The sequence below is a fragment of the Nycticebus coucang genome, chromosome 13, assembly GCF_027406575.1.
Source record: "Nycticebus coucang isolate mNycCou1 chromosome 13, mNycCou1.pri, whole genome shotgun sequence".
Classification (NCBI taxonomy): domain Eukaryota; kingdom Metazoa; phylum Chordata; class Mammalia; order Primates; family Lorisidae; genus Nycticebus; species Nycticebus coucang.
The window spans coordinates 100,180,589-100,322,015 of record NC_069792.1 but is presented as its reverse complement, the minus strand read 5'-3'; the positions used below and the strand labels follow the sequence as shown (position 1 = coordinate 100,322,015).

The 141,427-nt window shown below is 53.8% G+C and overlaps 3 protein-coding genes across 7 annotated transcripts; 1 reads left to right on the top strand and 2 right to left on the bottom strand.

The window, feature by feature from the left end:
* Window positions 1-25,911: 25,911 nt before the first annotated feature.
* Window positions 25,912-29,779, bottom strand: C13H8orf90 (chromosome 13 C8orf90 homolog). Its single transcript, XM_053558697.1, is given in 3 exon segments — window positions 25,912-26,044; window positions 26,046-26,394; window positions 29,701-29,779. Coding segments are annotated over 3 exon segments (561 nt in total).
* Window positions 29,780-39,109: 9,330 nt separating this feature from the next.
* On the top strand, window positions 39,110-104,510 carry LOC128563441 (maestro heat-like repeat family member 5). Its single transcript, XM_053558696.1, has 33 exons — window positions 39,110-39,189; window positions 47,675-47,844; window positions 48,661-48,806; window positions 49,532-49,660; window positions 53,141-53,300; window positions 54,730-54,782; window positions 61,496-61,603; window positions 61,877-61,993; window positions 62,664-62,783; window positions 63,813-63,959; window positions 64,519-64,641; window positions 65,203-65,282; window positions 66,545-66,680; window positions 67,650-67,755; window positions 68,177-68,241; window positions 68,368-68,463; window positions 69,277-69,381; window positions 70,856-70,991; window positions 71,182-71,345; window positions 74,015-74,164; window positions 74,911-75,065; window positions 87,586-87,739; window positions 88,992-89,173; window positions 93,972-93,977; window positions 94,332-94,469; window positions 94,878-94,992; window positions 95,811-95,954; window positions 99,755-99,931; window positions 100,344-100,499; window positions 101,126-101,248; window positions 101,373-101,475; window positions 101,683-101,757; window positions 102,008-104,510. Exons 1-33 carry the CDS (start codon window positions 39,110-39,112, stop codon window positions 102,106-102,108), a joined length of 4,020 nt encoding a protein of 1,339 aa, XP_053414671.1. The 3' UTR covers window positions 102,109-104,510.
* Window positions 104,511-104,666: 156 nt separating this feature from the next.
* PTP4A3 (protein tyrosine phosphatase 4A3) lies at window positions 104,667-121,909 on the bottom strand. Of its 5 annotated transcripts, XM_053559339.1 has the most exons (7): window positions 121,750-121,909; window positions 111,234-112,162; window positions 109,227-109,319; window positions 107,446-107,576; window positions 106,725-106,799; window positions 105,498-105,611; window positions 104,784-104,916 (listed from the first exon to the last, which is right to left on the bottom strand). In XM_053559339.1, the coding sequence occupies exons 2-6, from the start codon at window positions 111,336-111,338 to the stop codon at window positions 105,536-105,538; spliced, it is 480 nt and encodes a 159-aa protein (XP_053415314.1). In that variant the 5' UTR covers window positions 111,339-112,162; window positions 121,750-121,909; the 3' UTR covers window positions 104,784-104,916; window positions 105,498-105,535. The 5 variants fall into 5 exon arrangements, with proteins under 5 accessions (XP_053415310.1, XP_053415311.1, XP_053415312.1 ...); XM_053559335.1 differs by lacking the exon at window positions 105,498-105,611 and having other exon boundaries at window positions 104,667-104,916; window positions 121,750-121,907; XM_053559336.1 differs by lacking the exons at window positions 105,498-105,611; window positions 121,750-121,909 and adding an exon at window positions 114,822-114,897 and having other exon boundaries at window positions 104,667-104,916.
* Window positions 121,910-141,427: the final 19,518 nt, after the last annotated feature.

Below are 141,427 nucleotides of genomic sequence, written 5' to 3'. Positions count from 1 at the left end.
ATGGGTAGCAGGTGGGCGGGGGTCACAGTCAGCATCTCCCCTTGCAGGAGATGAAGAGATGGGTCAGAGAGGGATGTGCTCAGGCCACTGGCGGTCAGCCCCTTCCCACCTGGAGCACTGCCCTGCCCCGTACCACCCCGAGATGCTCAGGGCAGAGGGCGCTGCCCCCACCTGAAGACCAAGAGCTGGGCTAGAGGCTAGGCAGGGTCTTGCACCTGGGAGTTCGGCCAATAGTCACCTTACATGGGACAGACTGGGGACATCGTGTGGAATGAGACCACCGAGGAGCTTACCGTCTGGGAGGGGAAGAAACACACACAACAGCCACACGGCTGGAGCAGGTGGGATGGGCCAGAGCAAAGTGCTTAGGAGGCACAGGGACAGTGCAGTCCCTGGGAGAAGGTGGCATCAGAGGGTCCTGGCTGGGTCAGGCTCTCATGGGGGTACCATGAAGGGCGGCCAGGTGGAAGGATGGCAAGGACCAACGTTCAGAGGTGGGAAGGCTCCAGCCACATCAGGAAAAGAGGCTGGGTGACTCAGGCCCTCGACGCGGGATATTGGTGGGCGACCTGCGTGGGCCCACAGCACCTGAGAGCCAATGCCCAGCCTCAGCCCCGGGAAGCCCCCTCCAACCCACAAGCCTCACCCTCTGCCTTCTCCAGGCTGCCTGTACCTCCCTGAAGAAAGTTCATTGTGCATGGGACTGTGTGCCTCCCGGCAGGATAGAAGCTCTGTGGGGCAAGGCATTGGCCTCCAAAGCTTCCAGGAAAAATGACACGAACTTGGGGAGAGAGGCACAGGTTCCCTCACAGTTCTGGACACCAGGATCCCACAGGTGAAGTGTCAGCAGGCTCCTCCTAGGAGTGTGAGGAAGTCTGTGCCACGCCTCCCTCCCACTCTGAGGGCTCGCAGCCACCCTTGGCTCTGCCTGGCTCGTGAGTGCAACACTCCCGTCTCTGCCTCTGTCACCACGCAGCCTTCCCCTGTGTCTCTGTCCCTCCTCACAGCATCCTCCTTTTTGTGTATGTGTCTCAGTGTCCTGCTTCTTATAGGGACACCTGCTCCAGTGTGACCTCATCTTAACCACTTGTATCTTCATGTCTTGGTGACGTAAAGAGCCCCTGAGGGGAATAGAGGCAGGAAGCCCAGCCCATCCAGGAGGCTTCCGAGTCCATTCACATTCACGGTGCCAGGGCCAGGCTTCATATCTTAGAGGGCCACGGTTCCAACCACAATTGTTAGAAAGTCTGTGTACGTCACCCACTGCCTCACACATGGAAACCCTGTGGGGGGCTCACCACCATGTGTCTGTTGATTGACTAACAGATTGACTCCATGCCCCGCCTCAGGAACACAGCTCTCACACTGCTCCCAGGAGTGACTCAGGCAACTGGCAGCTGAGTTGAGTCTCTGAGTCTTCAGGAGTCAAGAGGTGAGCTGTCTGCAGTCCTCCCCGCACCCCAGGGGGAAGAAAACCTCCCAGGTGGGCTGGGCTTCCTGCCTCTATTCCCCTCAGAGGCTCCTCCCTTCCAAGAACACTCCAGGCATGGACCCTCCAGGAAAGTGATAGAAGGCTCTTTATGTCACCAAACAGACTCAGACCTTCCGGAAAAACCTGTGGATGTCAGAGCAGTTGGTTTGATGTATTAATCTGCCAAGAACTTCTCAAGATCTTAATGCGATATTTAGAATCTATTTAACCGAGTAACAAAAACACCCAGCGCCAGAAACGGTAAATAATTGTCACATCCGATGGGCCTTTCATGTGCTGACTACGTTTGTCCTTCCTCCAAGCAGCTCCATGGCAATTTGCAACTTTCTCTTTCTCCGTTTGGAACAAGTCCTCAGTTCTTCAAAGGAAGCAGGGCTGAGGGTTTGGGGAGGTGCCAGAGAGGGACCCCTGCAAGTCTGTGATTAGAATATAAGAGGGAGGATCAAGGTAATTAATTTTTTTAACTTAATTTTTTTTCCTTTCCCCATCAGCTCCTGCAAAGCTATGTGAATTATATCTGCTTATGTAAATAAAGCGAACAGGCGATAACATTAATTAGCAGCATAGAACTTTTGCTCATCCGTCTGCAGATAGCAGGTAGTTGGGGGAGAGGATTAATTTCTATTTTAATTAGAAATTTACATTTTTGGCAGCTTGGCCTCCAGCAGTGAACAATGTCGGCGAGGTGCCCAATGACTGATTCCAGTTCTTTCCAAACCTGCTGGCCTCTGAAAGGGCGTTGGAGAAGTCTGCCCCCAAAGTGGCATCCCAGCCAGCATGGAATAGGCTGATTAACAACAAATGACGGATGAGAAATGCCCTTTGGGAGGCTGGCTGGCCCTGCGTGAGGCCCCTTGCCCACCCTGGTCTCCAGCAGAAGGGAGTCCTCAGGGTTCCAAGGTACTCTGGGCCGGATGGGAGGGCAGAGGTGGAGCTGCCATAAGGGCGGGGAGTGTCTAGGCCCGCCCCCCCCCGGAAAAGCATTTGTCTGGGATGAACAAGTGTGGGCTGAGAGGCCCTGGGTCCCCAGGGCTGTATGGCAGCCTGGGGGCCCTACTCACTGAGAAGCACCTGGCCGGCCCCACCCAGGTGTAGCAAATTGGACCCCAAGTGATCCCGGCACTCTCTGTGCTTGAGAACCCCTGGTCGGGAGCATGTGGAGGTGCTCAACCTGCACACACATGCTCTGCACATGTGAACGGGGACCCGTGGGTCCAGTAGGACACCTGTGTCTGTATAGTGTCTATGGAAGGTTTGTGTGCATTCCAGGTTGTACAAGTGTAGCCCTGGCATGATGGGAACAGGCAGTGGACAAGGAGTGAGAGATTGTGTGTGTGCTGTGGGGTACATGTGTGTCCTGAGGTGCACGTGTGCCGTGTGGGGTGCACGTGTGTCCTGAGGTGTGCGTGTGCCGTGTGGGGTGCACATGTGTCCTGAGGTGTGCATGTGCCGTGTGGGGTGCACGTGTGTCCTGAGGTGTGCATGTGCCGTGTGGGGTGCACGTGTGTCCTGAGGTGTGCATGTGTGTCCTGAGGTCTGCATGTGCCGTGTGGGGTGCACGTGTGTCCTGAGGTGTGCATGTGTGTCCTGAGGTGTGCATGTGTGTCCTGAGGTCTGCATGTGCCGTGTAGGGTGCATGTGTGTCCTGAGGTGTGCATGTGTGTCCTGAGGTCTGCATGTGCCGTGTGGGGTGCACGTGTGTCCTGAGGTGTGCATGTGCCGTGTGGGGTGCACGTGTGTCCTGAGGTGTGCGTGTGCCATGTGGGGTGCACGTGTGTCCTGAGGTGCATGTGCCGTGTGGGGTGCACGTGTGTCCTGAGGTGTGCGTGTGCCATGTGGGGTGCACGTGTGTCCTGAGGTGTGCATGTGCCGTGTGGGGTGCACGTGTGTCCTGAGGTGTACGTGTGCCGTGTGGGGTGCACGTGTGTCCTGAGGTGTGCGTGTGCCGTGTGGGGTGCACATGTGTCCTGAGGTGTGGACCCACCCCACTGCTGGAAAAGAATTTGTCTCTGATGAACACATGTGGGCTGAGAGGCCCTGCATCCCCCGGGCCATCTGGCAGCCTCACATTGTGTGGGTTATACACGTATTGTGAGGCTTGTATGTGGTGTGTGGTGTGCACATGTGTCATGGTGTGTGTGTTATGTGGGGTGCACACTTGTGGGGTGTGTTGTGAGGGGTGCACACTTGTGGGGGGGTGTTTTGCGTGGGGTACACACTTGTGGGGTGTGCTGTGAGGGGTGTACACTTGTGGGGGGGTGCTATATGGGGTGCACACTTGTGGGGAGGGTGTTGTGGGGTGCACTGTTGTGTGAGGTGCACACTTGTGGTGTGTGTAGAGTGCTCATGTGTCATGAGGTGTGAGTGGTTGTGGTTTGTACTGATTTGCTGCAATGGAGGAACAAAGGGCGGGTCACAACCAGATGTAGAGAAATTGAACAAGAAAAGGATCCCTGCTGCCCTGCAGTGAAGATGTGAGCAGACAGGTCCTCAAACCTGGAGGAGGACATTATGGGCTAGACTGTGTCCCCAAAAGTCCCTATGTTGAAGCCCTAACCCCTGGCACCACAGAGCATGACTGTGTTTAGGGACAGGACCTTTAAAGTGGTGACTGGGGTAAAGTGAGGGCACAGGGTTGGGCCCTGGCACCGTATGCCTGGTGTCCTTGTGAGAGGAGATTAGGATGAGGGCACAGGGGTGGGCCTGGCGCTGTATGCCTGGTGTCCTTGTGAGAGGAGATTAGGACACAGACACGCATGGAGGGACAACCACATGAGGACACAGGGGACGATGCGTCCACATGCCAAGGAGAGAGGACTCAGGAGGAGCCAGCCCTGCGACTTCCAGTGCTGGGGCTTCCAGCCCGCAGACTGCAAGATGACAAACCCCTGATGCTGCAGGCGTGGGGCCCAAGGTGCCCAGCCATGGCAGCCCCCGGACACAAACCCAGGAGTTCTGCCCACTTTGCAAAAGACAGGGGGACACGGAGGCAGCACAGGCAGGAAGCAGGGGCCACAGCATGGGTTTGCTGCTGGCCGATGTCCACATGGCCTGGCTGGACTCAGAGGGTGCCAGTGTCTCTGCTGTCATGGGGTCTCCATGGATGAAGTGATGCAAAATGAGCTGGACTAGATGAGAAGCTGCCCCTGGGGGGTGGATGGACACCAAGGCCGGGGAGCTGGCCAGGGCGCTTCCCTCTGGGTCCAGTCCCAGGAAGTTGACCCATCTTTCTGGTGGACACTGCTGAAGCTCCGGCTGTTCCAACCACCCCAAGAGCCAGGGCCACAGAGACTATGCACAGGGGCCCCAGGGAGCTCCGGGCCTGACACTGCTCCTCAGCTGGTCCTTGAGGGACAGAGCATGCCGGAGACTGACCTGGGCACACTGGATCACATATGTTATGTGTGTGCAGGCATGTTCACATGCATGTGTGTGTGTGCAGGCACGCATGGATTTTACATGCATGTGTAGCACTGTGTGTGCTTGTGTCTGTGCACATTTCTGTGTGTGCTCACGTGGAGTGCATGGGGTGCCTGTTAGGGGGGTTCCAGCTCTGGACCCAGCCTCCCAGGGTCCTCAGACCTCTCTGACCTTGCCCCAGAGCTGGGCAACCTTGAGCAAACGTCACCACCCCCTGACCCCCTGACACTCCCTTCCCCCATCCAGAACATGGGATGGAGAATTCTACCTTAAAAGACAGAGATGATGAGTGTGGTCTGTGGGAGGGACCCAGGGTGTGTGCTTCCCCACTCAGGGCTCTCACACACAGCTCTTCTCCAGTGCAGGGATAGTCCTGACCCCTTCTGCAGGGCACTGGCACCCCACACAGTGCCAGCTCCCTGTAGCAGCCCGCACTCCCATAGCCCCTGTAACATGAACCACACCGGCCAGCTGGGCACAGAGGGCCCCTAGGACTCCCATGAGATCACATCAAACCTGCTCTAACACCTCCTGTGGCCCCCACTGCCTGAGCCAGGGGCTTCCTTGGAAGAGGTCACCAGCAGTGGTGGGTGGAGAGTGACCAGAGGAGCAGTGCCGTGACAGTGCCCAAGGTGTGGAGCACAGTCTGCTAACAGCTGGCAAAACCCCAAATTCTCAGGTCGGCTCTGAGCCCATCATGAGGAACCAACGTTAGTAATTGTTGCCCCTAGTCTGGACCAGGGCCTGTGATGGGAGCCCTTCCTAGGGACCTAGTCTGGGGGAGACGGCCAAGGAATGAGTTAGGGACCCCCCACCAGTGGGGGAGGCAGAGGTGTCCAAGGAACTCTTAGAAGTGCCCTGCCCCCAAGCCTGGGGTAGCAGCCCATCCAGCTGGACCTGCAACACCCACACAGCCACCCTGAGCCTGAACCTGACTCAGGACGTGTTGCCTCTCCCCTGTGGGTGGGCCTCGGTCTCCCCTCTGCGAAGCGCCCCAACACCCCTCTGACCTAGGCACGCATAGTGAGGGCTTAAACCCAGCCGTTCCTGAATCCCTTCTGCCCCAGGAGGCTTTCAGGACTGGACTGCTGCACGAAACCCTGTCATCAAGTGGCTTGCAAGGGAATAAAGGCCAGTCTGGAAGGTTCTGAGCCCACCACGCCCGGCTGCTTTTTCTATTTTTAGTAGAGACAGGGTCTCACCCTTGTTCAGTTTGGTCTTGAACTCCTGAGCTCAAGGGATCCTCCCACCTCGGCCTTCCAGAGTGCTGGGATTATAGGCATGAGCCACCCCTCCCAGCCTGGGAAAGGAAATGATCTTCTCATTCACCCCTTAACCCAACTGCAGGAGGAGGAAGAGGCCGGGACACAGAGAGGGCCTCTCTCCCTCATCAGAAGTTCCTCTTGTCCCTGCTTCCTGCAAGGTGGCTCAGGCAGGAGCCTCAGAGAAGCCAGATGCATCCCTCCCCCAGTCTCCCACAGCTTCTCCAACACTCTGTCCTAATCAGGGTCAAAGAGGAGGCCGAATGGGGCTCAGCAGGTGCCAAGTGGGACAGATGGGAAGGAGGATTTCTCAGGCCCCCAGAGAGGGACAGCGACAGTGCCTCCCAGCCCAGAGTGGGGCCCAAAACCTGCAGGTTGTAAAACAGACTCATATCCCTAACTCCAGACCTCTACGCTCCTGCCCAGACCAGATGGAGCTAGGACCCCAGCCCACACAATGTCACGCCCCAAGTTGCTCACAGGCACACCTGTGGGGACTGGGAAGGAAGTGTGGGCAGCCCTGGCCCTCCTTAGGCTGCTGAGCCCAGCTGTGTGCTGCCTTGGCTGCCCAGGGATAGTGGAAGGAGAGCAGCCGATGGCCAGGGCCCAGCCCAAGTGGGAGGCAGGCCACAGCGCTGGACGCCCCTGTGGAGCTGCCTGCATCACCGACCCTGCCCCTCATCACACTTCACAGCAGATGCCCCAGATGGACCTGAGATCCTGGAGATAGTCCTGGCAAGGGTCACTCACCTGTGGGTCCTTGGACCCTAGAACTGGACCCAGCCCTAGTGGGTGCCCAGGATACGTCAGATCCTGAGAATGATAGCAGCCCAACCTGGGCACCGATGTGGGCCAGGCCTGTCCTCCGGGCTTTAGAGCCATGGCCTCATTTAATCCCCCAGCCACCTGCCAAGGTGGGGCAGCTCACTCCCCACTCACAGATAACGTCCAGAGGGTTGATTCGTGGAGACAGACAAGCAGCCTGCTCAGAGCCCAGGCCAGCCCTGCTGAGAGATGGAGCAAGAGGACCTCACTGCTCGGTCCTTCAGGCATCTCAGGCACAGAGGGGACCCCGGCCAAGGAGCCAGACCAGCCTGTGTGAGCCACAGGGCTCAGGAAGTGGCCTCCACAATCAGCCCAAGGATGCACGCTCCCAAGGGCACACAGGGGCCAGGCCAGTCTGAGGTAAGAGCGGAGCCCAAGCACAGTAACTGATGAGTGAGTGGGTGTGCCCCAACCACAGCAGTGCCCCCTCCCTGGGCACCAGGCAGCCCATCCCTGGCTCTGCCCCTTCCTCTTTGTGACCAGGCAGTCGCCAGACCTGTCTCCCTATCTTCCTGGGCTTCCTTCTCTGGGGGAACAGAGAAGCACCTTGAGGACGACAGGTGGGCAGCACCTGGCACATATTGGTGCCTCCTGGCCACACCCTTTCTGCCTGTCTGCACTCAGCACCAGCGAGAGGGACCCCAGATTGTGTTGCCCCCAGCAGACAGCCCCACCCCCGCCCCTCTTGAGGCAGCACATGCTCCCACAGGGGCAGATCCATCCACACCCGCGGCTATTTTTTACAGCATGTTCAGCTATTGAGAGCAAACGTTTCATCAGCTCCAGTAAAACCCAGCCAGCCCTGCCCCTGCTCAGCAGGGGAGGAGAGGGCAGTGGCCCAAGGTCAGAGTTCAGACCCAAATACATCTCAAAATCTCAGGAGCTGAAGGCTGCTGGGCTGTCCAGGCTCAGGTGGCCCCACAGAGAGGGCGGTGAGGTTCCAAGGTCACTCTAGGTCAAGGAAAGTGCTGGGACAGGAACCCAGTGACCTTGTGCCGGCCACCTTCAAACCCAAGTCCTGGGCCAGCTGACTCCCAGCACTACAGAACAGCCACATGTCCCGGGCCTGAGGTGGGGGCAGCAGGGGGGAGAGCAGCTCATCCCCCAGTGATGCCCAGGGGACAGGAGAAGCAGCCCCATCCTCCCTGGTTTTCCTAGAGTACAGAAGTGGCTGGAAGTGTCTCCAATTGATGTGGGGAGATGTGGGGTCTGTGGTTCCCCCAGACACAGCCACTGCTGAGCCCCTTGCTCAGGAAATGAGGCGGAAATATCTCCCACCTGCCACCACTGGTGCCCGCCCCAGCCCACCCTCTTCATTCCCCACGTGGCCAGTGCTCTGCCTACAGGCACCAGGAGGAGGTTGACTTCCCTAGGGCCCCTGCACACCTACCCACGGGACAGAGGCCACCAGCCCCTCCCCTATTGTGTGGCCCACCCAGAGCTGTCACCCCTGCCCCCCCCAGCTCCAGTCCTGACTCTACCTGACCAGCCTCCCCAGTCAGCAGCAAATGACAATGAGACCACAGTTCCCATGACAACAGCCAGTGAGCCGGCTCAGATGGGGGTCACTCTGAGAAATTGGCTTTGCAGAGACCTGAGCTGAAGACAGGGGTGGGGGCACAGCCACATGGGAGGAGGACCCAGTGGGGGGCCTGAGGAGGGCCTTCAGAAAAGCGGTGACAGGCAGCCCTAAGTAGTGAAACGGCCTGACCAGAATCCTTGCAAGGGATCCTTGCAACCCACTGGGCAGAGCACTTCCCTCAAAGGCTCAGCTTCCCCTTCTCAAAAACAGACATATCGGTATGCATTTCATAAGGTTTCCAGGAAGGTTACCATTCCTGGGAATATTGGTGCCATTTTTAGAAACTCTATAAACAGAGGGAATTTTATATACACTGCAGTTTTCAGAGAAGACCTGCGAAGAAGTTACAATGACCCCATCTTCCCAAGAAGGGAGAAGTCGAGGGAAGGTAAAGCATCACCCAGGGATGCTGGGCCGCAGAGTGGGGGCCTCCCAGACACTGTGGCTCTGCCCAGCGCTCTCAGCCCCTGCACCCGGGTTTGAGGGGTGGGCCCTGCACAGGGCCAGGGCTGAGACCACAGGCAGGACCACACCTTAAGGGCAGTGGTTCTCCCATAAAAACTTGGCCAGTTGTGCTTATAACACCACAAAAGGGCACAGGTGCCTCCCTCAAAACCACCGTGGCATGCAGAGGGCGGCAACACAGTGGCTCTGGGAGCAGCTCCTGGAGGGGAGTGCAGCAGGTCAGGATTTAATAAAAAGTATTTTTATTTTTTTATTTTATTTATTGTTAAATCATAGCTGTGTACATTAGTGCAATCAAGGGATACAATGTGCGGGTTTTCATATACAATCTGAAATATTCCCATCAAACTGTTCGAGGTAGCCTTCATGGCATTTTCTTAGTTATTGTATGTAGACATTTGTATTCTGCCTTTAGTAAGTTTCACCTGTACCTATTCTAAGATGCACCACAGGTGTGGCCCCAACCATTACCCTCCCTCCACCCCAACCTCCCCCCTCCCTTCCCCTCCCTTGGCCCTTTCCCCATATTCTTGTGCTATAGTTGGGTTATAGCCTTCATATGAAAGCTATAAATTAGCTTCATAGGAGGGCTGAGTACATTGGATAACTTTTCTTCCATTCCTGAGATATTTTGCTAAGAAGGATATGTTCCAGCTCCATCCATGTAAACATGAAAGAGGTAAAGTCTCCATCTTTCTTTAAGGCTGCATAGTATTCCATGGTATACATGTACCACAATTTGCTAGTCCATTCATGGGTTGATGGGCCTTGGGCTTCTTCCATGACTTAGCAATTATGAATTGGGTTGCAATAAACATTCTGGTACAGATGTCTTTGTTATATTGTGATTTTTGGTCTTCTGGATATATATCTAGTAAAGAAATTATAGGATTGAATGGCAGGTCTATTTTTAGGTCTCTAAGTATTCTCCAAACATCCTTCCAAAAGGAATGTATTAGGTGCATTCTCACCAGCAGTGTAGAAGTGTGCCCCTTTCTCCACATCCACAGCAACATCTCTGGTTTAGGGATTTTGTTATGTGGGCTACTCTTACTGGGGTTAGGTGATATCTCAAAGTAGTTTTGATTTGTATTTCTCTGATGATTAAGGATGATGAGCTTTTTTTCATGTGTCTGTAGATCGTGTGTCTGTCTTCTTTAGAGAAGTTTCTCTTCAAGTCCCTTGCCCACCCTGAGATGGGATCACTTGTTCTTTTCTTGCTAATACATTTGAGTTCTCTGTGGATTCTAGTTATTAAACCTTTATCAGAGGTATAACCTGCAAATATTTTCTCCCATTCTGAGGGCTGTCTGCTTGCTATACTTACTATGTTCTTGGCTGTGCAGAAGCTTTTTAGTTTGATCAGGTCCCAGTGATGTATTTTTGATACTGCTTCAATTGCCTGGGGAGTCCTCCTCATAAAATAGTCACCCAGGTCGATTCCTTCAAGAGTTTTCCCTGCACTTTCTTCAAGTATTTTTATAGTTTCATGTCTTAAGTTTAAATCTTTTATCCAGTGAGAGTCTATCTTAGTTAATGGTGAAAGGTGTGGGTCCAGTTTCAGTCTTCTACAGGTCGCCAGCCAGTTCACCCAGCACCATTTGTTAAATAGGCAATCTTTTCCCCACTGAATGTTTTTAATTGGCTTGTCAAAGATCAAGTAACGGTAAGTAGCTGGATTCATTCTCTATTCTGTTCCAGACATCTACTTCTCTGTTTTTGTGCCAGTACCATGCTGTTTTGATCACTACTGATTTATAATACAGTCTCAAGTCTGGTAGCATGATTCCTCCTGCTTTGTTTTTATTTCTGAGTAATGTTTTGGCTATTTGAGGTTTTTTTCTGATTCCACATAAAACGAAGTATTATTTTTTCAAGATTTTTAAAATATGACAATGGAGCTTTAACAGGAATTGCATTAAAATTATATATTGCTTTGGGTAGTATAGACATTTTTTAACAATGTTGATTCTTCCCAGCCATGAGCATGGTATGTTTTTCCATTTGTTAACATCTTCAGCTATTTCTTTTCTTAAAGTTTCATTGTTCTCTTTATAGAGATCTTTCACGTCCTTTGTTAGGTATACTCCCAAATATTTCAACTTCTTTGGCACTACTGTGAAAGGAATAGAGTCCTTGACTATTTTTTCGGCTTGGTTATTGTTGGTATATATAAAGGCTACAGATTTATGGGTGTTGATTTTGTAGCCTGAGACATTGCTGTATTCCTTGATTCACTTCTAAAAGTTTTGCAGTAGAATCTGGTGTTTTCCAGATATACGATCATATCATCTGTGAAGAGAGAAAGTTCGATCTCTTCTGACCCTGTGTGGATACCCTTGATCGCCTTTTCTTCCCTAATTGCAATGGCTAAAACTTCCATTACAATGTTAAAGAACAATGGAGATAATGGGCAACCTTGCCTGGTTCCTGATCTAAGTGGAAATGATTTCAATTTAACTCCATTCAATATGATATTGGCTGTGGGTTTGCTGTAGATGGCCTCTATTAGTTTAAGAAATATCCCTTTTATACCAATTTTCTTAAGTGTTCTGATCATGAAGGGATGCTGGATACTATCAAAAGCTTTTTCTGCATCAATTGAGAGAATCATATGGTCTTTATTTTTTAGTTTGTTTATGTGCTGAATTACATTTATAGATTTACATATATTGAACCAGCCTTGAGACCCTGGGATAAATCCCACTTGGTCACGGTGTATAATTTTTTTGATGTGTTGTTGGATTCTGTTTGTTAGGATCTTGTTGAGTATTTTTGCATCAATATTCATTAGTGATATAGGTCTATAATTTTCTTTTCTTGTTGGGTTAAAAAGTATTTTTAGTTCTTCCTCAAAGACAGTCATAAGTGAAGCTGGGTGTGGTGGCACCTATTCCCAGTTTCTCAGGAGGCTGAGACAGGAGGATCACTTGAACCCAGGAGTTTGAGGCCAGCCTGAGAAACAGCAAAATTTTCATCTCCAAATAAAAAAAAAAAAAAAAGACTATTGTAAGTATAAGCAAAAGTGGCTACTTTTGGTAGCCACATGGTAGCTCATGCCTGTAATCCTAGCACTTTGGGAGGCTGAAGTGGGAGGATTGCTTGAGCTCAGGAGTTTGAGACCAGCCTGAACAACAGCAAGAGACCCCATCTCTAAAAAAAAATAGAAAAAACTAGCTAGGTGTTGTGGGGGTGCCTGTAGTCCCAGCTACTCAGGAGGCTGAGGCTAGAGGATCTCTGGAACCTGGGAGTTTGAGGTTGCTGTCAAAGGAGGGGAAAGGGGAGGGGAGGGGAGAGGAGGGGAGGGGAGGGGAGGCGAGGCCCAGCATGGTGGCTCATGCCTGTAATCCCAGCACTGAGTGAGACTCTGTCCAAGGGAAGGGGAGGGAGGGAAAGGGAGAGGAGGGGATAGAAGGGAAGGGACGGGAAGGGAAGAGGCCCAGCATGGTGGCTCATGCCTGTAATCCCAGCACTCTGGGAGGCAGAGGTGGGTGCACAGCCTGAACTCAGGAGTTCGAGACCATCCTGAGCAAGAGTGAGACACTGTCTCTAAAAAAACTAGCCAGATGTGGTGGTGGGGACCTACAGTCCCAGCTACTACTGGAGAGGCAAAGGCAGGAGGATTGCTTGAGCCCAGGAGTTTGAGGTTGCTGTGAGCTATGATGCCATGGCACTCTACCCAGGGCAACAGGGTGAGACTGTGTCTCAAAAAAGAAGAAATAAAAATAAATTGGAAAAAACCTGGCTGCTTTGGGGGTTGGCAGGTGTTTGGGGCAAGTGTGTGAAGAACTTGGCGCCTACCCTCAAGCGGAGTTGGGTGTCCCCTTTGATCTGTGCTCATGTGAGAGTGACTGCCTGTCCTTAATCGCCTTGTACCATCAGGGCAAATGTTGACATAGTGGGAGACAAACCACACTTGAGTGTTATGATAGGAACGGTTTGACCTTGAGAGCATTTGGGGGGCCATGCTCAGAGGCCTTGGGGGCCCTACTACCCCCTCCTGCCAGCAGCACTGCCTGAGCACACTAAATACATCCAAGCCCTGGCCGTGGCAGTAGGGTCTCTCCCTGTCTGTCCCACCCAGGGAACATGTGGCTCCCTGCACAGCTCTATCCCAAGGCTGACTCAGCGGCCTCCTGGGGTGCCACCTGGACAGGGCTGACTCAGCAGCCTCCTGGGGTGCCACCTTGGGATGTCCCTGGCTGCTGGTCCATAGCTGAGACATAAGAGGCAGGAGGGCAGCTGGCCCAAGTGAGCAGCCGTCCCTACTACCATGATAATTTCAACACATCTCTCGTGTCTTCATTTATTCATTCTGCCACTTAAAAATGTGTTGTGGGATCATCAAACACCAGGCACCAGGCAGACAGAGGCCGCCGGGCACCATGCACAGCGCCGGGTATGTGGCTAGCCGCCTCCCAGCAGGAACCTAAGTGTGTGCACTACCATTCCTGTGGACAGGGAACAGAAAGAGTGGCAGCTGTCTCAGCACACACAGCCCACTGTGACAAGGACAGACACAAAGCAGACATCAGAGATCGGCCTGGCAAGTGCTGTCAGGGAGTCCTAATAGGGACCCAGGGGGACATGGAGCCTACCCAGCCAGAGGCCAGAGACATGACAGCCCCTGATGGTCCCTGGACTGAAACCCAAGAATCATAGGACTTATCAGGTGGGACCAGAAGGAAGCGTGTTCCTGGCAGAGGGAGAGCAAGCAGAACACATCCACATAACCTAAACCTTTCCCGGTTCCAGGGCAAGGAAGGGGCACCCGGGCAGGCATCTCCATCCTGTGACCACACACCTGTGATCTCAGACTCTAGAGAGTAGAATCAAGAACACGCTAGGAGAACATCTAAGCAAGACTCTCGTTCAACCGCTTGACAAACATGAATTGACCACCAGACACCAACCATCAGTTGGAAGAAAAGACTCCCTGGAGGAAGAAGGGAGACACACAAACATTCCGGGGGCTGAGGGAGGACTTCAGGGCCAAGTTTAGCAATGTTAGCTTTGGAAGCCATTGAAGGTCCTTGACCAGAAAAGGGCCACCGCAATGTCACCTGTTCTCCAGGAGGCCTCTTGGCAGCAAGTTAGAAACACCCACTGGTAGGCCAGTGTCCCGGGCTGGGGTGACAAGGTGGGACAGGAAGCCCAGGAGTCCCCACTTTGAGGGGCTGTGCCCACCACGGCCCCAAGGCCCAGCCCCTCTGACCTCCTCTCCTCTCTGTGCAGTGGCAGGCTTAGAGAAGTAGCTTGTGAGAGTCCCCAGCGCTCAGGCATGCTCTGAGGCAACAAGGGAGAAAGCCTAGTCTCCCCTCAAAAATCAGCAACCCTTTTTTAAAAATGTGAATAGGGGACTTATTAAAGAGATAATCACTTTGATTACTCCGGCTTATCTTTGGACAAAAACTCTTAAATATGGCATTACAATGTATAATTAGCATCATGTTTTTAATAATTTGATATTTGCATTATTGTCACAAAATGAAATGACAGATTGCAACAATAAAGACAACCAGCCCGAATGCTCACAGTTGGTGCCCTGTCACTGGCAATGACTTCCTCACATAAGACAGGGTGTGCCAGCGGCACCCAATCACCAGGCCCCATAGTGCTGCCAATCACAGCAGCCCCTTGGCCCAACAACAGCTGATTGGTCCAAGGTATAAGCACATGACCCAATATGGACCAATCAGGGACCTTTCCTAGTAGTCTTTTTGAACTGAATCTAGAGAAGCATTCAAGCTTCCCTTCTGGTGGAGGAGCTGTGGGCAGCTGGCCACAACCCCCAGGACAAGGCCCAGCTAAGGGGAAGAGAATGGAGACAAAGTATACAAAGAGTGAGCTGACTGGGCCTGCATCTCAGCCCCACAGCTGGACATGGTTTTGACCCCCTCCGTGGGCCAAGGTGGCTGAAGCTGGAGGGTGATGTGGAGTGGAGGCAGGACAGTCTCCATCACCATCCGTCTGTCCCCAAGAGGGAGGGTCCCTCTTTGCTGGGATTCCCCAATACCCACACACCCTACAGGGGCCCGGGGCATCCTTCCATTTGTCTGTCTGCAGGTTCCAGAGCCAGACAGACTATGCCACGGGCCAGCTATGTGACCCCTGGCAAGTCACTTCACCTCCCAGTGCCACCACTTTATTGGTTGTGAAAGGAAGACAGCAGGCAATCCCTGTGGGAGTCCTTGGAGGGCTTGGAAACAAACCTGTGCACAGGCTACCAGGGCAGATGCACAGGACAGCCACCCACTCTCTCCCAGCACTGTGGCCAGACCACAGGCCCCCAAGGGGTTCTCACTGGGAAGTGGGCAGGATGTTGGGCTGAATGTGGGAAGGAGCATTTCCACGTCACATGGTGACTAGGAAGCCAGGGATCATGGCTCAGCCATCAGCCAATGAGCCCAGCCCAGCATCTCTTTCCCTGGGGTCTACATCATTATTCCAGGACCCAACAGGCCTTCCCTGCTCACTCAGATCCAACACATGCTCCTCCTACTCCAGGGACGGAGCTGAGGTTTCCGTGCACAGCCAAGGGCTCAGTCTATGAACATGTCCAAGGCTTGGTTCATGGCTGGGACCAGGGCTCAGATCATGATCAGAAATTGGGTTAAGTTTGTAACTAGAAGCAAGGCTCAGTTAGTGCACAGGATCAGGGCTTGATTAGTGCCCAGGATCAGTGGTCAGTATGTGACTAGGGTCAGGGCTCAGACTATGACCAGGTATGGCGGATCAGTACATGCCCAGGATTAGGTTCAGTGTTTAACTAGAGTCAGGGCTCAGTCTATAACCGCAAAATGAGGATTAGCAAGGAATGAACACCCTGCACCCTGCCAAGTTCCAGTCTCTGTGTGTGCCCTCAGCACAGCGTCTGTGGAGGGAGATCCAGAGAAGCTGGCTGTCACTTCTGGTGAGAAAGCACACTTGTTTTGCCTGAATTTTTTCCCCTTCCCCTACCCTCAGCCCAGCCAGGCAGCAGGGGAAGGTGTAATTAAAAATCAGGTTTGTTAACACGAACACGACGTACATAATATTTAAAACATCCAAGCGCCTTTAACTTGCTACCAACGTGCATTTGCTCATTAAGCAGGAATTTTTTTTTATGGCAGCAACACTGCAAATAGCTCTTATTAAAATGCTCAAAACACCATCTGGTCCTTAGCTTAGGCTCCGAAGTGCTGCGGAGGTGGCCCAGCATGCCTGGGGACCTGGAGGTTCCCCACACGATGGCAAGGCTGTTTCTCCCACCTGACTCCCCAAACAGCCTGGGCCCCTCTGCACCTTCACACCCCATGCCCCACTGCACCCTCATGGAACCCCCATTTTACAGGCAAGAAAGTGGAGGCAGGGAGACACCTGCCAGCTTCAAAGGGTGATGGTGCAGTGACCAGTACAGCCGTCCCCATGGTGCCCTGCAGATGAAGCTGACACCAAGGCCCTCAGAGCCACCCAGGCCGACGGGGCAGTTCTGTGCTCTGGTTACATCCCTGCTCTCAGGACTCCAGTATGTCTGAGGCAGAGCCTAGATACCAGCAGGAGGATGAGGTCCTTCACCCACATGGCTCTGACCTGGGACAGGGCCCTGGGTGGTCCCAGGCAGGTCAGGCGGGCCCCCCCATGAGTACTCTCCCCCATGGTGCCCCTTCCTCTGTGTCTCCCTCTTCCCTCCTCTGCCCACCCTCACCCATCCCTGGCCATCCTCAGATGCTGGGCAGGCTTCCTGCCTTAGGCCCTGTGCCAGACCAGAAGGAGAGACCCCCACTTACTCTCAAGTGTTTACAAGCCACCAGCGCACCCCCACGGCCTCAGCAACATCACCAGTCCACTAGTGTGCGTGTCCAGCTGAGCTGAGGACTCACTTCAGAATCCTTCTCAACTCATCCCTGCAGGAAGACCATACCACTGCCCAGCACTGGCACACAGTGAGAAGCCTGTCCACATCCCCGGGGAGGGGGTGGGGGGCGGTCAGCGTCAGCAGTGAGGGCAGGAGGTCAGGCTCCAGCTCAGCCTGAGCTGTAGTTAGCATCTCACCTCACCAATGCTTGGTGACCACCTTCTGGCCCTGTGTGTGCAGACACACGAAACCCAGCCCTGCTGGGAACAGAGAATAGAGGTGGCCATGCAGAGCCCCAGCAGCCTGGGCAGTCTCCTTGGAGGAGGTGTGAGTGTGAGGAAGCTGGTCAGGAGACTCTGAGCAGGGAGAGTGGGGAGGTCCTCAGGCTTCAGGGGATGGGGGGAGCCAGAAGATTCCCCAGTATCTGGCTGCAAAAAGGCAGGGTTATCTTGAGGCGGGTCCGGCAGGGGAGCCAGTCCAAGGCAGATGCCAAGGCATACTTTGCCTCCTAGACATGTGTGGGTCTTGGCAGTGTTTGGGAAGTGGGAGTCAGGGGCTTTGGAGGGGAAGATGAACCACGGCATTGGACAGGACAGTGTGACAGAGATGGGCAAGGCCTCAGCAGTATGTCCATCCTACCTACTGCCCAGCCCACCCAACACCTCCAAGTGGGCCTCATGGACACAGATCAGCCTCAGTTTCCTCCTCAGTAAAATGGGTGTAAAATGACAGAGCTCAAGGGGTAAGGGGTAGGAGGCTTCCAGAATGACGTTTGTATTATTTATGTACCAAAAACACTGTGGGCACAGGCACCCAGAGACACATGTGCACACTTACACGGATGCATGTGCACATATGTGCACACATGCACCTACGCGGACGCATGCACACACACACTAGCAGGCAGTGCACACACACGCATGCACACACAGGTGCGGTACACATGCACGAGTGCATGCATGGGTGTACACCGGCCCTGCAAACACACGCACGCACACACACCAGTGCATTGCATGCATGTGCACATGCCTGGGCATGCACACTCAGACACGCACACACAGTGCTCAGAGCTCTGTCCCTTGTTCTCATATCTCATGCTCACACAACTTCAGCCAGTATCAGCAGACATCAGATGCCATACCCTGAAAATAACCACCAAATATTCCAGTTAATAAACTGATTTATGACATATGCCAGTAAGAATGAAAACATGAAGCAGTGCAAAATTAACAGCACGCAGGACTCCTCTCTACACTCCCCTCCATCTGTCCTTGGGTCCTGTGAGGGAGCACACAGGATGATGCCCCGGGTTAAAGAAGGACTTCCTGGGGGCGGCGCCTGTGGCTCAAAGGAGTAGGGTACCAGCCCCATATGCCGGAGGTGGCAGATTTAAACCCAGCCCCGGCCAAAAACTGCAAAAAAACAGTGAAGGACTTCCTGGAGCACCTGGATCGTGTGGCTGCTCCCCCTGGAGATGCTGAGGACAGTTACGACACTGGACCGCAGGCTTGGATCAGGACTTAGGGAGGTGGCAAGCATGGGGTGTCTTTCCCCTGGCCCCCGCAAGGCAATAAGTGGCAGTTTTAGAAAGTGTCAACTTATTCCCAGCTATTGTTGCCAAAAAAAGGAAGAAAGGAAAAAAAAAAACCTGGTGGTTTCAAGGAAACTCACAACAACTTCAGAATGAAATGATGGATGCCTCACCCCCTGAATGTGCAGCAAAGGCCAGAGGCCTCGAATTTGTCACAGGCACTTCGGAGCCACTGGAAGTGGGCCGGGGAGCTGGGGACCTCTTCCGGGTCTGGCATTGTTCCTCCCCAGGCGACACCAGGCTTCCTAAAAGAAACCATCTTTTATTTCTCTTTATTCCCAGGAATAATGGCTCTTGACATAAACGACTCCCGCTAGCAATTAGCTGTGATTAATGCAGAAGTCATGGCAGAAGTGGAGGAAGTTCTGTGGAGAGGGTGGGCGACAGTTGCATATTCATGGATTTGGAACAAACATGGGTTTAATGGGGAGGGAGGGGGAGCTCTCTGGGACTGTCTCCAAAGTCGTCAGCAGCCTGGGATTGGGCAAAGGATGTGGGGTGGCCGATGACTGGTGGCAGGGCTGAGGTCAGAGGGCTGAGGCCCACCATGGGGGTGGTTCTATGCCCGCACAGAGTCAGGCACCTTGAGCAACCAGTCCCAGGCCCACAGTACTTGGGGAAGCCCATTGGTCCTGCAGTCCATGCCAGGTCCTGAGCTGAGCACAGCCTTGCAGCCTCTCCTCTAACCCACATGACGGGGCAGGTACCTGGCCCCTTATTTGACAGATAGGGGTGTGTGGCTCTGAGAGGTTGGGGAGCTTGGCCAGACTCAGGGCAGTCTTTAGGAGCATTGACATTGGAACCAGAAACCTGCTGTGTCATTTTCTGCTTGCCATTGCTATGTGCCTTGGTTTCCCCAACTGGAAAACAGAACAGTGGAACCCACTTGGTCTGGGGCTAGGATTTTCTCACACATGCCCCAAGGGACCCTCGTGAGACCCGGAGGATGCCTGAATGTCAGAATGCCCCAATAGCCTCCATATCCCACCCCCCCCCCGCTCCTCTGAAGGGCCTGCTGTGGGCCACCCTTACCCCCATCTGTCCCTGAGAATCCTGTTACTCTCCAAAGCTCCCCTTCCTTATTAAATTTCAGGGCTCCTTAGTGCTGGAAATTAAAGGGCCTGGAACCTGCTCATCACCCCAGTTAACAACCCAGCCACTCGGGCCTGAAACAGGCCCCATCCCAAAGAGAAGAGCCCCCACACACACCCAGGCCAAGTGTCAGCAGGCCAGTTTCCCAGATGAGGATCTCGAGGCCTGCCAAGACCTGGCTCCACGCGTCCCTCTCCAGGGGCCCTTCTTCCCAAGTGCCTGACATGCCTGTGTGCCCTCATGCCTGACCCTGGGCCCCTGGGCCCCACAATCCCAGGCTTGGCCTGACCTTGGTGTACTAATGCCCCTCCTTCTTGGGGCTCATATCTGACATCAGGAAAACCCTCTGACTCCACCTCCAAAGGACCCTGACCCTTTGTGCACTATCTCTGAGACTCCGCCCCACCCTACAGACAGCCAGCATGGCCCCCTGGGTAACCACCAGGTCTTGAGTTCCTCCAGCCCACAGAGGCAAAATGATCCTTCTGTTAATAGGCCTCATTTCTCTGCCTTGCTCTCCTTTTCACTGTCCCCCCACCCACGAGCCTTTTTAGACATTTTTTCCAGATTCGTCCCTCACGGAATTTCAATACCACAGATGGACTATGCACCTGTTTATACACTGTGTGTACGGCCCTCATTCTCATACCTACAGTGAGACTTCCTCAACTCCCCAGAAACCAAATGCTCCCCTAGGGGGTGAGATGGCCCCTAGGAGTGCCTGTGTGAATGCATTAATGAGATCATGTCTGTTCTCAGCTCTAAACCCACCCATGGAACAAGCTCGAGTCCCCTCAATCAGGCCCTCGCCCCCTGAAGCTTCCCTGGAGCCCTATGGTAAGGAGCCCCCTGTGCCCCACCACCTGCCTGGCCCCTCCAAGGCACATGTCTTACCAAGATGTGCCCTGCACTCAGCCCAGGAGGGCAGGGGCCCTGGGGCTCACTCCTGCTGGGTCCCAACCATGTCTAAAATGCAGTCGGTGCGAGGTGGCTACCTCTGCCTATTGAAGGAAGAAGCTTCTTCCTATGAGCAGAGGGACAGGTGGAAAGGGAGGCTCACTAATTCATCCTCCATGTGGCCGAGGGACGCATGTTCACACCCCTCCCCATCCCATTTAACAGATAAGGAAAGTGAGGCGCAGAGAAGGAAGACATTGAACCTAAGCCACACAGCCACATCTGCAGGTCTAAGTGGACACCTAGCTGTGCAGCAGGGTGGCTGGCCAGGTGGTGACCTGCACAGTGATGCGGGGCCCATGCCCAGAAGGGCCCAGCTGCGTGTAGCACTGTTGCCCTGCCAAACCTTACTAATTTTTCCACAAGGCCCTTGCCTTTTACTCTGCACTGGGCTTGCACATCGCACAGCCAGCCCCGCATGCCAGCCGGGGACTCAGAAAGAGGGCTCAGAGGGTCCCCCACTGGCCATAAGTGCTTCGGCCCAGAATTGACTGATGCCATTGTGCCCCCCACAAGTTGGCCAGCACTGGCTACCTGCTGACCCCATCCAACTTCAGGGCCTGGAGAAGCAGCTCCCCAACTCCAAAAGTGCCAGAGGCCAGAATAGAAGGCAGAAAGCACTTGGCCAACTGCACTGGTGACTACATGGAGCCCATCTGCCACCTCACGCCAGCCCCCAGGCCCTGGGTCTTGACCTTGAAGGCTCTGAGGTCTTCCTCTAGGCAGGTGCTGCCTGCCTCTGCCGGTTCCAGCCATCATTGTCATTCCAGCCCTGCATGCCTTGACTGTGGCTAAACACGAGCTTTGTCTGAAGGGGAGGGACAGAGAGCAGTCCTCACGGCAACTCAATTAATCCTCCATCGGAAATCCTAATACAATCAGTTTGGGGCGCTGACTGACATCATAACACAGTAATTAGGAACAACTTTCAACTCTGGGCTTCCTTTGAAGATTGTAATTGCAATTAATTAAACATCCTTGTAGCTCCTCAGAGTCCATTCCTAGGAAACTGGAGTAAGGCAGGGCCGAGGGGGTGGGGGGCTGACCCTGCTCGCCACAGCCCAGGAGTTCCAGGGGGAGCCTGTCTCCTTTGAACACTGAAGGGTGTGAAGTCTCCGGGGCAGCCGGCCATGGGAAGAACCTGCCCCTGGACTCTGAGCAGTGCCCCAGACTCCTGCCCTCACACTGGGGCTCTGCACCCACAAAAACAGGGCCTCAGGATTCCCCTCTGCTCGGTGAGGTCATGTCCCTGACTCACATCAGCACATTCAGAAAATGTTAACTGAGACCAACACAGCCAAGCATGTGTCTAGAAGCAGGGTCAGCAGTGTGGAGGAACAGGTCTAGGCCCTGCTCTGGTGGAGCAGCGGCTACCCGAGATCCCAGCTCCCAGTCAAGGCTGGTGTCCGAGAGGTGGGGCTCAGGGGACTCCTTACTGTAGAGGTCCAGAGAAGCTTCAGGGGGCCCGGGCCTAACTGAGGGGACTTGAGCTTGTCCCACAGGTGGGTTTAGGCTGAGCCGAGAAAGGGTGGGAGGGGGACCTGGGCCCTGGAAGGCAGCCCTGCCCTCTGGACTGAGGAGGGAGGCCCTGGGCAAGCACCACTGGGGAGGCTGTTCACAGACCCTCTGTGCTGCTTGCTGTCCCACGGGTGATGCGGCACCTCAGAGAGGCCAAGAGGCTTGTCCAAGGCCACACAGCTGCTGAAAGGAAGACCCAGCACGGTCCTGACCCCAGAGCCCTCAGAGCCCAAGAGGGGGCTGGTGTCAGGGCAGCCCTGGGAGGGGCTGGAGCAGCCTACAGGTATGGGAGGGAGAGGGGCCCATGGCAGGGAGGCAACTTCCTTCTCTCGGAACAACCAGACTGAGCCCAGGAGCCCAACCCCATCTCTCCTACAACCCTGCAGCAGTCCCCTGAAGGCTGTTATTGTGTTCCAGACTACAGCACCCCAAAGAAGCTATGATGACTGAGTTTTCTGAGTCAGAGGCCAGAGGCCCCAGTGATCATGCTAAGTCCTTCATCCCTGAAAGCCTTCACTGTAGCCACTGCCCACCATAGTGGGTGTCAGGGCCTGATATCTCAATAGCTGACCCCCAAAGAAATAGCCACAATATTTCAGCATAGATCATGGGGCTTTGTTCAGAAAGGATGGCAAAGTCTCCTGGCAAGTCAGTGGGAGGAAGGCGGGGGTGAAATGCTGCCAACAGAGCCAGGATCTGTGACTTTAGAAAGAAGACTTCCCCTAATGTCAAAAAATAATTTGAAGCATCATTTGTACAATTACAGTCCAGGCATCATAAGACTTGAAAGCCAGACAAAGGCAGAAAGGAGGGGAAAACTGACCCACAGTGTCATGCCTGAGGGACATGAGAACCAGCACAAATGTCCTTTGAGCATCCTAGTAGCCATAGCAAAAAGGGCAATGCTCTCCCTGTATGTGGTGGAGAGAGTGGAGGAAATAGTTGCAGGAAGAATTACCCACGCTCTCATCCAAGGGGCAGTAAGCAGTGTGTCATCTTGACACCTTCTCCTACGTCTGCGGGCTCCTTGAGGCTGGACGTTCCCTCTCGGTGAATGTCCAGCCTCAGCACTAAACATGGCACAGAACAAATGCTGAGAAAATAGATTAGATAATTGACTGTGCTTTACACAAAAGTCAGAAACCCCACACTATGCCCAGTCCTGACTGTGCCTCTCCTTAGGTGGGGAAACAGGGTGTCTACCTGGAGGGAAGGTTTGAATTTAGCAGAAGTCAACCCCAGGGCTGGCACCACTGGCTGTGATGGACATGGCAATTGCCATTCCCCCCCACCCCCGTCATCCCTTCCACCCTCCCCCTCTGTGGGCCACAACAATGTCCTGGGCCTTAATATCAGAATTCAATCAGGTCACTCTAACCATTTGCCACAGGGATCAGGTAACACAGACCTAAGCCAATCAATGCAGGGCACCCCCCTGGGCCACAGGGACTGTTCAGGGGTGAACTCACAACCCAGCAGGACCAAGGGGTCATTAGCAGAAATTCCCTCAGGCAGGACAGCCTGCCCTCCTTCTCAGACAGCTCATAGGAGCCAGTGGCCTCTGGCATTCTTGGAGACAAGGGGGACTGCACAGGAGGGAGGTGCACCCCATGTTGCCACCCCCAGGGAAGCCAGTCTGAGCGAAGAAGAGGCATCACGGAGGGCAGGGCCTCCGTGACAACGCCGAGCCCTGGGTCAAATCTTCCCTGAAGCTCATATTATTTCTGGACGTTTCAGGTGCATGAAATGTCCAGTCCCTTTTGTGGCTTAAGGCCATTGGAGCTTCTGATAATATGCTGCTCAGTCCGCTCCAGCCTCATAGAACCTGGGTTCAGGTCCTCTGAAGCTCTGTTTTATTGCCCAGCCTCTGCCAGGAGCCCCGCCTCCATAGGCACATGGCTGGCTCCCCATCCTTACATTTGGGGCTTACAGGCCACTGGTGCAAGAGGCCCTCCCTGACCGCCCAGTTGTCAATAGGGTCCATCCTCTTCACGTTCTTCCTAGCAGTGCAGCTTGTCCTGACAATGCTTCTCTCTCACATTGCTGTTTGGGGTCTGTGTCCCCAGCCTCAGCTTCTTAAACTAGTGGAGGTGAAGAACCAAGGCTTGTGTTTCCAGTATGTCAGAGACCCATATTTCTGTGAGCTCTTTGAAAAATAAATTTCTAGAAAAAGGGAGTAAAGAGACACGGCAGCACTCTACCCAAGGAGGTCGAGTGAAACTCTGTCTCAAAAAAAAAATAAATTAGTAAAAAGAAAATACAAATTGTAAACCCCGAATTTTTATTATTATACTCTACAGTCACGCTCTACCAAGTTGTTACAAATGATTCTAAGTGTTCACTCTCAGTAGCTCTGTTTCTGAGAGGTGCACGCTCTGCCCCATAGGAGTTGCTCTGCCGAAGCATTGATGTCCTGGGAGGCCCTTACCCTGTGATGGCCGGGGTCAGTGACTAATCTTTTATGTCCTTGTCCCTCAAGTCGGCTGGCTCCCAGCATGCTCCACACTGTTCCAGGGGTCCCCAGTGGGACTGACCTCCAGTTGCCCACAGAGTCGCTTGCTTTATATCTGCCCCCCATTACCAGCCTCCTCCCTGCCTGTCTCACTTTATTTTCCTACCTATGTTCCTGCCCCCCAAAGAAACCACTTCACCCAAATCCCGCCAAATCCCGATTGCTTCTGGGAAACCCAAACAATTAAAATACAATAGAGGCCACATATTACATAATGTTACTATCACTGTAGTCCTATCAGGATTCAAATGCATGAATATTATTACAATGTAACTATTTGTGCATCTCTAAGATTGAAGGGACAAGTCACCAGGTGGAAGGAAGCTGCTGAGGCTGGGGTCCTCAGGGGCCTGGTGGCCTCAGCTGGGCCTGCAGCAGCCAAGGCCGAAAGAAGAGCCCCTGAGGCCACCTCCTCCAGAGATGAGGGTGCCTCTCGCAACTAGTTCTCCAGCAAAACCGGGCCTCCCCGGCACACCTGGAACCCAAATCCCCTGAGCAGGAGGAAGCCAGGTCCTTTGGACTGAGCACTTTTCCCTAAAGACCACGTGAATTCCTGACTGGTCAGAGGAGGACTGGACACCAGGGTCATGCTGTCACTCTGCCCTGCCACCAGCAGGCTCAAAGCAAATTGAGGCCTGAGGGTTGCCACCTGCAGAGGGAGACATCCCCAGGGATGTCGGGGTGGAGGCTGGGTCACTGGTGGCCATTTGGAGCTCAGTAAACTCTCTCTGCCCCACATAGGGGCAGCCGGAGGTGTCTTCTCTCTCCCTAGAGTGGAGGGGCAGCAGTTCTGAGACTGGGCCTTGTGGTGCCCTCTCTTTGGCCTCCCCCCCACACCCTCTCTGCTTCTTTGTCCCTTGGCTCTGCTGCCTCTCCTGCTCACCCCAGTGCCCCGACCCAGCACCCCTCTGTCATGGAAAGCTGGAGGAGGCTGCTGAACGTGGATACTGGGAACTGAATCCCAGGTGCTCCATTGAGGAGTTGGGCCTCAGGGTTCTGATCCATGGGTTGGAGACACTAATGCCCACCACAGACCACAGGGCTGTGACCAGATCCCAGCGGGTGGGCAGGGAGGGTGGAGGGCCAGGCATCTTCCCTCTGACCTCCACCCCCAGCATCCAGCCCACTCCAGTGTGCTGTTCTTTCCTTCCCTGCACATTCCAGCCCCATGTGGTGAGCCCAATCCCGCTGCTGCCCAGTGCCCCTGCTGCTTCTCAGACGGTTCTGGCCCAGTGACCAACCTGGACTCAGAGCCCAGGCCCCGGCCGCCCAAAGCCCCACACTTTCTACACTGGGTCGCCAAGGCCTGTGCAGCGAAGCACCGCAGCGAGAGAAGCAGAGGAAGGCTTTATTCGTGCTCAGGGGCTCTGGGGGCTAGGCCAGCCTGGGGGTGCTGGCCTCGGGGCCTGCAGGCCCGGGGAAGGCGCCAGTGGCGGCGGCGGGGCCGGACGCCAGCAGGACGAGGCCGGGCGGCTGCCCGGTGCCCGCGCTGGCATAGCTCAGCGCCAGACGCTCCAGGTGCCGCTTGCGCAGGGCCGCCTGTGCCGTGGCGTGCAGGGGCCGCAGCAGCGCGGGGGGCGACGCGCCGGGGCCGCGCAGCAAGAAGTCGAAGCCTGTGCGGTCGCGAGGGTCGTAGAAGAGCGGCCCGCGGGCCGGGTCGGGCCCCGGCGGCCAGGCGAAGGGGAAGGGCAGCGTGAAGTCCTCGGTGAGCACGCGGATGGCGAAGTCGTCCTCCTTGCCCAGCGCGCGGTAGGCGCGCCCTATGCCGCGGAAGTGCGCCTCCCAGAGCTGCGCGTCCCCGCCGTAGATGTCCGGGAACCGGGGCTCGGGGCCCATCGGACCTAAGGGTGGCGTGGGGAGGGTCAGTGCCACGCAGACCAGGGCGAAGGGGCCGGACAGGCGCAGAAGTGAGGCAGTCTGGAGGGAGCCCCCGAAGGAGCTGCACAAGGCAAACGTTAGACTGGTGATGAAGGGGTGGTGGGATCCGCACTGGTGGGGAACAGCACTCTCCATGAGGTGGAAATGTCTTGAGGTCGTGTACCCTAAGTATCCCCGCTGGGGAGGTGGATGCATAGTCTGGCCAGCCCGGAGACAGGCATCAGGCTCAGGTCACGGGTTCCAATCTGCAGATAGCAGGTTTACGGGCTGTGCAGAGAATGGACTGGGGGCCAGACTCGAAGTCAGGCCAGGTCCTAGTGAGTGTGAAGTGTATAGAGGATGGAGAAAGACTCCACTGGGAGAGGATGAGGACAAACGGCCAGGCCTTGGAGACTGAGGTGGAGCCGCCCCGGGGACCACCTGGCTCCCAACCTGGACACAGCTGCCCTGAAGCAGCACCAAGAGGGAGTCAGGTTGGAAGGCAAGTGTGGTTTGGGGTTACTGGTGGTACCCTGGAAGCCCGTCCTTAGTCCCCACGGGGAGCCCAGACTGCTGGTCCCTGGCCATGCCCAGCCTGGGCTGCTGTGCCCAGCTGCAGGCCCTCGGCTCAGGGAGTCTCCTCCATGTCTCTGTCATTCATCCACCAGCAGATGTGCTTAGCTCTGGGGACACCAGCGTGAGTGAAGCAGCCATGGGCCCTCCTGGAGGGCAAAGTTCAGACAGGAGTGTAGACAGGCCCACCAAAGACATAGGACAAAGACCGGGCAGCTCCCTGGGGGAGGGTGGGGTGGGTGGAAATGGACAAACCTGTACAGGGCTCTGAGCATGAACCCAGTCCCGGGAAGAGGACAACCGCATCAAGTCTGGCTGGCTGGTGAGGAGATAGGCCTTGAACAGGGACGTTTGGGCTGGGCAGGCACTTTCCACTGTGCCACCGCCCCTGGCTCAAGAGCCTCGTGGTCATGACTTTCCTCCCTTCACAGAGACACTAAGCACCTACTATGTGCCATACAGGCACTACACTGGGCATTGGCTCCAGAGACACAAACTTGGGGCTTCTTCCTTCTGCCTTCCTACTCTCCCAGGTCAGCACCTCGGACACAGCTAAGGCAGCTGCTAGTGCCTCCGACCTTGATGGGGGTGGGAATGGCCCTCACTGAGGCTGTGAGCCCTGTGGGCAAGGCCTGCTAGGCCAGCTCAGAGCCAGTCACTCTCACCACTGCGACAGCTAAACCTGCAGGGGCAGAGGTGACATCTCCATCTGCTCAGCCTGTCCTGTCCATCTAGCCCGCTCCTTCCTGCAGCCTTCCCCCATGAACAGCTGGACCATGAACAGCTGGAGGCACAGGGCTGCCCTGGTGTCCCAGCCACAGGCCTGCCCTCCCCCTTAGTGGAGTGGGCAGCCAAGGGAAGGGCCATGCTCTGGGCAGATAGATAAGGGAAAGCTTAGGAGAAGAGGGGGGCTGTGGAGGGGGCCCCCGGGAGAGGAGAGGGCCAGGCCACTGTGCTGCTGCGCCCTACCCCACCCCAGAGCCTGAGAGGAGTGCCACCTTGGGGGCTTGCATTTCACCAGGGGGACTGGGTGACCTTGCAGACAGGTAGAGGGGTAGGGCAGTAGCCAGGGGGCCAGTGCAGCAGCCAGGACAGGGCTGAGAAATGCTTAGACTCTGAACACAACTTGAAGATGGACCCAGCGGGCTCTGCTCCCGTGCCTATAGAGCAGAGGCAGGGAAAAGTAGGGGTAATTGGAAAGTTTTGGCCTGAGCCACCCAAAGGAAGAGGTGCCCTTTTCCAAGATGGGTGGGCTGGGAGAGCAGCAGGCTGGGCTAGGGTCAAGAATTAATCTCCAGACAGGCACAGGAGAGGTGCAGGGGTGACTCTGGGTCTGAAGTGGGTGGGAGCCCAGCTAGAGAGAGACCCTGGAGAGATAGCAGTTAAAGCCACAACACCGATGACATCACGAAGGGTGTGAGAAGAGAAAGAAAGGAGGCCCAGAACAGCTCGGGGTCCCTGAGTGCTGCGGGGGCAGAGAGGGGCACGGGGTCCTGAAGCCAGGCATGGGGGTGGAGACTCTGAGTCATGTGCTGCCCACAGGCACTGCAAATGGAGCCTGAGAAATGACCTCAGATTTAGCAGCCTGGAGGCCAGTGGTGACCTTGGCCAGAGGTGCTTTAGTGAGGCATGGAAATTAAAGCCTGAAGAGAGGGTCAAGAGGGAATGGGAGAGGGTTTGGAGGCAGCAGGGCAAATAACCCACGTGAGGGTTTGCAGAGAAGGAGGCGGCAACCGGAGGGAGGCAGGGTGAACGACAGCGTGCTTTCCCATCCACAGGGTGGTCTGGTATCAGAGGACCTGTCGTGGTGCAGGATAGGGACTGGGGGTGCCAGAGTGTCCACGTGAGGTGGAGGGAGGGAATGGGACAAGAGGATGGGTGGCCTTGGCCAGAGCAGGGCCAAAATGAGCCTGGGGCACAAGTGCAGGTGGGTGGGCACCTGTGGCATCCTCTTCTGATGGCTTCAGTTCCTCAAGGAAAGAGAGAGCAAAGCCAGCAGCTGAGCATGAGGACAGAGAAGCGTGGGGACTTCGCGGAGAGAAGGCACCAGGCCCTTGCTAGGAGAGGCTGGATAGGTGGGAGTGGGGGCAAGGGCCTGAGGTCAGGAGTGAACAAGAGTGGGGCCAGGGAGGGGGTGTGAGGGGCGGCTACCGTGGCAGAGCTGTGGAGGTACTGCAGCTGGTTTTGAGGGCAAGCCGAGAAGGGGCTGCAGCTGACCAGGCCAGGGGGATGGCTGGAGGGAGGACAAGTTACTTGGAGGGGAGGAGTCTGGGGGACTGATGACCAGACCAAGGTCAGGGAAACATCACCAAGGTGAAGACAGGAAGTTGGAGAGAGGGTCCATGAGCAAGGTCCAGGGCCCAGGGCAGCGACTACGGTAAGGGGGGATGGAGGGATGGCTGCCCCTCCAGAGATCCAGAGCAGGGTTTTAGAGAGGCTGGGGCAGGGGAATGATCTGAGAGGGACTCCAGGGAGTGAGAAGAGCCCTGCCTACCTCCAGGCCCAGTAGCCCAGGGGCATCAGGAAGAGCAGTCCCTTCCCTCCGATGGCTATAGGGCAGCAGGCCAGGGAAAGCAGGAGGGGCTGTCAGGGATGGGTTTGATGCCTTCATCCTGGCCCAGTCCTGCTGACACTCTCCTGTGTGTGACCCTTCTGGACGAGGGGCTGAGATGAGAAAACCAAATGTCACTTGCCCCTTTCTCCTCTGTCCCTCTTACCCATGTGTGTCTCACCTGGAGTGGCTACAGGAGGGGGCAGACCTGCTGGACTGGTATCCCCAGAACAGGGGGAAGCCATGTCAGCAGCCCAGGGGTCAGGCTTCTGTGTACCTGGCTGCCCAGGAGACTGGGGGAGGGGTCAGTGGGGAGGACAGAACCCCGCATTTAAAGGGGCCCCACTCTGCAGGGAGCTGGGGCCAGGAGTGGGAGGGCAGTTGGCACCAGTGGGCTCAGTAGCCTGTGCAGACCTCTCATGGGCAACCTTGCAGGCCCTCCCAGCAGCCTGCATCTCACCTGTCCCTGCAGTGCTCCCTTCAGGCCAGCCTCCCCTCTGACCTCCCACTGCACCCAGAAAGCCTTATGGGTTATCCTCGGCCTCTGCTGACTGTCCCTGTACAGGGCAAACAGGACCTGGCATTCAGGCCTCCAGGCCAGCCGCACCAGCCCCCTTTCCTTCTGCCTTGTTCAGGTCAGTCTGGTGGCAAAAGCCCCAAACCGTGCACACTCTCAGGGAAGTCGAGGCCTGAGCCAGCCTCGCCGGCCTGCCTGTCCTGACCTCAGGCATCCCGCAGGTATTCCCAAGGCCCCAGTCCCAAGTCAGAAGCTTCCATCTTCAGCAACTCTGTGGTCTTTGTGACATGGGTCAGATCTGGCTCTTGGCCATGAAGAGCTCATGAGTGTTTGGGTTCCCCCAAAGCGGACCCAAGCATGATCGGGTAGCAGAGATGAGAGGCAGAGGAAGGAACAAAGCCTGTGAGGCACATGGTAACACAGTGACTGCTACAGGGCAGCCTCAGAGCCCTCTCCCCCATTAGGGTGCAGGTGGTGGTGGGTGACTCATCTCTGACCCTCACAAACACTCCTAGAGAAGAATCATTCCTGGACACAAGTGGCGTGCAAAAGGCCCCAGCGGCCAGAAGCATCAGTGCCCCCAGAGGTCTTAGGTGGGGCCCTGGACACCCCAGGAAAAGCCCCCAGCCCCAGATTGTGCCGTGGTTATCACAGGGGTTTGAGTCCTCACAGGTTCTGGGCTGTCTCAACACAGCAACCCAGAGGAATTCATCAGGGATGCCTGGGACTAGCAGGGGCTCACTGAGAGAATGGGGCCTCCCCACCCTCCAGCCTGCATTTCCACACCAGCACATCTTTGTGCAGCAGCCTCTGCCAGGTGCCCTTCCCAAGGCCCACACCACGGCCTCTAGGGCCTGCCTAGCCCTGGCAGGAATCCTTCTCCCCTAGACGAGCCCCACCCTATCTCCTCCCAAAGCTGGGGTACAGGAGGGAGGTGCATCAGAAGCTGAGGTCTGAGCAGGATACTCACTTCCTCTGGGCTGGGCAACCACACTGCCTTCCTGAGCCTCAGTTTTCTGATTTGTAAAATAGGCTGGAAAACAGCCTGCTTGGGGTTAAATGAGGAAATAAAGGTACTCTGAGAATGACAACACAACAAAACTGGGATTCAGCTTGGTCATAAAGAATTCCTACAGCCCTAAGGGCTGGTTTCCCATCACCTTGTGACAGGTTTTTTGTGGTCGAAGAACCTCAGATCTCATGAGGAACTGGGGCTGGGGAAGCCTTTGCAGCCATCTCTGGAATATAAAATTGTGCGTTTTGTCCACTGATGTCAAACTGCAGAGGTGAACTGTGAAATCAAGAATTCCCCTTGTTCCCTAAGAGTGGGGACAGCTCCTTCCTGTTTAGTGTCTTGAATGGGCCCTTCGTCCCCCACGATGTCAGGATGCTGGATGCTCCATGACATGGGAGCCCAGCGTTTCTGATGTCTGCTCCAGCCGCCAGGTCTCAGCCCTCTGCTTCCTTGGCCCCAGCCCCTCAGTGTCAGTGGTCCCAGAACAAAGGTCCCTGTGCCCTGCCCAGCCCCCACCCACCATGGCAGGAGCACAGCCAACCCCTTGGGCCTCAGAGTCAGCCGTGGCAAGTGGGGGCTGCACTCCATGTGCCTGGCATGTGTTTTTCATCTTCCTATGTTCCAGCTACACAGGCCACCCAACACCCACTCTCAGAGCAGGCGGCAGACCCATTTTCCGGTGCGCTCAGGCCAGGCGGCAGTTCTGATGGCACTCAGCTAGTGATTGCGCTGTGTTAATACCAAATGAAGAGCAGTCTGTACTGTGCACACTCCGCAGGCCAGGCACAGGGCAGGCAGTGGTCTCTAACCACATTGTATTAGTCCAGGCGCCATCTAAGCTGCCATAACACAGTGCCCTCAAATATAGCTAGTAAAATAAGACAACATTTTCCTCTGCCATGCAGCATTCCAGCCAGCCAAGGGTTCAAGGGCAGCTCTGCTCCACAGGCCCCTCGGGGACCCAGGCTCCTTCAGCTTGGGCCTCCTCACATCCCAGGATGTGGTCCCCTCATCTGCTCAGTTGAAGTAGACACACACGCCCACTACATCTTAGCCCTGGGGATGGGGTGGACCCGGGCCTGAAATTTCCTATTAAGGAAGATACTGGACACTTCACTCTCAGTTCCAGGGGTGAGAATTTGAATTTGGCCAGTTAGTCTCCCTTGGCTGCAAGGGAGGCTGGGAAATGTCCACACCTGCGTGGCCAAGTGCCCAGCATTTGCAGCATTTGGAGGGACAACTTCAACTTGGCAGCAATAACTCCAACAGAGCTGCTCTGTCTGAATCCCCTGGGCTCCCTGAAGCTGAGGCTTAGTTTCCCAGGGCTGCCGTGACAAGTAACCACAAAGTTGGTGGTTTGAAGTAGTATGACGGGGCCAGAATCAAGGTGGTAGCAGGGCCACACTTCTTCCAGAGGCCCTCGGGGGGGAGTCCTTCCTCTCCTCCTCAAGCTGTCTGCATTCCTCAGCACGTGGCCGCGCCCCTCTAATCTCTGCTCTGCACTCAAACAGCCTCCTCCTCTTTTGTCTGTAGTCAAACCTCCCTGTTACAGGGATACATGTGATTGCATCAGTCCAAGAGAATATCTAAAGATCTTTAATTTAATCACAGCTACAAAGTCCTTTTTTGCCATAAGAGGTAACAATTACAGGTTCTAAGGATTAAAACATAGACATCTTTGGAGCCATTATTCATCCTACCACACACCCTAAAGCAATGATTTGAGGGCAAGTGTTTTGGGGAAGTGACCCCAGACCTCCAGGGAAACCGATGTTTTAAGTAAATGAGTGAGGTATGCCGTGCCTGAAAGGAGGGACAGAGGGTCTGGGCACAGCATATGCCAAGGCCCTGAGGCAGGACAAAGTACAAGCACCTAAGGAACAAGCTGCAGCGGGTGGGAGGTGGGGGAGCTATGCTAGCAGGCAGTGAACTGAGAGAAGGGGCCAGGGCTCTGCCCCTGCCCGGGGTCACAGCCTGACACCCCTGTCTCCTCCACCATGGTTGCACCTCCCTTCTCATCCTGCACTTTTCCCCCCACCTGCTTCCCTGCCGGGTGGAGAAGGGGCCCTCACAAGAAGCAACAGGGCCTGCCAACTGGGGCCGAGTGAACCTGCAGGGAGAGGGGCAATGAGCCCTCTGGACCTGCCCAGCCCCGCTGGCCTCCCTAGACCAAACCCCTCATGGGGCTGCCACCGCCAGGAGTTATTTTTAAAATCTCATTTTCAGAAAGTAGAGGAGAAAGCCTGTTTCGTTTGCTTTGCTTTCCTCCCCCTCATTTTTCTGTGGAAGATTAGGAGGGGGTGTGAGGGAGGAGGGGAGCCCTGGAAGGCGAGGAGTAGGCAGTGTCTGCTTGGGGACCCAGGGCCTGTGCCTGAGCTGCAGATGGGCCCCTCCCTGTTCAGCCTCTGCAGAGGGACAGGACTGAGCCGGAGCCACAGAGAGTGCCCTGCTCCTCACCAAGAGGAGGCCTATTCTGTCCCCAGTGCACACAGGAGGACAGAGGCTCAAAGAAGACAGTGACCCCCTCAGCCCAGAAGTGCTAGAGCCAGATTTAGCACCCAGTGCTCCTGCTTAGGCCAGTGGACAGTGGCCATAGGAGGCCCCAGAGCCGGGTGGGGCGGGGTACGTGCTGTGACTGTAGCTTTTGTTTGTTCTTCCGTGGCAGGAGCACTTAACGTGCCATCTGCCCGAGTCACACGTTTAGTACTATTGACAACAGGTACAAGGCCACGGGGCAGACCTCTGGAACTTCTTCCCGCGTGACTGGAACTTTCCAGCACTGAGCGGCCCCTCCACACTTCCTCTCCCCCAGCCCTGCAGCCCTCCCTCAACTCTGCTCCCATGGGCTTGACTTATTTCACATAGCACAAAGTCCTCCAGGGTCATTCATGTTGTCAATAAGGCAGGTTTCCTTCTTTTTGAAGACTGACTAATGTGCCATCCAGTGTCGACCACATTGTTTATACATTCACCTGACCCCGGGTGCCAAGGCTGTCTCCATAGACATCACCTCCAGGGGTGCGCCCCGCAGTAGGCCTGCTGGTCATGTGGCATTCTGCTTTTAGATTTGAGGCCCCCTGGACTGTTTTTACATATGGCGCCATTTTCTGTCCCTACCAACAGAGCAAGAGGATTCCCTTTACCCTTTGCCTGCTGGGTTTGTTTTTTAATAATAGCTGTTCAAACAGGGATGCGCGAGGTGATCTCTCGCTGTGGCTCTGATTTGTACTTCCCTGGTGATTAGCAGTGCTGAGCACCTTTTCATATACTTATGCACTATTTGTCTGTCTTCTCAGGAGAAATATCTATTCAAATTCTTTGACCACCTTTTAAATGAGTTGTTTGGCTTTGTGTTACTGACAGCAGCGCCTTATATATTTTGGATATTAACCCCTTATCAGTGACTAGGGACAGAAGAAGGTTAAAGGGGCTACAGGGAGGTGGGAAAGAATTAGGGCCTTCTGGAAAAGAAAGTTGGAAAGGGCCCTGAGGTGAAATGAGGAATTTTGAGTGGGTGGGACCTAGTTAACCAAGTACATTGTACTATTCTGCAAAATGTAACTTCCAGGCTGTGACACCTGACCTCTAGCCGAGGAATGATCCACCCATAAAACAGAGATAAGGGTCCCTGGCACAGAACAATGCTGTCACGGTTGCCACAAACATCACCTACCACTGGTAAAATAACAGTTAATTATTATCGATACAGACTAAAGGAAGTTGGTTTTGTGTGGCAACTGAGGTGATCCACAGCCAGTGAAACCAGGACAGCCTGCCTGAAGGCCTTAGAGGAACCAACGGGAATCCTTATAGGTAAATGTAGCGGGGGTCGGGATGAAAACACTTATTTTGGTGTACTGCCTTTGCGTGGGGTCTCCTCTCACTCACAAGAGGGGCCTTTTTCCACTCTCCTAGAAAAGCCTATGCTTATCTATGCTTTACTTTAAATAAAAGCTATACTTCTTTTCCTGCTATATTGGAGTCCTAGCTGCCTCATTTCCCCTCCCCCAGTTCCTTGCTCTCCCTTTGACTAAGCTGAACTTACTAGTTCCGCTGGGTGAACCTAACCAGGTCTACTGAACAGCTCAGAGGTGAACTCTCACCTCTAATGATCAGACGCAGGATTTGCAAATATTTTCTCCCATCCTATAGGCTGCCTTTTCATTTTGTTGTTTCCTTGGCTGTGCAGAAGCTTTTTAGCTTGATGTAGTCCCACTTGTCTATTTTTGCTTGTTTCGCCTGTGCTTTTGGCTTCATATCCAAAAACTCATTGCCAACACCCATGTCAAGCAACTTCCCCTACATTCTTCTAGGAGTTTTACAGTTCCAGGGCTTACGGTTAAGTCTCCTGTGGGGGTGTCAGTATGTCAAGCAAGGCCATCCTGCCAAAGATAGGGGTCTTCAGGGGTATGAAGCTTGCAGCTGGCAGCAGCCAAAGGACCTGGTGGGCGGGCCCCCCTGGAGGAGGGGCACCTCCAGCAGCCTGCCTTCCAAACAGGCCCCCCACTCTGAACCAACCACAGCAAGAATAAAAACTACTGGAGCCCGGAGAAATCAGGGCTGGCTTCACAGAGGAGGTGGCCTGGGGTCTCCAGAGACAAATAGGAAAGTGTAAGAAGCTTCTTTAGGAAAGTGGGAGTGGGACTCATTCTAGGAGGAAGGTGCTGCACAAACCCAGCCACAGAGGGGATTCTTGGGGGGGTGGATTGGAGTGGCGGGGGCTGCCACGTCCCGGGTCAGGCCCCCTCCCCTCTGTGGCAGCAACAGCCTTCTCCCCTACGGCCCCCAGCTGGAAGCAGCTGGAGCTCTCGGTCTACCCACGCCAGGACAGCCCAGGGGTCTGTGGCTGCGGGATGACACCCCACCCCGCCCCACGACGACCCTACTGCTGGTCCCTGGCTGGAGGGCACGTGGGCTAGGCCGCACGCCCCGCCCCCGCCCGCGGCAGCCCTGCCTGGGCCCGCAGCGCCACCTGCTGGCCTCGCGGGGAGGCCCTGGAGTGACTGGGGCCTAGGGCAGCGTGGCAGAGCCGGCGGGGGAGGTGGACACTGAGGCCAGCGGGTAGGGAGGGGTCTGCTGGCCCCACCAAGGCGGCCTAGTTCCCTGGGAAGAGGGTGCTGATGGTCCAGGGGCCTCAACCTGGCCCTGGACTTGGGTCTGGGGAGCCTGAGTTTGAGACCCGTTTCCACCACTGAGTGCTATGTGACCACCAGCTGGTTCCTGGCCCTCTCTGAGCTTCATCCCACTCCCAGGGTAGTAGTCAGCACACCTGGCTCCTAGGCTGCTGTGAGATGCAAGTGGCCCCAGGCAGGGAGCCTGCATGCAGCAGGGGTTGACAGTGCTGCCTGGCTCCCTTCAGGCTCCTGGGGTAACAGGTGCACAGCACCATCAGCCACGGCACCCTGACATCCATTTCCAAATGCAGGGAGGAGTAGGGACAATGCAAGGGCCATACCCCAGACCTCAGTAGGTGTCCCTCGCCAAGGTCCCCTGTGGTGCCCCATTAGGGGACTCAGACCTCTCCTTGCAACCACGCCCCCCGGGACACTGCAGAGACAGAATACTCACTAACTCCAGCTACCCAGGGCTTGCTGCAGGCTCCCCTTACCTTCAAATGTGTTCTCTCAGGGGAAATATCCCTCACCATAATCCAGGAAAGAGGCCGTCTGAGATGTTCAGGGAGACAGGAAGGCCTAAAAAGTCTTGGGAAGGTCTGTAGCCAGGGCTATGAAGGACTCATCCCTCTGGGCATTCCGTCTCCTACTATCCCTTCCTGCGTCTCCCTCCTGCCTCTACCGCCAGTCCTAAGAGATGTGGCAGCCCTGCAGGACCCCACTTCTCACCCCAAAGCCTTGCTCTCCTCTCCAATTCCACATTCCCAAGAGATGGGAAATGACCAGTCCATCTGGCCCAGCCAGCCTAGTAAACAGTTCTCAACCAACTGTCCACTGACTTGCAGTGTCTGTCAATTCCTGCAGTGTAAATACCTCCACCATGGCTGATTTCAAGCCACCTGTGAGATGTCATGGAGCACAGAGCTGGGGAGACATGTTCAATGGCCACCATCGTATGGTATTTCCACCACACAGATACAGTAGATCTGAATCATCTCAAAAGCATAGATCATAGTAAAATGCAGCCAAATAATTAGGAAGTGAGGAGTTTACAGTATTTATTACTTTTGCTTTTAATATAATCCATTTAACTATAAGTTTCAATGATTGTATTTCAAACTTCCTAGAAATTTAGGGATCAGTCTACAAGGTGGCATGGGCTACTCCAGCCACTGGCCAGCAGCACTTTGCAAAGTGACCACCAAGGTATGTCCTGCAGGCATGGAGAGACAGCTCTCAGGGAACCAGGGGGGCTCAGGGGCTTTGCTGGATGGGCTACACAGTGACCCTCTGTCATGAATGGATTTATAGACTCAGGTTTTAACAATCCCCTTCATGGTGCAGAAAGGACGGGAAAATATGAGTTAGGGGTCTCCAGGCTTGGGCTACTACAACAATACCAGAGTAGGTAGTTTATAAACCAGAGAAATTTATTTCTCACAGTTCCAGGGGCTGGAAGTCCAAGGTTAAGGCACTGGCAGTGTCAATGTCTGGTGAGGGCCTTCCTCCTGGTTCTAAGACAGTTGTCTTTATTGTGTCCACAAATCATGAAAACTATCACATTTTCCCTGGAAAAGAATGTGCATTAGTTATCTACAGATATGTAACAAGTGACCCCTAAACCTTAGCAGCTTAAAATAGCACCATTTAGCATCTCGGTTTCTGGGGTCCAGGAATCCAGAAATCCAGGCATGGCTCAATGGAGTCTTCTGCCTCAGTCTCTCCCAAGGCTGCAGTCAGGGTGTTGGCTGGGGCTGGGCTCCTGAGGGTCAGCTTCTGAGCTAATTCATGTGGCTCCTAGTGGACTTGAGGAACTTATTTCTTTGCTGGCTGTTGGCCAGAAGCTATCCTCAGTCCTATGCCATGTCCTGCCTCCCATCCTCGGGACCTCACCCATCCCCAGTCTCCAGCACAGTCCTCATTACTCTACAAAAACAGCTGGCTCATCTGTGCCCTATACTTCCTGCACACACTGATCCCTTCCAGGTCCCCGCCTGGACAGCCCCTTACCTGCCAGGCTACCACCTCCACTGCTCTGGCCTCCTGCTGAGCTTCCTGCACTGCAGGGTAAGGGGGAAGTCCCAGAACACCCCAAGGCTGAGCACTGAGGCTTCTCCAGACACTTGGCACTGAGGTGTCTCCAGACACTTGGCCCCATCACCAGCAATGACATCATGCAGTGTCACTCTGCAGAGATGCCCCTGGGCTGGGCAAAGGCCACTTGGTTTGCCCACAATTCTGGCACTGGAATCACAATGACACCCCAGCCTGCCAGGCACTGTGCTAGGTTGTCACCCCTATCCTCTCACTAACCTAAAGAGTAGCCCATGAGCTAGGACAGCAATGCTCCCATTTTATAGATGGGAAAACTGAGGCATGGAGAGGCGAGTCACCTGTACTAGGTCAGTAGAGACAAGACTTGACGGCTCCAGGCACCCTACCCAGCCCCACATCCTTGCTTCTGTTCTTGGGGCTGGAGAGGGCCCGGAGGCATCTGGCTGCAGCACCCAGAGGGGAGTGCAGCACATCACAGATGCTCAGACCCAGGCCTGAGAGGGAATCAGCTGCAGCCCTGCGGCATCCATCAGCACAGGGACCTGGGTTCATCAAACAAACAGCCCAAGCTGGACCTGTGAGTCTCACAGGAGGCAAGAGGCTCAGAGAAGGAAGGGAGAGGCCCAAGGCCTCACTGAGGACACAAGTATACACATGCATGTGCACACAGGCACCCACATGCACATGCCAGTCCCAGAACACAGACTGTGTCCCTGGAAAGGATGCTATGGGCACTGGAACCATTGTGACCTCAGGGTGAGGTCAGGCCCGACACAGTGGGGGAGGGGCAGTGCCCAGAGATAGGGCCTGCCCACGGGCATTGAGGGCAGAGCTGTCAGTGGGGGCCAGTGGGTCCTCCACACCGCATCCAACCATGGACAGGAAACCTTTTGAAAGGCCACGCAGCTGCACCTCGACGGGCAGGCCATCGTCAGCCCTATCCCACAACCCCAGGTCAGCTCAGCCCTGCCAGGGAACACAGTAGAGGCCGAGGGACCCTGCCCTCTCCCTCACTGGTGCCCTGGTCCCATCTTTTAGGACAGCATCCCTCTGAGGGGCATCTTGGCAGAACCCCAAGCCCTGTGTGGAGGAGGGAGGGATCCTGACTCGGGAGTAGCCTCTGAGGGGTATGGGTGGGCCTCACCTTGTGAGGACTGGGGTCTACCGCATGCCCAACATGTGAGCTGGTGAGTGGATGGATGGACAGACTTTCCACCTGCTGAGGGAGTGAGATGACACTACAACCAGTGCTCCTGAGGGGGCAGAGGGGAACGGAATGAAGGGAAGTTCCTCTACAACCTTCCAGGCCTCCCGGGAGCTCCCAATGTTCCCAGAAACCCAGCAGCAAAGGGCAGCCTCACCTTCCTGTGTCTGACAGGCAGTCAGAGGCAGGTCCAGCCAGGCCCCTCTGCCTCCTCTGACCCCCCAGCCCAGGGGCACCCCTTCTGTGGAGGGCTGGGAGCAGGATGTGCTGTCCAGGCCCAGGATTCCATGTCATGATCCATGTCACTGCAGACTGTTGCAGGAGCATCTTGGTACCTGCCTGTGAGCTGGGATATTTTGGGCCCCATGCAGTAGCTCTGTTTGAGTGTTGGCAGGCCTGTCTTCTCTGCCACAGTTTGCAGAGGTTCTAAGCCGAGAAAGCACTTCCCGCCGCAGATGTTTGCTAATAGTGTGTTTGCAACATCTTTCTATTTTTAAAAATACATTTAACACTGGAGGCTGCAGGGGCCATGATGTGGGTGTGGGGAGGTGAGGTAGGGACCTTGCTGGAGCCCATGGCCCTCACTGTGACCATCACCACGTCCGAGGCAGGCCAGGCTCCAGCCCCAGCCAACAGGAGACCCTGGAGAGTCAGCACCTGCCAGTCTCGGTCTGGAAGGCTGGACTTTCCAGGGGCAGGGAAGCAGCCAGTTTTCCGAGAGGCCACAGGAAGGAGGCTTTCAGGAAAGGCAAAGTGCATACTGACCCTGCCAAGGCCAAGCAAGAAGGCCTGGAAGGGGGGCGGCGCCTGTGGCTCAGTCGGTAAGGCGCCGGCCCCATATACCGAGGGTGGCGGGTTCAAGCCCGGCCCTGGCCAAACTGCAACCAAAAAATAGCCGGGTGTTGTGGTGGGCGCCTGTAGTCCCAGCTACTCGGGAGGCTGAGGCAAGAGAATCGCTTAAGCCCAGGAGTTGGAGGTTGCTGTGAGCTGTGTGAGGCCACGGCACTCTACCGAGGGGCATAAAGTGAAACTCTGTCTCTAAAAAATAAAAAAAATAAAACAAAAAGAAGGCCTGGAGGGCCTCCTTGGAGGTGCCTCAGCCCTGAGACTCCAAGAAATAGCAGAACCCCACAGCCTCCAGGTCCTAGCTCATCATCAATGGTGGGAGGTGATATATGAGGCAGGGTTAGGCAGCGGTAAGGGCAGTGAGAACAGAAGCTCCATCCCTGTCTGCAGGAGGCTGTGTCCAGCTGGGATGAGTGTCACTATTCTAACGATGCCTTCATTCATTCATCACTAATTCATTTATTAAACCATCCAACACACACACACACACACACACACACACGCACTGGAACCTTTTGGGAAAGCTTTATCCAAATGGCATGTTAATGGCCAGGACTTCCTGACCAGGAGGAGTTCCTGGCAGGATTGAACTGACCTGGGATTATGAGACATAGTTGATGACATCCTACTTTCCAAAGCGTGAGTATGGGTCTTTCAGAACGCCACCTGTCTATGGGTTGGAGGATCCCTGTCCCTCCTTGAATTCTCCACTTTGTGGCCCCAGCTGGCAGTGCAGGGATGTGAGCCCCACAAAGAAAGGGATTTCTGTGTTTTTTGTTAACTAACAAATCCCCAGGCCTTAGAACAGTACCTGGCACATAGAGGCACTTAATAAATACTCAGCAAATGAACAAAAGCAAGAATGATTCTACTCTAGACACTGTGTAAGGCTCAGAGACTACAGGAGTCTACGTGGGCTACAAATACCACAGACTGAGGGTTTAAATAACAGACACTTATTTCTACCAGTTCTAGGGTCTGGAAAGCTCAAGATCAAAGTTCTGGAAAATTGGTGTCCAATGAGGGTTCTCTTCCTGGCTTACTGACAGCCACTTTCTTGCTGGGTCCTCACTGGTAGAAAGAGAGAACACTTGTGTTATCTGTTTCTTTTTTTCTTTTCTTTTTTTTGAAACAGAGTGTCAAGCTGTCACCCTGGGTAGGCCCTGGGTAGTGTCGCTATGGTGTCGTAGCGTCATAGCTCACAGCAACCTCCAACTTTTGGGCTCGAGTGATCCTCTCACCTCAGTTTTTCTACTTTTAGTAGAGATGGGGTCTCGCTTTTTGCTCAGGCTAGTCTCAAACTCGTGAGCTCAAGCTTGTCCACCTGCCTTGGCCTCCCAAAGTGCTAGGATTACAGGCATGAGCCCCCACGCCAGCTGTTTTTCTTATTTCAGCCTTACTGGGGCTGTGTAGCCATGTCTCACTGTGGTTTTAATTTGTTTCCCTCATGAGGAATAATACTTAGCACTTTTTACATACTTATTTTCCATCTGTTTATCTCCTTTGGTAGATTGTTCAAATCTTTTTACCGTATTTTGTTAGGTTGTTTGTGCTTCCATTTTGAGAGTTCTTTATATATCGTAGATATAGTCCTTTATCAGTGATTTGCAAAACTTTCTCCAACTCTGCAGCTTATCTTTCATTCTTTATAGATATATGCCAAGCTAAATAAAAGGCACAGAGAAAGACACTCTTAAAAAATGATATTTATTCAGGAATGGTCATTACAGTGGGAATACATGTGCATATAGTAAATGATGTGTGTATTCAAAGTGGTCAGGGTAAGAGAAAGTTTCTCAAGTCAAAATGAGGATGATTACATCAATTGTTTTGAAACAGTAACCTTGGGTACAATGAGCAATCTGAAGAGTAGGAAGTTGAATATGCAGTTGCTGGGCAGATGTCCTCACAGATGTATTGTTTGGGTAAGGTGCAATGGCCTTTGTGGAAGGCTGTGGGTTTTGTGGTCTTTTGTGATACATCCTGCTATCAGGCATTCATGCATGAGAACCTTCGCCTTTTGGCCCTCCTCAGCCCCATGTGTCAGAGTGACCCATTTTAATTCCAACAATTTTCACATGTATTTCAAAACGAAGAAGCTTTTATTTTTGTGAATTCAAATTTATCATTCTTATCTTTTATGGATAGTACTCTTAAGGTCACATCTAATTAATCTTTATCTTACCCAAGGTCATGAAAATTTCCCCCAATATTTTCTTCCAGAAGTTTTAGAAGTTTAGGTTTTACTGTCAGGTCTGTGATTTGTGTTGAGTAAATGTTTATATATGACGTGAGATATGGACTGGGGGCATTTTTTGTATGTGTATATGTCTCTCTTACAACAGGACTCATTGAATGCTTTTTCAAATAATTGCTTTCACATCGTTATCAAAAATCAATTGGTCTCATTTTCTGGAGCCTTTTTTCTACTCCATATACTTATATTTCTACCCTTTCATCAGGATCATACTGTCTTGATTACTGTACCTTTATAATAAGCCTTAAAATTGGTAGTGTTTTTGAAAGCAGTCCTCCAATTTTGTTCCTCTTCAAAATCATTTTGGCTAACCTAGTTCCTTTACCTTCCCAATAAATTTGAGAAAAAGCTTGTTGGTAACGACAAAAAATTCTGCCATTGGAATTGCAATGAATATTTAGACAAACAGAGAAAATTAACATCTTAAGAAGATGGAGACTTCCAATCCATGAACATGGTCTATCTCTCCACTTATGAAAGTCTTCTTGTTTTCTTTCACCAATATTTTGTAGTTTACAGTATATAGACCTTGAAATTATTTGTTAGACTTAACAAATGTTAAGACTGGACGTTTTCTTCCATATAAAGAGAAGAGAGACATATACACATGCAAAAAATAGCCCCCAATCTATATCTCACGTCGTATATAAATCACAGACCTGAAAGTAAAACCTAAACTTAACAAATAAGTCTAAGTTATTTAGACTTACAGAACTCATGATTTTTAGCTAATGTACATGGTGCACTTTTTTCTTTCAATTCCCAATTATTCATTGCCATCATATAGAAATATGATGATTTTTATATACTTACCTTATAATTTGCAAGTCTGCTGAATCCACTTTTTAGTTCAGGTAGAGTTTGGGGTTTGGGTAGGGTTGGTTTTTTTTTTTTTTTTGCTTTTGTTTTTGTAGATTCTTTGAAGTTTTCTACTTGGATAATAATGTCTTCTACAAATAGAAACAGTTTGTTTGTTCTTTTCCAATCTGTATGCCTTTTATTTCTTCTTGACTTTTTGTCGTGACTAAGCCCACAATTCTGTGTTGAATCAGAGTAGTAACAGCATATATCTCTGCCTCATTCCCAACTATATGGAAGAAAATATCCAGTCTTTCACTACAAAACATGATATTAGCTGTATAATTTTCATAGATGTTCTTTATCAGATTGAGGAAGATTCCTTAATCCCTGTTTCTATTGTGAATAGATATTTAATTTTGCCAAATGCTTCTTCTGCATCTATTGAGATAATTATATAATTTTCTTCCTTAGTCTCTCAATACAGTGAATTACATTGATTGATTTTCAAATGTTCAAGCAGTCTTGCATTCCTAGGATAAGCCATTCTTGATGATCATGGATGAGTATTTTTATATATTTTGGATTATACATAAAATACATATTGTTAAGAAAGTTTCTGTTCACGGAGAATATTAAGCCATAGTTTTCTTTACTTACAATGTTTTATAACTATTTTTGATATCAGGGTGAAGCTTGACTCATGGAATAGGTTGAGAAGTGTTTCCTCCTCTTCAATTTTTTGAAAGATTTTTGTAGTATTCATATTATTTCTTCCTTAAGTGCTTTGAAAAATTCATAAGTGAAGCCATCTGGGCTTAAAGGTTCCTTTATTGGAGTGCTTTCAACTACAAATTCAATTTTTATAATAGATGTATGGCAATTCTTGTTATTTAATTCATAAGTGAACTTTGGTATTTTATGACTTTAAGGAATTTGTCCATTTCATTCTAACTTGAATAACTCTGTTGACATAAAGTTATTCATAAAATTCTTTTGCTATCCTATTACTGTCTATAGTACCTATAATAATGTGCTTACTCTTATTCCTGATGTTACTCATTTGTGTTTTCTCTTTCTATCCTAATAAGTCTTGGTTAGTGGTTTACAAGGTATTCATCTTTCTAAAAACTCACATGTTAGGCCTGGCACAGTGGCTCACGCCTGTAATCCTAGCACTCTGGGAGGCCAAGGCAGGTGGATTGCTTGAGTGGACTGCAAGTTCAAGACCAGCCTGAGCAAAAAGCAAGACCCTGTTTCTATAAAAATAAAAAAACTAAGGTAAGAGGATGGTTGAGCCTGAGTTGGAGGTTGCTGTGAGCTATGATGCCACAGCACTCTACCCTGTGCAATAGCTTGAGACTCTCTCTCACAAAAAAAAAACAAAAAACCGTTTAGAGTCATTGATTTCTCTATTGTTTTGATTTTTTATTAAATTTGGTCATCTCTGCTATTTGATTGTTGTGTTCAAATCAATTATATTTAGCATGATTATTGATGTGATTTGGTTTTAATCTACCACTTTTGATTCGTTTTTTCTTTGTCTCATCTCTTCTTTGTGTTATTTTCCCTCTTAATTGAGTTTTTTAATGGTGCCACGTTTCCCCCTTTGTTAACTTTTTAGCCATGTATTTTTTGTGTTGTTTTATTTCTTAATCACTGCTTTAGTTTATACTTGTTAGCTCCAGTCTACCTTCAGGTGATTTTAGCCACTTTGCTTATAGTACAAAAACCTTACAACACTTTATTTCCATTTCCTGCTCCTGCCCTTTGTGCTATTGTCGTTGTACATAATATTTTCCCTCAACATTTGTTATAAATCCATATTCATTTTTTTACTTTAAGTTGTAAAAATAAGAAAAAATATTTCCTACTTAACTACATTATTACCACTTCCAATGTTCTTTCTTGTATGTAGTTTCCATCTGGTGTAGTTTTTCTTCCGTCTGAAAGACCTTCTCTGACATTTTTTGCAGTGCAGATCTTCTGGGGATAAGTTCTTATGGCTTTTGTATGTGTAAAAAAGTTCCTATTTCACCTTCAGTGTTTCAAGATTTGGGGGGTTGTTACTGTTTTGTTTTGCTTTGTTTTTCTTTCTATGCATTAAAATACTCCACTGTCTCCTGTCCATCATTTCCAAGAAGGACTATGCTTTCATTTTTTATTCCTTTTGTGTGTCTTTTTTCCCTGGATTTTTGTAAGATGTGCTCTTACGATTGGTTTAGGGAAGTTTCAATTTGATTGACTTGATGTAGTTTTCTTCATGTTTCTTTTGCTTGGAATTCATTGAGTTTCCCAGACTTGTAGATTTATAATTTTCATTGAATTTAGAAAATGTTCAGATATTATTTCTTCAAATTATTTTCTCCTTCCTTCTCCCATGGGGACTTAAATTACACATACATAATGCCTCCTGAAATTGTCCCACAGCTCACCAGTGCTCTGCTCTACTTTTTTCAGTCTTTTTTCTATTCGTACTTCATTTAGGAATAGTGTCTATTGCTATGTCTTCAAGTTCACTAATCTTAGCAGCTACAGTGTCTAATCTGCTGTATTCTTCATCTGAATCATATTTTCATCTTTTTTATATTTTCTGTCTGTCCTTAACAGACTTAGGTTTTCTTCTGATCACTGAACACATATATACGTTGACCATAACAACCATTTTAGTGTCCTGGTCTGCTCATTTTGTCATTTCTAGGTTCGTTCTGATAGACTGACTTTTCTCCTCATTGCTGTTCATACTTTCTTGCTTCTTTGCACACCTGGGTAAATTTTGATTGGATTCCAGACATTGTGAATTTTACGTTGTTGGGTACTGGATATTGCTATACTTTTTAAATATTCTTGAACTTTGTTCTGAGGCACAATCAAATTATTTGAAGCATATTGGTCCGGGGGAGGCTTTCTTTTAAAGCTTGGGTAGAGAGGGACAAAGTGTCATTGCTGAGGGCTGACTTTTCCCTGATTTTGAAGTAGCACCTGACGCCCTGTGCATTACCAGGCTTTCCACTCTGACTCCTGATGAAAGAGGACCTCTTCCTCACCCTGTACAAGCTCGAAAAAGATTGTTCCCTCTGCTCCATTTGGGATTTTGATGTTCTTTCCCCACATCCACCAGGATGGGATGAAGCCTGGAGCTGCAGGGGGCCCTCTGCAAATCTCCAAAACACTCTCTCCCTGCACCTCCATGCAGCTCTCTCCTAGGACCCCACCCCAAACTTTCCTCCACTCACAGGGACTAGTGGGCTTTCCTGGGTCCCATCTCCCTGCACCGCAAACTGCAGACTCTCCAGGCAGCTCTCTGTGGCAATTTTGAACTTGGCTTGTCAGTTTTCCTTCTCAGGGATCGCTGCCCTGTGATGCTCCTGTCTGGTGTCTGGTAACCATGGGACTGTGTATTTTTTCCAATTTTGGAGTTAAGGCAGGAGGGTGACCCTGGTCTTGCTGCGTCTTGGGTGGAGGCAACAGTGTCTCACATGTACACATGTCGTCGTTAAGACTCTGGGTCCTATGGAGAGCAGCATGGCCTGACATGCCTGGCTTACGTGGTGGGACCAACGAATAAAGTACTGAGACACACGCTGTCTCCTAACACACGCACTATGCCCTTCCCGAATTTGCTGCCTGTTGTTTTTCTTCCTCCCTGTGCACCCCAGGTGCCCAGAACACACCTGGCCTGTGGCAGGTGCTAGAGAAGTGGGACCTAACAGGGAACTAGCAAATAAGGCGGAAAGTGGGTGGAGAGGAAGCGTTCCTCCAGGGGGGGCCCCCTTCCATGGAGAAGCCGGGCTCTGGCCAGCCCCCAGAAGGAAGGATACCCTCTCTTTGGGGGAGGGAATCCTTTCCATTTATGCAGAAGAGAGGGGGAGGGGCACGGACGGGCTTGAAGAGCCCTACATCCCCTCACTCCTCTCCCTGCTGCTCCCTGTGCTAACCCTCCCCTCAGAGACCCGCAGGGATGTCTGGGTGTCCAGGGCAGCCTTGTGTGTGGTCCTGTGGGTCTGGCTCCGCCAAGTCAATGTGAGCACCACAGCTGGGGTTTTGGAACCTGAGCCCTGCCTCGTCCCACTTCCACATCTGTCCCATAGCACTGGCCGGAAAGCCAGGCCCGCAAGCCCACAGGCCATGCTACCTGCTCCATGGTGTCCCGAGGCCTCATGATCCCCGCCTGCCCCAGGGTTCAGCCAGTCTAGGGAACTGAAGGCTGGACAAAGGGAAAGAGGGTGCCAGACCGGATCCAAACGAGCGCTGCCCTCAGCATCACCTACACTCAGCCCATGTCACACCAGTGTGCCTGGACGCTTACATCCAAGGCCCCTTTTCCATTTCAGAATCTCGCCCATACCCGTGAAGGACCCATCTTGTCTGAGGGGACCTCAGGACTCCATCCGCAGAAACAGACAGTCGCACTCCACCATTGTGCTCTGCAAGTCAAAAAGCAGCCAGGCCGCCCTGGCGCCCAAGGAGCACACAATGTTCATGGAGGAAGCCTACAACTCAGGTGGTCACTGCCCCTGGACTCAGGACCAGGGCAGGGTGGCTCCCAGAGGGGGTCGGGCTCCAGCAGTTCCCACCATGTCCTTCCACCCCAAGCAGTCCTGAGGGGAGGGTGAGAGGGACCCCCTCCTCTAGCACCTTGGGAATGACAAGGGGTAGACACACTGAGGCTTTCAGCAGGGAGTCTGCACACCTGCCCTGGCCTCTCACACCTGCCGGGCACCTTCCCTCCCAATCCACCCTCAGAACCTTAGCTAGGCCTGGCCTCATCCCCCGAATGTTTTTCCCTCATCTAGACACCGCTGAAAGGGGGGTTGATTTATGAATAAGTGGGATGGATAGCTGGACAGAGAGATGGATGGATTCATTTATATGTGGAGAATAGGGGGTAATATGGACGGATGAATTTATAAGTGAGTGGATGGAGGAGTGGATACATTTACCACTAGACGGGTATTTGGTGGATGGGGGGATAGATGAATGGAAAGATGGACAGACAAGTGGATGGATAAACAGATGCATGAATAACGTGTAGGTGAATGAATGGGGGGAGGTGAATGGTGGATGATGGATGGATGAAAAAGCAGCTGGGGCAGTGAACACATAGAATGTGACAGGCAAGCGAGGATAGGCAGCCTTGCCCATTCCTCATCCTCTCTGGACCATCAGGAGGTCCAGGGCTTCCCATGTGTCCAGCTGTCTGGCCTCACTTCAGACCAGTCCTCCCATTCTCAGGCTGGCCTTCCCTGCCCACCCAACCCTGAAGCTGAAGTGTGACCCTCCATGGCCCACCTCCCCACCCCCTTCTTGCCAACCCCAGCCATCTGCTTCAAGATGCTCCGGGACATGAGCGGTGCGGACACCTACCACCTGAAGTACATGCTCAAGAAGATCAAGAACATGGCACAAGGGTCCCCCAACCTGGTGATGGAGACCATGCACGACTACTTCATGGACAACCTGGAGGTGGGGCTACAGGACACTGGTGCAGGCACCGGGAGCAGAGGGGACGGTGGGACCCCAGGGTGGGGCTACGGGGCACTGGTGCAGGCACCGGGAGCAGAGGGGACGGTGGGACCCCAGGGTGGGGCTACGGGGCACTGGTGCAGGCACCGGGAGCAGAGGGGACGGTGGGACCCCAGGGTGAGCACAAATCCTGGACCCCACATAAGACTGCTATATAATTTGCGGCAAGTTTCAGTTTCCTCATGTATCAAATGTGCTATGTAGAGAACAGCAGACCTACATGTGCTGACCACCCTCAGGATGAGGCAGGTGTTATGACCCTCACAGATGAGGAAATGAAGGCTTAAGGACAGCAAGTGATTTGCCTAAAGTCACAGAACCATTTGGTAGCAGAGGAGAATGGAGGGATGGAGGGAAGGATGCAGGAAGCAGAGGGACGAGGCAATAAATGAGGGAAGGAGTGACCTGACTTTGAAGATGAGATGTTTTAAATCCCCTGGAAGTTCCCTGAGGGCAGGGACAAATGTTTATTCCTCTCTCCCTGCACCACCTGGTTTGAGGCCTGCACATAGTAGGCATTCAATAAATGGTCACCAGGTGAATGGCCATCAGCAGCCACCTGTGATATTATCTCTCTGGCCTCCTCACAAACCCAGCCCCCTGGACATCTCCCACGTGACTAGCTCCAACCTAACCCTGTGCCTCTGTCACTTTGCCATTCACAGATCTCCACCCGGCATAAGTTCCGGCTGTTCCAAGCCCTGGAAATCGTCATTAAAGCCAGTGACTCCCTGGACGAGAGCTGGGAGCAAATCTTCATGAAGCTGGCCTTGGAGAACATGGCCAAGTCCACGGTGGGCCTCCCCTCCTGACAGACAGGCCAGTCCCCCAAAGGCTTTGGGAACACAGGCAGCTGCCCCTGGGCTCCAAATGACACCTGGGTGCCGGTCTCAGGAAGGCCAACTCCAAATCTAAACCATTCCCTGGGGGAAACTCCTGTCTCCCTGCCACCTGGGCTCCTGCCAATGGAGACCTACAGGGGTGGGCCTGCCCTGCCCTTCCATGCCTTGCCCCAGGCTTTCAGTCCAGGGAGCCGCCCCCAGGCCTGGCCACAGTCTGCTCAGGCTGTAGCTCCAGCTGGGGGAAAGTGGATTTTATTCAGATCAAGGAGGCCAGGGCAACCCCAGGGCAGACTACTCAATACCCACACGCAGCCCTGGGAACAGGCTCTAAGAGGGAACAGGCACCCCTGAATTCTCTGATCCGTGCCAAGTCTTAATAAGTTACAACATGGACAGGCAAATGCCATTTGAAAGGTTTTTGCTACTCACAGCTCCCCCCAGAACCAAAAAAAGCAGCACACTCCCCCCTCTTCATGAAGCTGTCCCAGGAACTATATGGACTATGCCTTCAGGACTATAGTGGCAGGAAGTAACTAAGCAGGGATGTCCCCGGGGGCTTAGGAGACACTGGCAGGTCAGGGTCTGTGACTTTTGTGCACCTGTGAACATATAGCGACTGGGCATTTGTCTGGCCCTGTGACTTGGCAGACTCGAGGAGAGGCTGCTGGGTTGAGAGCTGGAATCAGCCAGTGCAGAGTCTGAAACATGGCTGACGCACGCACCCTTGTGGCTCCAATCACAAATGGGGAGACTGAGGCTCTGAGTTCAGGGACTTGCCTGAAGGCCAGCACAGCTGGTAGAGCAGGTGACAAGTCCCTGTGCTCCCCTGTGAGGCCACCCTAAGTGTGAAGGACAGACCATATTGACCCAGAAAATGGTCCAGAAAAATAGGGACAGAAAAAAACAGGGACAAGGGCCGTATCCACCTCATTTCTTTTTGCTTTTAAATTCCATTTGTTTGTTTATTTAACCCACCAATTTGAAGCATATTGGGTGCATTTATTAGCTAGCTTACAGACCTACAGAACAATGAGCCAGTGGGATGTGGGACTGTGTCCGAGGTCTGTCTGGCTTCAGCCCCGCTGGGGGTGGGGGAAGCCGGGCTGTGGCTGTGACCAGCTAGGCTGGGAGTAAGCAAAGGCTGGTTGGGGCTATTCTGCATTTTCTGCTTCCACAAGGCGGCCAGGACGTGGAATGCCACGGGCACTCCACCACCAGGTCCAGAGACTCAGTGGCACGCTGGGATCTGCCTTGCTCAGGACTCCTGTTGCCCTGTCCTGTCAGGGGACCCCATGTCCTGTACCCCAAGCCTTTCCCAATTCTCGCTCCTAAGTTGGAAACATACAGGGCCAGCAGCTTCCCTGAGGTTGGTAGAGTGGGAAGTTCATGCATTTCCAAATGTCTCACCCTGGGCTGTGATGAGGGATCATTGCCCATTGTCTTCCTGCCCTTGTGTGGCTGCTGAAAACCCAAAGCCATTCTGAACATTGATCCTGTATGCAGGACTTGTTTTATCCTCTGGGAGGCTTATAGAGTCCTCCCATGTGTTCCAAAATGCCACAATAGTAGCCCTGGCTCTGGCCTAATTTTAGCCACCAAGCTTTGTGGTCCTATGTCCCTTCCATCTGGTATCGAATTACTTTGGTGCTGAGGTGACCCATGGCGGCCACCCTCCACAGCCATGTCAGCATCTCTGTCTCTTTCCTCTGGCTCTGAGGCTTTCCAGGGAGACCCTGACCCATGACTCAGCCTGGAGGTCAGGGGCCCATCCAGCGGCAGTGCTGTGGGGTCCTGGCCTACAGAGCAACTGTCCCCGGAATTTGTGCCTGACCTCCGACTCAACCTGGAGGTCAGGGACCCATCCAGCAGCAAGGCTGTGGGCACCTGGCCTGCAAAGCAGCTGTCCCCAGAATTTGTGCCTGACCTCCCCTGTACAGACACCCTCCCCCACCTTCTCCAGAGCCAGAGCCTCTAGAGTCCTGCTGGGGTGGGAGGTGATGGGTCCCTCCAGGTGGGGGGGGTGCCATGTAGGGATGTAACTGCGCCTAAAACCACTGGACCCTTATTTTTATTCTGCTCCAGTGCTACCCCTGTTCCAGAGTTTGGGGAGATATGAGTCCCAACTTTTAGCACACCGTGGGGGATGCACAGCATGCGGGGCTGGCTCTCAGCCTTCCCCACTGCCGGCACAACAATCTCTGGCTATCTCATCCCTCTGCTTCCAGCTTCCAGAACGTGGTTGCTTATTGGCCTTTTTAAAAATTTTCCCTACATATAATTTTAGGTGAAGTTTAGTTTAGTTTTGTTTTCTTTGGAAGAGCAAGATCAGATTTAATCTACCATCTTAACAAGAAGCCCTCATGAGCATATTGTCAAAAATTATAGGCTGGGCACAATGGCTCACACCTGTAATCCCAGCACTCGGGAAGCAGAGACAGGAGGATCCCTCAAGCTCAGAAGTTGGAGACCAGCCTGAGCTACTAAGAATAGAAAAATTACCCAGGTGTTGTGGGCACCTATAGTTCCAGCTACTCAGGAGCCTGAGGCAGGAGGATCGCTGGAACCCAAGAGTTTGAGGCTGAAGGAGCTATGATGACAACTTATGTTCTAGCAAGGGTAACAGAGTGAGACTCTATCTCAAAATAAATAATAAATAAAAATTAAATTATAAAGGACTTACCAATTTCACACAATGATTCGGGCTACATGGCAAGGCGAGTAGGAAGGGACCTCAGGTACTTCTGCTTTCAGACCCCACCAAGGGTAGTCAGATTAGTTAGTGCCTCACACTAACAGCCAAGAGGTCCCCTCACAGCTCCTGCTACTACAGAGAAAAGAGAGGAATTAAACTTGGGGCATGACCTAAGGAAATACCAGCACACTGGCTGAGAAAGCACTGGGCGAGGCACAAAGAGCAGGCTCCAGGGCAGGCAGTTCCTCTCCACCTGAGGATTCCACCCCCGAGATAGTCGTGGGCCTGGCCAGAGGCAGAGGCAGGGGCTTGCCCAGCAGAGCTCTGTCCTCAAGCAACTGACCCTACCTCTATGGACAGGAACCCAGCTTCTGTTTCTGAGTTCATGGTAGAGAATTAAAGATGTAGAAGGAGCTCTGGAAGAGGGGAAGGCTGTTGACTAGAAACTTCGGGGGTTGTCCTCAGACCAAGCCATGTGGGGGGTTTAAAATAGCCTAGGATTCAGACAAACTGAAAGGGGTCCCACAGGCAGAAGCTGCAAAGCAGGAAGAAGAATGTTTTGGAAACATAAGAGGACCAGGAATATCTCAGGTTCCCTCAGCCTCAGTTTTCTACAAAAAAAAAAAAAAAATGGATTGGTAATAGCTGCCCACCTACCACACCAGGCCAGTGTATGAAAATGCCAGGCTCATGGGGCAGCAGCTCTGACCTTTACCTCCCTGCCCCACCACCCCTACCAGGAGCTGGAAGATGCATACCAGGACGCAGCCAGCAAAGTGCTGGTGGCCATCTGCAAGCACTCGTGGCAGGTGGTGACCCAGCACCTGGAGGCAGAGCTGCTGACCGGGGTCTTCCCACACCGCAGCCTGCTCTACGTGATGGGCCTCCTGTCCTCAGATGGTAAGTCTGCTCAAAGTGAGGGGGCACAGCAGGTCACAGAGAGAGGCCAGGAGGTGATGCTGAGGCCCCAAAGTCCAGGCAAAACTGCCCATCTGAATAGTGGGAGAGTGGAGCCAGGCTGCCTGGCAATAGGCTGCTGCCCCAGGACCCTACTGCCCACCCCAGCACTTGCAGGACCTCCCAGGAAAGGGCCACGTAGGGCACCATGGTGCCACCCTGTCTGACAGCTGGGGCTCCTGCTCTCCATGTTTGAAGAACTGGGCCTGGATAGAACCAGGATAACCCAGGAGGTTCCAGGAGGTGGCCTAGGTGACCTTCATAGGCCATTGTCCTCTCTCTCTCGGCCACACAAGACAGACAGCACTCCCCCTTCAGACAACAGGAAGACAGAACTCAGAGAGGCAGCACGTGGTAACCTGCGGCAGGGCCTGCTTCATGACAGCTGCTGCCTAAGGGCTGCGAGAAGGGCTGAGCTGGACAACAGGGCCTCTGATGACCCAAGAGGGGGGCATAGAGGAGGGTTAGTGATGGCAAACGATGGCTGGGCCCTGTCTCAGGCCAGGGCCTCAGAACAGGGGATTACAGGCTAGGTAGGGAGACAAGCACCTCCTTTCCTTTACTCACCAGCTCATAGGCATGTGCTACTGTGCTCACTGCTCACTGCCTACCTGGGGAGGCAGCTAGGGGAGCCCAGAGAGGAGGAGCCATCAGGGAGGGCTTCCTGGAGGTGGCAGCCAGTATAGGCCATGTCTAGAGGGATGCATAAGGAATGTGAGGAGAGAAGCTTATCCACCAGGGGCCTTCAGGAGGACTTGATCACCAGCCAGTGAGGCACCGATCAGTGGAGGAGGCAGGGCAGCAGATCCTGTTGTCTGCAAGGAGGCCCAGGCAGCAGGGGAGGTTTCTAAGGTGGGGTTGGGAGCCTGGATTCTGGCTTAGGACAAGGAGGACCCAGCTTGGCTGGGCTCTGTGCCCCCCACCCTGGGATTGGCAGGCTAAGTGGAGGTTCCTCTGCACCTGAGGGCCCTCTGAGACCTCCAGAACCACCCAAAAGCAGCCCCTCCCTCTGAGTTGAGGTTTCTGAAGTGTCCAAAAAGCTTTCCCATCTCACAATGCCTCCCTCCCCAAACTTTATTTTCCCACTTTGAGGGACACCCAATGTATAGCAAGGGACCGTGCTTTGAGAACCCTTCTACTCACCACTGTAGAGCCCAAGGCCCAGCGAGGGAAGGTAGCCCACCCAGGGTCACACAGCAAAGGCAGTAGGACCATGACTCCAGCCCAGATCTGGACCCTGCACCCAAGCTAGGCTCAAGTTCCTCCAGCTCCCCTCCCCCAGGAGTGAGAGGGGCAGAGGTAGAACAGCACCAACCCACCTCCAGCCAGCTCTGGCCATGGGCTGTCCCTCACCCACCCTTCTCACCCACAGAGGAGCTGTTCAGCGAGGAAGACAGGGCAAGCTGGGAGCAGAAGCTGACCCAGGTAGGGGAAGTCCAGCCACCAGCCCAGAGGTTGGGGGAGCAAACCAATCTGGACAGGCACCTGCTACAGTAGGGGGAGAAGGAGGAGAGACGGAAGGGAGAGGAGGGAAGAGGAAGAGGGGAATATGGGGAAAGCAAGAGAGTGTGGAGGGAGGGTGGGCAAACAGTGGGCAGACAGACAAGCTTGGGGAGATGACATGACTTGACCAGCAGGGCTGGTCACGAGGGCAGTTGTATTTTTAACCTTGGTCTCTGGATGCACAGAGCAAGTGTCCAGGACACACAGAACCTTCCCACCTATCCTGTGACCTGGACCTACAACCAGGGGGTCAGAGAGGATGCAGAGGCCCAGGCAGAGACCAGGGAAGGGAGGAGGCAAGTCAGGTTGGACTGAGGATGCCATGGCCAGGACTCGGGATCAATGCGAACCTATCTCTGCACATACCAAGTAAAGGGCCTGCCTGGCTGAGAGAAGGGGTATGGAAGCCTGGCTGACCCGGGTTCAAGCCCATACTCAACCCATCATAGCTGTGTGCACTGGAGTGACCTGCTTTACCTGTCTGTACCTCAGTTTTCTCACCTGTTAAATGGGGATGAAAGTATTTCACTCACATGGTGGTTGCGAAGATTACAACCCGCATAAAGTGTTTGGCATGGTGCCTAGTACACAGGAAGCCTTCTTGACTGTTAGTTTTTATTATTATATAGTAACAGCTGTAGTAATAGCAGCAGTAGCAATAGCAATACAAGTGATTAATAGAATAAGATTACAAATTACTGAGGATACAGAAGACTTGAACAGTACAACTAAACAAAGGTATCTAATAAAATGCAAATAGAACATTCACCACAGAGACCAGATGCTGGGCCATATATCATGTTCCAGTAAATTTAAAAGCCCTGAAATCAAACAGAGTACATTCTCTGACCAAAGCATAAATTAGAGTTCAGTATTAAAATATATCTGGAAAAGCTGCAAATGCTGGGAAAGTAAACAGCACACTTCTAAATAACCCATGCATCAAAAAAAAAAAAAATTGAAAGCAACATTAGAAAATGTCTTGAACTGTGTGATAATGAAAATACAACAAATGACAGTTTGTGGGGTAAAACAAAAAGCAATGCTTAAAAGGAAATTTTTTAATGTTAAGAGAAAGGAAGAAGGATGTAAAATCGATTATTTAAACCTCTATTTTAAGAAGTTATCCTCCCAAAAAAGAGCAAATTAAAGCCAAAGTTGAAAGAAGGAAATAACAAAAACTAGAGAGGAAATCAAAGGAAACAAAGGACAAAGAATAGAGAATGGCTAGAATTAAAAGTAGGTTCATCAAAAAATCAACAAACTGATAACCCACCAGACTGATCGAGAAGAGAGAAAACACGAAATACCCACTTCAAAAAGAATAAAAAACAACACTGCAAATCTTTTAGACATTAAAGGATAATAATTAAATATGATTCAAATAAAATAGATCATTTAAATTGAATAGACAAATTCCCTGATAAGCACAGATTGCCAAACTGACACAAGAAGAAACAAAAACTCTGAGTGGTCCTACACCTATTAAAGAAATTGAAGTCAAAATTAAACACTCTCCCACAAAGAAAACTCCAAGACCAGATACTTCATTGACAAATTCTGTTAAAAACTAAAGAAAATTCATAACCAGCCTAAGCAAGACTGAGATCCTGTCTTTAAATAGCCAGGTATTGTGGTGGGCGCCTGTAGTTCCAGCTACTCAGGAGCTGAGGCAAGAGAATCGCTTAAGCACAAGAGTTGGAAGTTGCTGTGAGCTATGATGCTATGGCACTCTGCCAAGGGTGACAAAGTGAGATTGTCTCAAAAAAAAAAAAAAAAAAAAAAAGCATGCACCTGTAGTCCAAGCTACTCAGGAGGCTGAGGCAGGAGGATCACTTGTGCCCAGAAGTTTGAGGCTATAGTGAGCTATGTTGACACTATTACATGCCAGCCTGGGTGGCACGGTAAGACTCCATCTATAAAAAGAAAAGAGAAAAAAAGTTAAAGGAGAAATAATACCAATTCTATACAAATTCTTTTAAGAGAATAAAAGAAACACTTCTCAAATCATACTATGAAGCCACTACAACCTTGGTACCAAAACCAAAAACATTACCAAAAAAAAAAAACTAAACTGAACACCAATATCTTTCATGAAGATAAGCTCAAAAATATTTTAAACAAAATATTAGCAAATTGAATAAAAGGATAATTTATCATGATAAAATAGAGTTTATCCCTGGGACTCAAGGTCGGTTTAACATTGAAAAGCAGTAAGTTCGATTCAACACATTAACAGAATAAAGTATAAATATTTTTATTTTTATGAAAAATTATGTAGAAAAAGCATTCGATAGAATTCAAAACCTATTTATGATAAAGGCTCTCAACTAGAAGCAGGAGAAACAGCCTCAGCTTAACAAAGGACAGCTGACACACTCAACGATCAACAACTGAACACTCCTCTGCCAAAGTCAGGGGAAGAGGTGAAGACATCCAGGCTCCCCACGGCCAATCAACATTGCACTGAAGTTTCTAGCCAATGCAACAAGGTAAGCAAAAGGAAAAGAAAAAAGACATACAGATTGCAACTGAAAAAGTAAAATGGCTTTTTTGCAGACAATATGACTGCATATGTAGAGAATCTTTTTAAAATACTAGAACTAACAATTATTAATAATTAAATTTAGCAAGATCTCAAGATATAAGATCAATATACAAAATTCAATTGAATTCTATATACTAACTTCAAAACATGAAAAATGAAATTTTCTGAAAAACAACAGCAATAAAGGTATGGAAGGCTCAAAGATAAAAGTAGTAAAATATGCACGATATTTTTACAAAATATTGCATAGAGGAAATTAAAAATTGAGACATATGATGTTTGTGAATAAGAACATTCAGTAATGGTAAGATGTCAATCTCCCAAAATTGATTTATAGATTGAATTCAGTGCCAATCAAAATCTCATAAGACTTTATTGTAGAATTAAATATAATAACCTATAGATTAAATTTACCAAACCAAAGACATTACCTGTGGAGGAGGTAAATATTTCTTAAGACTCAGAAAGCAGGGTGGCGCCTGTGACTCAATGGGTAGGGTGCCGGCCACTTAAACCGAGGGTGGCAGGTTTGAACCTGGCCCCCTCCAAACTGCAATGAAAAAATAGCCGGGCATTGTGGCGGGTGCCTGTAGTCCGAGCTACTTGGGAAGCTGAGGCAAGAGAATCGCCTAAGCCCAGGAGCTGGAGGTTGCTGTGAGCTGTGATGCCACAGCGCTCTACTGAGGGTGACAAAGTGAGACTCTGTCTCTAAAAAAAAGAGACTCAGAAAGCAATCATCATAAAAAGAAAAAAATCGATAAGGTGAATTTCATCAGAATTAAAACAGCTGCTTATCAACTGATATCATTAAGAAAATGAAAAGGCAAACCACGAATTTGAAGAAAAGACTCATAATACGCATATCTGACAAGGTATGGCATTCAAAATACAGAAGTTTGTAGAACTCAGTAAGAAAAAGACAAATAATTCCATTTTTAAAAGGTCAAAAGAGTCACAAAGGAAGACATGTGAAGACCAAGAAGCAAAATGCAAAAATGATACACATGTTTAGTCCTCAAGGAAATGTCTATCGAAGCCACAATGAGCTACCACCACATAACCCCAGAGAGGCCTCAAGTGAAAAACGACAATGCCAAGTGTTGGCAAGGATGTGGGCAACCAGACTACTGCTGGTGGGATGGGTGAAAGTTGCATCTCTTTTCTTCTAAAGCTTATAATATATGACCCATAAACCCCACGTGTAAATATTTTACCTAAGAGGTGTCCAGACATACACAAAATAACCTACACATGCAAATGGAGCAACATGTGGCAGGCTGCATAAAGCGTGCCCTCCCCAAAGATCTAAAATCAGTAATCTAAGTGTCCACCTCAGGAAGCGGAGCAAGTCCAATCTAACCTAAGCAAGAGAAATAACAAAAGTTAAAACAGAAAAAGAGGACGAACTTCCGATATAGGCCGCAACATGGATGAATCTCAAAAACACCCAATACACAAGTCACATTCTGTATAATTCTGTTGTGTGTAATTCCAGAAAAGGCAGAACTAATCTACAGTGAAATAAATAGAAACAGCTTTGTAGGGATGAAGATTAAGAGGGAGCGTGAGGGTACCTCCTAGGGTGGTGGCAAACGCCCTGCATTTTGATGTGGTATAAATTTCAGGGGTCCAACATTTATTAAAATTCATGAGCTGTGGCTCGGCGCCTGTGGCTCAAGCAGCTAAGGTGCCAGCCACATACACCTTAGTTGGCGGCTTCAAATCCAGCCGGGGTCTGTCAAACAACAATGACGGCTGCAACCAAAAAAATAGCCAGGCGTTGTGGTAGGCGCCTGTAGTCCCTGCTACTTGGGAGGTGGAGGCAGGAGAATCGCTTGAGCCGAGGAGTTGGAGGTTGCTGTGAGCAACCTACCCCAGAGTGACAACTTGAGGCTCTGTCTCAAAAAAAAAAATTCATGAGCTATATAGTAAAGATCTATAATTTCAATTTTCAAAATATTTAAAATAATTAAAAATTCGGGGAAGATATGTGTTACAAAATTCAGAATATTTTAGATTTTTTAAAAGCAATATGGTACCTACCCTGTACATCCCATGAGCATGCTTATCAGTGTTTAGGGCAGCTGGAAAGTCAGCAGTGTTAATATCTCTGCTACAGAAACATACAAAAGTATTCACACTGAATCCCATAAATCGAGTCACGTCACCTTGAGTCAGCTTCACCACCCAGTGAGTTTGCTGTAAAACTATGGGGTGGGGGATGCTTAATTTTCTGAGTTCGGAAATTTGGATTTCAGACAAGGAGCTGGGGTATGGGGTACATACCATACAGTAGTGACCAGGAACAGTTGAGGTTTGGGGGAGGGGACAGGAGTCTCTGGCACTTCTCGGGGAACTCCCCAGGAGGCCTGTGCAGGTGAGAGGACCAGCAGGTCCTGCTGCTCTCTGTGCAGGGGGCAGGAAGGGGCACACCCTGGCAGACAAGCTGACCCAGATTCTGCCGTAAGTAGGGAGCGGTTTCCACTTGGGGACCAAGGGATCAAGGCCACAGATAGCACAAGCAGTCCTGCCTTTCAGGGGTGCTCTAAAGGGCTGTCTTAACACCCCAGTCGGGCATGCCTGTGGCTCACAGCATCACACATATTCATTATTTAGGATAAATTCCTGGAAATGGGGTTGTTTGGGGAAATATGTGCATATTTTAAACTTTAATTAATACTGTGAAAGCCTTCAAAAAATATGTAGATCCAGTCACCCTTCCACCAAAGTGCACTTCCTGGCTGATGTGTTTTACTTTTTTGCACATCTTGACCAAAATGATATATAATCTTAATTTCTATAATATATAATCCATTTTAAAATGATGAAAGGACATACACATGATGAAGATACTGTAATTTCTATAACATACTAAGATACTCTTGATTTCTCTAATATATAATTAAGATACTCTTAATTTCTATAATATATAATCCATTTTAAAATTAGCAAGCTTGAGTTTATAGTATCTTCACCACATGTCCTTTCATCATTGTCTTGTCTTTTCCTTATTGATTTACAAAGCATTCCCTGTTTATCACTGATACTAACCTTTGGCAATCAGTGACAGCAAAAAACAAAACTTTGCTACATCTTTCAGTTTAAATTTTAGTAATTTGCAGAACAAACATTTTTTATTTTTTTTTTATTTATTTTATTTTTTTTTTGTAGAGACAGAGTCTCACTCTATGGCCCTCGGTAGAGTGCCGTGGCCTCACACAGCTCACAGCAACCTCTAACTCCTGGGCTTAAGCGATTCTCTTGCCTCAGCCTCCCGAGTAGCTGGGACTACAGGCGCCCGCCACAACGCCCGGCTATTTTTTGGTTGCAGTTTGGCCGGGGCCGGGTTTGAACCCGCCACCCTCGGTATATGGGGCCGGCGCCTTACCGACTGAGCCACAGGCGCCGCCCCAAACATTTTTTAAATGTTTATCTTCACTATTGATCTTTTAAGATTTGGGGGTTTGAGATTATACTTAAGGGGGGTATCGCCACCCCAAAAGAAGCTTGGGGTCAAAAATCTTGGAATTGCTAGAACACAGAATCTGGAAACAATGGAAATAGAGAAATCTTGTAACTGTCATAAAATCATGTGATCTTAGGAACAGAACTTTCAGGACCTTACATTCTTAAGGAATATTGCATTCACTCATTTGATCTCTCATTCATTGATCGGAAAAAAAAAAAAAAAAATCAATGTAGTATCTGTCATGTGCCAGGCACTGGGCTGGGCGCTGGGGACACAGCCAAGAACAGATCAGACCTCTGCCTCTGGGCACCCACCCACAGAGGGGCACTTGCTACACAGTGACTGTGTAACAGTTAGGACCAGACTCTACAGCCCCCCAGGCTCCTGGTTTTCCAGCTTCACCTCCAATACCCCCAGGAAGGAAATCTTGAGGAATGAGTTTCCCATCCCTAAGAGTCAAGAAACAACAAGACAGCGGGGTCCCGGGAGACTCAGAAGAGAGAAGGGATGAGGGGGTGATGGACTGAGGGCTCAGGGAGGCAGAGGCCTCAGACCGAGGCCCCCCACCCTCAGGTGGAGGAAAGGTCCACTCCACCCCTGCCTGTCCTCTGCTAACAGATGGCCGTCAAGTCAGTCCCGTTCCTGAACACAGAAGTGTGGGCCAAGGAGCTACTGTGGACGCTCACCAAGCCCAGCCCCACTCAACAGGAGCAGCCCCCGGAAAAGGTGGGACCCCCGCTCCCCCAAGGCACCCCTACCTGCCCCACACAGGGCCCATTCACAAGATGCACAGGGCCCTAGAAATAAACTGATGTGCTCCAGAGAAGCAGGGGGCTTGGAGCCACACCCTGCTGTACCACCAAGGCTTGGACAGTCCCAGAGCAGAGTGGCAAGGATGGTTGAAAGGCCAGGGAGGCCGACTGAGGAGGCCAAGCTGCTCAGGCAGGCCACCGGAGGGAGGCAGGTCAGGCTCAGGACAAGACACAAACCCTCCCGCAGACCTTCCTGTTTACCTACTACGGGCTCATCCTTCAAGCTGAAGGGAACAGCGCTACGGTCAGGACACACCTGCAAGCTCTCCTGGGAACATCCCACCAGTGGCCCAAGCAGAGGGAGGTGAGGACCTAGGCTCCACCCTGCCCCATGACCACCTGATCCTGACCACAGGCTTAGTGTAATGGCTGGTCACACGTGCCCTAAACATGACCACAGACTGAGCCTTCTCCCTCCCAACACCTGACCCTCACCCTGGTCATACACTGAGCGCAGATCCAGATCATAACCTGGGTCCTGACCTGGTCTCAGCCTAACTCCTGGCCTTGTTCATACACTGAGCCCTGAACCCTGATCATAGGCTGACCCCTGATCCTGGTCACACACTGAGCACTGAGCATGGAGCCTGAGCCCTGACCTTGGTCACAGACTAATCCCTGACTTCACCCACAACTTAGGTCCTCTTCCTTCATCCCACACACATGTCCTCATCCCTACCCCAGCGTATATCTGCTCAGAGCTGGTGGTGAGGGAGACAGACCTCCAGGGATCCATCTCTGCCTCCTGCCTCCCGTTGACCCACCCACCAGCCCCCATACAAGATGCCCCCACGGGTGAGGCTTGGACTTGCCTGTCCTAAAGCCTGTGGGGTGGGGGTGGATGCCCTGTGATCTTGGATGAGCCCCCAGCCCCCACCTGGGCCTTGGTTTTCACACCTGCCGGGTGACAGGCCAGGCCTAGTCCTGTGGCCCTGTGGTGCTCTCATCAGTGGCCCTGGTCCCCACCCACACAGGGGATCGCTCTCACCTTGGGGCTGGCTGCGACCCGCCACCTGGATGATGTATGGGCTGTTCTGGACCGGTTTGGTCGGAGCACACCCATCAAATGCAGCCTCCACAGCTTCTCCCAGAAGGTACCAGTCCAGGGGCCACAGGGACCTTGTCAAAGGGCGGGGACACCAGAACGCCCACCCTCCGTAAAGGCCCCAGACTCCAAGCTGGGACTCCTGGGGTGAGGTCAGGAATGTGAGCTTTGGGCTCAAACCCTGGCCTCCATTCCCACCACTAACCCCCCTGCAGTGCAGCCCCTCTGTGCCTCAGTTTCCCTCTCTTAGATAATAGTTCCTCCCTCCCTGGCACAGAGAGGGGCTCGGGCAATGACAAGCCTCGCCACTCCTGTGACATGCTGAGCATCTAGAGCTGGCCTTTTGGCACTGACCTCGCTAAAATGTGAGGCATCAGAGAGCAGCCGCCTTGTGTCCTATGAACAGACAGCAGACAGCAGGCCACCCCTTCCACACTGCTGGAGGGACAATGCCGGACACTGAGCCTCAGGGTGGGGAGCCCAAGGACAAATGAGGGGAAGTGACCATCCACACTACCCCCAGGTCTGCTCACAGCTGACCACTGACAACCCAGCCAGGGCCAGGAGCCTTGTGGTCCCATAGCCAGCAAGTGGCAGAGCAGGGCTGAGCCAACATCACAGGCCCTCAGAGTGTGCCTTAGTCACAAAGAGCCACAGGGACACACCTACCCACCGCACTCTCCAGGTCCTATCAGAACTGAAGCTCCATGTCCTCACCTCTTTGGGTCATGCATAACCCTCCGAGGCCTCTGGCAGCCCAATGGGGGCCATAGGCCAGATGCCACCCTGTCCAGCAGGAAGTGGGGAACTGGGGGAGGTGGGTGAGGGATGGGCCCTGGGCTCCTCAAGGAGGGGAAGATGAGGGCCTGGACTCCAGCCAGTTTCAGCAGAGAAAGTGCCCTGCATGCTCCTGAGTGGCCCTGACAAGGCACATCCCACCCCTAAAAAGCCAATTCCACTTCCCCTGTTTTCCTGCTGAGGTCAGTGAGGGCCCAGCACCCCCACCCCTCAGGACACCCCGCCTCCAGTGCTCTGCTGACCCCAACACTCTTTATCTGTCCCTCACACTCATGGCCAGAACACAGAAGACCTGCAGTGGAAGTGGGCCAGCAGCACCATCCTCCTGGCGTATGGACAGGTGGCAGCCAAGGCCAAGGCCCACATCCTCCCCTGGGTGGACAACATCTTGTCACGGATGATCTTCTATTTCCACTACAGCTCCTGGGTATGGACCCAGGGCTGCCCTCCAGCGGGCCCCAGGGTCCTGCTGTACCCCCTCCCGGAACTGGGTCTGGACTCCAGCCCAGCCAGCTACATCAGAACTGGGGCACTGGGCCTCCCGGCCTGGAAGCTCACCCCACTGCTCACCTGGTTTCCAGGGTCCCCTCCCCCTCCAGAATTCTCCTCTCAATTCAAACCCTGGGATTTCCCTTTTTAGGGAGAGGGAGGTGGGTATGGACAGGTCAGGTAACTTCCATCATGCCACATGGACTCCATACTCTGCTCCAGAGGCCTCCAATCTGAGTCTCTCTGAGGGGCTCACACAGCTACTCCTGCACCAGGGGGACCACATGGCTGCAGTGGCGCTAGGGCTTGGGACTGGCATGTTTCAAGAGACTTACAGGCACTCTTCCTAGGGTTTATACCTGGCCAGTCTCTGCTGTTTCAGCAATTCCCCTGCTGCCCTTGGGTCACACTACACACCCTCACGTTCTCCCACACATTCCCATGATCTCAACCCTGACCTGACCCTGACCCCTTGCCCTGGGCCCACCTCATGCCAGGACGAGATACTGAGGCAGAGCTTCCTCTCTGCCATCCTGATGCTGATGGGAGCCATCCGTCGGGAAGAGGGCGCCCACAGCTATGAGTTCTCCCAGACCTCCAAGCTCTTCGAGTGTCTGATGGTGCGTGCAGTGGGGCAGAGGAGGGCACCTCCCACTGGGGAAGGGTTGGAGGGGATGCATAGCCAGGTCCCCTCCAGTCACTTGGTTCTTCCAGGGACCCCAAGATGGCTATGTCCACCTCACAGGGGGTGCAGCTGAGGTCAGAAAGGCCAGCACCATCCCCTGTGCACCTGATGACCTCACTGAGGGCCCAGACTGGCTATAGGAGCTTGCGGTGCTAGAGGTCCCATGGGTCCCCCAGGTGTGACCGGGCAATTACAGTAACAGCCAAGAGCAGCTCCCGTTCCCCGACTCCCACTGGAACCTAGACACTGCTTTACATACCTTGCCGCATACATACAGAACATATGTGCAACAGGCCGTGTTATCTGTGAGCTCACAGAGCAGTTTGAGGACCTGCCAGTGGTCATACACATAGGTAACCTGTCTGACCCCAGTGCTTTGCGGGCTGGAGCAAAGTCCTGTGGTTCAGGCACTGAGGTCTACAAGTGGAGATGAGACCTGGTGTCATAAGTGGGACAGGCCAAGCCTGAGTGACTCAACCCCACCCCCGTCTTGCAGGTTCTGATGGAGAAAGAGCCCCAGGATACCCTGTGCACACTGAGCCGCCAGCAGACCATCGACATCATCTCCAGCCTCTGGTAGGCCCCTGGCCTGCACGCCCTCTGCAGGGTCAAGCAGCCTCTCCGCTCGGGCTGGGTGCTGGCAGGACGGTGAGGTGGGCTGGGGGTAGTCAGAGGCTGAGCACCTACTATGTGCCAGGCACTCTTCTGGGTTCTGAGAACCAGCTATGAGCCAGCAGCCAAGGTCCCAGTTTTCTGAGACTGACACTCAGGGAGCGAGGACAGAGAGTGTGCAAACCACACCTGGCGGGACTCACGTGGGCAGGGAAAGCAGACAAGATAGGAGGCAGCCAGGGAGGGGGTGTCACATCCTCACAGGGTGGAGACCCTGTGAGAACTGGTAGAATACTGGTGGACTCTGCACCCACCATGAGCCCAGAGTTCTTCTGGGCTCTTGGACACAGCCTGAAACCAGGATAGGCTGCTTTAAAAAGGACTTTGGGACAAAGACCTAAAAGGGTGAGAGAGTGAGCCCTGCAAGTATTCAGGTGAGGGGATGGCAAGTGCAAAGACCCTGGGGCTGACGCACACTGGGGTTGCTGGAGGACCAGTAGGGCACCAGGGTGGCTTCAGGCATTGAGTGAGGGGCGAGGACTGATGAGGTCCCAGGAGTCATGGGAAGACTACTTCAGGGACATCAGCTCTTGGCTGAGAAAAGTTGGACCTCTGGGAAGATTACATTTGAGAAGGAATGTCTGGACACAGTGAAGGGAAAAGGTGGTGCTTCCGGCAAAAGAAATCAGGGACCGGTCAGGACCCCCAGGACAGTCCAAGAGAAGGTAATAGGTGACCTGATCAATAGTAAGAAGTCCTTCAATACTGGATAAAGTGTGAAATAGAGCTGTCAAGACCTGCCGGAGGACTGGACACAGCCCGAGGGGAGGGAAATGACCTGAGAAGGGGCAGCAGCCTCTGCTCCAGGCTGCGAGAAGGATGGTGTTGCCCTGCACAGTGACAGGCATACCCAGGCTGGGCTGAGGCAGGACACTCCTTAGACATTGGCTAGAAACACAAAGTTGGGGTCATCAGCACCAAGGAGCTATCTAAAGCCAGAGACTGAAGGGAGAAGTGGGCAGGAGTTTACCTGGCTGGGACACACCACACAAGGCCCCAGGGAGGCAGGCAAGAGGCCGGGGAGGCATGTGTGTGCAGCCAGCCCTGTCCCCATGTCAAGCAAAAGGCTGGAGTCCACAGAATGAAGTGGGTGCTGCCTGGCACTTGCAGGCCAGTTTTGCAGACCTTCCCCAGTCCCCAGATTCTCTATTCTGTCTCCCCAACAGTCAGCTGCCACCACCCTTGGACTTCGAAAAGAAATCCAAGCTCCTCTCTACCTGCTTCCGCAGCGTGTTTGCCCTGCCGCTGCTGGACGTCCTGGAGAAGCACTCCTGCCTCTTTCTGGAGCCACCCAACATCAAGGTAAGGGCCCTGAGCCCTAAACCCTGAGCAGAGGAAAGACACCAGCATGCTTGGGAGAGCAAGACTGGCCATCACCCACTCTCCAGGGTTGTGGGTGCCCTGGGCAGTTTCTCAGCTCCTCTGAGCACCTGCGTGTTTGCCCACCTGTGAAGGAGGATGATGTCACTAGAACTGATGGTGTTGAACATCAGGTGGCTGAAATGAGCCATGGGAGCAGAGCGGGGGGGTTGGGGGGGCAGGGGTGCTCTGTGTGTGGCAGCATGCATGGCCACCCTCCTTCCCTGCAGACCTGAGAGCAGGGATGGCATGCTGTGCTGTCATCCAAGGGGTCTCCAAGGCAGACCAGGCTGGAGCTTTTCTCCAACTCCCCAGCAGTCCGAGGGAAGCAGAAAGGAAAGGAGGTGCCTCTAAGGGATGTGCTCCCCATTCTCATAGGGGTCCAAGAGACTCCACTCAGACACTAAGTCCTTATAATACCTGCAGATGAGTCCATTCTCACCCCCAGCCATTTACTGGTCATCTCCCACCAGGCCTTGTCCAGCCCACCCTACCCGCCATGAGGCTAGAGGAAGGAGCTCTGGGATTGCTGTCCACAGACCTGGCCAGCCACCCACATTGCTCATGGCCACTAGCAGGGGGCACATGTGGCTCACCAGGCTCTGATAGCCTGCAGCAAAGGACCAGCCAGCTGGGGTTAACTGAGCACCTATTATATACCAGCCCTTTTAGGGACTTTATATATGGCCTTCCCCAGGGTTAAGAGAACAGCTCCAGAGAAAGGAAGCTGTCCAGCAGGAGAGTTGGGGTTTGAACCCCACACCTGCCCCCTTAGGCTGGGTTCAACCTAGAACTGAATAGACTAGCCCTAGTGGTGGGGTGGTGCGAGAATGAGGGGTTCCCTGCATCCAGGCAACACCATGACCACAGCCCTCTAGAAGGGTAGTGTCTGCCCCGACCCCAACCCCACAGGAGTCCAGAGTGACCGACACTACAGCTAGCTCACCCAGAGAGCCCCTGGTGCCCAGGGGTCCAGGGCTCCTGCTCTCCCACCCACTGTCTGCCTTCACCGTGGCAGGTGGGCTGGCTTCATGCTGTCCCCAAGTGAGGGAAGGGGTCAGATGGGAAGCCAGTTCCTAGGATCCCAGGGCTCTGCACCTGGTGGGCCCCAGACTGCAAGGTAAACAGGGACATTTCTGAGGGCCCCTCCCTCCCTGAACATGCCTGGCAAGCAAAGCAGCAAACCTGGGGGGCCTGGGTTGTAAGACTACCAGTCAGAGCCAGCTACACCACTTGCAGGGCCCAGTGCTAAATTAAAATGCCAGTCCTTTCTTAAAACTTGTGAAGGATTTCAAGACAGTGACAGCAGAACGTTAATCCAGTGCAGGACCCTTCTGAGCCCAGGTTACTGCCCCAAGTCACTGCCCAGGAAGCCAGGCAAGCTGGGTATGAACCCGCCCAGGCCATTGAGAAATCTGTACCCCTTGGTGGTCCCACAGCCTCCTTGCCTGGTCTCCATGTCAGCTTAATGAGGACCATGGAGGGCCCCGCTGTGGGCACGGGGGTGAGCTCCAATGGGGGACAGGCTGGCATCCACAGGCCATAGGTGTCACTCAGGCCATGCAGCAGCCTTTGACCCTAATCCACGTGGGGCCTGGTGTTGCCTGAGCTGCCCCTCAACCCTGCACAGACCCTATACAACAAGACCTTGGAGGCGCTGGACCACATGCTGCACAGCCTCATCACGCAGAACCCCACCCATGCAGAGCTGCACTTCCTGCTGTCGGTGAGGGCTGCCTGTGGGGTGGGGGGGTGGACACAGCAGGGCAAGGAGAGCAGCAGGGATGAGACCAGCGGCCAGAGTGGAGAAGGCTCCATGGCTGGAGGCTGAGGGACCTAAGAGAAAGGTCGGGGGTCTGGGGGCGGGGGAAAGAGGGTGAGAGGCTGTTCAGCAGATGCCAGACCCACCTAGGCAGGCTTGGGGGCTCTTCGAGAAGCTGGGCAGGGGTGAGGCAGGCGCTGCCCACCTGCGGTGCCAGATGTAGAGGTGGGAACACAGGAGGGAGTCCTCACCTTGAGCTGCAAGGTGGCATGATGCCACCAGTGAAGTCATAGATGTTTTCTAGGACATCACTAGGTCGCAGAATCTCCAAATACCATATACATCCTTATCCTACCTCAGAATCACAAACTAATCCCATCTCGCCTTCAAAAAGAGGCTGAGATTTGGGTGAAAGCTATTCAACGGAACTGTTTCAGGCCGTCTTGCATTCCCTTGTAATGCTATTCTCCAACAGGGAAAGCGCTGTTCTAGAAGGGGGTACGTGGCACAGAAAAGGTTGAGAACCAGGAGCCTCAAAGGGGTTTGAGCAGAAGGGGATATGTCTTGCTACAAAAGGACAAAATGAGGGCTCAGAGGGCAGAGCGGTTGCAGAGGGACAGAGAAAGTCAGGGGGCTGAACCCACTGGTAGTGGAACCCAGACATGGTGGGTGGGGCCTGGGGCGATGGGTGGGGCCTGGCTGGTGGTGGGCGGGGCCCGGCCCTTTGTGGCTGCTGCTCGGCCTGCACCTGGCTCCCTGACCCTGCCCGCTTCACAGCACATGTACGTCTGGCTGGCGTCGGAGAAGTCACACGAGAGGCAGCGGGCTGTAAGCAGCTGCACGAACCTCCTCAAATTCCTGAGCCACAACCTTCTCCTGGAGGTGAGTACCAGCTCGGCCCGCGTCCATACCCCAGAGCCGGCTGGGCCTCCTGCTCTGGAGCCCAACTAGAGCCGCCCTCCTGCTAGAGCCTGCTAGGGCTCGTGGGGTTCCCAGGGCTCCCTGGACACCTGCCTCCAGGACAGGGTGGGTCCCTGACCCCCAGCCTCCTCTGGGCTCAGGCTGGCAGATACCCAGCTAGTCTCTCTCTGTAAACGTGGGGAAGCAGGGCTGGGAGGGAAGGATCTGCCTCACAGCTGACCTCAGACCCCAGTCACCCTGAACCCTAACTCCTTAGAGAGCGGTGGTGGGAATCAGAGGAGGAGGAGGCTCCTCCTCTGTGAGATGCACCCAATAGGGGTCCGCGTTACTATGTGGAGCAGCCACCGTGCCCAGACTTTTTGGTGCCCCAGGGCAGGCCACATCAGTTCATAGTCCCACTAACCTGATCTGTGGCTGCTGCCCTTGGGTTGAGTGAACACCAGCAGGTGCAGGGAGTTGGCATGCTGCCTTTATCAGCCCAGGCTGAAAGGCAGGGCCACAGGGAAGTCCAATCCTCGCCCTGAGGCCCCACCAGCTGCCCGTTTTAACGGAGACAGGAGAGAGAGTAACAGAGGGGTATAGGGATTGTGCTGCCACAGGAAGCCACTGTACTCCCAGGAAGAGGAGGGACCCTCGGGATGGGCTCAAAGTAGCTTCAGTTCACTCAAAGTCCATTTCCACACCTCTTACCTCATTAAGGCAAGTGAAGCAGCTGCCTCAGGAGAATTCCCCAGGGCACCAAAAAATCCATATTCAATGTGATGTTTTTAAAAATCTAACCATCAAGAGCTACACCTGTAGCTCAGGGTGTAGGGCACCAGCCACATATACTAAGGCTGGCAGGTTGGAACCCGGCCCCACCCAGCTAAACAACAATGACAACTGCAACAACAACAAAAAAATAGCCAGGCACTGTGGCAGGTGCCTGTACTCCCAGCTACTTGGGAGGGTAAGGCAAGAGAATCACTTAAGCCCAAGAGTTTGAGGTTGCTGTGAGCTGTGACTATCCAGAGCGACATAGTGAGACTCTGTCTCAAAAAAAAAAAAAAATCTAATCAGCAAACTGTGATCCAAGGACCGTTGTATTTGTAAATAAAGTTTCATTGGCACCATGGCCAGAGTTAGCGGAAAGGCCAGAGAGGCAAGGTCATGCTCATGCAGGGCCAGGTCCTATCTTTGCTAGAAATATTGAGACTTTGTTCATGTTGGAGCTTTCTGCATTACTTTCGGTTTTTCTAAATGTTTCCTTAAAATATTATTTCCATTTATTTCTGAGGTTTGGGAAAACCCTTAAATTTTGCCCAGACCCCAGTCTCAGCCCTGCCACACAGTCTGAGGTGGTCACTTCTGATGTGCAGTGCCAGGATGAGTGAGTGTCAGGCAGGGCTCCGTGGGTGGGCAGTGCTGTGAGCAGCTCCCTGCACTCCCAACACAGCCAAAGGAGAACTTAAAGCGGTTTGGGCAGCTGGTGGGCATGCTGGGGGTCCTATGCCAGGATCCAGACAAGGCCACCCAGCACTCCAGCCTGGAAGGGTTGTGCCATCTCCACCAGCTCCTCATGTACCAGAAAGGTAAGCCTCCCTCCTACCACCACCTCAGGCAGACCCACACCAGGACCCTCGGACTCAGCCTCCCCCCAAATCTGCTCATAAACCCAACCCTGATCTGAACCATAGCCCTATAATGGCCTCACCAAACTACAAATGACCACCCCCCAGCCCACTGTTGCCTAGCTCTCACCCCCACCCTGCCCCTGGCCAGAAAGAGAAGTTTCCCGCCCAACGCTCAGGAAGCTCTCTCAGCCCAGCGAGGACAGAGCCTGGAGCAGTGAAGACCAGAGGGCGACGCCCCCGGACCCCCTGGAGACAGGGTTCCAGCAAGAGAAGAACCAGGTCTTTCAGCTCAGCAGCTCCCAAGTCATCAAGGTCAAAGCCCTGAGAGTCGTGGGCAGGTCCAGGTGGGGGGCATGTTCAGAGCACACCCAAGGTATCTGGAGGTGGGGGATAAACTCACAGCCCTCACCCCCATATTGTTGAGGGCTGGGGTCCGCAGACACACCATGCACCTTCCTCAGCTTTCCAGCCTTCCCTGGACTATTTACATTTCCCCATTACAGCCCCTCTTTACATCATGATTTAATTGTATTATCCTCAGGACATGAGGCTCAGAGCGAGTAGGATGTGGGATAATGTGGCATGAGCCTCCTCAGTCCCCTCTGAGACGATGACTTTTGTCTGCCCATGGTTGATGCTCCACCCTGGCTAACTAAGCCCCTTGTGCTTGCTGGGGGTAGGGTGGGGGTGAGGTCTCACCTGGTGGTATGGCTGACCTTCATAACACCCAAGAAATTGAGCCAGATTGAACCAAATGATGAAGAGAAGGCAGTAAATGGCTAGTCAGTCCTCTGTGCCACTTGATCCAGTCCCAGTTAACTGGTCAGAGTGCTGAGATTAGTGTGGAAAATCTAAAGCCCTGGGGCAAACACATCCATTGTCTGTGCCCAGCAGGGAGGACACTTGGCTTCAGAGAGCTGGTGGCAGAGGCAGGGAGGGAGGGAAGGGCTTCACTGGCTGCCAGCTCTATGGGGTCAGCAGTGAAGGGCCACAGAGCCCCTGGGCCCTCGGAGGGGGCCGAGTGAGTAGGAACACGGAGTCTAGGACCTGGGAAGGGGCAGCTTGCTCCATCTCGTGTGGTCCCTTCACACAGACTGTGGGTGTCCACAGTACATTCTGACTCTGCCTGGGCAGATGGGAGTAATGAGGGGAGAGGATTAGGGGGTCTGCTAATGGTGGGGAGGCAGGTCTGGGCAGGCTTGGGTTGGTAAGAACAGACCCTTTGGCTTGGGTTCTGGTCCCAAGTTTGTTCCTGACTCTTCATGTGGTCTTAGATACACCACTAGTTCATCAGCACTGCTGCTACCACCAGCATCATCACCACCCCACCACCCCCACCATCGCCATCAACACCACCACAGTCACCATCTCCACCATTACCACCTTCATGACCACAATCGCCTCCACCCACAGCACTTTCTCCATCACCACCATCACCACGACCCTCATCCCCATACGATTACTATGACCCTACACCATCCTCTTCATCACCACCACCATCTCGTATTTATTGATTTATTGATTCATTTCTTTGATTAAAGTAAGACACTTCAAAAGACTTTGTCAAGCCTGAGATCATAGTATTCTGGGATTTAAGTGTCTAACCACCATTCCACATTGAATTTCTTCATAAACTTTCTAAATGCTAAAACTCTAGCCAGAAGTTTAACATTCTAGCTAACAATTTTAAATTTAATCTTATAACAGATATTACAGCCTAATATTCCAAAAACAAAGTTGTTAAGATCTACAAAGATTCCATTAAAATTACTTTAACATTCTAACCGACATACTAGTAACCTAACAGTCTCACAAGCTTTGTACCAAATTTCAAAATTATAAAATTCACATAAATATTCTTATATCCATTATTTACCACTTATTTTTATATTCTTATATATACAGAAACATAACAGACTTTCAAACATTACAACAAAGAAACTCACAGGCAAAGAAGCACTTCACCATCCTTACACCCTCACAAACTTCCTAATTTTCTGTCAGGCCCCTCTTATCACTGCAGCTTCAGCCTCCTAACTTCTCCCGATTAGAAGATGTGCTGGACTCTGTCCAGTAGGGCTCTCCAGAAGGACGGACATGTTGTACTTCTGCCATCCAAGGTAGACACTGCCCACAGGGAGCTACTGAGCGCTTGAAATATGGCCAGTACCTCTGAGGAACTGAATTTTTTTTTGTTTTTTTGTAGAGACAGAGTCTCAGAGGAACTGAATTTTTAATGTTATTTAATTAAATGTGAATGTAAATAGTTCCATGTGGCTGGTAGCAGTGGTACCAGAAGGTCCCCATCTGTTTAGCAGTGACCTGGCCCAGGACCTCCCTCCAGGAAGCTGTCATCTAAGGCTGTGAAGCAGGGATCAGAACCACCACCTTCTGAAGAGCCTTATTACCCCTGAGCAGCTTGTGGTCTGCTTGTGAACCTCTACAGCACAGTAGAGGTGGTTCTACTGTGGGCACAGGGGCTGTGGGTTCCATATCCAGCCTGGTCCGCCGCCTCTGCACTGTTCCATGGCCAAGGGCAGCTCACACACTTTCTGGGCCTGGGAGTTGGAGCAGGTGACCTTGAAAATCCTTCTCAGCCATGAAGTTCACTTTCTCTTTGGTTAAAATGCTCATAAAGAGGGCAGGGCCTGGTGGAGGTGAGCACCCCTCTGGCTGAGACTGGCAAGATGATGAAGCCTCATGAGGAGGGGAGGGGAGAAGAGGAGGCAGGCTGGGCCACTGAGTCCCCAGACGACTCGAGGTCTGAGTGAGGAAAGAGACCTGACTGTGTTTGGCTCCCAGAGAGGTGGAAGTAGTAGGCTGAAAATCGCTGGGCACGTGCTTGGGGACCCAAAGAGTGCTCAAAAGGCTGGGCATGCTCAGAGACTTGGGAGCAGAGGAGAGGGGTACAGCAGAAGTGGGGAAGCAGGTGCCGGCCACAAGGGCCCAAGGTGACTACTCTCCCCACCCAACTGCTGCAGGAGATCACACAGCATCTGACAGTGGGGGAGCTGAACGACCTCCTCTGGACGGCCATCAACAGCCTGGGCTCCAACAGCTCCTTCTGCGTGCAGGCAGCTGCTGAGATGCTGCTCGCTGTCATCCAGGAGCACGGGGCCAAGCTGCAGACTGTGAGGGGGCCTGGGGCATCCATGGAGGGCTGGGCCAAGGCAGAGGGTGGGCCCAGAAGTCAGCCCCCTGGGCTTAGGGCCTTGGGCATGATGGGGGCGGACACAGGTCCTGTCCTACACAGTCTGAGGGTTTGAAGTAATGAACAAATGAAGATGGCCCACACAAGTCCCCAGGTCCCAGGCAGTGACTACAGCATCATGGGCACATGTGCCTCAACCCAGCAGTAGCTGCAGGCTCTGATGTAGGGGTTGGGTGAGGAGGAAACGCAGGGCAGACACATAAGCAGACATTAGCAGACAACACGGCAGTTGCAAAGGCAGAAGTGGCCACAGGTGGGGGGAGGTGCGGCACAGCACGAGGATGCCTGATGCCCAGGCCTGCGGATGGGTGGGATCGGGCAGGGTCACTGCACGGGGCGTGGGGATGAGCCAGATGGGCCCAAAGGAGAAGGCAGTGGGGCCCTCCAGGCCTGGGGAGCAGCAAGATTCAGGGGCAGTGTCTGAACCATACAGTGACTGGGCAGAGTGTGAAGACCTCAAATGCCATGCAAGGCGTGGGGGACCTGCCTCCCTCAGACTGGACACCCGTAAGACCAGGCGTCCAGAGAAGGCAGTGCCTCCCCCCTCACACTGCTCAGGACAGGACCATACCTTAAGTGGCTTCATGCTTACCAGGGGCAAAAAAGGCACCCCCTCAGGGCTCCCAGGGCAAGCCAGCCTCCCCTCAAATTGCCCCCTCCCCACAGGTGGCCAACATGGGCCGGGCCATCCACATCCACCTCTGCTCTCTGCGCATCCCCCAAGCCAAGGAAAACGCCCTGCGCGCCATCACCCTGCTGGCCCGGAGCCATACCCCTGAGCTGGTGGCGGCCTTCCTGGACTTCTCCATCCCCCTGGACAGGTGCCTGCCCCAACTTGCCCCTCTGCTCCCTCCTTCCTTTGCCCTCCCAGCTGCCTAGGGCTGGGTGCGGGGAGGGAGCCCACACTGGCTCATGTATCTCACTTCTACTGGGGCAGGCACTCGGGGGCAGTGCCCACTGTGAGTCACCCTGCCCCAGCCTTGATCACCCCACCTGACTGGGTGGGGCCCAGGACCAAGACCCCAACCAACACCAACACCTCACCATTCACCAGCAAAGACGCCTGTGTCTCATCCTCATCCTCTGAGGTTCCCCCACCACCCCCAGAGACCACCACCATCCTCTCAGGCAGGGCTGGCTTCTCTTCCATAACCCTGGGAACCCTGGGCCACGAGGTGGGCCAGGGTCATGGTCATGCTCGTGGCCCTGCCTCGCTAAAATCCCAGCTCTGTATTCCAGGTCCTCAGTGCATGCCACCTGCCCCCGTCCACCACACACTGGCCTGGCTCACCCTCGCTCCTCAAAGAAGTAGCCCTCCCACTCAGTCCCCTGCCTGGACTCTCGGGGATTTAGCCATCCTTCCCTCCTGACTTCTTTGAGCCTGGATCTCCTCTCTCAGCTGCCCCCTCCCACAGCTGTCCGTGCCCTCCACATGGTCATCACCAGCTTCAAGCATCTCCATGCCCCCTCGTCCCACCTCCCAGCTCACTCAGAACCCACAGCCCACTGCCCTGCACACCTCTCACTCACTCACCTGTCCCAGCCCATCTCCCTCCTCCCACACAGGTACACCCTGCACCCCGCAGGTCCCTGGCCCCCAGCTGCTGCACCTACCTCCTAGTTTAGTAAAGCGCAGGAGTCACCAGAAGAGCTCTCGCGGGCTCCCAATGCTGAGATCTGTTTCCAGGAAGATGTCCAGTGTCTGTGTGGAGGAGCCCTCTTCTTTCTGTTAGAAGTTTCTAGAAGTTGTCTGTAATACTTCTACTTTGTGAATTTACTGATCTTCTAAACCTTTCTGTGACTGTCCCATGCACACTTGAGAAGCAGGTGTGTTTTCTATCATCGGGTGTAGAGTTAGTATACAGACACACCTGCGGATACGGCAGGAGTGGTCCAGGCCACTGCAGTTGGGCCACACGGTGTGCCAGTTTTCCAGTCAGGTTTCCACTGTGCTGTGGTCTGGGGAGTGTGCAGCAGCATCCTATCCTGAAAAATAGTGTGCATGCCTTCATTTATAAAAACACTTTCTTGCTAAAAACACTACCAATCATCTGAGCCTTCAGTGAGTCATAACCTTTTTGCTGCTGGGAGGGTATTGCCTTGATGTCTCTGGTGCTGACTGATCAGGGTGCTGGGTGCTGAAGGCTGGGGTGGCTGTGGCAATTTCTTAAAATAAGACAACAGTGAAGTTTACCACATCAATCAACTCTTCCTTTCACTGAAGATTTCTCAGTGGTGTGCAACGCTGTTTGATAGCATTTTACCCACAGTAGAACTTCTTTCAAAATTGGAGTCAGTCCTCCCAAACCCTGCCACTGCTTTATCAGCTAAGTTTATGAAATGTTCCAAATCCTTTGTTTTCATTTCAATAGTGCTCATGACATCTTCATCAGGAGTAGATTCCACCTCAAGAAACCCTCCCCTTTTTTTTTAGAGACAGAGTCTCATTTTATTGCCCACAGTAGAGTGCTGTGATGTTACAGCTCACAGCAACCTTCAGCTCTTGGGCTTAGGTGATTCTCTTGCCTCAGCCACCCAAGTAGCTGGGACTACAGGCGCCCGCCACAAAGCCCGGCTAATTTTTTGTTGCAGTTTGGCCGGGGCCAGGTTTGAACCTGCCACCCTCAGTATATGGGGCCAGCGCCCTACTCACTGAGGCACAGGCACCACCCAAGAAACCACTTTCTTTGCTCACGCGTAAGAAGCAGTTCCTTATCTCTTCAAATCTGATGTGAAATTGGGGCGATTCAGTCCCATCTTCAGGCCCCACTCCTAATTCTGATTCTCTTGCTCTTTCCATCACATCTGCAGTGACATCCTCCACTGAGGTCTTGAACCTCTCAAAGTCATCCGTGAGGGTTGGATTCAACTTCCAGATGCCTCTTAATGTTGATATTTGACCCCCTCCCATAAATCATGAATGTCGTTAATGGCATCTAGAATGGAGAATCCTTTCCAGAGGGTTTTCAATTTACTTTGCCCAGATCCATCAGAAGCATCACTGTCTTTGGCAGCCGCAGCCTTATAAAATGTGTTTCTTAAATACTAGGATTTGTAAGTCACAATGACTCCTTGATCTATGGGCTGCAGAATGGATGTTGTTTGAACAGACAGGAAAACCACATGATCTTTTTGCACGTCTCCGTGAGAGCTCTGGGGTGGCCAGATACGTTGTCAGTAAGCAGTAATCTTTGGAAAGGAATCTTTTTTTCTAAGCAGTAGGTTTCATCAGTAGGCTTAAAATACTCAGTAAGCCATGCTGTAACAGATGTGCTGTCATCAGGCTTTGTTGTTCCATTTTAGAGCATGGGCAGAGTAGATTTAGCATCGTTCTTAAGGGCCCCAGGATTCTGGGAACAGTAAATGAGCACTGGCTTCAACTTCAAGTCACCAGCTGCATTCACCCCTGACAAGAGAGTCAGCCTGCCCTTTGAAGCTGGAAGCCAGGCATTGATTTCCACTCTCAAGCTTCGGAAGTCCCAGATGGCATCTTCTTCCACTAGAAGGCTGTTTTATCTACATTAAAAATCCATATTTTTGGGCGGTGCCTGTGGTTCAAGGAGTAGAGCCCCGGCCCCATATACCGGAGGTGGTGGGTTCAAACCCAGCCCCGACCAAAATCTGCAAAATCTGCAAATAAATAAATAAATATAAAAATCCGTAGTTTAGGATAGCCACCTTCACAGTCATCCTAGCTAGACTTCTGCACAATGTGCTGTAGCTTCTCCAGCAGCACCTTGCCCTTCTGTGCTACGATGGCCTCCTTCAACCCCCTGAACCGCCCTCTGCAGCTTCAAGCTTTGCTTTGGTGTTTTCCTCCCCTCTCTCAGCCGCCATAGAATTGAAGAGGGTCAGGGCCCTGCTCTGGATCAGACTTTGGCTTAAGGGGATGTTATGGCTGGTTTGATCTTCTGTCCAGACTTTTAAATCTTTCTCCTTATCAGCAATGTGGCTGTTTTCGCTTTCTTATTATTCGCATTTAGCACTTTTAATTTCCTGCAGGAATTTTTCCTTCCCATCCACAACTTGCCTGTTTGGCACAAGAGGCCCAGCTTTTGGACTCTCTCAGCTTTTAACAAGCTTCTTCACCAAGCTTTATAATTTCTAGTTTTTTTTATTTAAAAGGAGAGATTTAAGACTATTCCTTTCACTTAAATACTTAGAGACCTTTGTAGGGTTATTCACTGGCCTAAAATTGATATTGCTGTGTCTGGGGGACCAGAGAGATCGGAGGAGAGAGGGAGAGACAGAGACAGGAAGGGCTGGCATGTGCAGCAGTCGGAACACATGCTTATTGGTTAAGTTATATGGGTGCAGATCGTGATTCCTCCAATTACAAGAGTGACATCAAAGGTCACCAGTTACAGATCACCAAATCAGACATAATTATCATGAAAAAGTTTGAAATATTGTAAAAATTACAAAAATGTGATGCAGAGACATTAAGGGAGCACAGGCTGTTGGGAAAATGATGGCAATGGACTTGCTAGAGGCAGGGTCGCCGCAGTCTTCCAACGTGTAAAGCGTCACACCTGCAAACAGCAATAAAGTAAAACACAGTGAAATGAGGTTGCCCAGGTGTTTGCAAGGCTGCCTTGCTGACCGTCTTGTTCCAGTTTTCCAGGTTCTTGCTTAATTTTTCTGTCCTCTTGATGTGTCTGGTACTGAGTGTCGGTTAAGGAAGCATGACTGTGTTTCCATCCACATGTCCTTCAGAATCTTGTGGGTTTTATTTCATAATTGTTTGCTGTGCTGTTGGGTCCATGCATATTCATTAAGGGTCTACCTTCTCTATGAACTGTGACGTTCAGCATTGTGAGCTGCCCTGCCTGGACACATGTGATGCCTGGAGGACTGGACTTCTGCGCTGTCATCAGGATCACCGCCCTGCTTTTTGACTTTCCATTGTCCAGTACGCATTCGTCCATCTCTTTACTTTAACCTTTTGGAATTCACTTCGTTTCAGGTGCGTACCTTATACACGACATTCAGTTTGTCTTGATTTCTGCCAAAGTGAAAATCTTTTCTTTCAATAGGTGAGCTGAGCCCGTTGATATGTACTCATGGGATTGATATGTGTAGTCTCTCATGGCATTCTGCAATTCTGCATATTTTGTCATAATTGCTACATTTCTCCTTGTACACAGTATTTATTCTTTGCTCTTTGACTTCAATTTGGTTTTAATTTAGGAAGGATTGTCTTTTTGATCTAGTTGTTACCTTTGTGCTCCTAAGCTATTTTTATGCCCTTGTCCTCTATTTTATTATTTAACCTTTAATACCCGGTTTCCCATTTGTATTAATAACCTACTTCCTACACAACAATCACTGAGATTATTTTATTTTCCTCTTTCTTTCTCCCCATTTTTCAGTTGTACATTTGACATTGTCAAGATTATACTATTTACACTCCCATCTTCACGTTTTTTAGTGGATTACATACACATCACTTTCTTCAATGATTTTTTAAATATTGTTCCATTGTTTCCTTGCACTGTCTTGTAAAAGTCTAATGACAGAAACTTTATTGCCATTATAAGTTATTTGATCTTTTTGCCTAAAGACCTTGAGGGTTTTTTCTTTTTCTTTAACATGTAATCATTTTCCTAGAGAATGTTTCAGAGTTGATCATTCTGGGTTAATTTTTCCGGGCACTTGATACATCTTTTGGTTATATACCTATAGATCTTTTTGTTGTCAGTTCAGCAAAGTCTTCTTATTTATGGTTTTTAATATATTCTGTTTCAATTTTTCTTGGGGACTCCAACAACACAAGTACTCCTCTCCTTGTCTGGCTTCCATTTTCACTGCTCTCGAACACTTTACTTCTTTCACTCTATTGCCCAGGCTGCAGTGCAGTGGCAGCCTCATAACTCACTGCAGCCTCAACTTTTCAACTCGCGTGATCCTCCTGCCTCAGCCTCCTCGGTAGCTAGGACTACAGATGTGCACCACCACAGCCGGCTAACTTTTATTATTTTTTTTGTAGAGTTGGGTGTCTCACTATTTTACCCAAGCTGGTCTTAAACTCCTGACCTCAAGTGCTTTTCCCACCTAGGCCTCCCAAAACTCTGGGATTATAGGCGTGAGCTACCATGTCTGGTGTCTTTTTACTACTTTCCTAAATTCACATGTATTTTTTGGTTGTTTTTCTTACTTTCCTAAATGCTTCCTATTAAACTTTCACTTGAGTTTTATCTTTCTTGAACACCTTGCAATTTTTACCCATTTCTAAGATAATTTGTTCAGCTCTTTCATCTCTTTCCTGAATTCAATCAACTCTCTTTTCAGTTCTTATTGGAGTTTTTTATCCTTTTATGAATTTATAATTCAGGGTGGTTGTTCATATCTTTAAATGCTTCTTTGAGTGTACTTAACTGCATTTGGAATAAATGTCTTTGGGGTTTTGCTGCATCGTAACTGTTTTTCAGGGGGAGTTTCCTCCCTTTCTGCGTGTTGGTTTGTTTCTTGACTTGCAATTACTGTACAGATCTGTTAATTTTGTTCCTGTTCATGTTTGTGTTCTTGGAGTATTTTATAAGATTTCAAGTTCAATGGCACCCTCTTCTGTCAATATGTCAAAGTCCAGATAATTTAATAGACTGTTTTGTTTTGGTGGTAGGCAAAAACGTGTCCTCCCAGTTTTGGGTTCTCTTTTCTATTATAAGGCCCTAAATATTTCCCTGTTACCTCTTTCTCTTTTACCACCCAATTTCCAAAGGATACTTTTCCTTTCTTTTTTGCCTTTTTCTCTTCCAGAAGCTGAGCATTTTGAAGGCCACCTTTCAAACTAGACATACTTTTAAGTTCATTTCCTAGTTGGTGCTCTGACCTACTTGAACTTTTTTGTTATTGTTTTTAAGCCTTAGTGTGTAGTTAGTCTTCTTGACGGTGGTTTAGATAAACTCCGGGTGCTGTCACCAGCCCCTCCTCTCTCTTCCCTGTATGTCGCTCAGCCTGCCTGTCGCTCAGTCTGCACAGCCTGCGGCGGGTAGAGCGGGCAGGGCGGGAGCTTAGGGCTGGGTGCTGCAGGGGGACATTCTTTCTCTTTTTGCTTATGGTAATTTTGACTGGGCCTTCTCTATATTTATGCAGAGGTCATAGTTTTTGTGTAGTTTTCCTTCTTATTGTTCTGTGTTGTTTTTCAAGGAAATTTTGGGAGGTAGGAACAGGCATCACCTAGAAGTTTATAATTGTTTGAAATGCATCAGAATTTGTATCTTGCTTCCTCAAATCTAAGAAGCACATTTTCCACGTTTACTATTCTAAGAAGTGCATTTTATACAGATGGTACCGTACACCTGAGTTTGAACAGCCTCCTGCCTGGTCTTGGGGGGCACTCCCAGCAGGTTGTCTCCTGTTTGGCGCTGTGATCACTGACGCTGCCCTGACCTTGCTGATGTGTGTGCCCCCCTGCACAGAAGCACTCAGTCTCCACGGCGTGTGCATCTGGGCTAGAAGTGCCCCAGTTACAAAGCTGTGCACAGATCCAACATTAATGTATGATGCAAATGTTTTCCAAACGGCATGTCCTGTTCACACTCCCAGCAGTATTTTTTGAGACTTGCTATTGCTCACATTTTCACCAACACTGGGGATCAAATTTTCAGCCAATCATCAAAATTTTAGCCAGTCTGGTGGTGCTATTAATCATATTACACTTTTGTAATGAAATATTGAAGAAGTTGAATATCTTTTCATTTCCCTTTGGCCGTTTGGTACCTTCTGTGGTGGTGTGCTTGTTCAAATGGGCTACATACATTTCTACTGCCATCTACAACCACTGGTTTCCATGCCCCGGCCCCCTCCAAGGTTCATTATTCCTTTGCTTTCCTTTTAATGGTTTTACTTCATTTAAACATATTCCTAAGAGTATTTTTCATAATTTCATATGAAATATTTTTATAAACGGGGGCAGCACCTGTGGCTCAAGGAGGAGGGCACCAGCCCCATATGCCAGAGGTGGCAGGTTCAAACCCAGCCCTGGCCAAAAACTGCAAAAAAAAAAAAAGAAAGAAAGAAAGAAATATTTTTATAAACTATAATTTTTATATTTTCATATAAAGGGTATCATGTTGCTCATACTGGCTGGAGGTTTCCATTTGCCTAATATTAATATAGTTTTCTTGAGTCATATTCTTTAGTACTATGTCTGTACTAATATTAATAGAGCAATACCAGGGTGTTTTTTTAAAGTATTGCACAGTGTGCCTCTTTCCGTGTATCTCTACATTCTTTTGTTTTCTTAGACATGTCTTTGTAAACAACATTTAATCTTAAATAGCCTGCCAATCTTTGTCTTTAATTGAAGAATTTATTTCATTTACATGTAATATAATTGTCAATATGTATGGGATTGAAATTAGCACCTTAACTTTCTTTCCAGACCCCCTCAAAAATAAAAAAGAACCTTAAAAATCTTCAATTGAATTAACACACTGCTAATTTTAATGCCCTTGTTGTTTATTTTAATTCTATGTTTTTTAATCTCACAAGTAAATACTCATTTAGAACTGCCCACATTTCACTCCTTTTACTTCATTCCTTGTAAAACTTTCACCTCCCACCTAAGACCATTTCCTTCTAGCCTAACCACATCCTCCAGAATTCCCTTCAGTTTAGGTCTACTGTTAACACATGCTCTCAATTTTTGCCTGAAATTTTCTTTATTTTACCCTCGCTCATGAAAGACATTTTCACTGGGTATAGAATTCTGGGTTGCAGTTATTTTCTTTCACCACACCAAGATGACATTTCACTGGCTTGTGGCTTCCTTTGCTACTGTTGAGAAGTCAGCTGTTGATCTGTGTAGGATAATATTTGGCAATAAACATATCCTCTATCAAGCACACAAAGTGAACTCAGCATTGGTATTCACACCAACAATCTGACCTGCTCTTTTGAAGGTACCATGGTACCTTATCAGTCACATTAAACTTTGCCCTTGGCAAATAGTCCTCCTATTAACCTTTTGTCACATCAGCCAGGCTGTGTGTGTTATCTTTTTTCGTATAGGATTCTGAGTGATATTAAAATAGAGGCTATAGTGAGCTATGTAGCATGTCTAATCAGTGCCCTGGAAGGAAGGTGAGAGAGAATGCAGGAGAAGCACGATGTGGTGAGATAATGGCTGGGATTTTTCCAGAATATTCCGGAATAAGAATTTAAGACAGGATAAACAAAAATAAATTCTTTCCTAGACATACCATGATGGCATGTCACATAAAGAAACAAAACAAAACAACGACTACCACAAAGAGAATACTGAAAACACCAGCCACAGAGTAAAATACAATCCCAGCCATTATCTCGCCACATTGTGCTTCTCCTGCATTCTCTCTCACCTTCCTTCCAGGGCACTGATTAGACATGCTAAATAGCTCACTATAGGCTCTATTTTAATATCACTCAGAACCTATAAGAAAAAAGATAACACACACAACCTGGCTGATGTGACAAAAGGTTAATAGGAGGACTATTTGCCAAGGGCAAAGTTTAATGTGACTGATAAGGCAAGGACCAGTCCCTTGGGAATAGTAACAATGCTGAGTCATTACTACCTTCCAGACATGGCAGTGGGAGTTGGTCCAGAACTGAGAGGGGATGTCTTTACGGAGAGGCCACATGACAAATGGACACAGCCATCCTTCGGCCACAGCAGGGAGGGAGCCTGAGCTATAAGACCCTGACTTCACTCCACTCCCACCTTCCATCCATCCATGTTTGCCATTAGCCAAATAAACTGGAAGTCAGAGAGCAAGAGAGCTTCTCAATGCAGTCTGTATAGGTCCTGGGGTCCAGGGCAGGACAGGGCAGGACATAGGCTAGATCCAAAGGGGCAAACAAAACTTCAGCACCATTTCTTACCTCTCTTCTGCTTTCCCGCATTTGCATCCTCAGTGCTGAATTCTGAATAATTTCTTTTGACCTATCTTCCAGTTCACTAATTCTACCTCAACCACATGCAATCTGATGTTAAACTTTTACACTGAGTTTTTAACTTCAGATTTGTAATTTCTCATTTCTAAAATTTCTCTTTCATTCTTTTTCTGATCTGCTGTTATCATTTGTAGAACCAATTCCCTGGAGACATTTTTAAGCTTATCTTTCATTTCTTTATTCATAATTGAATAATCGCTTTATTCTTCATGTCTGATGGTTCTAATTGTCAGGCACTGATTATCTGCTATTCTTGCTGAATGTCACCTACAGAGTCTTGCTTCTTTGCTCGTCTGGTTATCTTTGTCTATGTCCTGGATGTTGTTGTTGGTTTTTTTTAGGGGGGGAATAGGAATAATTTGAGGCCTATAATGAAGATATTTTCCTCCACAGGAATTTGTGCTTGCCCCTGCCAACCACCTAAGTCCACTTGAGCCCAAGACTATCTTAAGCCAAATCAAATGCTTGAGATCACCTAGACATCCCCAGGCAATTCAAACCTGGCTGAAATTCACCAGGTTTGGGTACATCCATCTAATTGAGCATCCCCCTGGGGGGTCTCCTATTAGATTAACCACCTCTCCAAGTCTCTGAGCTTCAATGTCTGCCCCTTAATCCCACAAGCTTTTCAAAACAAAGGATTTGATTTTCCAGGACTGTCAAATGCCCTCAAGGCATCAGTAGTTTTCATGTCCCCTACCTCTCAGGGTCATCATATTCCCCACACATTGGCTTTGCATTTCCTATTGTCTTATCATCTCTTTAACGCTTTGATAGGACCCTTGTTTATATTTTCTCCAGCCTTTTTTAGTGCTTTTCAGTGGATGAACTGATTCAAGTAACTTAGTGCACCATTACTAGAAGACAGGAGTCTTCTCATCTCTTTATTGTTAACAGATTTATTGAGATACAATTCACATACTGTACAATTTGCCCATTTAAAGAATATAACTTAATGATTTTGGTATATCACATTATTAATTTTTTTATTTGTAGTAACATATTTATAACGTAAAATTTGCCATTTCCACTACTTTTAAGCATACAACTCAGTGGCATTAATTATATTTACAAGTGTTGCGTAACTATCACCACTATCTAATTCTAAAAGTTTATCACTCCAAACAGAAACTCTGTAACCATTAAACAATAACCCCCCATTCTCCCTTCTCCCCAGCCCCTGGTAACTTCTTGTCTACTTTTTGTCTTTAGAATTTGCCTGTTCTAGAAATTTCATGGACATTTCATGTACGTAGAACCATATGACATTTGTCCTTTGGGGTCTGGATTCTATCCATTGGCATGTTTTCAAGGGCCATCCATGCTACCGCCATGTTTCAGAACTTCATTCCTTTCTCTGGCTGAATAATATTCCATTGTATGTACAGAAACATTCTGTTTATCCATTCATCTGCTTGTGGACACTTGGTTTGTTTCTACCTTTTGGCCATTGTGAAAAACACTGCTGTCAACATTGGTATCCACGTCTGTGTTGGAGTCCCTTCTCTCAGTTATTTTGGGCGCATCCCTAGGAGTGATGTTGCCAGCCACACAGTAGTAGTACGCTTAGTGTGTTGAGGAGCAGCCATATGTCTTCCCCACCCCCCACCCCCAGCAGCTGCACCATTTCCCATCTCCACCAGCAACGTATGAGGGCTTCAGCTTCTCCACATCCTCACCAGCACTTGTTATTTTTCTTTTTTGGACTACAGCCATCCTAGTAGGTGTGAAGTGACATATTGTGGTTTTGGTTTGCATTTCCCTGACGACAAAGGATGCTGAGCAGCTTTTCATGTGCTTTTCGGCCATTTGTATATCCTTTTTGAAGAAATGTTTATTTAAGCCCTTTCTCCATTTTCGAATTGGGTTGTTTATCTTTTTGTTGTGAGTTGTGGCTCCTATTCCTTCTTAAACCCACTTGAATCTAACTTTCTTCACTACCACTACAATAAAACGCTTCTTGTCAAGGTCACCAGTACCCTCACATTGCTAAGTCCAATGGTCAGTTCTCTGTCCCCACCAAACATGACCTGTCAGCACAGTCTGACCCAGCTTGTGAGCCTCCCCTCCAGGGAACACTTTCTTGCCCTGGCTTCCAGGAGCCCATACCCCTGCCTCCCTGGCTGCTTCTGCTCAGCCTCCTGTGCCACCTTCTCCTAATCTCTCTATTTCTTGGCCCTGAGGGGTTAAGGGACTTGCCCAAAGTCACATAGCAGCACAAGACAGAGTGAGGATTTGAGCCCACACCCTTCTGTGCCAAAGGCCCACTCCTTCCAGGTGGGTGAAGACTACATCTCGGAATGTCCTGGAGTCCTCTGAGCTGTTGTGCCACCCAGCTAGGGGTCAAATGGGCCTACCATGGCTTCCCAGGGCCTTATGGATGGGGGCTTTGAGTTTATCTTAAAGCAGGTGTGGGAGCTCATTCAGCCCCCCACACACATGCTACAACCCTATCCTAGCCCCCACCCCATCACTTCAGGATCCCTCCTGCCCCACATGTGCCCCTTACCCATCAGTCAGTCCCAAAGACCATTTAGGGCAGAAGACAGCTATCATGGTCACCAACATCTCAGGGCATCCCTTCTGTTGCCTCCCTAGGCAAAAAGACCACAGCACTGCACACACATGACTGCCAGTCCTGTCCTCAGTCACAAGGCAGGGCCTTGATCAAAGCAAGCCTTCTTTCTCTGGTCCTCAGTCTCCCCGTCTGCAAAATGGGCACGGGGACACTGTACAGACTACAAGCTCTGTGCATGTATTGTGGTGAAGCAGGTTGGGAGGGAGGACTAGGAGAGAGGAGTGGTTAAGGAAGGCTTCTAGAAAGAGGTGACTTTGTACTAAGCCCTAAAGACTGAGTGGAAATTAGCCGGTGATGGAATATTTTAAGCATAAGGTCTGTGGGTGTGGAGGCCACAAGGTAGGAGAGGACGGTAAAAGTCAGGCAGAGCTGTAGGCCAGAGAGCCTGGGGTGGAGGTGATGGCTTTGCCGACAGCTAGAGCTCTGGCTGCAGTGCCTGGGAGCAGTGGAAGGTGACAAGCAGTTTTGCAGTGAGTATAGAAGGCCAGATTAGAGAGTGCCTGATCTGGGTGAAGAGGAGAAGGGGAGATCTTAAAACTGGGAAGACCCAAGAAGCAGCTGGTGTGGACAAGACATAGGCACAGGAACCAGGGGCCACCCATCCCCAAGCCACTCCTGTCCAGCCCTACCCCCATTCCCCTTCCCCAACAGCCACAGTGCTCCTGTCCACCCCTTAGCCCCCACCCATCAGGGTCCAGCTCAGGGCCCAGCCCCTTCCCCAGGCTCCCTGCTCCCAGCACCCATGCCATGGTGGCCTGCTGTCATGGCTGAGCCAGGCAAGCCCAAGCTCAGCCCTATTCTCAATGCCCACTCTCTACCCACAGCAATGCCTTCCAGTTGTGGAAGGCTCTGGGGACCGAGCAGCCAGTGAGCCACCTAGTACTGGCCTTACTGCTGTCCTGGCTACAGCAGCGGCCCCTGCCCACCAGTGCTAGTGACGGTGGCAACAAGGAGAAGACCTACCTGCGCTCACTGGCCGTGAGTGTCTGCCGCCACCCCTGGGCCCCGACCCAGTCTATGTTCAGACTTGAGCACCCACTGTGTGCCAGACTGCAGAAAGGGAAGCCCCATATCCAGGCTGCTGAAGCCCAGCCTGGCCCCAGTCTGGAGGAAACAGCACTGGGGCAGCCCAGGAGTGATTCCTGGCCAAGGCTCCGCCCCTTCTGTGAATCAGGATGGTGCATCAGTCCCAGGGAGCTGGGAAGGGGTCAGTCCTGAGGTCATCTTCAGAGGAGGGCTTCAGATAGAGGGAAGGGCATGAGAGACTTGAAGCCCCACCCCCATGCCTGGGCTCCGGGGAGTCCTAAGAGCTGCCGCCTACAGCTGCCTCCTGTAGGAATCCACACACAGCTTTCCTGACCGTCCCAACCCTGCTTGCAGGCCCCTAGAGAAAGGAGCTCACCTCCTAGGGCAGCCTCACCTGGCCCCTTGACTGGACTCTGCCAAGGCAGCACCTGGGCCTCCAACCCTGTTTGGAACTTTCTAGGCTGAGTCCTTGCCCCAAAAGTCCCCCGAGCAGAAGCCCTGAGCCCACCGCTGCCCCCGACCTGGAGCTCCCAGACAAGCTGCTGCCTACATCAGGGTGTGATGATGCCTGAACAAAGACAGCAAGAGGGAGCATTCCTTCCCCCACCCCCACTCCCTCCTCAGCAAAGCAGTGCAGGAATCAGACCAACTGGGTGGCAGCAGGGTGGCTCTCCCTGCAGCCAGTTACATCCCCAGCCCTGCCCCACCTTATCCCTGCTCAGTGCTGCCCCCATCCGGAGACCGTGCCAGACCGAAGGCCACCACCCCACAGGGCAGGCCTTGAGTCTGGAGGCTGTGGCTGACTCTGCCCTCCAGGGGCTTTGCCATGTGTCAGGCACATTGCTGAGGGGACAATGGGACCCAGAAGCAGGATGTCACCTTCAGGGCGACAAAGTGGTAGAGCAAGACACCAAGCCGCTAACCCCTCAGACAGTAGCCAAGTGCACAGCAGATGGCAGAGTCCCTGGGCTGTGACAGGAGGTCTGCAGGGTGTGGGTCAGGACACATCCCAAGAAGGCAGCAGGGAGGAGGTGCTGTCAAGCAGCGGGTGCCCACAGTGGCACGTCCAGAAAGTACCAGAAAGGGCGGACCCTGAGGCAAGGGATATCATCTGGTCACCTGACTTAGGTTTTGCAGGGCAATGAATCAGCGCCCCAGTCCATTAATGGGTGGGAGCCTCACCCTACCCCTCCTACCTCGACAGGCCATGAACACACTGCACGAGCTGCAGTTTGCCCGGGAGTTCAAGAACGCTGTGCAGGAGGCCTACCCTGAGCTCCTGCTAGCCCTTCTCACACAGATGCACTACATCCTGGAGCTGGACCTGCCCCCAGAGATCCTGCCCAGGGAGCAGGCCCAGGAGGCAGCCCCACCTGGCCCCCAGAGGTAAGGCCCCCTGCACTGCAGGAATGCCCAAGCAAAGACAGAGTCTTTAGGGCTGAGTAAGACCCCAGGAACTCATGGCCTCAAGCAATCCTGAAGTCAAGTTGACAGTAGGGCATGCTCCTCTGAACCCAGCTCCCTCCTGCTCTTCTGTCTCCCAGCAAGCTTGGGTGTTCCTTGGCATGAAGCCCCATTGTCACCTGACTTTCTCCCTTGTGTGCCTATCTCTCAATTTTCCTTTTGACAAGGACACTGGTGACTGGATTAGGGCCCACCCTAAAGACGTCATATTAACTTGATGACCTCTGCAAAGACCTTATTTCCAAATAAGTACCTGTGCTTGACTTCTAGGGGGACACAGTTCAACCCCAAACAGTCATGACCCCAAACACTGTCCAGGGCCAGGGTCAGTATGGACAGCCAAAAGGGCCAGCATGTCCTAGCCACTCACCACCCAAGGCAGAGACAGTGTCACTACCATACAGGAACCACATAGGGGCAGAACTTAAAGACAGGAGCCATACAATGCACCGAGTCTTACCCCAGTATAATCCTCATAAAGATTCTCAAGAAGAATGTCATCTCCCCCATTTCAAAGATGAGTCACATGAGGCTCAGAATAGTTCGTGGCTTCCCCTGAGCCACACGGCACGACCATGTGAAGCGGGCCTTGACAGCAAGGCCCCCTCAAGCCACTGCACCCACAGGTGCAGACACCTTTCTAGGTTCTCTGGAGCATTTCACTGGACCCTAGCACGTGTGGCAGATGGTCACACGCCCCATCTGCCACATTCGGGCCACAGTAAAGCTGGGTGCTTTCATCTTCCCTCTGCAGCAGCTCATATTTCCAGAACTCCAACAAGCAAAGTCTTTAAAAACCACTGGGGCCAACTCTTTTCATTTGTTTGTATTATGATGTGCTTCACGCAATTTGTCAGTTTTAACAGCTCTCCCCAAGGCAAATGACTAAAAAAGAAGTCACTTCTTCTCATCTTGCCCCTGAATTCAAATGTGCATAAAGTTCCTTTTTTATTCAGCTCAACCATGCAAAATGCATGAATCTTCCCTAATAAGCTAATAAATGTTCTCCGCCCTGAGCGTGGGAGGGTTGGGAGAGAGCAAGAGGAATCCTCCTGTTTCTCTCCCTCCTGGATGTTTCTCCCCGGATCCTCCCCCTCTCCCACAGGCCAGTGCTCACCTGTGACCTTGCTGAGGCCTCCCCGGCCACCCCAAGACAGCAAATAGCAGCCCCACCACCGCTCGGGGCCTCCCCCAGCGAGTCACCATCTCACGTCTGTTGGGTGTGAACATTCACCTGCCTTACTGCCTGCACCCAGAGACCAGAAGGTGCTGGGGTACAAGGACGCCGTCTGTTTCGCTCAGGATCCCCCATATATCCGGGGCATCTGTCTGTCTCTTGGGCACCACCATCCAGCAGGGGCGTCTGTCTCTCTCAAGCTCCCTGAGGGCATCTGTCTGTCTCTCTCGAGCTCCCCCATAGAGCAGGGGCATCTCTCTGTTGCTCCCAGGGCCTGTGAGTCACTTTGTGCCCAAGCCTGGCTGGATGGAGCTGTCCATGCCCAGCGTTCCTTCTCACCACCACCCCCTGCTTGCACAGCCTCAGCTGCAGGAGAGACTCTCCCCTAGGCCTGGTCCTCTGCCTCTAATTGGCCCACCTTGGGTCACATGTCCAGCTCTGAATCAATCATCTTGACCACAGGTGCCTGTGAGGCTCTGATTGGCCAGGCCTGACTCCCCTGCCCTACCTGGAGCTGAACTGGGCCAGGGCATCTCTTCCCCGCCCTGGGGGCCGAGGTGCTGGGCAGGTGACAGCGGCCACTTCAGCCGTCAGGGTAGGTGGAAGGCTGGGCTTGTCAGAGCAGTATCACCCAGGTGTGTGGTGGTGCCCCAGAGCTTGAAACCGTGCGCCAGGCTGTTGTGACTCTGTCCAGGAAACGGGGGCTGAGGGGATCTGGACATCCCCTGCTGAGTCATCCACTGTCTCTTTGGGTGCCCCCAGCAAGGTGGGGTTGGCACAGGATGGGGGCATCCAGAGGAATCTCCAGGCATGGTGGGACTAGGCCTGGGCGCCTGAGGGTGCTCATGTCCTGCTCGCCTAGGCCAGCCCCTGGGACCAGCCAGTGGGGATTGGGCTAGGCGCTCACCTCCTTGCTGCCAGCCCTGCCCGATGGGCCCTCCTTTTCCTCAGAGATTTGACCAGTAGGGGTCAGTTCTCAGCTGGGTCTTCTCTAGCCAATCACCCTCCTGCCCATGAAGGACTTCTTGTTCTCCCACTTCACCCATCGTGGGCTGTCGCTTCTCTTTATTTCAAGAACAATCCACATCCTCACCCTCGATCACCTTCAGTGTTTCCCTCTGTCCCTGGGCCAAAGTCTTGTGATAGAAAGAGGAGGAGGCCTGTGCCAGTGGCTCATGCCTGCAATCCCAGCACTCTGGAAGGCCGAGGCGGGCAGATCTCCTGAGCTCACAGATTTGAGACCATTCTGAGCAAGTGCAAGACCCTGTCTCTAAAAAATAGCCGGGCACTATCCAGGCACCTGTAGTTCCAGGTACTCGGGAGGCTGAGGCAAGAGAATCACTTAAGCCCAAGAGTTTGAGATTGCTGTGAGCTGTAATGCCACGGCACTCTACCAAGCATGACAAAGTGAGACTCTGTCTCAAAAAAAAAAAAAAAGAAAGACAGAGAAGGGAGGAGCTCATATCCATTAGGATGGCAACTATCAAAAAAAAAAAAAGAAAGAAAGAAAAGAGATCTTGGCAAAGACGTGGAGAAACTGGAACCCTTGTAAACTGCTAGTGGGAGGTTCCTAAAAAAATTTAATATAGAATTACCATATGACTCAATAATTCCACTTCTAACTTTATGCTCAAAAGAATCGCAAGCAGGCACCTGGAACAGGTGTTCCCACACCCTTGTTCATAGCAGCATGGAAGCTGTGGAAGCAGAGGAGAGCAAGCCAGCTGCCCCCGGTGGACGGCTGCGCAGACCAAAGGCACTGTGCACACACAGTGGACATTACCCAGCCTTAAAAAGAAAGGAAATTCTGACACACGCTATGTCGTGGATGAACCTGGAGGGCGTCTGACAAGTGAGACAAGCCGGTCACGACAGAGGGAAGACTGTATGCTTCCATTTCCACGAGGTCCCTAGAAAAGTCAAAGTCATAGACAAGAACTAGAATGGTGGGTGTCAGGGGCCAGAGGAGGAGGGAACGGGAGTTAGTGTTTAATGGGGTTCAGTTTGGGAAGATGAAATAGTTCTGGAGACGGATGGTGGTGATGTTGGCACAATATTATGAATGTGCTTAATGTCACTGAACAGTGTACTTAAAATGGTCCCTTGTGTGCAATGAGTATTTTACCACAGTTTAAAATAAAGTAAAAGCAGAAGAGGCAGAGACAGTGGCCGGGGGGGGACTGGAGAGGTGAGAGGCTGAGGTCTGACCGGCCTCAGGGAGCAAATGGCTTTCCCATCTTTCTCAGGAGCCTTTGCCCTCTGCAGGGTCAGGGCTGGGGGAGGGGAGTTGGTTGAGTATAGGGCAGCATCACTGAGATGCCCAAGTATCCAGAGAGGCTGAAGGAAGGGCACAGCTTTGGGACCAGGAGGAACAGAGGACAGTCCCACCGTGGCAAGGTGTGGGCCTGAGGAGCTCCATCTTCATCCATCTCAGGCCCCCTGTGGATTTGGGGAGACACATGTTCCTGGGCATGGCTCAGGAGTCACACTCTAGGATGGCTTTCCATTTTTGGGATCTGCAGCAGGGTGTGATTCACCCCGAGTTTGGGCAGGGACTCTCAAGAGCGCTCAAATCAGCTGAATGTTATCTTTCTGGAGCCCTGCTATGGCGGCAGGGACAAAGAAATCCTGAAGGACAAGGAATCCTGAGGCCACAGGACCAGAGCTTCCTGAGTCCTCAGAGTGAGCAAAGTCCCTTCCAAAAACCATCATCACTTTGTGGCTAAGGCCAGTGACCTGGAAAATGCTGCCTCTTTCTATGGCACAACTTGGGGCAAGAGGACAAGCCAGCGGGCATTTGGATTGGCACCACTAGGGACTTTCACAAAACAGCATTTCATGTCTTGATGCTCAGTTTTGCAAATCTGTTTGCCTGGAAGCTGACACTCCTTCCAAGACATGCTGACACACCAGGGCAGTGCACTCACAGCAACCAGGCAGGGATGGCTGGAACACAGACAGGCTGGCCAGCCAGGACTGCCTTGCGTTCCCCAGCCTGCAGTCTCAGTTTTTCCACCTGTGTCCCAGGACTCCACTCAGTGCCTGGGGCAGTGCCGGACCTGTGACAGTGACATCGATGTATAGGTTTGGAGCCAGGGCCCAGCTTGACCCTATTTCTGTGCCCTTGGCCAGTCTGTGTGATAGGACACGTCCCCTCTGTAGACAGCTCCTTGCTTTGTGGCAGTGGAGCAGCAGTACAGAGCCGCCTGAGACAGGGCAGGTGGGCACCTCGCTTGGCTGCACCATCTGCCCTCTATGCTGCTCTTTCTCCATCACACACACATGCGCGGCTACTGCAACAGGTGTCTCCGTGTCCTCTGAGGGCAGGGGTCCTGCCCCAGGAGTGGCATATGGACCCCATATGGTTCCTCACTGCCATACACCCCAGCCCCTACTCCCTCCTGGCTGCTCCCCTCCACCCTCCTCACCTTTACCTATGAGTCACAACCCCGGAGGCTCAGCCTGATCCTCTCCACCTTATGACCTGGGAGATCACTGGTCCCCAGATAGCTTAACAGCTCTGTCTCTAGCCCATAAATCTAGCTGCAGGTGCAAGCACCACCTCGTCTCCAAGGCTCCATGGGCACCTCACCTGGTGCCGAACGCACGCTGAGCCTCACATGATGCCTGGTCCTTCCGCTGCTGTCTTGGCCAAGCAAGGCCCAAGATCTGGGTGGGCTCATGCTGCTCCCCTCCATGTCCTAGGCCCCAACATCTTGTGTTGAATGAGGGCAAGGATAAGCTGCCCCAGGGAGGTATCAGGACGTCACACCCTACAGCCAGGGCAGGAGCTGGAGGACACCTTTCTATTTGGGGCACTGGGTGACCTTCCCAGGTGCAGGAGAGGCCCAGATAGCTGTTCATGGCTGTGGGCAGATCCTACCCCCCTCTTCTTGACCACAGCACATCACTAGAGGCACTGAAGAGCCTGCTGTCCACCACAGGACACTGGCATGACTTCGCCCATCTGGAGCTGCAGGGTGCCTGGAGGCTCTTTGACACCATCCACACCTACCCGAAGGGTGTGTGCCTCCTTGCCAGGTATGAGTGGGGTGAAGGCAGGTGGCGGGATCCACGGGGGCTGGAGTATGGACAGCAGTGATGGAGCCTGGGGCCTCTGCAGCAACTCTCAGACCCCCGGGCCTGCCTATGAGCACCACCACTGGGACTCACACACATGCACACAGCAGCCTCCAGGTGACTTCTCCCAGCCCTCACCCTAGCCTGGACCTCCTGGGGACCAAGAGCTATACTTGGCTCTCTGTCTCCCCCATGTCGAGCCCAGGACTGGCTCACGATGGGCAGCCAGGGGACGGGAGGGGCATGGAAATAGGCTCAAAGAGTCGCCTATCCACATCAGGACACTCCTGGCTACTGGACCCCTAGGTTGGGTGGTAATGGGAGGGTGGGCTCAGGGCAGTGACCACAAGCCCAGGCCCTGTCCCCCAGGGCCATGGTGCAGAGCCACTGCAAGCAGATCAAGGCAGTGCTCAACCAGCTGCTGCCCAGCCTGCGGAGCCAGCAGGAGCGGGAGAGGAAGGCGGCCATCCTTATCCTCACTGAGGTAGGGGTGCAGTGGGCCTAAGGCCCCTTCCTCTTACCTCCTTAGCACCCCAGCAGAATGCACAGCAGATTGCGCCCTAAGCTAGGTGGGGGCCACCCAGACAGACCCCTCACAGCCCAGCCTTCCTGCTCTGAGCTCTGCATGGTGGCCAAAGTTCTGGGCTCCTGGCTTTTCACCCAGCTCTCAGGCCCCTCTTAGCCTGCAGCCTCAGGGAACCTGCCTCTCTGCTCCTCCCTCACTGGCACAACCCCTGTAGAGTTGAAGCAGCACTGAAGACTCAAGCAGACCTACGCTCAAATTTCAGCCCTGTCCTGTGCTGTGGGGAAGAGTGAGGAGGAGGTGGTCGGAGTGGGCCACACACTGCAGAGTGGCTGGCTTTGCAGTTGCCAGCTCTGAGCAGTGGCAGGGCTGTGGGTAAAGTGTGTCCTCTGCATACTGACACCAGTCGGGGGAACCCAAGTCAGACTCGTGCTGCCCCACCCCTCCAGCAGGGTTGCCTGGGCTCCCCCCCAGGGCTTTATCCTCCAGTATCCCCTGAGCCAAGCCACTGACATAAGTTGGCCCTAGCCTTGCTCTGACCTTAGGCAAGGCCCAAAGCCTTTCTGGGCCTCAGTTACCCCAGATGTATACTGAAAGGTTGGACTAGGTAGGTTTCAAATACCTATTAACTAAGACACCCAGTGGGTACTGAACACCCACCCAGACCCTCCCCAGTCCCCACCCAGACCCTGGTCCTCGAGCCCCACCCCTCAGCACGGAGACAGGTTCCCCAGAAAGGGTACTAAGTGTGACCATCTGCCTCCTGGGGCCTGCCCCAGTTCCTCTACAGCCCTGCCCTCCTGGAGGTCCTCCCCCAACAGGCTGCTCTGACAGTGCTGGGGCGAGGCCTTAGGGACCCCAGCTGCGAGGTCCGTGTGCTGAGCCTGCAGGGCCTGGGGAACATCCTCTTCTGCCCGGAGAAGGTAAGGACTGCAGGGCGCATGGCTGGTGCACATTCCCTGCCCAACAGAGCAGCCAGATGCTCCAGTGTGGACGAGGCCACTGGGCAGGAACCCCAGCTCCGTCACAACTCATTGTGGCTTAGGACTCCCGACTCTACCTCTCTGAGCCTCAGTTTCCTCATCTATAAAATAGGGCAGGTTATGGGAGGGCTGGAAGTTTCTATTCCCTGGGGACAGTCTCCTCCATGCACACCAGGGAGCTTCCAGATGACCCCCACGCCTAGCCCAGAGGGAGCTTCCTCTGAGGCTCCTGCAGCTGGGCCCCCATGTCTTCGTTGACTTGTCTGTCCATTCCCATTCTCACCTGTCACCACAACAACCCACACCCATAATGAGCAGCTGGGGAAGAGAAAGGCCAGAATGCTACCTTTGGGGATCTGACCTACCTCACCCACGGCTTCAGTTCCTGACATGGCCCCTGCTGCGGGGACCTGTCCACACTCCAGCACCTTTTGACCGGCAGAATTCCAGCTCTCTGGGCCTCAGAGTGCATGTCTGTAAAGTGGCAGGGGTGACAGCACCTGCTTGGTGGTAGACAAGCGAAGGGGGCTGTACTGAAGCCAGTCCCTGCCATTCCTGAGCCATTTGCTCACCAGCTGCAACCTTTAATGCCTGGACCTGTGTGGGTCCTTCCAGGGTCTAACTCTATAATGAAAGGTCAAGTTAGAGACAGATTATCTCATCTAATCAGGAAGAGTGGCTCCTCTCATCCACCCCAGGTCTGCGTGGCACCTGTGGCTCAGTGAGTAGGGCGCCCGCACCATATACCAAGGGTGGCAGGTTCAAATCCGGCCCCGGCCAAACTGCAACAAAAAAAAAATAGCCGGGCATTGTGGCGGGTGCCTGTAGTCCCAGCTACTCGGGAGGCTGAGGCAGGAGAATTGCCTAAGCCCAGGAGTTGGAGGTTGCCGTGAGCTGTGTGATGCCATGGCACTCTACGGAGGGTGACAAAGTGAGACTCTGTCTCTAAAAAAAAAAAAGACTCCAGAGGAAGGTGACATGCCTAGTCCTGGGTTCTATTGCTATTGGAGGAGGCTATGTGAACATAGAGGTTATCAGGTATTGTGGGGCAAAGTGTGATTATGGGAAGGCCACAGAAGGGACAGCTTCAAAATAGATCCCAAAGACATTTATTTTTCCATCAGTCTAGATCACCCCAATTCAGTTTAACTCACAGTTCTTGAAATGGTTAAGAGGAGAGACCCATTAGGGCCGCAGCTGGCAAAACCCTTTGCAATACACCTGATACACAGTAGGAACTTAATAATGGGGGCAGAGACTAGATACAAAATCCTTATTGACCTGTCCATCCATCCATCCATCCATCCCTTCACCCATCCAACCATCCATCCATCCCTTTAACCATCCATCCATCCAACCATCCATCCCTTTACACATCCATCCATCTATCCCTTCACCCATCCATCCATCCATCCCTTCACCCATCCATCCATCCATCCCTTCACACATCCATCCATCCATCCCTTCACACATCCATCCATCCCTTCACCCATCCAACCATCCATCCCTTCACCCATCCAACCATCCATCCATCCCTTTAACCATCCATCCATCCAACCATCTATCCCTTCACACATCCATCCATCCATCCATCCCTTCACCCATCCATCCATCCATCCCATCATCCATCCATCATTCCCTTCACCCATCCATCCATCCCTTCACCTATCCATCCATCCATCCATCCCTTCACCCATTCATCCATCCATCTCATCATCCATCCATCATTCCCTTCACCCATCCATCCATCCATCCCTTCACCCATCCATCCATCTCATCATCCATCCATCATTCCCTTCACCCATCCATCCATCCATCCCTTCACCCATCCATCCATCCATCCATCCATCTCTTCATCCATCCATCCATCCCTTCACCCATCCATCCATCCATCCCTTCACCCATCCATCCATCCATCCCTTCACCCATCCATCCATCCATCCCTTCACCCATCCATCCATCCATCCCTTCACCCATCCATCCATCCATCTCTTCACCCATCCATCCATCCATCCATCCATCCCTTCACACATCCATCCATCCATCCCTTCACCCATCCATCCATCCATCCATCCATCCCTTCATCCATCCATCCATCCCTTCACCCATCCATCCATCCCTTCACACATCCCTCCACCCATCCATCCACCTACCCATTCCCCCAACCCCCCACTCACCTGTACCCCCACCCAGGATTCCTTGGGTCCTTCATCTATAAATTATTCTTTCATTATTTTTTTTAGTCTTTTTTTTTCACATATGCATGTGTTCACTAGGCTTCCACTTTTTGCCTTCACAAAATTAAAAAGGCTTAAACTTTTAACAATGTTTAAAATAGGGACCAGAAACAAAAACAAATACATTCAAAAAAGACCTATTTTTTGTAATTATCTTTTATCTTTATAAATATTAGTTGTCTATTCTTTGATGCTTTGGGGGAAAAAAATAAGTAGTTAATTGATGACTCCATACTGAACCTCAGAGTCAAAGCATTCTATAATAGACATATTCTTACTTGTCAATGTAAATGTTATTTTCTTTGCATTACTATTATTATTATTGCTTAATACTTTGTTGCAGCAATCGTCTGTTTTTTTTATTCTTTATAATTAATTCATTTGATCAGTTGTTCACATGTCTGCTCCCACCTTCACTCATCCATTCAGTGGTCAGGTATCTCTGCAGCTGTCTCCAGCTGTCCTCCCAGGGAGGTGATCTAGGCTGTCTCCACATGCTTCCTCTGTCCCATGCACCAGGGCCCTGCCAGACCAGGAAGTGGGTACAGTTCCCTGTGGAGTGGGGTCAGCAGGCCAGAGGAAACAGATCTGAGATCACAGCCAGTCCTGGAGGCCTGCTGGTGTGGGAACAGGTGTCCCAGGCAGGACTGGAGCAAAGCACCCTGGCCCATCCAAGCAGATACACACTACAATGTGCCCTTCCAGGTTCTTTTGTGGCCATTCCATTAGAATTCTGTTCTGCCTGTCCTGTTGTCCTGGGCAGAACCCCAGTCTCTGCACCCACAGATGCTCAGAAAGCATGCATGCTGATGAATAACTCACTTGCTAAGAATGAATTTAATATTTGAAAACCAAACACAGCTTAAACTTGTTTAAAACTTGTAAATATCACCTAGGTCTGCACACAAGCCATTGATAAGGAACCCAACGGCAGGAAACACCCATTTACCAACACATGGCTTTCTGACAATTCACCCAGCAAATGTAGGGCTGCACTGCCAACAAGTGGGGCAGAAAGAATTGCTGAAAATGAATTCAAAATTTTTTTAAAAAGAAGAAAGTGTAAAAATGGAACATAAAGGTCATTTGGAACATAAAAGGTCTGGAGCCACCACCTGGTGCACACAAAATCCCTGCCTGGGAGAAACCGGTGACTTCCATATGTGCAGGGGGAGGGCAGGCCGGGGTTGGGAAGGGGCAGGGTGGCCCAAGACTCGGTGGAGGAAGGAGCTGGTACTCAACTAGTACTGAGGCTTCTTGTGCAACCATCTTTCTGTCTCAACCCAAGAAGACCCCAAAAGACTCAGAGAGGGGAAGTCCTGTCCAGGCCACATGGTTGTTGGGGGGGAGGGTGCGGCAGAGCCTGGCTAGAAGCACAGCGCCCCATGGTGGGCAGAGCAGGGCTAGTGGGAGGACAAGGGCATGTTAGAGATGGAGCATGTTAGGTCAGAACAGGGGTGGCAGGTTCTGGCACCACCACCCACCAGCTCCTCCTCCCCCCAGGGAACCCTGCTCCGCAGGCAGCTACCAGCCTTCCTCGATGGATTCTTCCAGAACAGCGAGTCTATGGTCGTGCACATCATGGGCACCGTGTCGGACGTGCTGCACCGCCTGGGCATGCAGGGTGCAGGTGCCCAGAGCCTGGGGGTCGCCATCAATGCCCGCTCATTCTTCGATGATGTGAGCATGCTCAGGGAGGGGCCCTCCTGCTTGCATCCTCCCTATGACCCCCGCACCCCTTTCCTCCTCCCTCGGGATCCCACCACCACCTCCAGAAGTCTCCCTGCAATGCCTGGGTGTGTCTCTGATCCTACAACTGACCACCCAGATTTCTTTATGACATGGTGTTGTGTTTAAAATGTTTTTCCTTCACTGGGAAATCAGGGATAAGTTCAACCATCACCCACATTCATGACATTTGGGTGTCGGGATGTGAATGTGGAATATGAAGGAAATTATTTCATATCCTCAAGGAGACCTGGAACCTGGCCCTGCCAGCTCCGACTGACAGGGAGCCCCAAGCCCCACCACAAGGTATGGAGCTGGGGCCCCTGAGCAGGTCTGGCTGCGGCTCTGAGCCCTTGCCTTGCAGGAACGGGACACAGTTCGGGCGGCAGCCATGGCCCTGTTCGGGGACCTGGTGGCAGTGATGGCAGACAGGGAGCCGAGCAGCCTGCGAACCCAGGTGCACCAGAGCATGGTGCCCTTGCTCCTGCACCTGAAGGACAAATGCCCAGCTGTCACCACGGTCAGTGGCCACCTGCAGGCAAAATGGGCTGGCAGGCCTTCACCTTGGCCAGGGCTGCGGCCCACAAGGGGCCAAGGACTAGGGAGGCAGATGGCATAGGGCTGCCTGAGCATGCCGCGTGCTCCACAGGGCAGCAGGTGGGCAGGCAGAGTCTGGTCCCCAGCACTGATTTCCCTAACCATGGGAAAACCCCTCCCTGTAGGGGCACATGCACACACACACATACACATATGTACACACATGTACACAAGCAAGGTTACACTGTCCATGTAGGCAGGACCCTGTCTGTCCTGGTCACTACTGCATGGCAGGGCCTGGCACGTGACAGGAGTTCAGGTTGTCCACTGAACTTGTTGGAGTATGGGTTGGCCCTGCCCACCACACGCCAGTACAGCAACAGACACAGCTCAACTCCATGCCAACGGACAGCGAGGACCACTTGCAGACCAGCCCGAGGCACCGCGTGCTGTAGCCAGAGTGGCAGGAAGGGTTCCCCTAGTGGGACAGGGGGGAGAACACCGGCACAGCAGGCTGCCCTCCGATAACCCCACAGCCTTGTGGTCCCTGGGGGGCAGGCTTAGAGGTGTGGAGTGGTGGGTGACTCCCTCCTGTGGCTGTCCCCACAGCAGGCCAAGTATGCCTTCTATCGCTGTGCCCTGCTGCTGCGCTGGCAGCTACCACACACCCTCTTCTGCACACTGGCCTGGGAGAGGGGCCTCAGTGCCCGCCACTTCCTCTGGACCTGTCTGGTGAGGGCTGGGGTGTGGGGCCGCTGGGCTGTGGTAGGGAGGCAGGGCCAGGGAGCAGGCCAGTGGTCTCTCCAGAGATAACCTCTGGCTCCAGCCAGTAATGGGTGTGCCCTCGTCCATCCAGATGACACACAGCCAGGAGGAGTTTAGCATCCACCTGTCACAGGCCATCAGCTACCTGCACAGCCGCCACCACCACATCAAGATGTGGGCAGCACTCTTCATAGGTGGGAGAGGGCAGCCTGCAAGGAGACCCCCAGGCCTGCCCCATCTGAGCACTCCTGACCCTCACCCACCCCTACCCTTTCACAGGCAGAAGAAAAAAGGAGGAGTGTGAGGGGGGCCCTCGGGCTAAGGAGGGGCAGAGTAGGGTTGAAACCCCCAGGAGGCAGGGATACACCCACTGGCCAGCTGCTCCCCCGTCTGTCTCCCAGGTTATACCACCTGCTACCACCCCCAGGCTGTGTCCCAGATGGTGAAGGACGTTGATGCCAACCTGCTGCTCCACAGTAAGCAGCCCCTTGCCCTGTAAAGCTCCCTTCCCCCACCCCCAGCACTCTGCAACCCATTCCACAGACAGCAAGACTGAGGCCCAGAGAAGGAGGGGCCTTTCCTGGGAGAGAGGCTCACACCACCCTGTGGCTGCCTGTATGCTCCAACAACACGAGGGGCCTGGACAGGGTGGGGACGGCAAGTGGTGAAGAGAGGCACCCCAGGCCTGGAGTTGGGTCACCTCTGACTGTCCCTCCTCTCCCGCAGCTTTTGAAGATCTCAAAAAAGACCCAGAGCCTGGCATCCGGGAATTTGCCACCAGGCAGCTCTCCTTCTTTCCAGAGGTGTCAACCAGATCCCAGAAGTGACTTTCAACCGTATTCCCCCATCCTCCTCCCACACACCTACCTGGTCGGTCAGCCCTGCCCCACCCACCCACACAGAGTTTGGTTGCCCATTTTTTCCATTTAAAAGAAAGATCTAGATTTGACAAGGCTGCGTTACACCTGTCAGCTCCCTGCCCCTCTGCTGTGACCAAGCTAAGCCCCAGGAGATACTGGCAGGACTCAGGGTCAGGGACAAGTTCAGGCCCAGGGGCAGAGATGGGGTCAACTCGGCATAACGTGAGCCCAGCCAAGGCCTGCCTATGCTCTGGGTTGGGAGGACACTGTGGGGGCAGCCTCCCTCCCCCTAGAGCCATTCACCAAGGTGCCCTCGGTGACTGAGAGGCCAGCCAGCGGTAGGGGGAAAGGCACCCTCAGCCAGGGGGCCCACTGTCTCCCTCCACACTCTGCTCCATTGAGGGCTGGCCACAGACCCTTCCTATGGAGCCTGGTCTACCCTTGTGGCCTGAGGCAGGGCTCTTGGTTCTCTGCACCTCAGCTGTTCCATTTGTAAAATGGGTTGTAAGACCTCTGGAAGGCTGAGTCCCGAAGAAGCTCCCCCTCAACTCCCAGAGAGCCACCTGGGGACCTACCCAATCTTCAGCCAGGTCCTCCTGCTCAGTCTCAATGTTCCCACATGGGAAATGGGCAGACAGCCCTTACTCTTGCCTGTAAGCCCAGAGAGCCCTGGACAGACGCTCCCCACAGAGCTCTTCCTGTGGCCTCACTCCAGACTGTGTCTTTCTCCAGAACCCTGCCAAACTAGCCAAGACCCCTCTAGTGGGACACCCCAGTGGGCCCACCTCATCCTTCCCTCCCTCAGAACACACTGACCCTCCTCCACACCTCAGCTGGGGCAGCCTCCTGGAGCCTTCTCCAGACTCCCACACTGCACATGCCCCAGGCCCAGGTCCCATATCCCCTGCCACCTGAGGCCCCCCACCCTCTGCAGCTGCCCCCTCTCAAGGGTGGATCACTAGCCTGTGAGCCCCTTGGGGCAGGGCCACCTACACAAGCCTCGGATGACGGACTAAAAAATATAGCCACCTGCACCAAACATGCATCAGATCTACTGAGTCCCGATGTGTTTGAAGAGAGGAGAAAATGACCGCTGGGTAGAGCTGGCAGCCCTTCCACACAGATCGGTCTGGGCCATCTCACCCATTGTCCTTCTTGGAGGTTTTACCTTTTCGCATTCTCCTGTCTGGTCCACTGACCTCCCCAGGCACCTCCCACCAGCTCCTCCTAGCTTGAAGCCCCTGGCTGGCAGGTGAGGGAGCAGCAGGTATCAGGGCTGCAGGCCCGGGTGCAGTCTGCCCCAGGCCAGTTTGCTGGTTCTGCCCAGCTGCCCAGAGCCTCTGAGCAGTGGGCGACTGGCCCGTCCTCCCGTTAGTCCTCCCTTCTGGAAAGTATCTTTTGCCAAGAGCACAGAGTTGAGTAGGCCCAGACCCAATGGATTCCTGGAGCCAATAGTGACTCTGGACAAGCCCCTGGGATTCTCTGGGTCTGTGTCCCCATGTGAAAATGGGGAGGGGTCTAATTCCTACCTGGCAGGGTGAGCAGCCTCTCAAGGCCCGGCAGGCAGCAGGTGTTCCACCAACAGCACCATTCCGTGCCAGGCCTGGTCACAGCAGATTAGGGGTGGAGAGACAGAGCCTGTGTGTCCTGAAGCCACCCTCCCAGGGCCCTGGGAAGGCACAGCCCACCTGGCCACTGCAGGGTCCATGCTGTGAGAGTGGGCAGAGCAATCCTGGCAGCGGGTACCTGATTTATAGGGAACAAGCCTCTGGCAAAGTGATACCTGCAGCCAGGAACATGAGCGTCTCAGGCAGGCACCCTCAGACTCAGATGCAGCCCCAGGCACCCCAGTGCACCCTCCCTCCCTGGGCCAGTGGGATGGTGGCCAGTGGGATGGTGCATTCCTCCACCCTGAGCCACGACAGAGGCTTTGCTGGAAATCATTCCACCCTCACCAGTTCCCTTCTCTGGGCCTCTAAGGCTGAAATGAGAACACCTCATTGGGCAGCACCCCACCAGACACAAGGCCCTGAGACTTCTTCAGTGAACCCCTGTCTTGCAGAGGGCAAGCCTGGTGGTCCAGCCTCACCTTCTAATGCCCCAACTCCCAAAACCATGGCACGGGCAACTCAGCCTGGAAGTTGGAGGTACAGGGGCCAGGTATGGCCATGGGAGACCCAGCGCGGGGACAACAGGGTTCCGGGACAGTAGCCGCATGGCCCAAGGCCGCCATCCACCCCACCCAGGCCCACATCCCACTCCACACACAGCCATCACTCCTGTTTTATTGCCTTCGAGTGTCTGGGACTGCCCAGGGATCTGGTACCAGGTCAAGGTGAGGGACCAGGGACAAAAGGCTTGGCCCAGTGATTAAGAAATCACACCCCAACCCACAATAAACAGGCCAGAGAGAGGACCTGCTGGGGGTGGCGATGGAGGATGCTGGCAGGACTCCAGGGAAGAGGCGGTCCCCCCTGGGCTCAGAGATGCTGGGCCACAGAGCAGGGAGACAGAGGGTGGGGACAGATGAGAAAAGAGACAGGCAGGGAAGGGCGCACAGCCGGTCAGATTCCAGGACACCGGTGCGCCGGCAGTACAAGGAAGGAAAAGCCAGGTGGGGGCTGGCCAGGGCACAGACCTCCTGGCTGAGCCCTGAGCTACATGATGCAGCACTTGGTCTTGTGCATATGAGGGTCTTTGAACCGCAGTCTCTGTTTAGGCCGGTATTTCTCCAGATAGGTGAGCTGTTTGCTATTGATGGCTCCGCGACGCTTCCTGGGAAGAGGGGGCATAGAAAGGGGTCATCTGGGCTCCAGGCAGCCACCTCACCTGCCCCAGGAGTCCACAGCACAGAGGAAGCAGCAGAGCCCCTTCTCCCCAGGGCCTTTGCCTAGCTGTTCCCATTGCTGAAGTCCCTCTTCCCTGGTCACCTGCAGCTCAACCTTGATTGCCTTTCAAACTCACCCAGGTGTCACCTCCTCCAGGCTGAGCCCCTGGGCTCCACACAGCTGCCAGGCTTCCCTAGCAGGCACTACCCCACCCCTAGGCCATGAGCTCTTAGAGGGCACCACAGGTGGGGCCTGGGCACATCCACCATCGGAGGACAGGGGTACCTGCAGGCAGCAAGTGAGGGAGAGCTGTGCACAGAACTCAGGAGCCAGAGTCTTGCCTTGATCCCTCCCCAGCTATGCCATCCTGGCCAAGACCCACTGCCTCCCTGAGCCTCAGGTTTCTCATCTATAAAATGGGATCTCCGTGCTGGGACTGATGCTAGGCATGGAGCCTAGCACAGGGCAGTAGGGGCAGTGGGGTCATCATAGGCAGTGAGCTGCTTCCACTTCCAAGACAGGAAAGACCTGGTCTCTGAGGTCACACCGTCTCTGCCACCTTGCCTTCACACATGCACCTGGCTGGGGTGGACAGGAGAAGCTTCCTGGAGGAGGTGACACGGCAGAGGAGCCTGACAGACCCTGAGGTGACAGGACAAATGAGAGCTTAGCACTTCTAGAAGCTCCTCCATCCCACCCTCCTGTGACTTCAGGTGTGGCCATGGACTCTAACCTCAGCTGGGTCCCTGTGCAAAAACCCCACAAACATCTCAGGCTCACAAGTCAGTGTCATGAGTCACTGGGGTTTGTGCCTGCTTGTTTCTGTAGCACAGCCTAACCTGCCCTGGCCACTCTAGCTGACCCTGCCCGACCCAGCCCAGTGCAGAGGGAGCCACACAGCAGAAGCCATGGAGGCTTAGCAAGGTGTGGATTCTTGATGGCTGTGGTGAAGGCCTGGAGCCAGTCCACCGGAGCCGCGCCGAGGCACGCAGGGAGAAAGAGTGGGTGTTCATAGGTATGCTGTCATGTGTGATGTGTGTGCATCCAGGGCTCCCCTGCAGAGACCTGAGTGTGCAGGCACATCCTCTCACATGGACACACAAGGTGGGTGGCAGGGCTGGTGGCAAGCCTATCTCAGGAAAGAAGGGATGTCTGTGCCCCGTCAAGGCCATTTCAGGAGCAGCACAAGAGCCTGTGTGTGTCACACATGTGCACAACCAGGCAACGGGCAGAGCAGCGTCCATGTGCCTGTTGAGGTGGCCCTGCTGTGCCTGCCACTCCCCAGCACCCCAATTCCCAGGAGCAGTGGGCAGAGGGGAGCCTGGAAACCCTTGGGGTAGGGCAGGAGCAATGGGACATGGGCAGCTCCAGGCGACACCAGTCCACATCACGCCCTGCACTGGGAGGGTTTTAGGTTCTTGGTTTCTGCTGAGGAGCTGGACTGCATAGCATCTGGGGTCCACCTATCCCAGCAGGATGGCTGGGGCCTACAGAGCCAAGTGTGTGAGGGCAAGAAGGACATGCTCAGTGGAGCGGCCCCCACTATTGTGAAGTCACCTTACTGTCCTCTGCCTCCAGGCTGTTTAAACATGCTTTGCGGCTGCCTGTTTCTGCAGCTGGGCCAGCCTGTCCTGATCACAGCCCAGCAGAAGCTGCAGGGTGGTGGACGTCTATGCAGTGAGCAGAGGGCCTGGCTGGCCAGGACACTCTCCGGGTATGGGGTCACAGCCCACCCTCCTGCCACCAGGCACTCACTGTCGGATGAACTGGATAGCATCCTCGTACTTCATCCCACTCTCAATGAGGGCCAGCGCCACGAGGACCGGAGCCCTGGGGGCAGACAGCACATTGGGGTCACCTGAGCCCACATACCCTAAGATTCCCCATGAGGGCATAGGCTTGGTGCCGAATCAAACTGCCTGGGCCCAAGTCCCACATCCCTCTGTCCCTAATGGGCAGCCTCGGGGGGTTCGGGCAACCTCTCTGTGCTTTGGGCCCCTCACATGTAAAATTTGTTGGCAGGACAGTAACCATGGGAGCACAGATAAAGTGCTGGTGTCCACCTGAGACAAGGCTGTGACATACATATCAGCAATGCCCCCACCACCACCAGCTGGTCTTCCCTCTGCAAATGGGGGGCTCCCAATGCCTGGGTCATTTCAAATCTAGGCTGCTGTTCTTCCTGCTGCAGGGGTCCAAGGCCCCAGTTGAGCAGGGGTGTCCTTGTGTCCTGCACAAGGAACAGGGACAGTTTCAACCACAGTTGGAAGAAGCGGGGTTAGACCTGGGAAGGACTTCCTCCCTCTCTGCAAGGCCATCAAAGGATTTGCCTAGGAGCCCGGAACATGGGGTGCTGACCTGTGAAGGTCATGTGGATGAGCACTCCAGACCCACACGCAAAAGCAGGAAAATGAGACCACAGATGCCCAGGCTCGAGCTGAGCTCCCAGCGGCAGCAAGCCCAGCCCCCAGCTCACCGTCCCAGGCCTGCCACGCAGTGCACAGCCACGCAGCTGCCAGGGTCCTCGCAGAACTTGGCCCTCAGCAGGCTCAGCCAGTCCTCCACTACTTTGCCAGGTGGGGGTGCCCCATCGTCAAATGGCCAGTCCTGCAGAGGAAGCAGCCTGTGAGGATCCCCGCCTAAGGGGGTAGCAGGGGGCCCAAGGCTCAGGCAGGTTGGGACGAGTACAGGTTGAGAGGCAGTGCATGCTGGGAGCCCACTAGGGTGGAGGCAGAGCTCGGCTGTGAGCACCTCACCATGAGTGCCTCAGACTCCTCCAGGAAGCCTTCCCAGACTACCCACCCCTTTCTGAACATAGCCACCTCTGGAGTTCACCAGCCCTGCCACCTCCATCCCACCAGCCAAGCTCTGGTTCTGGGGTCACAATCCCTCTGCCTGTGGGTCCATAGTAGCCTAAGAGGTTTGAGATCAGCAGGCCCAAGGGCTCTTGTCCTCCACAGTGGCACACATGATGTCTGACCCATGCTGTCTGCATCTCCACCCCCTAAAAGTGGCCAGTTACCATAAAGATGAATGAAGAGAGGGCTGTAGAGTGAGACCATATTTCTGGGAGCAGGACTTGAGCCAGGTAACCCTGGGCCCTTCAAGTTAGTTGTTCAGGGCAGGGGCATTAGTTTGGTTTTGGAAAATTGGATGCATATCCCACCCACCCCCACTGCCCTGGAGAACAGGAGAGGCACGGCTAAGTCAGCAGGGGGCAAGCCGTGCTACTGGGAGGACAGAGATGCCTCAGTCTGGGGAAGCAGTTCACATGGGTCCAGGGACTGCGCCAGAGTTGGTGCTATGTGGTATCAGGCATGAGCCCACAAGGGCCCGCTGAGACTGAAAGCCAGTCCTTGGGGTCACCTCGTCCCCTCCCCAGCCTCCAGGCAGGGCAACTGCTGGGCACCTGTCTGCATGGCTGCCTAAAGTCTAACCCAAATCCTTCTGCTGCAGTGGTGGGGAGGCAGGGTCACTGACGGCCCTGTGCTAAGAGGTGCTCACACATCGCCACCTCCCATCCTTTTAAGCACCCACTCCGAGGCTCAGAGTAACCTGAGGGGCCACACAGCTGGGAAGGTGCAGAGGCAGGAGCCACCCAGGCCTGAATAGCCCCAAAGCAGCAGCTCTTCCCACCACTCCATGCTGCCAGGCAGTGACCACCAAATGCAGCAACACCTGTCAAAAATAGGGCTCGTGGATGAAAGACAGTAAGGAAGGGGTCCTCCACACAGGGTAGAAGAGACAGAGGCCCAAGCACAGGGCCTGCTGCACACGACTGGCCTCACTCTACGCCCCAGCCCAGAGGGAGGCCTGCACCAGGGAGCTGCTGTCCACCAGGCTGGGGTGGACCCCACAGGGCTGGCTCCTGCCTTAGCCTCCACCTAGATTTGGGTCCCTAGGGCCAGTGGAGCCAGGGAAACAGCCCTAAGCATCCCTCCTCACAGTCTCTGCAGAGAACCTTCCCAGAGATCTGCTGCCCAGCAACCAGCCCCCCAGACACCAGGCAGACACCTGAGGTGAGACTCAGGCAGGCCTAGGGCACAGGAGCCCAGCAGCCTATACCCAGCCCCACTGGGGTCTAGCTCTGCCAGGGTTCACTTAAGGAATTGGATACACACCAACTGAGCCCCAGCAACTAAAAGGGGTGCCTAAACCCAGAGGAATGCCTAAGCCGAGGGAACACCCAGGCCCAGAGGGTCCCTCCACCCCATCCCCTAGACAGCAGCAGCATCCCCGGTGCCATATGGCCCTCACCACCACAGTGATGCCATCCTTCTCCAGCGGGGCTTTGTCGTAGGTCACTTCACACACACGTACCACAGTAGTGGCCCCGTATTTCTTTAGGTCCTGGCAGGGGGAGGAAGGAGGAGGCAGGCTGGCCTGGGGCTGCAGGGCCCAGAGGGCAGGACCCACTGACTAGAGCCCCCAGGGCAGGGCCATGATCTCCTGGACCGGACAGGAAGGCTCAGATGCAGTGTGACCCACCCAGGAGGACCTTCAGGCTCAGTTACTGCCCAGGGTGGCATGTGGGGTTGGAAAAGCCTTTCCTGACGCTGCCAGGCACCTGTCCCCTGGCCCAGCAGCAGAGAGGAAGGTGCTCCTACCTATAGTTATCACTGTCACTCACTGCTGGACAGGTGCAACCGCAGCTCCCAGCACACCACCCCCCACTTCTGTGGCAATCAGGACACCTGAAATTACCAGCAAGGCCTCATTTTCCAGGCAAAGCAACTTAGTCAATCCCCCAAGAGGGCCAGCCTGCTCCAGCCTGCCATGGCCCTGCATCTGAGCAGCCTTCCTGCATGGCAGGCCCACTCAGGAGCCTATCAGAGTGTCCTAGGGCAGGCCCCAGCTGCCAGGGCCCTTAGAGCAGGAAGGCAGGTGCCCACTCAGATAGCAACAGGAAGGAGCCAGCCCTGCATACAGCATGGAAGCCCCACACTACCAGGGAAAAGGTCACAGCAGTTCACAGCCAGGCCGATATATAAGCCCCATGCCACGCAGACCACATGTGGGGCTATTCCCACCCACACCTGCTCCCAGCTGCTATTTTGGGAGTGGTGAGGAATTAGTCGCTGGGCCTTGCTGGTCATGCGATGGGGACACTGGACACAGGGAGGCCAGAACCCAAGTATTCCGAGAATACAGGGAGGAGGAGAAGCCAAGCTCTGAGGCCAGGGGGTACACCGGAGTCCCTCTGTGCCCTCAGCAAGGGCAGCAGCCACCCAGCCAAGACTGAGTCCCAAGTCTGGTCATACACTAAGCCATGATACTAAGCCCTGACCTTGGTTACACACTGACTCCTAATCCTAGTCACATATTGAGCCCCAAGCCTAGTCACACACTTAGCCCTGAACTGGCTACACACTGTGCCCTGTCCCTGGGTGACACACTGAACCCCAACCCTGGCCTGGTCACATGCTTAGCCCTGATCCTAGTCACATTCGGTGGCTCACCAGCACTGTACTCCCCAGTCTTGCTATTATCTCAAGGGTCTCAGTGATGACAGGGGGCAGCCATCCTCCATGGGGGTCACTCTCTCTACAGTTCTCAATGCTCTCTCACGCCCATCTCCCTATTTAATTATGCCAAGTCCACGGTGACCTATCTCATGTTGCAGAGGGAACAACAGAGTCTGAGACCACAAGCGACCCTGGACATGGCTCTGCAAACCCCTCACCCCTCTGAACAGGCTTGCGTGGCTGTAGGCCCTGCACACAGCCAGAGCGTGTGGAGCCCAGGCTCCCCCAGGAGGTGTGAGATTGCTCCAGATGCTGCTCCCAGCACAGGCTCTGCTAACACCTCTGGTCACATCTGCCAGAACTGCAAAGAGCGGGTCCCCCTGCAGTGGCCATTCCCTCCTCACACAAGAGATCTGTGCCCTGGAACCCCCAGCCCACCCTGCTCTAACCTGAGGCCTCTTCGGAGCCTGCACTCCTGTCCCCACCCACCTGTCCCCTATCAAGCAGCAACTTCTCAAGTCGACCCCCTTCCCTTGCTCAGCCTCTGCACAGAGGCCAAAGGGTGAACAAAGGACTTGGGAACAAAGTCCGCCTTTACCTTACCACTTGCCTATAGCCCCACAGCATGGAGTTCCCCCTGCTCATGCACCCCCCCCTCTGCAGGACCCCCGAGGACCCACATGAGCCCCCAGGACATCCTATGTCCCCTCTCAGGATCCCATAACAGGGAGCAGTATGTGGGGTCGATGGCTGCAAACCCCACCTGCCAGCTCTGGCCTGTCGATCCCACCCCACTCACCTGGATGAAGGCGCTGAGGGTGGCGTTGGTGGGGTTGTGTGTGATGAGGAAGCGCATGTGCTTGTAGCTCACCTCCACTGGCGCCGGCCGGTTCATGCGAGCCATGCTCCAGCCTGGGGGGTGTTGGGGGCAGGGGTAGGGAGGCCGGGACCAGGCCAGAGAAGCCCCAACAGACCCCAAAACCAAGCACAATGAGATCCCTGTGCTTGTCCAAGACAGAGAAAAGACTTTTAAAAACTTGCCCCCACGCCCTGCATAAATATTGTGCAGATACTTGGGAGAGGAGGAGGAAGCTGCCCAGTGTTTGGATAATTAAAAAAGAAAATCCAACTCCTTAAAAAAGAAAAGGAGCAAAACAGGCTCTCAACATGAAACAGGCAGCTCCAAACTCCTGCCTTGGATAACAACTATAAAGAGGCAAAAACAAAGTAACCACCACCAAGAAAACTTAAAAATCGCAAAGTGAGTCTGGCCACCAGGGCAGTGTCCAGCGCTGGGCCACTGGGGTCACCCTCTCTGCATCAGGGGTTGGGCAAACAGCCCCCTTCACTCAAGGGTGGGCCCCAAACCCCCAAGGACAAAGGAAAAATGAACTGAGCCAACTCTGAGGCGGGGTCTTGCGGTGGGGTCTCAGGCAGTGGCTGTGGCCAGCAGGTGGCCGTGGCCTCAGATGCAGGGGTCTCTGTCACGTTACCCCATCAGGGTACAACAAGTCCCAAGAGTCTTGGAAGGGGGCAAGGCACTTAGGCAGCAGAGCCAGCCCTGAGCTGGGCAGTGGGGGACATTGGCAGGCAAGGGCGATGGTGAGAGCTGGAGGCACAGGCCCCCTCAGCAGCAGGTGAGGTTGTACCACAGGGCGCAACAGGACTCAGAGCGGCCCTGAGGCCCTCTCCACACATCCCCAGCTGGTCAGCAGCAGGCAATGACGTCTAGGAAGGAAAGAAATGAACATGAGGGGTCACCAAGAGCCCCGCCTCCTGCCCTCCCGGTGACCACACTGAGTGAGCGACCTTCCCAGGCCTCGGCTTCCCCACAAGGGACCACAAGGAAGACCAGTTCCTACCAGGGCCAACAGAGGGGCCTGAGGAAAAGGGACAGCCACCACAACGTGGGGGAGGTGGGTGGAGGAAGAGGGGATTTCAGGGACATACGCTCCCAGGAGCATGCTGAGCCCCAGCTTATAGATGGTGGTACATCTGTGGCGACATAGACTAAGCCCCCCCTTCTCAGCAGCCTGTGGTCAGCAGACACCCCCACCCCACCCCAAGGACAGTGCCCTTCTCCTCTTCGGTTCCTGGGCCTCTATGGAATGCCTCAGGTGCTCTTCCTCAGAGAAAGGGGCTCAGGGCACAGTGGGGGGTACCACCCCACACATGGCATGCCCAAGAGCTGCCCTAGTCACCTCTCACTTTCCACAGAATGTGTCCTAACCATCCCTGTCCACCTGGCCACTGTGTCTCTGCTGCACACACGGAGCTGGCCAGACACATAAGACACAGGTCGGGCTCTGCCCTCCCAGAGCTCAGAGAGGCAGGGATAGACCACAGCAGCAAGGCCAGCCACCAGGCACATACTGAGGTGGTGACAGCACAGGTAGCCAGGACTAGGGTCTCACTGTGACAAGATGCTAGGTCTCATGACTCCCAAGGTCACAGGCAGTGGGTCCCAGAAGGGCCCAGCCTTCCTACCATACACAGCAAGGCTAGCAGACCTTGGGCATGTCGCTGGCCTCTCTGGACCACACTTACCCCATCTGCACAATGAGGGCCCAGACAAGATAACCTAAAGGCCCCCCAGCTACAACCCAGGAGTCCACTGACCCTCCAACCACTGGACACAACCCAAGCCCCACCCCACCACTCTTATCTGCTCACTGTCCCTTCCTCCCTGAGAAACGAGCTCACTGTCCCCTCTCTCCCTGAGAGGAGCACCTCATGGGCCCCACCTGGCAAAGTGCTGGGTTGCCTACCTCCCCTACTTTTGCCCTGCCCAGTGTCCTTTTTGAAGCTGCCTACCAGGCCGGCTGGGCCTCCAGAGCCTCAGCCTGGGTGCAGGAGCGGCACAAGGCTGGGACCCCACACTCAGAGCAGCCTGCCACCACTGCTAGCCAGGAGCCGGAGCCACAGGCCCCATCACCCAGGACTGAGGCCACACAGGATGGTGGGGGATCCTCACTTGCCCGTCTGCCACACCCCGGGCAACAGCCAGCACTCACAGGCTCAGGGTAGGCATTCTGTCCCTTGCATGGTCTTGAGAGGCTTACAATGGAGGGACCCCAGAAGGAGGTAAATGGCACAGGGAAGGAATCCTACCCCTAGTCCGGCCAGGCCCCACCCTGCAAGCGCAGCCTGTGAGTGTATAGGTGAGGGAGCCACCAGGTCCTCACAGCACACAAACAGCTGGTCCCCCCTGGGGAGGCACAATGTCCCCAAGTGCACACGTGTGTGTGCGTGTGTGTGTATGCTCATGTGCATGAGCTGAACTCATGTTTACAGAAATGAAGAAGGAAAAGAAGCCCAAGAAGCCACAGCATTGGGGGGGTGGGGCTCTCCCTTAGGCTGGGGACCTGGGGAGACCTTGTGGACAACATGCCTGGCTCTGTTGTCCAGCACCCCTGGAAAATGCCTCAGGACTGAGGGTCCACACCCCACATTACTGCCCACCTAAGACCTCAGGATGTCACGTATCCCCAGAGATCGGGGCTTAGAGTGGGCTGTGGTCAGCAGTCAGAGCTCACGCTGGAAGAATGGGATCAGGGGTCTAGGTGGAAGTTGGACCAGGTGGGCTGGGGTCCTGTTACACATCCCACTTGTCTCTGCAGTCTGGGGTCCCCCACCACCAGGTAAGAGCAAAGCAGTTATGTCTGACTTTCCTGTCCCACATGGCCAAACTCTGCCTGGTAGCTACTCACCAGGAAGAAGCCCCCTCCACACCCACACCACCCTCCGTGAGCTCAGTGAGTAGGGCCCAGAGCGCAAGGGTGAATGAAGACTAGGCCTCAGGCTCCCTGTCTGCGAAATGGGTACAGGCTGGCCCGCCCCAATTAGTCAGGAGACCAGTATAGTTTCAGCCTCTCTGCTGCTACCAGCCCCATCCCACCCCACCCTGCCACAAGAGCCCTGCTAGGAAGCCTCCTTCTTTCAGGCCCTCGGGCTGCCACCCTTTAGCTTCACTCCTGGGATCCTGACCCAGACTGGGGCCAGCGGACACAGATCCCTTTGCTAGTGCCAGAGCAGCCATCGTCTCAAGACCCTTTACAGGAGGGCCCACCTCTGTCCCTCCAGTGTTTGGCTGGGTGCCCCAAGTGAGGAAGCAGGCCAAGCCACACCAGGTACCTATTTCAGGGGGTCCTTCAGCCTCAGGTGTAGGAGACAGGAAGGACACTGAACCCCAGTGCATAGGAGAGGAACCCGAGCTTCAGCGAGGCTCCCACCCTCATCCCAGTTGACACTGAATCAGCAGGCTTCAGAGCGGGTCCCTACAGGACCGGCAGGGATGGAGGCCCAGGAGTCAGTGGGGTCCTGGACGAGGTGAAGACTCTCCATGGGAAGAACTAGGGGGCACAGGGGTCTCCCCACCCAGGCTCACCAGAGCAGCAGTGCCGGTAGCCTGGGCTGGTCTGGCGGGCACCTTCCTGCAGCAGGCGCTGGCTCTGGCTATACCCATGCTGCTGCTGCCTGGGGCTATTTATAGCGCCTGTGGGTTGCAAGGGGGGCAGTGACCTGCAGGCGACCTGCCCAGTGGCTCCCACACCGCCACCCAAATATAGCCGCCTGCAGCAGAGAGACCTGACCAAGAGGAAGCACCCTCATGGTGGGAAAGGCCAGCCCAAGGCTGCCCCAGGCACCACCTCCTGCACTCCCTAGAGCCTTCCTGGCCGCCACATCCCTCCCCTTGGTGGAGAGGAGGGGGCTGCTTGGGGTTCTGGATGCAGGGCAGGACACCCGGTCAAATGCCTGGAGGGACCCACCAAACTCCGGAAGTGAAAATGCCTCTGCGGTGCCTCCGTGGAGGTGGGTGATAAGGCGCTGACACAAACAGGATAAGGGTGGCCCTGAGTGACCCTGCCCAGCTCACCAACCTCACACCTCAAGGACTCCATTTACAGGGCACCCCTTCAAGGTAGCTACTCTCACCCGCCCCCAGCATACAGATGAGGAAACTGAGGCACCAAGAATAGAAACATCCCCGGGTCACACCAGCAGGCAGGGTTCCGCTAGGGAGCAGAACCACTTAGCCTCCGCTCCCATGAAGCCCTCCGTGATGCTCCCAAGCAAAATGCTCCCTGAGATTCTTGACCTGCCCCCACCAGAGGGCTCCCAGCTTTGCATCCCAGGAGGACTGTGTCTGGGATCTCACATGCTTCCTGGGCTACAAGCCCCAAGAGTGGAGCCTGGCATCCGGGTCAGCTCTGTACCTGCCCTGCACACAGAGGCCCTCAGAGCAGGCGGGTAGGGCCCTCAGCAAACAGTCCTGGAGGCTTTATCCCTCTGGGAACCAGGCTCGCAGACAGCCTGGTCCTGGCAATCAGCGGTCAGTGCCTGGGGTGAGGACAGGCAGAAGCAGGCTGGCCAGGGTCCCTGCCAAGAACACAGCCTCTCCTAGCCCCCCCACACATACATATCCAGAGAGTATCTCCATCAGCCCAGCATGGCACAGCCATGCCTTCTCCTGTCCCCCAATGGACATGGATGTGTCTAGGCTGGAGATCCCTCGGAGACCCCACTCAGGGGCACCACAGCCAGGTAGCCCTGCCCACTGCTCAGGGAGCCCGTACCAGCATTAGCTCCCTGGCAGGTACTCCCACCCCTGACTCCCCCTCCAGCGCTCTCAGAGCACCACCTTCAGTAGCAGTTCCCAGGACAAAGCCAGAAATGGGTCAGGTCTAGGCACTTACTGCCCTAGCAATCTTCCACCTCAACCTTTCTAAGGACACTGCCAGACGCTGCATCCCATGAACATCACCATGTAATGATAAAACACAGCAGCTCAGAGAAGTTGAGCAACTTGCCCGAGTCACACAACCAGGAAGCAAAAAGAACCACAGCTGGAGCTGAGTTTTGCTGACACCCAAACACCCTGCTTGTCCCAACCTCCACCCTCTAGGACACAGAACCCCCGGGGCAAGCTGATCCTCCACCTCAGCCTCTGTTTCCTCGTCTGTAAAAGGGGAGTCTTAGGGAAAGGTCCCATCAAGTTCTGTGATACCGTGACCAGGACGGAGGGCGCACCATGCTGCTGGGGCTGCAAATGTGGGCTCCCAACATCCTCACTCCCCTGGCCTCCATTCCCTTGTCTGGGGCCCTCTGGCCAGGTCTGGGGGGCACCTGCTTCAGCTGGCACAGCCCCAAGCCTTTCGGAGAAGTCTATTTATATTGGAGCAGGAGCTGTTCCTGGAACCCTCCCAGAGCGAGCCCAAGTCTGTCCATTGCTAGGGGGGGCCAAGAAGGGAGACCCGAGCAGGCCAAGCCCAATCCTCTAGGAAATGGACCCAGAGCCTTCATGCCTCCTGCCCTGAGGGTCCAGGCCCCTCACCAACCCCCCTCCACCAACCCCTCTCCTAATTCCCGTCCCTTGGGCCACATACCCTTTAGAGCACCATGTCCCACCCCAGAGAAGGCAGCCCTGACTGGAAGAGGGACTGTGACGGCCTCAGTTCCATCCCACCTCCCAAACAGGCCCTGGCACCAAGAGGGCTCCCACTTGTTTGTGGAAGGAACAAATGACCCAACGTTCCAGGCAGAGGTCCAGATCTGAGAAACATCCAGAACCCATCACAGGATCTCAGGAGGAAACTCAAAGGTCACCCACACCACCTAATCCCCCAGTTTGCACACCTCTAGAGATGGGAAGCTCACTACTCATTGCCAGCCCTTGTGCCTTAGGGCACCTCCCCAAGTTCTCAGTCCCTCTCTACTGTTTCCTGAGCACCCATTACTGGGGCAGGGAAAGACCCTAAGTAGAAGAAGCCCCAGGTGGGAACTGATCTGGAGGGCAGGGTGGTCAGAGAAGGCTTCCCAGAGGAGCTGACCAGAGGGAGAGGAAGGCATATGCCTGCTGCTGGAGTCTCACATCAGGGCTTGACCCACTGCCCTGACTCCCTGTGCAACCCAGGCCAATGCCAGCCCACTCTGGAGGCTGTGGCCATCCCTATAGACAGAGACACTGCCAGAAAGAAAAGCCACTTTCTGAGGGAGTGCCAGCTCTGAGCCAGGCGTAGGATGCCTGGAGTGCAACCTGGAAGCAAAGCTGCTGGGAACAGGCTTGGGTTTCCACTGGGCAGGCACCTGTTCTCCCTGCTGGGGCTCTCGAGACAAGTACGCTGCATGGACACTACTCTGCATGCAGCCACTGCCCCTCCAGGGCCACACAGGCCCACCCTCACCACACACGGCTATAAGGCACTGACTTTCCAATCCAGGTGGCCCACCTACCCCCTCCCCGCCACACACACACAGGCCACCCTTGCATGCCGCCAGCCACCAACACTGCCTGGCAGGCCGCAGCTCCACCATAGAGCTGGGAGTTATAATTGTCACTTCCATGGGCAAGCACATGGATGGGCACTTGGCATTACTGTGGGCCAGGCTGCGCTGTCATTGGGCCAGCCAGGCAAGCAGCAGGGTGAGGCCCACCAGGCACCATGGTTTCCAGGACCTTGTGCCATTCAGACCCTGCCAGGCCTGCCCTGAGCTTCCCGAGCAGGTACTTAATACCACGCCTCCCTCCAGGATGATCAGAGCCACTGGGGGGAGGAGGGAGCAGGGGACACGGAGGAGCACCATCCTTCTCACAGGATCACTCCAAACCATGCTGTTGGACCAGCCTCCGGGCTTACACAGACCCACAGGCAGATGCAGTGCTGCTATGACCACTTCTTCCCTCTGCGCCCCGGTTTCTCCCCTGTAAAAGGTACAACAAGCCCTGCCTTGCTAGGGTCTCAAGGGGACAAAGGAGGCAATGGGCACGAACAGCTGGAAGACAGGGCTTCTGTCTGAGGAAACTGAGGTACAGCCAGAGGCAGCAGGACCCTCAAGTGTGTGCATTTGTTTTTTGTTTTTTTTTTTTGGCCGGGGCTGGGTTTGAACCCACCACCTCCAGCATATGGGGCCGGCGCCCTACCCCTTTGAGCCACAGGCACCACCTGCACTTGAACTTTTCAAGTGCCTGTTCTGCCACCCCACAAGCCTAGCTGGTAGCAGAGCAGGCAAGCTACCTCCCCTGCCCAGGGGCCTGAGATGGGGAACAGAAATGGGGGCTGTCAGTGGCTGAAAGGCAACCCAGGAGCCACTGGCAAAGAGGTCACCTATGACATCCCCTGGTGCTACACTGGCTATGGCCCACACCCAAGCCCTCTGGCACATGGGGGCAGCACCCAGGGCAAACCCCACCACGTACTCCACTACCCTGCCCAAGATGCCAACTCCCTACACTGCCCTCGCCTTTCCCAAGGCTCACGTTGGCTCTGCCACCAGCACACCCCTCAGGACTCCCACCAAGGGGAAAAGGAAAATAATATTTGTCACAGTCATTCCCCCAATATGACAAATATTAAGCACCTTCCGGTCCCAGGTACTGGGCTAAACTTGGGAGGTACAGGGAAATAAATCAACTAAACACACAAAAAGGCTGCCTGCCCTGTCCTTTCTTCCAGCTGGCTTCCTGGCTGTACCCCCACACCCTGGGAAGCTGCTTCACAGATGTCCACCATGGGTGGGCCAGGCAATTACAGAATTGTGTCCCTATATGCAGCCATCACTACTGAGTCAGGGGTCATATCATCCCAGGGCTGAGTCACTCGGACTCCTCAAAGAGACCCCACTTCAACCTGTGCCTCAGTTTCCCAGGCTCTCATGTACAGGGTTAGAATGTGGGCTGCCTGGCTCACAGCTGGGACACCCCCGCTCCAGGCTGCTGGACCAGGTTCCACTCCCCCTGCTGTCTCCCTCCCTCTGGCCCAGCCAAGGCTACCAACCCACACACACCCCCACCTCCCAGCCTTTAGACACACAGCTCTCCACAGCCAGGCCCATTTCCTCAGGCTCTAGCTCAGGCGGCATCTCCTCTGGGCATCACTAAGGGTAAGGTGGGACAGTTACACTCTGTGCCCCAGTTTCCTCATCTTTAAAAGGGGTAACAAGAGTTACTCCCCTACAAGGCATTCAGAAATAAAGAATTAAGTCATGAGAAGTACTCAGGACAGGGCCTAGGACAGGACTAGAGTGTTGGCTATTAGTGTTACCAATACCGTCCCCGAACTCCAGAGAGGAGCTCGCTGCCTCCTCTCCTCCAGTCTCAGCTCAACTCCAGTGAGAAACAGGCCACTCGGACCTGGAGGCCTTCCAGGCCAAGTGCCCTTGGCACCCACCTCCTGTGAGCCAGGTTTCAGGGCCTCACACCCTTGTCATTAAGCACCCCCTCCTTCCCAACATTCCTGACACCCCACCCCCCACCCCAAGAAACTCAGGATCCCAGCCTGGGAACCACATAGGAAAGCACAAGTATGCCCTTGCAGGACATCCACCTGCAGCCCTGCCCCTGCCACAGTGAAAGGGGACTCCCAAGGAGCCCCTGGGTGCCTCTGTCCTCCCGTACCTGGTCAGAGTCTCCAATCATCCACCCCTCCCTTCTCTCTCCCGCGCCCCCACCGAACCACCCAGTCCACTCTTCCAGCCAGGGGAGGTATCAAGGGTGCTGTCTGTGTGTCCAGACAGCAGCTCACTTCAAGTTTGATGAGTGTGCATTCTCCCTCCAGTCCAGACACGTCTGAGGATCAGGGCCTGTGTCATCTGCCTACCCAAACAGTAAGCCACCTCCCACGGGGGTCTGGCTCAGGCCTGGAGGTAGATTGGGGGCCCCCACCCTGCCACTGCTCACATACCTTCCATGGCTCCCTATAGCCTATAAAACCAAGTTCTAGCTTTCAGCCTGGCCCACTGGTGGCAGGTGAGAAGAAGCTGTATGATTCACAGCTCCAGACACTCTGTCTTCTCTGTCTGGAATGCCCCTGGATACTCCTCCTCACACTTAAGACCAGGCCAGCATCTCTCTGCCTCCAGGGACCCCACAGGTGTCCTCAGTGCCCAGGTCTACTGCACCAAGTTTCCATTCATATGTGTACCTATTAAATGCGATCTGGGCACCAGGCCCCATGGCAGGCACTGGGTGGGGTCAGAGTGAACAAAGCCTAACACCTACCCTCAGGGAGCACTATCTGGGAGGAGGAAAGGGGACACACAGCAAGCAGGCAGAGGATCGCAGCAGTCACCACTGGAGGGAGTAGTCACAGAGCCCTCTTGGAGGAGGTGGCCCTCAGGCAGAGACGTGGGCCTCCACCAAATGTGGCATGGGCTCCCATGCCCCAAGAACAGCAGGTACTAACGTCTGTCCCCACTGGCGGCTCAGAGCCTTTTTGTGCCCCTCTGAAGCCCCTTTCACAGAGGCAGAGCACGGCCGCCTGAACCTAGCTCTACAGAGTTCCAAGCCCAGGGCTCCTCCTCTTCCACCCTGACAGATCCCACAAACCTCAGGGGATGGTCTAAAATGCATATGGAGGCCTGCAGAACAGCCAAGACAGATGGCAGGAGGCCCATACCAAATTCGGCCACCAAGCCCCACAAAACACCAGGGAGTCTGGCTTTGCACACAGTTATGACAGCCTGGAAAGCCAACAATCCTTCAAAACCTTGCAGGGAGTTCTTAAAGCCCAAGATGACAGAGGGCCATCTAAGTTGCCATCTACCAACAGTAAATACTAATGATGAAAGTCCCCAAGGGAGAACCCACTTTTGGACAAACCCTGAAAATGTTATAGTGTCACAGAGGTCACAGGGCTCCTCCATTTATGGGGGAGGAGGGTCTGCAGCTCTGACCCCCCCACACACACTGACTTATTTTGCATGGTGGGGTTCAGTAGCCCCACTGGGTGCTGTAGGGAATCAAAGACAACCGTGTAGGGTCTACACCTGCGCTGTAAAGTTCCGTCAAAATCCCCACTTCCCACAGTGTCCAGGTCAACCACACGCCCACATGGCCAGGAGATTCCAGTCCCACAGCACCCCCAAGGGCACGACATGACTGGGCGGCTCGGCTAGCCCTGGACCACTCCTGAGGTCCCAGCAATGGTTCATGGCCCCTCTTCAGTGAAAGGAGCGATGGTAGGTGATAACACCTTGCTGCGTGGTCACCCTCATTGAACAAAGCAGGACCCAGGCAGAGGGGCTCAGCGACGGCTGGGCTCCGGACGGCCCCCAGTCCCTGCTCTGCACTGAGGTCCCCCTGCCTTCTGACACTGTGGCCGGCGAGCCAGCCCCCTGCAGGTGGTAACACCGACGGGCCACACACAGAGAGAGCAGGGCTGGACCCCGCGGCAGCGGCCGGGTCCTACTCGAATTCCGGAGGGAACAGGTCCCACCGCCAGGGCGGCGCCCTCGCCCCACCCAATAACTAGCGACCACGGCTCCCGCCCGGCACGGGTGTGCCTGGGCCGCGCCCGCCCAGGGCCCGCGACACTCACCGCGGGCGGGTCCTCGGCGCTCCCGACGGCGGTGCTGCGCTGCCGCCCGCTTTAAGCGCGTCGGACCCGCCCCCGCGCACGTCAAAGGGCCAGTGCGACCCGCGCGTGGAGCCCCAGCGGATCCCATCCCGGAGAGCCCTGGCAGCTGGGTTGGCGGGGGCGGGGCCGCGAGGCCGCGGGGGGCAGGGCATCCCCGGAGCCCGGTAACCGCGGGGAGCCGGCGGGAGGAGCAGGAAGGCGGTGCCAAGGTCCAGGCCCTGCAGCTGGCGATGGGACACAGCTTAGGGGCTTCTCGGTCTCCCATGGCCTGCTGCAGACTGAAAAGAGTTCTAGGGCCCACTCCCTAGGGATGGGGTGTGGTGAGGCCAGGCCAGTCCCACCCTTTCACCCAGAGACACCCCCAGCCCTCGGCACCTGAGTAGCCCTTGTGCTCTCCTGGCGCCAGGCCTCTGGACACTATCATCCAGAGAGCAGCCCAGGGTCCAGGCCTCTGGACACTCTCGTCCAGAGAGCAGCCCACAGTCCAGGCCTCTGGACACTCCTCCAGAGAGCAGCCCAGGGTCCAGGCCTCTGGACATTCCTCCAGAGAGCAGCCAGGTTTAGGGCTCCAGGGCCCTCAAATCAGCCTGTTGTCCCCATTTCCTCCAGGAGGAAGCCAATGGAGACAGTAGGCAGAGCAGCTGCTTTGCTGACCTCACCCAGGCCTCCAGGTCCGCCCCCCACCCCCCAACTAACCCCCACCAGCAGGGCTAACATAGTTCCTTCCGCAGGAAGTGGGAACCCCACCAGTGGGGGAGGGGCTGTTCCTGCCTCCCAGGCCAGGGTCACTTGCCCCTCCCCCGTCAGGATGCTGCCCCAGCCCAGGAGCTATCCAAGGAGTGGAGCCCTCCTCCCTCACTCTCAAGAGGTGTGGGGGATCTCAGTTCAACCCAGCTCCCAGGACTGTACCTCTTGAGGCAGAGAGAGGCCACTGAGAACTCCATATTCATCCTTGCTCCCGCCAGGGGAACAATGGGGCAAATCCTAGCTGTAGGAGGGACGGCCACCCCCCATCTACCCCTGCTAAGGCTCCCCTATCCACACACCCCTGACTCCCCACTGGCTGCCTGCCAGCTACCCACCATCACCCTAGCCCAGCTGGAAGCCCTTCCCAAGGGCCCAGTGATCAGGCACTCCTTAGCCACCTACCAGGCCACCTTGCCTCCTAATCCAGGCACCTACTGTTGCCCCTGCCAGGTGCTATGACTCACACCTGCCCCCGGGCCTCTGCTTCTGTTGTGCTTTGTCCAGTTGCCCTTCTTCTCCCTGCAGAGCCACCACTTCCAACCTCCTCCTGCATGAACACCCCCCTTGCCCCAGCTGCCTTCCACCACTATGTAGCTCCTCTCTGGGACAGTCTCAGAAGCCAGGTCTGTCTGGGATCACCTGCCACACTGGGCTCCCAGACAACAGCACATGGATAGACAGCTCCACAACAGGAGGCCAAGCAGCAGCTCACACAGGACTCCCAGACCTGTGCTCATTCCCACCTCCCAGGGTGACTGAGAACCCCGTGTGGATACTGCCCAAAGCAGAACTCTGGTGATCACACACTGACACGAACAGAGAAATGTGCGTGCACACACATGCCACAGAAAGGAGTGACCTGACCACATCCCTATGCCAGGAAGATGGGAACCCTATCCCCCTGCAGCAGCCTGGCACCTCAGTGCCCACCAGCGCCCCCAGGGTTACCGTGAGCTCCTCCATCTCTGCCCTCAATGGCCACCAGTCTATACTTCCATCTTCCATCTTGCCTGGAAATGGAATTGGGATTGGAGAAGATGACGTCTCTCACCCCTGCACTGCTGGGGATCTCCACATCAAGATGAAGTATCCACCACTTTGAGGTCTAGGGTCTTTGCCTTGCTACCTGGGGGGCAGTGCCCTGGGCCAGGCACTGCCCTCCCTGTGGTAGCAGACTGGTCATGGAACAGACCTGGCTAGACTCATGGGTGTTTCCAAAACACATCCTTTGTTACATGCAGGTTCCCACACATGGACAAGGGCCTCCACCTGCATTAACACACATGGCTGGCCGGCCCTGGACCCCTTTGCCCCCAAGCCTCCCCGTTTGTAGCCTCCAGTCTCAGAGTTCTGGTCATGAGATGATGACAGCAGCTTCCAGTAAGCGCTGGCAGCTACAGTATGGGGTGCTGGGAGGGAAGTCTGCAGTTCTAGAATTCTAGACAGGAGCAGCCTGCCCTGGCCTCAGCATTAGGCCTGTAGGCCCACAACCCTGGTGCTTTCCCCCTGGGCCCCATTCAGGCTGCTGCCAACTGCTGGCACTGTGCCACCCATGTTTCCAAGGCCCCTAAAGGCCAGTGCCCAGAAATGGACATAGTGTCCCAAAGGGCTTGGAGTTTCACTGGTCCACTTGGAGCTAATCGCCCCTGAAAGAGGCCTCATCCTGCCCCAGGCCCTGAGCTCCTGCCAGGGGCCAAAAGGCCCCTGATCTGTCCTCCCAAAGAGCTCAGGGCCCGCCCCCCCTCAGCTCACCAGGCAAAGGCCCTATCCATCCTATGCCCCCCACACACACATACACATACATGCATATATACAAATACACAGACACACATGCACACACATATAGACACATGTACACATGTACAGATACACCCACACACGTCTACAACATGTACATGTACACACATGCGTGCACATGTGTACATAGACATGCACACCTATACTGCCACACATAGACACATATATGTATACACATACGCATACACAAGTACACATATACCCACACACATACACATGTGCTACACACATATACATGACCATGCAGTGGACCCTCAGCAGATACAGTGGGCCCCAAGGCAGGAACGGAGCCCCCAGGCTGGGCTTCAGAGAACTAGGGAGGGTTCTCTGGCCCTCCAAAGAGGCCGTGTGGCCTCATAGTCATTCCTGCTGGCCAGAAGGAGGCTGCTCAGGAGACCCGTCACTCACCAAGGTCAGTCAGAGGCCCCAGAGAGATCCTTATTGGTAAGGGAACAAGGCAGCACTGAGTGACGCCCCCTGGAAACTGAGGAGGCCCCATGCGTTTGGGCCCCTCTCCTGAGTTTGCCAGAACAAACTAGGATTACAAACTATCACTAGGTAAGAACACACAGGGACTTCACCCTCTACACCTGATGTAATCATCCCAGAGGCCGACAGGGCAAGGTGGGGACACAGGTGCCATGCAGAGGGTTTCAGCTAAGCCCCTTTACTGCAGAGTCAATGTGTGAACTGAGCCAGGCCATGGGACCATGGCCACCACCACCCCCCCCACCCCCAGAGAAGCAGCCATGGTTCTATCTCAAGATCCCTGGACAGTACAGGGGATGACCCCTGAGGGCCATCAGCATGCAGTCCCTCTCTGCTGCTCCTGGGGTGTCCTACCCCAGGCCCAGGGGGCCAATCCTACCCAGTACCCTCACCTGAGGAGGAGTTCCACCCTCAGGCAGGGCAGCCACTGCCCCTGCCCCCACCCACCCAGCCACCTGCACTCACTCGGGATGTGGGGAGCAGCTGGCCTTTCCCTCCATGGCAGGACCCTGTGTCAGCAGGGTACCAAGGAAACTTGTGGTCCCTGAAGGTGGCTGGATCTTGGGGCCTCATCTACTCAGCACCACACCCAGATGCACTGGACAGACAGCACACGTGTGCCTGTGCCGTGTCACAGGAAAGGAGACTGTGGCCTGCCTGGAACCCAGGCCTATGAGCCCCCCATGGCCCAAATCCCTGCTTAGCCACTGCCCAGTTCACCACCCCCATAGACTTCATAGTATCCCCTCCCTAAGGCCAGTTCTAGGCCCTGTGAAAGGAGAGGAATGCCTCACAGGGTGCCCTCAGCACAGGCCCCCATGTTCGTCCTCAGAGCATCATGGAACCCACCCACCACCCCATTTTATGGATGAAGAAACTGAGGCTTAGGTCACACAGTCTGTGACAGCTTTCAGGGGCTGAGATGAGACTCAGAGCTAGCACAGGATGGGCACTTTCTGCACATTTTCTCCTTAAAACATCCAGGCCCTTCATTCTGTGTCAGGGTTCCAAGAGGCCTAGTCATCCCATGCTTGCTTCAGTCCCCAGGATCCCCTGTCCTGCCCAGACCCCAGAGCCTCTGGGTCAGGCAGGCGGGAAGGAGGCTTGAGATCTCGGAGGTAGCCAGGGCCACTGGCCAAACCTCTGGTGTACACACGTCAGAGAGGCCTGCAGGAGCCGCGGGAAAGAGCTCTGACCTGGCCTTGGGAGGCCACATCCAAAATAGCCAGCCCCAGCATGGTGAGGGGACTCCCCCAAGTGCACGTAGGCCTCCAGGCCCAGCCACTGCCAAGCTGGCTGCAGAAGGTCACAGCTATTTCTGGACTGGCCTGGTAGTGAGATACAGCCCCAGCACCCCCAAAGGTCCAGGGCACAGGGGGAGCCAACACCCAGCAAGGCAAGTTTGCGCCCAAGTGGCCAGCAGTTCCCCAAGACGCCAAGAGCCGGCTGGGGGACCCCACACTGGTGGCCTTTCCTCTCTTGAGCTGCTTCCCTCTCCCAGAGCACGCCCCATGCCACTGGCAGGCTGATTTCATGTTCGTGCCACTGGCACTTAGAGGCCATCAGGATGTACCAAGCCCTGTGCTGGGCACTTGGGTAGACAAAGAACCAGACCTGGTCCCTGACATGGAAAGGGGGCTCAGTGAAAGGGCCTCTGCTCACCGTCTGCAGCTGCTCTGGGCCAAGGCACTGCTGGGAACACATAGGCACCCCCAACAGCCCACACCCCCAGAGCTACCAGTGCAGGCCTTGCCAGGAGCAACCTGCAGCCAGAGCTCCTTGCACCCTCCCACAAGCTTGCAGCCACCCAAGGCTCAGAGAGGACATATAACTCATCCCATCACCCCAATGTAGAGTCTCAGCTCAAAGCTGAGGTCAGAGGAGTCTCTAGGGAGCTACAAGGAAGGGGACAGCTCCCTCTCATCACCCAGTAGCCCAGCTCATGTCTGCCCCAGATTCTTGCTCAGCCTGTGGCCACTGTCCTCAGAGCCCACCCCTCACGGAGGGTTGCCAGCCCAAAAGGCTGGCCTGGTTCCTCTCGGGGGCCCCCGCAAGATGAGTTATGTGATGTTGGCTGTATCCCTCAACCCCTCTGTGCCTCAGTTTGCTCATCTGTAGGGTGGGTTACTGGAAGGTGCCTTCATGGACCTGCCCTTGGTGCTCTCCTGAGGTCCCAAGGAGCACTTCCCTTTCCAAGAGGCCTTGCCCAAGTGCTCATAGCCCTCTGCCAGGGACCCTACAGGCTCCAAGAGGACGCCAGGCTCACTAGGGCTCCATACTAGTGCTACGGGTGTTCTCCCACAGGGTGCTTGGGATACTTGGGGTTAACTGGGTGGAGGTAGCTCCTTCTCAGGGGCCTGCTTAGAACCCTAACTAGCCCACAGACAGAGGGCCTCAGGGTAGGTAGGCATCTCAGAATGCTTGTAACACCAAGCACTAGCAAGGAGGGTGTCTCACGGAACCCCACCTGGGCAACACCATGTCCCCAGCTTCCCGACTCTGAGCATGGGAGAACCTCGGCCTCCAGAGCTGGCTCATGTGGTGGTGACCACCTTTCTAAGCCAGGGGCCTCATCCGTCAGTGAAATGAAACCTCAAAGGCCCTAGGATATGGGTATGAAGAAAGGAGAGGTGGACCTCGTGATTGTCCTGTCTGCCAGTCCCAGTCACCTCTCCCCACCCAGCTCACACGACCCATGTTCATCTCGGCCAGTGACAGTGGCTTGAGGATAGAAGATTAGCTCCTGGCTGCAGGCGTCAGCTGCCATGACAACAGACAAGACCAAACTGGATACCCAGCCCAAGTGGACACCAGCCTCAGGGAGGGGACACCCCTTTAGCAGGCACCACCAGGCACCCAGCCATGGCACCTTTACCGCTGCCCTGCTGACCCCTGGCCAGCCCCACAGTGTGCCCTGGGAGGCAGCCATCAGAACCCAGCATGTGGGCACCCTTAGCGCTTGGCCAGCTCCCAGGAAAGAAAGAAGGGAGCCATCAGAACCAGGTGACCCAGGGAAACTCCTGTTTTCCCATGCATCTGAGGGCCCAGGAACCCTGAGTAGGACCAGAAACCCACATGAACTTTCTGAAGGGCCTCAGTTCAGAGCATGTTCTTACAGCCTGGCGCTGGGCTGAGCCCTGCTCTGTCTAAAGCCCTTCCTGCAGCCCCCTGGGGGCTCTGGACATTGCTGTGGGTAGCCAGCAGGGGCATGCAAGGGGTGGGGGCACAGCCAGCAGGTCCACAGCAGAGCGGCCTGGGTACAGCCCTGGGAGCTCCCAGCTCCCCCACACACACAGCTGCCATGGAACAGCTGTGAGCCACAGGATGGATCTGAGGGCGAAGGGAGCTCTAAGGAGCTGGTCTCTACCCTGCCAGCCCCAGGGCCCCCAAGGACAGACCCAGGACCCCCAAGGATAGCCCCAGGGCCAGGAACCATGCCCTATTTGGCAGTGCCATGGTCAGGACATTCACACAGGTCTGAAGGATGTGGTGGCTCCCAGGCCTTCTCTGGCAGCGCCCACAAGGACTTTGGAAGGCAGTGGCCAGGGTCAACACCTTGGGGACCTGGAGGCCTCAGGCTGCACTTCCTTCACATCCAGGCCTTGTGGATCTTCAGGAAACCAGCTGATCAGCAGCCCCTCCAGAAGCAAATACCCAACAGACCACTCAGATGAGCAAGGAAAACAGGGCGGCAAGGGTTACCACAGGGGAGGGTGGGTTGTGTTACACCTTGTCCCTAAGCTTCCTTCGTCCCCTCAACAAAAATTCCCTGGCTGCAAGGTGCCCTGCCAAGGGCAGTGGAAAGGACCCTTCCATTACACTTCCAGCACCAAGTTCCCACCACGTCCCTAGGACTGTGCAATCGCTGGCTTCACTCTCTGTCCCCAACAGCTAAGAAAGTCCCCACAAAACTTGAAGCCCTTGGGCAGAGCCAGAGACTACTAACACTAAAGACTGCAGAGAGCCTGTCGGGCCAGGGGCTGCCTTCATGTTTGTCTTAACTGAGATAAAATTCACCATTTTAACCAAATCAAAGTGTACGATTCAGTGTTTTTAGTGTATTCCCAGTTTTGTGCAATCACCACCAAAGAGAAACACCCCTGCACCACAGGCATCACTCCCACCCCTCCCCCGTCCCTGGCAGCCACTCCTCTGTTTCATCCTGTGGATGTGCTAGTTCAAGACGTTTGATGGGAATGGACTCAGCCTCCATGTGGCCTTCTGTGTGGACCTCCTTTCCCAGCATGGCATTTTCAAGGTCCACCTGCTGCAGCCCAAGTCGATGCTCCCTTCCTCTTCCTGGCTAATATTCCATGGCATGGATAGGCCACATTTTATTTACCCGTTCCCCAGTTAATGGACATCTGGGCCATTTCCAGATCTGTTTTAATTTTACACTCAGGGACTGGGCCAGGAGGCTGTGCTGGACATCGCAGGGGCAGAGGAGAGTTACATTGCCATGGTACCCACAGCATCTGTTCTGATGAGACCCCATGGGGCATCGGGGTGCTAGAGGTTTAACCCTACCTGCAGTGTGCTCATGGAGTCTTGACTGTGCACCAACCTGTGTAAGAAATCAGGGGAAGGGAGGATGGGCAGGAGAGGGACCACAGCACCAGGGGCCCAGGAGTCCAGGCAGTAGTGTGGGCAGTGGTGACAAGGCAGGTGGACAGAATTCAGGCCCCTCCCAGCCCATGCCGGACCCACAGCCCTGGAAAGCCCAGTGGTGGAGGCGGCATCTGAGATGGGCTTTCAGCAGTGGGAAAGGTTTATCAAAGTGTTTCTTAAAGTTAAAGGCACAACCTCACACACACAGCGAACACAGGCCAAGATTTATTTAATTCATTCTGCACCACAGGAGGCGAAGCCAGCTCAGAGAATTCCAGGGCTGAGTGTGCACAGCTTAAAAGCGAGCACCGCGGAACTGATGTCAGAGTGGTGGTTGTACTGCAGGGCAGCACAGCCACCACATGGGCCACCTTCTCCACCAGACAGAAGCCATCTGGGCCTCCACCAAAATCTGCACTCTCACATGTCTTCACTGAGTCTGCGCACATGGGCACAGACACCCCAAGTTGTCTCAGTAGAGCAACAGAGCACGCGGACGGAGGTGGGCGGCCTGGTCCAGGCCAAGGCCTAGAGGTAGGAGGGCCAGGGAAGGAGGCGAGCCCAGGACTCTGCAGAGAGCTCCCCTGACAGGCAGTCTGCTCGGCTCCTCAGAATGGCTGCAGAGCAGGGACAGGCCTCCACAGATCTGTATCCAGGCACATCACCAATTCAAGGGCAAGGTGGAAAATGGTAAGTCCCCAGAAGCCCCAGGTGGGAAAGGAGAACAGCCACGGGTGGTCAATGTTGAGATGGTGGCACCTGGGCCCACTGCTCCGGAGTGAGGCCACCTAGCATGAAAAGGAGTCTGGGAGCATCAGCCCAGAGCCAGCCGCCACCCTTGACCCCTGCCTAGTGACACCTAAGTCAGATCATGGCACCCACATCACTCAGGAGAGCCTAAAATCGTCACACAACTTGCTCCCCCTGCCTCTGCCTTCCTACCACTCCCCAATCGGCTCTGCCCCAGCCTGCCTACCTCCGGGCTTTGTACTGGCTGTGCTCATGGCCTCTGTCCCTCCCAGGCTCAGTAACCAACATCCCACCCACCACCTTGCACCCACACTATTGGCTTCCTTGGTCTCCCTTCTTGGATCAGCCCTCCAGCCTCTCTCCCACAGGGCCTGCACACAAGTTAGGTGCCCAGGACATGTCTAAACACGGTGATTTAACTGTCCCGTAAGAGAAAGGCTGGGCAGAGAAAACTATCTCCAACTGGCAGATGAGGCCTAGGCCTGGCCCTTTGGGTGACAGAGGACCACTGGCAGGCCAGTTCCTTCCTACCTGAGCCTTCTAGGGCCTAGGGGCTGGTTCAGCAAGACAGTGACCAGGGCACCACATGGATGGACTCAAAGTCACCGCTTAGGTCATCTTAGAGAAAACCAGTTCCAACCTCAGAGAACCAGGAGGGCCTGGAGGGAGGAGAGTCTGCCAGGTGCCCTAACCGAAATTGCCAGGGAACCCCCAAAGAAAACAGGCCATACCCAACACCCAGAAAGAACTGAGGGTCACTTCCGAATGCGGCCCATGTGAACTGGAGCAAGACATACAGGACCAAGAGCCACACTGCTCCCTCACAATGGCCCAGGGTCTGAAATACTGCCAGGCAATCCTGGGCCTGGGCAGCGGGCAAGGAAGACCTGCCTGCTCCTCTGGGAACCCCCTGCTCCCCTGATTGCTGGTGACCTGTCTGTCCACCCTGTGGACATGGGTAGATGGATGTTGACTCATCGGTGCTGGCTCTCCTGCCTCAGGCATAGGGCCAAACCTGTCACTTAAAGTTTATGGAAGGAGGATTCTCATCATTTTAAATTACTCCTCACATACTCCCAGCAGCACAGACAGCCGCATGCGATGAGTCCCACTGGTGGTGAAGGTGACTTTCATCCTGTGTGCCAGGTGCCACTCATGCCCTTTACATGTAACTGTTGTGTGGCCCCCACTGTGAGGCAGCTGTCCAGGGAGCTCAGGGCTGGAATAAGCCCACTCAGGGCTGCCGCCTCCTGGAGGCCCTCCAGGATCCCTAAGGATGGAGTACTGCCGAATCCCCACAAAGACACTGCATGTTGGCTCTGGGACTATTCACAAGGTGCCCTGGACACTGACCTGTTGTCCCCTTCTAAGCACAAGCACCAGGGGTGCTTGCCAGACCTCACTGCCCTGTGTGGGCCCTGCTGTCCTCTTCACATGCCTGACTCTTTCATCTTTCCCAGGGAGGACCATCCCTCCCTCCTGCTGACATGCTCAGGGGGCCTCAGGGATGGCCCACAGGGTCCTGTGTATTCTGTCACTAGGCCTCAGCTGACCTAAGCCTACCTGCCTCAGACCCCTCCTGGCTCCACTCTGTCCATCCAAAACACTCACATCCCACTTTGCGGAGGCCCACTCAGCAGCCCACACTTACTGAACACCACCTGGACACCACGGCAGTACTCTGCGTCCGTGGGAGCGCATGAGGAGAACAGCTCAGGTCCTGGCATGACAATGAATCTGGCCACAGCAACCAGGGGTAGACCTTGTGGGGGCCAGAGATCTTGGGACCCCAACTCCCGCAAAAGCATGAGGGGAAGAAAGGCCCTCAGCAGATGTGAGCCCTGCCCCAGCTGGTATATCCAACACTATAAGAACCTCCCATTGTCAGCCCAGTTTATACCCACTGCCCCCAAACCAGGGAGCAGCTGAGAGGGTCCTATCTTATCCTACAGGATCAGTAAGGCACAGCAGGTCCCAGAATAACGCCGCCTGCTCGCCATGGTTTCATGAGACGGGCCGCTGTGTGTGCAGCATGCATGCTGTCCCCGTGTCTTCCTGTGTGGCTTCTCTCCGGGAGCTCTGGCTTCCTCCTGCATCCCAGAGACGCATGTGCACGGCTCACTGGCGTGTCTGCACTGTCCCAGGGTATGTGTGTGTGTCCTGTGACGGCACTGTGTACTGTGTCCCAGGACTAGGACTCACCTTGCACCTAAAACCCTGACCTGGAAAAGCAGGTTGGAAAAGGAATAAGTAAATACAAACTATTGTCAAAGTACACGACAATCATACAGTACACGGCAAGCACCGATGTGGGGCGAAAGCTCTCCGGGAGCCCATCTCCTTTGGTGTTGTAGAAGGAGGTGCTTCTGACAATTTTCACTTTGCAAACACTTATTCCTTCATCAACGTACCACTCCTACGGGTTGCTCATTGATTCACCAAAGTTAGATAATCATCTTACACGGACTTGTTTTATTAGCCTTTCTTCAATGTATGAATAGCTCACATTTATTTCAGTGTTAGAAGCCTCTGGGGTCCTTATTTACAAGTTCGGCAATGTTCCTGTGACCAGATATATGCCCAGAAACTACCTATGTCTTGTTTCTATCAATTAGCCTGTGGTCACATTGGTTTCATTATATGTTTAAAGTCCCAGTTTCCAAGGACCTACCAATGACTTGAGAACTTACTGTGTCCAGGAAAAGGGTCTGGTGCACTGAGTCTGGCCATGGCCATTCCCCCAGGCTCTGGACTCTCAGACCAGTGCTCCCCCAATGCCCCTCAGCCCCCTCCATTTGTGCAGCATTGCAGGCTGCATGAGGCCACCTGCAGTCCACCCTTCTAGGGATGTGCCTTCCTGGGACATGCTAAGTAGCATCTTGTAACCAGGCAGGGTACAGAGGCTGGCACAGCTCAGACTTGGGATTACCCTGGCTCTACCTATCTGACCATGAGGAGATAACTGACCCTAAGTCTTGTCACTGTCCCTGAAAACAGGGATACCCACCCCCAGGGCTGCTGTGAGGCTGGGCCACAGAACAGTGTGCCTGGTGTGCATAGTCGGCACTTGGGACCAAGTGGTGACCCTCCTGGGCCATGTGTGTCTGCCTGATCTCACCCACCTATACCCCTGGAACATCTGCCCTGGCCTGGCTCCCAACAGACACACTCTGGCCACCAGTGTGTTCCTCGACCCTGCAGTCCCAATTCCCACACTCACTTCCTCATCAGGAGAGCCGGGTAGGGGGGACACTCGCCAGGCCCAGAAGCCCCAATACTCTCTCAAAGAGGGCTGTGCCCACAAGGACCCTGGGCCGGAGTCTTTGGAAGGGAGGGGTGGGGAGAAGCAGCGATGGGAGGCACAGGAAAGATGTGGGAGGTGGGGAGAGAGGAAACACTTGGATCAGGGCTGCTCCTTGGGCCCCCTGGCTGGCTGGGGGAGGCTGTCTCCCCTCTGGGCCCACCCAACTCCTGAAGGCAGGAGGTCGGTACAGGCACAAGGCAGCCAAGAGCATAGGACACAAGGCCCCACTGGGGTCAAAGCTCCTCCCAGGGTCAGGCAGGCCCAGCTGGCAGTGTCCGTGGGAACAGCCCCAGGCCCAGCCGGCCACATTCAAGCCAGTCAACGGACACACTGAGGCTGTCACAAATGCCAGGGCAGCCGAACACATCCCAGGAGGCAGAAGTCCAGGGCCTGGAGCCTGTTCTAGGCATGTCCAGGCCTGCAGGTTGATCTGGGAGGCCCTGGGGGAGCTCCGAGGAGAGGCCAGAGGGCTGGGGGAGCTGGTAGAAAGGAAGGTCTGCAGGGCCACAACTACCCCTGCTGGCACAATCTGAGCCCCTGACCCTGCCTGCACTCTGTACCCCGCAGCCTCAGATCCACCCCACCCCACCCCCCAGTGGCCACCAGTGCACCCGAGCTGTACCCGTTTCCTGCACCCCTCTCCCACCCTCTCAGCCCCACCCAGGGTGGTCGGTGTGAGGTCAGGGACCTGCAGGACAATGGGGCTGAAGGAAGGGCTTTGACCTCACCCAGGCCACCCTGGCTGAAGCGTCCTTGTGGATCTGGCCCTACTGGAACTGGTCTGGGGCCTGAGGGGGATGAATAGCTGACGGGGTAGACAGATAGACAGCTGCTTTAGTCTATGCTCCAGCCCACACCCCCTAGCAGCACTGGAGCATTCCATCCTGAGACTACACCGCACAGACCCTGGACTGCTGGCTGTCCTCACAGGCCCAGGCCCCTCGGGACAGCCCTTCCGGTGACTTCCTGCCAGGGAGGCGGGGGAGGGGTAAACAGGCCTCCAGATGGTTTCCCGTGGCTGGGCAGCGTGGGAATGGCCCGGCACGAGAGGCCAAAGGCGGGTGGAGGCAGGGCAAGCCAACAGCACCCACTGCAGACAAAGCCCCAGCTCTCTGTGCCCCCCAGAGGCCCTTATGCCCCATCCACACAGGGGACCATGAACACAGACAGGAGGCTGCACCAGAGACCAGCAGCAGGGCCTCCTGCCAACCAAGCAGGCATGGCACCCATCCGCACCCCAACCCCTGAGAGCTGCTCTCCATCTGGCCTCCTCTGTGAGGGAGGGGACAACCGCTGCCCTGGGCCACTCCGTGAGACACAATGTGCAGATGTTCAGGTGTCACAGTGCCCGCCTTCCGTCCCAGCAGCACCACTGCCCAACTGCACCTCTGGAGCAGGTGCCAGCCTCAGACACAAGCTCCCCGCCTATGACACAGGGTAGTGACAACAGCTGCCACAGGTCACCACAAGGGTCAAAGAGGTGCCCTGAGCTATTCAGAAGGAGCCATTGTAGCATGCTGTTCCCTCAGGCCCTGAACCCAGCTTGCCCCTTCCTGGGGCTGCATATACCCATCCCCCTCCACACCATGCCACCTGCCCCCAGAAGCCCACCCTGACTACTTAGCAAGGGAATGCCTTTCCTAACCCACCATGACCTCGAGGTCTTGGGGGCACATGCTCCAGGAAGGTGACCACTGTTCTATGAGTCCTGTGTTCCCATGGGGACCTCTAGAGTCAGGACCTCTCTGCCTAATGCCATCCCCCATGGGGGACAGTGCAGGTCTGGAAGCCCCCACAAGAGGCCTACATCCCCCACGCCACAAGGCAGCAGCCAGGACAGGAACAACGAGGGCTGCAAGGAGAGGCCAGATACCGTCAACCCTCTGATCTAGCCCAGGGTTCTATGCATGGAATCTAGAGAGACTACCCTGGTGTCCAGATGCACGTCCCTGACTATCCACAGCCTCATGTATAAAAAAGCTCATCACAGGGTTGGGGGTGGCCAGGTAATAAACAAGGGTCCATCCAGACCTGGACACCAGGCCTCAAGGGTGCCACAGGGACAAGTTCACACCAAGGAAAGTTTCCAGTGAGAGGCAGAACAGCACAGGCAGCCCATCCTCTCTGGTGAAAGTAAGCCCAGAGCCACAGCAATTAGAGATTTCCCATTTGAATTACTACAAAATATCACCAAATCTTCAATTAAAACCATAACTGCATGTTTAGAGCACTGTAGGAATGTTGCCCTTCCCCCACCATGGCTCCTGCCCCAACAGCACAACCTGACAATTAGAGAAACTGAGGCACCCGTGGACAGCCCTTGCGGAAGTCACAGACCTAAGAGAGAGTAAAGGGCATTTCTGCCATGATCCAGTTCATCCCTATCAGTCTTGGTAGCAGAAGCAGGCAGCCTGGCTCAGGTGGCTGAAGCTCAGCCATCAAGGCTGCCAGCTTTTGTCTAATCCCCCATCCCCTGAGGCCAGTGGTCTCCATCAATTTCCCCATTCTCCAGATAAGTAAACTGAGGCCCAGGGAGGACAGAGGCAGGGCCAAGGTCACCCAGGGAGGCTTGGCAGAGCTGGGGCTATGTCTTGTGGCTCCCTGGGGCCATGAGGAAGGGACAGGGAGGTCACTGTGGGAAGGGATAGCCGGGAGCCCCAGGCACCCCCGGGGACCCCCTGAGCTCCTCATGACAATTCCCAGCAGATGGGCCTCTGGGCAGCTGGCCAGAAAGAAGCAAAGCCCAGAAGGAAGGACCTCAGCAGCTGACCCCAGACAGGGAGATTAAAGGGGAGAAAATGTTTGCCTTGGCAGGGGCCCTAGGTTCAGGCAAGGGAGGGAGGAGGGGCCGGTGTTCCAGGCGCCAGTAAAAGATGGCAGGGAGGGGGTGCCAGGAGAAAGGGGCACCCTCTCAAGGACGGTGACAGAGTGGACAGGCAGGTGAAGCCACCGAGCACAGCCAAGAGGCCGTGACAGGAACATGGGGCAGGCAGATAGGGGCTCTGGAGAGGAGTCCTCTGAGCCCTCCTGAGCCTCTTCCAGGAAGCCTGAGTCCCAGCAGTGGGAGGGGACCAGTGGCCGAGAGCGCCAGTCCCATGGGAAGGGAATAGGGATGGGGACAGGGACCGGGACAGGGCAGGGCTGTCCATCGCCTCCTCCAGCTAGACCAGCCCTGGCTTCAGGGTCTCTGAGGCGGGTGAGAACAAGGCTGTGGGAACAGGCTCCTACAGCTCCCAGGAAGGGGTGGGGATGGCAGGGCTGGAGACAGTGGATCCAGCCCTTTGAGCTGAAGGGGAAACTGAGGCCCAGGAGGAGAAGAGCCTCCCAGACAATGACCTGTCATCAAATAAGAGTCTCTGGGCTGCCCAGGCTTGGAAAACCAGGGAGATTGAGGCAAGAGTCTCCCCAGCCAGACCCTGATTTCCTTGTACCTTAGCCCTCAGCCATGGGCCCAAGGCCCCCAAGACCCTGCATCTTGAGCATCCACTCCCAGGACCACGCCCCAGTGAACCCTGATCCCATACCCTCCACTCGATCCCACTACCCCTGCTCTAGAACACTTCATGGCCCCTGCCACCCCAGTTCTCCCCTGAGGGCTCCCCACCTCCCACCTGCCGACATCAGTAATGGGGGCTCCCGAGGGGATTAGATCTCTGAGGAGGGTGTGCACCTCAAACAGCACCAACCAAGGGTACATCCCTAATTTACAATCAGAGCTGGTCCAGCCTCTCGTTTGCAGAAGCAGAACAAAGACACAGGGGGCTTAAGGGCCACCCCGTAGGAGACCCCACCAGTCCCTGACCACATCCTCTGTGACCAAGGGCTCCAGCCCTGGTATCTCCAGGAAGACCCCTCCTTCCCTGCTTAGGCTGCACTGACCATCCAGGGTCCCAAGTCAAGGGCTCAGCCCATTCAAGACTCAACCAAGCACAGCTGAGCTCACAGTAGGTGCATAATAAAGCAGGCACCTGGCAGACCCTGCACACAGAGGCAGTTAGTGGCACCAAAGCTTGAGAACAGGGACAAGATGGGGTAGGTCAGGCTCTGGATGACTTTTCCCGAAACCCCCATCCAGCTCTCAGGGGAAGGACAGCATCCTCCCGTGCCAGCTGCTGCCTGTGAGACAAGAACATGGGTCCAGAGGCCGGAAGTGAGCAGTGTTCTTGTGTCCAAACACCTGTCCCACCACCTGCCTTGCAGGGTTTGTGGGGGCCATGCACCACAGCTTCACCTTCAGCTTCCTGGGCTCCTAAGTGAGGCCTGGGCCGAGGAGGCCATTCACCTGAGCAGTCACTGTACCATGCTTATCGCAGGAGCCAGGCATGGCAGGACCCCAGCCCTCTCCACCCAACTCCAACCCTGGACAGGCCTTGCTGGACATGGTCAAGAAGAACCTGGCACACCCCACCCATGGCCATCCCCTGAGCTCCAGCTTCTCTGCCTGTAAAAAAAAGCTCTCACCCCTGTCTCCCAGAGATGCATAGCAGAAGACAGCCCAGCCCCTGGGAAAGGAGCCACCAACGGCAAGCACACACTAAGTGCTCATCCCCTGAGCCTTCAGACACCTGCCAGCCCTCAGCCCACCCACCAGCATGGCTGGCACCTGAGAACAGGGTCCATGGGAGCACAGCACAGTCTTGGACCCTCAGTGCCGGGAACCTCAGAGTGCGCAGTGGACTCAGGACATGTGCGGCAGCTCACTGGGTCAGCACACACTCAGCCCATCAGTTATGGGTCACCTCTGTCCCAAGTTGAGAGGGTATGCTGGTGCCCACAGGGTGGCGCACCCAAGCCAGCCCATCCTGGGCCTTCCTGGCCTGTTGGTCAGCAGACGTGATCTCTGTCCTCAAGTGTGTGAGCCCTCGGTGCGCCTGCCCCCACTTGGCCACCAGCTCCACAGGGTCAGGGCTGGGCCTATCCTGTACAAAGATCAGAGCAGGCACATGGTGGATGCTCAAGTTTTGCTGGCTCAGTGAACAAAGAATGCTGGACTGGCTGCTCAGAGCTACATTTCACCCTAGCATGGCCCACTCCACTGAGGACCACCACCCAGATGACCAGGACCCTCAGCTGCCCATTCACGGGCCCTTCCCCAAATGGAGGCACAGCCAGTATTCAAATTCCTGCTCTTCTCCGGGCACAGCAACCCCCTAAGTATATCACTACCCCAAGGCCCTTCCCCAGCTTATAAAACAGGGTGATATAAAACAGTGGGATAATACTTACCCCAGAGGGATTAATCCTGAGGATTAATCGAGTTAAAATGAACTGAGTGCTATACGTGAGTTAGTCATGGCCACAGGCCACTCCCGATTGTGCTGCAATGACCAAGCCCTGCCAAACCTCCACCTCCATGTGGCATGTGGGTACACAGTTACAGGGGCCAGCGGCTACACACCAGGTCAGGCCTGCTTCCTCCAACCCAGTGGGTTCTGGGGGAGGGACAGGCCAGGGTGGGCCAGGGCAGGCAGGTCCTGATGTCCCCAGCGAGGATGGTCTGTGGGGACACCAGCATTGACTACACTGCACTTCTTCAGCTCCTTCCAGAAGCATGAGCTCTGACTAGGGGCACCCCCAGATCTGCAGCAGGTGCCTGGAGAGGAGTCAGTGTGCTGCAGGAGGGCCCGTGTGCTGTGGGCCACAGAGGAGGCTGGAACACCCAAGGGGAGGTGGTGTGCAGAGGCCACTGCCCCCAGCACCATTTTTGGCTCCAGGAGGAAGGCACACCTGAGGGTCCACCTTCACTGTCCTGAGCTGCATGATCACGTCAGTGGTCAGAAGAGCTGTGGCGCCTCACTTCCTCTTCAGCCCCAGAAGGCTGCCCTGGAGGCCCCTCGGACAGTGCAGCAGCCTCGTGGAAGACACATGGGTTCCTTAAAGGTGTTTAGGGTACCATCAGCAGGGAGGAACAGCTCTGAGTATTTTCTGTGTTGTCTTCTGCAACCTTGGCCCAGCACAAAGGGATAAAGTGAGGTTCTTGGGGGCTTGACCTGAGGCACCCCCTGGATTGGGGATGCACACACCCTCTCTGCCAGGTAAAAGCCTATGCAGCCTTCAGATCCCACAGGCCCCATCGCCTACCCTGGCCCTCTTACCCACTCTGACAGGGTCACAGCCCCTGGTCTCCACTGCTGAGGGTAGCTGTACGCTATAGCTGCCAGGACTCTCTGCCCTCCGTTTGGGACTCCTCAAAGAGGGAGGAGCCTAGAGGCCAATCACTCCAATTGGCAGGTGGGCTCCAGCATGAGCATGCCACCACCCCACACTGGCACTCACCCTGACCACAGCCCTGTCCCAAAAAGGGTATCTCCAATCCAGTGGGTTCTGGGGGAGGGACAGGCCTGGGTGGGCAAGGGCAAGAGGGTCCTGATGTCTCTAGCGAGGATGGTGGCCTGGGGACCTGTGGCCCACATCCATGCCCCACTCACCTCTGAAATAGACGCAACCACCCAGGCCCTCCTCTGGGGTGGGTCCAGGTGGGAAGGAAAGGTAGGAGGGGATGTTTCCTGCATACACCTGAGCAGTGCTCACCGTGTGACTGATCCTCACACCTGTCCTTCCAGGTAGACCTATCACTGCTCCCACCTTATAGGTGCGGAAACTAAGGGGCAAGAGGTTAAGTACCTGACAAGAACCTGGGGATGCAGGCCTTCCTACTCTAGCCCTGTCTTGCCCTGCTGCATCTGCAGGTGCTGGGAAAAGGGGCAGGGAGGGAGGCCAGGGACCAGAGTAAGGGGGTGGGAGAAGTGGAGGCAGGGCGGCTAAGAAAGGGCCCTGAGATGGTCTAAGAAGGCACCATGTAGGAGGCATCCAGCACAGCCACTGGCAGGGAGGCTAGGAGATGTGAGAACCAAGTTGCATCGTCTGGTTACAACCTACTGTCAGGTCTGCTTGGGGACTCTCTTGGGGAACAAAGGCAAGCCCAAGGGCTTAAGGAAAATAATCATTGCTCTCTGCTAGCCCCAATCCTAGGCCCTCCCAGCTCAGCCCTTCTGGTCAAATGCCACCTGGAAATCTGCACACTTTCAGCAGGGCCTGCCACCCACTGAGTGCCTCCACAAACTCTATATCCCCATCTAGATGTGAGTCTCCAAAGAGGTCACGGCTGCATACACTAGCCAACACCCACCCCACCCCTGCCCCAGTGTTCAGCAGGAGGGGCTCACAGCAGCTTGTGTGCCCCCCTCAGGCCCCCAGTGTGCACCCCTTCCCACGTCCATAGGCAGGGAAGTCAAGCCGGTAGCCTGGGAGTATTTACATCACAGAAAATGGCTAATGCTACAAGTCGGGGCTTTGTTAAGCAGTTACTGGCAAGCCCCTGCCTGGTGCCCTCATGTCATTTTGGAACCCACCCCCTCATTGTGACACCAAGACTCTCTCACCATCCAAATTGCCTACTTTTCTGAAAAAGCCCACTCATCCAGCTTTCCTCTGTCTACCACATCTAGGCCACTGGCTGTACCGGCCCACCGCCCTCACCATGTCCTAAGCTGGTGCTGAGAAGACAGAGGGAATCAGCCGAGGCCGCGACCTCATTTCGGTGGCCAGGGAAGACATCCCAAAGCAGGGCAAAGACGAGGAGCCAGTGAGTCTGGAGAGCACTTCTCTTCACCACCTGGATGTCCTTCCATCACACCAGCCACCTGTGGGGCCCTGTCCGTCAGCCAGTGGGTCCTGAGTCTGGGCACACCATCACGTACCTCCAAGTCCAGCTTGGCAAATACTGCTGGGGTGTTGGGGGTGGCTATTCCCCAGCGGAGCATTTGGGAATAGCCCAGTAATTCCCCCTGGGTCAGGGCAGCCTTTCCCCTTTATCTTATACACCCAGAGTGGCACTGAGGAGATCCCCCAAAATTGACTCAGCCCAGGCCACAGGTCTGTGCCTCTCCCATTTAGTCCTCACAATAGCCTGCAAGGTGGGCCAACTGGCGCCCACTTCACAGA

Excerpts from the sequence above, each read along its gene's own strand:
- LOC128563441 (XM_053558696.1), top strand. The coding sequence starts at position 39,110 with ATGGACAGGAAACCTTTTGAAAGGCCACGCAGCTGCACCTCGACGGGC. Across the intron at positions 49,661-53,140 it reads AGAACATGGCCAAGTCCACG|GAGCTGGAAGATGCATACCA; the intron begins GTGGGCCTCCCC and ends CACCCCTACCAG. Across the intron at positions 61,994-62,663 it reads AGTGGCCCAAGCAGAGGGAG|GGGATCGCTCTCACCTTGGG; the intron begins GTGAGGACCTAG and ends CCACCCACACAG.
- PTP4A3 (XM_053559335.1), bottom strand. The coding sequence starts at position 111,338 with ATGGCTCGCATGAACCGGCCGGCGCCAGTGGAGGTGAGCTACAAGCAC. Across the intron at positions 109,320-111,233 it reads CCCTCAGCGCCTTCATCCAG|GACCTAAAGAAATACGGGGC; the intron begins GTGAGTGGGGTG and ends TCCCCCTGCCAG. Across the intron at positions 104,917-106,724 it reads GCTATCCAGTTCATCCGACA|GAAGCGTCGCGGAGCCATCA; the intron begins GTGAGTGCCTGG and ends CCCTCTTCCCAG.